This window comes from Eleutherodactylus coqui, chromosome 2, assembly GCF_035609145.1.
Source record: "Eleutherodactylus coqui strain aEleCoq1 chromosome 2, aEleCoq1.hap1, whole genome shotgun sequence".
Lineage (NCBI taxonomy): Eukaryota > Metazoa > Chordata > Amphibia > Anura > Eleutherodactylidae > Eleutherodactylus > Eleutherodactylus coqui.
In genome coordinates this window covers 169,915,795-170,059,973 of record NC_089838.1, presented here as the reverse complement: position 1 = coordinate 170,059,973, position 144,179 = coordinate 169,915,795, and the positions used below count along the sequence as shown (strand labels likewise).

The 144,179-nt window shown below is 43.9% G+C and overlaps 2 protein-coding genes across 3 annotated transcripts; one reads left to right on the top strand and one right to left on the bottom strand.

The window, feature by feature from the left end:
- Window positions 1-85,909: 85,909 nt before the first annotated feature.
- ALG10 (ALG10 alpha-1,2-glucosyltransferase) lies at window positions 85,910-110,777 on the bottom strand. Its single transcript, XM_066591902.1, has 4 exons — window positions 110,735-110,777; window positions 104,740-104,921; window positions 90,742-90,933; window positions 85,910-88,567 (listed from the first exon to the last, which is right to left on the bottom strand). Exons 2-4 carry the CDS (start codon window positions 104,902-104,904, stop codon window positions 87,521-87,523), a joined length of 1,404 nt encoding a protein of 467 aa, XP_066447999.1. The 5' UTR covers window positions 104,905-104,921; window positions 110,735-110,777; the 3' UTR covers window positions 85,910-87,520.
- TPRKB (TP53RK binding protein) lies at window positions 110,389-121,034 on the top strand. Of its 2 annotated transcripts, none has more exons than XM_066591904.1 (5): window positions 110,389-110,411; window positions 114,311-114,469; window positions 118,165-118,287; window positions 119,038-119,214; window positions 120,435-121,034. In XM_066591904.1, the coding sequence occupies exons 2-5, from the start codon at window positions 114,329-114,331 to the stop codon at window positions 120,519-120,521; spliced, it is 528 nt and encodes a 175-aa protein (XP_066448001.1). In that variant the 5' UTR covers window positions 110,389-110,411; window positions 114,311-114,328; the 3' UTR covers window positions 120,522-121,034. The 2 variants fall into 2 exon arrangements, with proteins under 2 accessions (XP_066448001.1, XP_066448000.1); XM_066591903.1 differs by lacking the exon at window positions 110,389-110,411 and adding an exon at window positions 110,763-110,871.
- The last annotated feature ends 23,145 nt before the right edge of the window (window positions 121,035-144,179 follow it).

Here is a 144,179-nt window from a genome sequence, read left to right as displayed (position 1 = left end):
GAGCGGTGACACAGTCTTGCTGGGGAGCCATAAAGCTGTCAAGGGCCTTAAAGAGTGTTGGCCTGCCTGTGCTGTACATCCTGCCTGATCTCCGCGCCTCCCCTGCTACCTGGCCCTCGGAACTGCGCCTTTGGCCACTACCGCTGTCGTATGGGAATTTTACCATCAGTTTGTCCGCCAGGGTCCTGTGGTATAGCAACACTCTCGAACCCCTTTCCTCTTCGGGTATGAGAGTGGAAAGGTTCTCCTTATACTGTGGGTCGAGCAGTGTGTACACCCAGTAATCCTTAGTGGCCAGAATGCGTGTAACGCGAGGGTCACGAGAAAGGCATCCTAACATGAAGTCAGCCATGTGTGCCAGGGTACCTGTACGCAACACATGGCTGTCCTCACTAGGAAGATCACTTTCAGGATCCTCCTCCTCCTCCTCCTCCTCAGGCCATACACGCTGAAAGGATGACAGGCCAGCAGCATGTCTACCCTAACCAGTGGGCCAAGCTGTGTCTTCCCCCTCCTCCTCATCTTCCTCCTCCTCCTTCTCCTCACCGCGCTGAGATATAGACAGGAGGGTGCTCTGACTATCCAGCGACATAGTGTCTTCCCCCGGCTCTGTTTCCGAGTGCAAAGCGTCTGCCTTTATGCTTTGCAGGGAACTTCTCAAGAGGCATAGCAGAGGAATGGTGACGCTAATGATTGCAGCATCGCCACTCACCACCTGGGTAGACTCCTCAAAGTTTCCAAGGACCTGGCAGATGTCTGCCAACCTGGCCCACTCTTCTGAAAATAATTGAGGAGGCTGACTCCCACTGCGCCGCCCATGTTGGAGTTGGTATTCCACTATAGCTCTACGCTGCTCATAGAGCCTGGCCAACATGTGGAGCGTAGAGTTCCACCGTGTGGGCACGTCGCACAGCAGTCGGTGCACTGGCAGATTAAACCGATGTTGCAGGGTGCGCAGGGTGGCAGCGTCCGTGTGGGACTTGCGGAAATGTGCGCAGAGCCGGCGCACCTTTCCGAGCAGTTCTGACAAGCGAGGGTAGCTTTTCAGAAAGCGCTGAACCACCAAATTAAAGATGTGGGCCAGGCATGGCACGTGCGTGAGGCTGCCGAGCTGCAGAGCCGCCACCAGGTTACGGCCGTTGTCACACACGACCATGCCCGGTTGGAGGCTCAGCGGCGCAAGCCAGCGGTCGGTCTGCTCTGTCAGACCCTGCAGCAGTTCGTGGGCTGTGTGCCTCTTATCTCCTAAGCTGAGGAGTTTCAGCACGGCCTGCTGACGCTTGCCCACCACTGTGCTGCCACGCCGCGCGACACCGACTGCTGGCGACGTGCTGCTGCTGACACATCTTGATTGCGAGACAGAGGTTGCGGAGGAGGAGGAGGGTGGTTTAGTGGAGGAAGCATACACCGCCGCAGATACCACCACCGAGCTGTGGCCCGCAATTCTGGGGGTGGGTAGGACGTGAGCGGTCCCAGGCTCTGACTCTGTCCCAGCTTCCACTAAATTCACCCAATGTGCCGTCAGGGAGATATAGTGGCCCTGCCCGCCTGTGCTTGTCCACGTGTCCGTTGTTAAGTGGACCTTGGCAGTAACCGCGTTGGTGAGGGCGCGTACAATGTTGCGGGAGACGTGGTCGTGCAGGGCTGGGACGGCACATCGGGAAAAGTAGTGGCGACTGGGAACTGAGTAGCGCGGGGCCGCCGCCACCATCATACTTTTGAAGGACTCCGTTTCCACAACCCTATACGGCAGCATCTCCAGGCTGATAAATTTTGCTATGTGCATGTTTAACGCTTGAGCGTGCGGGTGCGTGGCGGCGTACTTGCGCTTGCGTTCAAACACTTGCGCTAGCGACGGCTGGACGGTGCGCTGAGAGACATTGGTGGATGGGGCCGAGGACAGCGGAGGTGAGGGTGTGGGTGCAGGCCAGGAGACGGTAGTGCCTGTGTCCTTAGAGCGGGGTTGGATCTCAGTGGCAGGTTGGGGCACAGGGGGAGAGGCAGCGGTGCAAACCGGAGGCGGTGAACGGCCTTCGTCCCACCTTGTGGGGTGCTTGGCCATCATATGTCTGCGCATGCTGGTGGTGGTGAGGCTGCTGGTGGTGGCTCCCCGGCTGATCTTGGCGCGACAAAGGTTGCACACCACTGTTCGTCGGTCGTCAGGCGTCTCTGTGAAAAACTGCCACACCTTAGAGCACCTTGGCCTCTGCAGGGTGGCATGGCGCGAGGGGGCGCTTTGGGAAACAGTTGGTGGATTATTCGGTCTGGCCCTGCCTCTACCCCTGGCCACCGCACTGCCTCTTGCAACCTGCCCTGCTGCTGCCCTTGCCTCCCCCTCTGAAGACCTGTCCTCAGTAGCCGTAGCAAACCAGGTGGGGTCAGTCACCTCATCGTCCTGCTGCTCTTCCTCAGAATCCTCGGTGCGCTCCTCCCTCGGACTTAATGCCCTTACTACTACCTCACTGATAGACAACTGTGTCTCATCGTCATCGGCCTCCTCACCCACTGAAAGGTCTTGAGACAGTTGCCGGAAGTCCCCAGCCTCATCCCCCGGACCCCGGGAACTTTGCAATGGTTGGGCATCAGTCACAATAAACTCCTCTGGTGGGAGAGGAACCATTGCTGCCCAATCTGAGCAGGGGCCCGAGAACAGTTCCTGGGAGTCTGCCCGCTCCTCAGAATGTCTCATTTTCATGGAGTGAGGAGGCTGGGAGGAAGGAGGAGCAGCAGCCAGAGGATTCTGAGTTGCAGCAGTGGACGGCGCAGAACTCTGGGTGGACGATAGGTTGCTGGAAGCACTTTCTGCCATCCACGACAGGACCTGCTCACACTGCTCATTTTCTAATAAGGGTCTACCGCGTGGACCCATTAAATGTGCTATGAATGTGGGGACGCCAGAAACGTGCCTCTCTCCTAATCCCGCAGCAGTCGGCTGCGATACACCTGGATCAGGAGCTCGGCCTGTGCCCACACCCGGACTAGGGCCTCCGCGTCCTCGGCCGCGCCCACGTCCTCTAGGCCTACCCCTACCCCTCAGCATGCTGTATTACCAGGAATGCAGAAACACAACACTGTAATTTAATGTGCCGCTTATTGGCCTGTGGTTGTAGGCTAAGTTCGCTTACGGAACGCCAGGAAATAATTTTGCGCAAGCCTGCTGTAACACTTAGCTGGCTGCGTATTTATTTTGAGAACTACAACCCGCAGCAGACACAGACCCAGAACACTGAGTAGAGTGACAGGCAGGCCAAATAGTTTTTTTTCAAATATTTCTTTCAAAAGGACCACTGCATATATTCAATCTATATATGTCTTCTGGCCCTGCCTACACAATTCTGTCCCTGATGTGTGTGTCACGGAACTGCAGTGTTGCACTGTTATTAAGTGCAACACAGCGGTGATTTCAGAGCCAGGAAATAATTTTGCGCAAGCCTGCTGTAACACTTAGCTGGCTGCGTATTTATTTTGAGAACTACAACCCGCAGCAGACACAGACCCAGAACACTGAGCAGAGTGACAGGCAGGCCAAATAGTTTTTTTTCAAATATTTTCTTTCTAAAGGACCATTGCGTATATTCAATCGATAATATATGTCTTCTGGCCCTGCCTACACAATTCTGTCCCTGTAGTATTACTGCAGGGCGCAATGCTCTGCACGGCCGATATACCAAAAAAAAAAAAATGTGCAACACTGCTAAAAGCAGCCTCCACACTACTGCACACTGTTAGATGTGGCCCTAAGAAGGACCGTTGGGGTTCTTGAAGCCTACACTAACTCCTAACGCTCTCCCTACAGCAGCTCCAACACTATAGCACTGTCCCTCAGCTATCTCACAACGCATCTGAGGCGAGCCGCGGGAGGGGCCGATTTTTATACTCGGGTGACACCTGATCTCCCCAGTCACTCACAGCAGGGGGGTGGTATAGGGCTTGAACGACGCAGGGGGAAGTTGTAATGCCTTCCCTGTCTTTCAATTGGCCAGAAAAGCGCGCTAATGTCTCAGAGATGAAAGTGAAAGTAACTCGAACATCGCGTGGTACTCGTTACGAGTAACGAGCATCTCGAACACGCTAATACTCGAACGAGTAGTTCAACCTATTACCTCACAATGTTGATCCAGAGGAAGGCAAAAAAAACCCATGAGGTATATTCCATTCTGACTCCAATCTGGCAATCAGAATAATCCCTGGATCAACAACACTTCTGAACTAATCAGTGACTATAACATATAATATTGTTACACTCAAGACGCCCAGACTCTTTTGTACTCTTTTAGTGAATTCGTCATTCACATCCTCAGGTAGAGAGTTCCATAATTTCACTGCTCTAAGAGTAAAGAACCCCCTTCTATGCTGGTGTTGAAACCTTCTTTCCTCTAGATGTAGAGGATGACCCCTTATTAAAGTCACAGTCCTGGGTATAAACAGATCATGGGAGAGATCTCTGTACTGTCTCCTGATATATTTATACATAGTTATTAGGAAGCCCCCTCAGCAGTCTATTTTGTAAACTAAATAACCCCAATTTTGAATACCACTCTGGGTATTGAAGTCCACCCATTCCGTTTATAACTTTAGTTGCTCGCCTTTGTACCCGATCCAGCTCTGATGTATCCATCTTGAGCACCGATGCCCAAAAGTGTTCACAATATTCCATGTGTGGTCTGACTAGTGACTTATAATGTTTCATCATGTATCCTTACACCTTTTTTGATGAACCCCATGATCCTATTTGCTTTGGCAGCAACTGTCTGACACTAGTTGCTCCAATGAAGTTTACAGTTAATTAAAATCCCCAAGTCCTTCTCCATGTCAGTGTTCCCAGTGGTTTCCCATTTAGTGTGTAATGGTGACATGCATTTCCTCTGCCATGTGCATAACCTTATATTTATCAGTGTTAAACCGTATTTGCCACTTTTCTGCCCAAGCCCCAGTTTATCCAGATACATTTGCAGCTGTATACTGTCCTCTCTTGTGTTAATATAAAACGATGTTAAGTAATAATTTGCAAATATTGATATTTTACCATACAATCCCTCCACAACATTGTTAATATATTAAAATGAATAGGGCCCAATACAGACACTCGTGGTACCCCACTACTAAAGGTGATCCAATCAGAGCATGGACCATTAATAACCACCCTCTACTTTCTTTAAGTGAACCAGTTGTTTACACACTTACATTCTCATTTTATATACCAACCTTTTATGCAGCACAGTATCAAATGCTTGGAAAAGTCCAGATACACAAGATCCAGTGACCCTCCCCGGTCCAGTCTAGAACTTACCTCCTCATAGAAGCTGATCAGGTTGGTTTGATAACTGTGAACCCTTATAAACCCAGTGCTGAGATGGAGTTCTACTGCTATTTTCATTGAGGTACTCCAGGATAACATCTCTTAGTTACCCTTCAAACATTTTTACCCACAATACAAGTTAGACTTACTGGCTTATAGTTTCCAGGTTCACTTTTTGAATAATGACACCACATTTGCTATGTACAAATGCAGTGGAACAGACCCGTTCACTATAGAATTCTTAAATATAAGAAACAGTGTATCACTTAACTTAATTCCCTGAAATCCCAGGGGTGTATGCCATCGGGACCTGGCAATTTGTCTATTTTAATATTTTTGACCCCTTAGCGCTCCAAGGTGTGCATTTACTTCCTGGGTTTTCTGGGTTTGTGTGGAGGGGGATGAGGGGACGATCCAGCTACATACAAGGTGGGTGCTGTCTGTTTCTTATAGCCAACAACTGTCCACAACAGCTTTGATCAGCATTGCCGCTGATCACAGCTGTTAAGCCCTTATAGTAGTTCAGGGGTCCAGTAAACCCCTCTGCGATATGATCGCGGCATGCCATTTGGTTGCCATGTCAGCCAGGGGCGATCTTAAAGCTCCCAGGGGTGCCATTGCAGATTGCCTGTCAATCCATGTCAATGATATGGCTTGACAGATTACCTGTCAGATTGCAGTATAATGTAATACTATGGTATTACATCATACTGCATGAGCACTATAACTATTGAAAGTTTTTGCCGCATATGTGTACTAAAAAAAAGTAAAATCAGTTTAAAAGATAAAAAATTAAAATAAAAGGTAGTAAGTTTAACCCCACCTCTTTTGCAATATTTATAATAAAAAATCCAAATTAAAAAGCTCCAAAACAAAGTCTTATCTATCAAAGTAACGCATTTTGTATCCTGTATGGTGAACATCATCCGAAAAAAAACCCTACCAGAACTGAGGTTTTTTTTGTCACCCTGTCTCCAAGAAAGAAAAATGTAATAAAACAGCTATCAAAAAGTCATATGTGCTCCAAAATGATACTAATAGAAACTGCAGGATGTCCCACAATAAAATGAGGCCCCGCACAACTATGTAGACAAAAAATAATATTCTGGTTGTCAGAAGATGGCGGCATAAAATAATTTAATTTTTTTCCAATATATTTTATATTTTAAAAATACAGCAAAAAATTAAATACATAAATGAATTTTTGGTATCGTAGTAATTGAACTGACCTATAGAAAAAAGTTAGCATTTAATTCATGCTGCAGCATGTACACTGTAGAAACAAGACCCCCACCCCAACATGTACTCCAAAAAGAACTGGCTATATTCCCCTGCGTGAGGTCTTTGCGACAGAAAGGCACTAGAATGCAGTCCTAAGCATTCACTCATAACCTGCATGGTTCAGGGAGTCGGCTCAAGGTCAACTCAGCCTTCCATTCTTCCAAGGTTGGTAAAATGAGAACCCAGCTTGCTGGGGGGTAATAAACAAATTACTTGAAAGCGCTATGTAATAAGTTGGCGTTGTACAAATAACAAGTTCCCTTCATCGTATTTGTTATACCACCTGGAGAGTCCTATTTTTAAATTGGGTCCTGGTCTACACCCAGTTTACAAACAATAATCCACCAACACAACTAGTGCATGCAGTGGACTTTACACATATTCAATTTAATTGTTCTATTTTTATGAGCATTGAACCCAGAGGTATACATTATAATCATGTAATTTAGCATTCTTCAGCACAAAGAAACATAAAAAGATTAAATAAAGACATAAACTGAAAGCATTTACCGCTAAAATTGCCAGCAGATTTTTTTTCACCACTGGGAGCCAATTACTTGCTGAATGCTTCCAGACTGACTCTCTGTCAGGACATTAAATAGTTTCTCTCGATTGAATCTGCCATTCTGCCTTACAGATAGCAGACTCCAATATCTCCCTTGACTTCATTATCCAAAGTGGAATGAAAAGAACATTTTGTATTATTTATAACCAGTGAAGACCATATCTTCTATTATGCATTTCAAACCAAGTTGAGGTATATAAATGCATGTTTTGTGTCTACACCTGTAATATACTGGATGGACAGATAGACAGACAGATATGGATTTATTAATCTGTATGTGGAAATTGTTTTAAGAACATAGGAGGATGGTATTATTTGGGACCCTGCTGAAAGATAAATAGAAGGGGCTGCATTACAGGAGTCAGAATTGTTCAACACGTAAAGTATACTATTACTACTACATAAAAGCCTTAATAGAATCATTCATCTCAGCCTCAGTGCAGCTTCACATGAGCGTATTTATGTGCGCAATACGCAAGGAGTAGAACCCATTAAATTCAATGGGTTCATTCGCATAAGTATATTTTTGACGCATTTCGATTGCTCAGACAAAAAAAACGCAGCATGCTCCACTTCCCTGCACACCAGAGTTCCCATAGAAGTCAATGGAGATGCATAAATGCACGAACAATATGTAAGGACTTGTGTAATACACAGTGTAATTGTACCTGTTAGGACACTATAAAGTCTTCTACAAATTGGATAGCAGCCACAACAGACATTTTTGAGAGGCATTTGACCTGATTTTGCTTAAAACAATGCTCTGTGGTATAGAAATGGAAATGTTAATCTCCATGATGGAGCAGAGGCCATCTCTTTGGGATACTGCCTGTATGGAATACAAAGACCGCCAGCGCTAAGATATCTGCTGGCAGAACGTGGCCCGGGCCGTATTTGAAGACAAATTGGACATTGCAGCAGCGCAAACAATTTTGTGAATATTTTTTATTGATTTATTTTGCCTTGTTGTTTCTGAAACATCTTTAGCAAGTTATGACTCCTAAAGGGAATGTGCAATGCAAATGTAGTAGCCCGGCAGGTACTGCAGAACACTCATGGTACACTTGTCCTATATCACCTGTCTGAATGCCATCCCTGTGGGAGAGACCCTGTGTCTCCCCTTTTGCTCTAAGCATAGAGCTCAGTCAGCTGGCCTCTCATTGGCTGACAGTCAGGTTTAATCTTACTAGTGCAGAGCCCAAGGGCGGGAAGCAGATATACAAGTCCCTATGCAAGAGTGTGGGAGAGAGAGAGGCTATATAAGGAAGTGATGCAGAGCAGTTAGGCAGACTTAGCTGGGAGCAAGTGAGGAGAGGTTGCAGTTTCCGTAGTCAACGAGGAAGAGTATTCCAGCAGTTATTGTTTCCCAAGGTAGAGTGTGGTGATCAAACCCGCTTCCTTAGCAGAGAACACAGAAGATCCTTTCAGAGCTTCATCTAACTGTGAGTTATAGCTACCCGGTGAAGTTAAAGCCAGGATTAGCCTTACAGCCACTTGTCCCTCTGCTTCATCAAATCCTACAGTTTAATCCAACCGAATTGTTCATCTGAATTCAATAGTGGGGAAACTGTCTGTTATATCAAATCTTCAGCAATATAAAAGAGAGCGTTGAAGTTAGAGTATCATCAAATCAATATTACTGCATTCTTGAATAGCTGTTATAAATACGTTTTCTAAGGATTATAAAGTTAACCCATTGTTGCAAAGTTCCAAAGTTAGTAAATCTGCTCACTCTCAGATTGCTAAACTAAACTGGACTGGTCTCCGTTATTTCTGAGTCATCATCATCCCCAGTGTCCAACTGGAGAGTGGCGTCACCGTGACAAAGTTTAGGCCTCCGGCCATACCTACAGTACGTTACACAAACATTGTTTAATATACATAGTCAGGCACTTTTTGTGACACTTTAAATTTTCACTGTGCTTCAAGAAGTTGTGTGCATTTTAAAGTTAAACGAACACAGGTACAATGCACCTGAAAGGCATTTTTTTATAGCATTGCTTACAGTGTTCATATTGGTTGCACTCCTTTATTTTTTGGTGGTAAAGGATATTCCTCCTTTATTTTATTTTATATACAGAACAATGTAATTTTTTCATCCATATAGTAACTGATGTCAAGATGAGTTGGCATACAGCCTAGAACCAGTTCCGGCACGAATATGGTTCCCAACTCAGGAGTGGTGGTGGTGGATTAACAAAAAGGCCTTTTAAGTACAACAGACTTCTGCAGTTTCTCAGAAGGGTGATAGAAATTGTCCTGTAAGTGCTCTACATATTTCTATAAATTTTCTGGGTTTTTATTGTCATTTTGACACTTCTTCTCTCCATATCCCATCACTCCTGAGACCCAAGAAGCTGCAGCAAGGCTGCGAGGGCAGAATCCTGGATTGCAAATTGATCAAAATGTCCTGGCCTACTTGTAATCCAGGAGAAAGGAGGGCTGGGCCGACCTGTACTGCCGCAGTTTGGCCCATAACTTCTGAGAGTTGCCATCGCAGAAGGTTCACACCATGCAAGCCACAATTGCAACGCCCAACGAAAAAGATGATTTTTTTTTTTGGCCCTAGACCAATGGTCGATCAATCACAGAAGTAATTGCCATGGGTCTCAGCCTTCACTGGATCGAACCCATGGTCAGTTTCATAGGCATGACCACTATTATGCCCGACCTCAAAATCCTCCCTCCTTTCCTGAACTTTGCACAAAAATAGGATGTGCAGCAATTTTTCAAACTTGAGCCATCTGAGTGAAAATCACTGATGTGAATGTACTATTTCAAATGAATGGGTTCATTTTCCGGCCTTAGTCAGACGGGCGTTTTTTCGCGCGATTTGCGCATGCGGATGCGTCCGGCGATTTTTTTAAAACCATTGCTTTGCAATGGTATCGGACACATGAGCGCTTTTTATGCGCTCGTCCGATAAATTATAGAACAGAAATCGCAGATCGCACCTATCTGCGATCTGCGATTCCTGTTCTCTTCTCTATATGCGCTCAATGGGGCCGGCGGTAGCAGTGCCGACCCCATTGAGAACATATAGAAGACAAATCATTCTTCTCTGCCACAGCTGTTACAGCTGTTACAACGATGTTTGCCCATTGAATTCAATGGAGCTGGCAATACAGCCGGCTCCATTGAAAGCAATGGGCTGCCGGCGAGCGCAGGATGAATTGTCGGGAATTGACATGAATTCATGAATGGGTGTGAGTGAGACCTACCTCTGATTTGGCTCAGCGCTGAGCCAATCAGGGGCAAGTCTGACTCACACCCCCTTCACACCCACTGCAGGCCGGCCGCGCTGAACTCCATCTGCCGGGACAAGGTGAGTATATATAATTTTTTTATTTTTACACTTTTCTGGATGAATTGCAGGGAAGGGCTTATATATTTAAGCCCTTCCCGACAATTCATCCCGCGCTCGCCCGCAGCGCATTGCTTTCAATGGAGCTGGCTGTATTGCCGGCTCCTTTGAATTCAATGCGCTGGACAGCTCCGGCCCGTTTCTAATGAAATGCGGCTAGGAGCAGATTTTTCGGGCGATTTTTTTTTTTTTGGCCCCAGTCACGCGATTTGCGGATGCGCATCCGTCATGTGATCCGCAAATCGCGCGAAAAAACGCCCGTGTGACTAAGGCCTCCATGTGAGTTCTGTCTGTCACTGAACGGACTGAACTCGTGAGAGAATATCAGCCATATGAATACGGCCTAACACTAAGAGAGAATAATGCTTCGGAATACTATGTATTTCAAAGCCATAGGTGCGTTTGGAGGTGGGGAAAGACAAGTTCCTGGAAAACTCCTCTGAAGCTGTTGAGGAGAAACAGGTATCAAGTTAAAGGCTGTACAGTTTTCTGCCACTACTAGGGGAGCTCACTGCATATCAATTTATTATAGATCTCAATGTGAGCTGTAAAAATCCCTATGCAGTGTATACCTCTGTTAGCAGCTAGAGGAGCATAGAATGTTATCATGACACTGTAGATGTGTGAAGGTAGAAAGGGAATTTAGACCTCTTTATTAAAAACAGCCCCAAGTATTATAAGAATTCTAGACCTATTTATTAGCCACTGCAGTGAATGTTTTTCATTCCTTATATAACTAATATATACGTTGGTATATATAAATCAGCTAGTATTAACCTGTTTAGCTATTCCTTTGTATATAAAACTATCTAGAGTCCTTCTCCACAGATGGGTCATGTGATCTCATTCTGACCACCTGAGATTTACTTGGTTTTATGCACTCTCAAAAAGTCATTTTGTCAGTCAACATAATTCCTGTGATGGACTCTACCATAGAAGCTCTTTAGAGGTAGGACAGAAAATCTCCTATCAGAGTTACGGCTGATGATTAGAGGCTCCTGTTACACAGTTCTAATGAAGAAGTTGATAGGTCACCATCCTGACTGTATACTTATGGGCTGTAAATTATTCTGGGTGTATTTAAATGGGCAATGCATCTGAGATTCTTGTGCACAACTAGCATTGCACAATGTACAGGCACTCAATCCGTGTGCTGTCCAATGTGCTGAACACAGCACATTACATGTCCTATTTTCATGCAAGACTTCCACAAGGATAGGACATGCAGTGATTTTTCAAAGTCGGACCATCAGTACTAGTAAAGAATCATTCAAGTGCATGAACCTATTCAATTGAATGGATTCATTTCTTGTGCAAGTTGCACCCATATCACAATTGGACAGAACTCAAGCGGGAATTTCGCCTGTGTGAATAAGCCCTTAGGGGAATATATAGAGTAGTGATAATTACACTGTCCTCCCAGCAGACAGAGATGATACAAGGAATACAAAAGCACACAGGAGCTGGCCATATCATTAGGTCAAACATTAATGCCCCCCATAGTAACATAATGCAATATATGACTACTCCAACACTAAGAGTAAAGCATCATAAAACTACAACTACTTTATTGAAAATATAAATAAAACCCACATGAGGATATATTTCTGCTGCTGCTATATACATTGACAGCAGCAGAAATATACCCTCTCCCAATGTAAAGACCACATTTCGTATAGACATATATATGTGATGAGGCTTCTTTCTCTATTCCCTCCAATATAACCCCGATATGCAAGCTTTCAGACCATCAGCAATATATCCTCTGTAGAATATTTGTCCCTATTGACAAGAGACCATGTGGTACATAGGCATATAAAAGTAAGGCAGCTTCTATGTATTGTGCTTAACTGTAAATTTGCCGCTGGTTACACTGTGCCTCCGATGGAGGGGTCAAATCAAACTACTGCCCATATCCAAGATGTATGAGACATGTGGTGACATGAGCAAGGCACCCTGGCTGCTGATTGGTAGCACACCGACCTCTGCAGCAGGCATTATGGAAAATTTGATTTTCGGCAAACATTGGTTCAGACTAACCCAATCCGAGTTTGCAAAATTGGGGATGACTTTATCGCCCGGCCTTTCAAGATGAGCAACATTATATAAGACTAAGCAGCCCACAGAAAAGGGCGTATATGTGGGCAAATGTTAGGATGTTATCCCCAGACATATTTTGTGGCTAGAAAACGCATATTATTTCAAAAGAAGCTTTTCAGATAAAGTATCCAAGGTATTCTATTTTATTTCAATTGCACTGCTTTTCCTTGTCCTGAGGAGTTTTAATAGCAATAAAGAATTCTATAGCATTCCAGCCTATTCATAAGAAAATAGCTTTGCAGGGTGGATATATCATATTAGTCTAATCTATAAATAATCTTATCTATAGATTGGCCTCAATTTATGCTCCGAATAAGAAACAGATACGAGGTGTTCACAAGATTCTACCGTATGTATAATATCTGCACATTTTTAGCTGTACTGCAGGCCCATCAGCAACATCTGACAGTGCCCTAAAATTTCATATTGGGGTGCAGAACTGAATTTTTTTCCCCATAATGAAGAAAAGACTAGCTATGCCTCTTGGAGCAATAAGTGGGAGTCAACTGATTGGCCCTGATGAACCTGCTTTTTTCAGCTGGTTTTCCTGTGAAAAGATCCCTACATGGGCTCCTGCACACGGGCAGAAATTCCGCGGTGGGATTTCCGCTGGAATTTCCGCTTGTGTCTGCTTCCATAGGATTGCATTAGATAATGCAATCCTATGCACACAGCCGCGATTTGTCCGCGTGAAAACGCATGCGGAAGTCAAATCGCGGCATGTTCTATTTCTGTGCGGGTCTTGCAGAGGCCCGCACAGAAATGTCACTGGTGATGCGCCAGCTGGGAGGTAGCCGGCACATCATAGAGCAGAGGAGACGTCGGGAGCGGGTGAGCCACAGGGCTGTGCAGGGGCACAGGTCTGCATCCTGCTATGAGAATTCTCGTAGCGGGATCCAACCCGGCCATCTGCAGGCAGCCTAATGCTGTGAATTTCGGTTGACATTCGCTTATAATACAAGGGCAAAAATGTGACCCAGGCTTAAACCAGAATGAGGAATTTGTACAGAATGGAGAAATACTGAGCCAGGTTCACATATGGCATTTTTTTTAGAGGAATCCCCTGTGAAAATAAGTTTCCTAAGTGGATTCATAGCTTTCTAAATAATAACATAGCTTCTAAAATTTGAAGTCTGCTATTATCACTGAGAGATCCACCAGGCAGTTTCTGGTCCTTGGCAGATGATGTACTGCTATAACCATACAGTAATCTATTTCCCTCCCTACAGAGGAACTCTCCCCATTGACAGCTGCAGCCAACTAATGACATTGTACTTCTATTGCCTACCATGGGAAATTGGTGTGATATTTGCAAGAAACATGGCAGTCACAAACTAAATTAGGCTGGATTTACCAGCTTTAGATCAAAATTAAATCTTCAGGAGTACTAAAAATGTTGATCATAAAATCAGCAATGAACACTATGTACATGCAATAACTCAAAAGTCTTGTATTTAAAAAGGTGTAGCCACTGTCAGACTAGGGTGCCTAGTAAAATTAATTCTGGGGGCCCAATGTACAGCTTCATGGAGATATAACCATTTTCCAGTCACTGCATTCTCCATGCACTTCAATGGGGAGGTGGCTGGACTTGCATGCGTATCCACTGCAGTATACTAAGAATGTGTCAAACATGCATCCAAAATATGCATGAAGGCAATATCCTGTGAAGGCTGAAATTATACATAAGAGCAGTAGCCTGGCTTAGACTACGTTGGTTTGCTGTAGACTATGCTGGCTGAAGACTATAGTGGTATGCTGTTTTATTGCAGAATGGTAGTTTCCAAATTGATTTTTAATGGCTGGATAGTTTTGAAGGTGAACAGCAGTTTTAAACGTAAACTTAAATGTAAAAAAAAATTTAAAAGTCAGCACACCCAATCCTGCAGTTCATTACTGCCACCAGTTTCCAGTGCTGGCCATGATTAAGAGCAGTAAAGCTGGAAACACATGGGCACTGTTATGATCACACTACCTAGATCATTTGTATGATGCAATAAACAAAAGTACATTTTTAACAGAAGTGCTTGGATTTTTATAAAGAAAAGTTGAACAGCAGTTTTACCTGCAAAACCAAGTGGCCATTATGACCTCACTGTAAGCTAGAGGGAAACCTACAGCTTGATGTGAGTCCTTTAGGTCTGCAACTGTCAGGGAATGCTGGGATTTATTGCTCCCTATGAAGGGAATAGGGATGATAGGGATTTGAAAATGAATTTAATTACCTAGTAGGAGAGGGGATACACATATTTATTTCAGTAGTAGTCTGCTGCCTGGTCTTTGCTTTAGACTGTTTCTGTCATGAGGATTTTCTCAATAGCCTCTTGCTTGGCTGTTGCCTTGGATTAGTGGCTCATTCAGTCAGGGCCGGATTGAGACCGAAATTCATCCATGATATTTAAAAGCACACAGGCCCACTTGCTCCCTCATGTACCATAAATGTACAACAATTCATGTTAACATCTTCCTACATGTGCCATAAATTCTATTAATTAAATCATTAGCACTCAGCTTCCCTTTTGATCCCTGTTTGACTGAGACCTTTCCCACCAAATTTGTGTTTACTTCACCTCTTGGCCTGCAAGAGAAATTATAGATATTCGCTTGCCCATAGGATTAATACATTCATGCATCATATATTATTCTTTAAAATGATTTGCTGATAGAAATGCTATACATATTGTGAATCAGTAATAGGCCTCATGTGCAGAGAATCCCGCATGGAATCCAGCACTGCCCGCAGCCAGTGAGCTCTGCTTACCTGCATTTCCCCTGACAGCGGTGTCCACATGGTTCCCTTCACTTCCAGGTTGGCTGTACTGCACATGGTACTCACAGCTTGCCTTCGGACATGCGCATTACAGTTTTTGTTTTTTTTAATCTCCTGCTTTCCCGCGGATTTGCGACACGTCCACAGTGTCAGTTGCGGGTGTGCCGTGGATCAGACAGCTTCCATTGACTTCGATGGAAGCTGTCCGTGCGGGATCTGACACATAAATGGAGCATGCTGCGATTTGTTTTCCATACCAAAAGGTCCACAAATCAAATCTGCATGTTTTAATCCATTTGTAGATGCCCATGCATCTCTATGGGTGGCTTGATTTGCGGATCTCCCACACAGGTGCCCCGCAAATCAAATTTGCCCGTGGACATTGGGCCATAGTAATGAGGTGCTATCAAACGATGATTGGTTATTGTTATTTCTCTTTTGTGCATAAATAATAATAAGAAAGTTTTTTTTTAGAAGACATTTGAGCTTTGATTCAACACACTTCTGCATTGTGTCCAAGTTCTTCTGTAGTTCCCTGTACAGTTAATTATACATACCTGATTGCTAAGGCTACGATGCCCTGTGAGTATTATCCAAATTGAACCTAATACGCTAACACAACCTAAGGCAGATTTGTGACCCTGAATATTACAGGGAAAAGCATTTTCTATAAACCACTATTTACCCTGGAACCTCTGGAGATACATGTGCAGTGTCCTGGCTGTATGAAGTTTGTATTGCTATTATTTCATTACTAAGACTTAGTTATTGTTGCAACCTTTAGCTTGTAACAGCAGCATTATTTACTTAACGCTTTATTATGAGCTAATATGCCAAGAGCTGCTGGGACCCCGGAGAATTGTACAGCTGCTTACTGCAATATTTGTGCAACATTTCAGTTTTAGAAAGCAGCCCTGAATCCTTTTAGAGTACTTGGACAAAGTTACTTAAAAGTGGAATCTTCTGACAGTCTAAAAAAAGAGGTATTTATTTACAAAGAATGAGTATGTGTTATAATATAGAACAAAAAAACAAAAATGTGTACAATGCTAAAAGCATGCCAATTTAAAAATTTAAAGTCTACTTTTTGTACTGCATTATTTAGATGGGAAAAGTTGATTTGGCAGATATCCTTGGCTACAATGAGCACTATGTTGGCTTGGAGGTAATCACATGAGACGTATACACTGTACAACAGTATGGCGCTTCACCAGCTGTTCGTGTTAAAAATTCTGTAAACCAAAATGAAAGCCTCAGTTCTTATATAAACCCTCCACTGTTTGTGCTGAGAGCCACTGTATGAATTCAGATTGTTTACTGTTAAAGGCAGTCTGGATAAAAAAAATCATTGAAAACAAGGAGTTAAAAGTTAAAATACAATGCTAATAATTAATTGGGATTCCCGGCAATGCTTTTCAGAGTATCTGAATAGCTGTGTACCCATGCACAAAAGCTTTTGTGGCATCAGACCGACAAGACCATTGCGTAGTGGAAATTCTTTGAGGTAGATAAGACTGATTTCTTTTCCCTTCATGTTTCATGGCCAAAGCACCTTTGTTAATATTACAAACCGATGATTTGAAGCATTGAAGAATACTTAGAGCTCCTCAAGAAAGCAGAAAAATAGGACAGCTGCTGGACAGCACTCAGCTGCTTCTTTTCCCACAAGATTTAAGCTGTGGGCAACATAATCTTGGCTTGAAGGCCATTGAATTTCCCACTCATGGCTGCTGCATTGTCATATGACTGACCTAAATCCTTGTAGCATTTTCTCTGCGAAGTGACCTTGATTTGGCAGAAGTTGTACAAATCGTTCTACTGGCAACCCGTTCTCCATGTATCGGAATACCAATGATAGCTGGTAGATGTGCCCTTCATCAGATGATGAATCAAGCAATATGGAGTAATACTTTGAACGTTTGATGCGCAAAACTATTTCATGCAATACCCTATTTCCCATAATTTCGCTGAGTTTGCCACAGATAGTTGATGATAAAAAGTTGGTGTGTTTGGAACCTCTATTCGCATGCTTCTGTAAACGTAAAATTTCATCATATTCTACTAGAAGCTCTAACATTACAAAATAGTTTCCATTTGAAGGGGATGCGACTTTTTCATCTCTACCCTAGAATGTCAAACCACATTCACATAGAAATGTAATGACAGACACTGAGCGTTTTAGAATTTCTTTCCAATAGCTAGCCATTTATCTAACTTTCTTGGCATGTTCTACGTCAACACACCCTTTTTCCACTGATCTTCGTGCAAATGCCACAATAGATTCCATGTTTTCCTTTGACTGTTCATGTTCATGCAAACGGCTTGTCGCTTGCTTCCAATAACAGAATCCATCACCATTCAGCTGGGTTATATTTGGATTCATCAGTTTGCACACATAGCAGTACACACGACCAGTTGCCGGTGAAAAACATAACCATTCCCATCTGACAACTTCTCCATTTTGGTTTTCTTTGTTAATCATGTTCGTTGTGGGTAGGGGGTCTGTCGTCAGAGGCCGGGAGCCCAAAGCCAAGTATCTGAACCAGAGACAGGCTAGTTAGACCTAGTTAGAGCCACATTTTCAATTCTGTGGAGTTGCTAAATAGGATCCACGCCGTCCATGTGGTGAAATAATTTTGGGTGTTACCCTTATCCGTTGCACTAAGATCCTCCATTTGATTTATGTTGTTGAGGGCTTCCAGACACAGGATTCTCGTGAGGGGGGGGAGTGGATTTCCAGAGCCTAGGTATTGTCTGTCTCATGGTGATGAGCAAAAACTTCAAAATACTTTTTTTCGTTCTTGATAGGGGTCCTGGGATCATGGACAGTAGAGCTGCCTCCGGTGAGAAAAACACCTTGTCTTTGTGGACCACGTTATAGAGTTTAATAATATCTTATATTATTACTTTACAAAGTTTGGTCAGGTACGCTTTGGGGGGTCTTATCGGTAGAGTCTGGAAGAGATACAAGAACTTAGGCAAAGCGTCCATCTTTAATGCATTTATTCTTCCAAACCATGATAACGTGAGAGGTCTCCATTTCTTAAGATCTCTTCCAAAGCTATTGATCATCGGTTTAAAGTTTGCTTCGAATAGGGCTTTAGGGTCACTGGTGAGGTTAATGCCCAGGTATTTAATGTGGTCATTCCTCCACTTCATAGCAGAAAAATTGCTGACCGCCGAGACGACTTTCAATGGGATTGTTACATTAAGAATTTCCGATTTCCTTATGTTAACTTTAAAATTACTGACTTTACCGAATCTCTCAAATTCCTCTATGGCTACTGGAAGAGCGATCCGGGAGTTTGTGATATACATTAAGAGGTCGTCTGCAAAAAGGGAGAGCTTATGTACAGAAGTAGCTGACTGAATCCCACGTATGTCTGGGTTGTTCCTAAGGGCATTGGCCAGGGACTCCATTACCAGGACATAGAGAGAGGGGGAGAAAGGGCACCCCTGTCTTGTTCTGTTTTTTTATTTTAAGTGGGATGGAAAAGGCACCGTTCACTCTGACTCTAGCTGAGGGATCGCAGTAAAGGGCCATGACCCAACCAATGAATCTGGTCCCCAACCCGATCTTTCCTAGGGTCGCCTCTAGGAACCCACAATGCACCCTATCGAATGCCTTCTCTGCATCCACAGACAAGAAGCATAAGGGGGTCCCCGAGAGGCGAGCCCGTGAGACCAATGAGATTGTTCTATTAGTGTTGTCCCTGGGCCTCTGGATAAGTGACCCGAAGAAATCCTGGGCCCACTGTTCTAGCTGTGTATTGGTGATGTCTTCTGGAAGGCCCCTCACGCGGATGTGTCTTCCTCCTGTGTCTGTTCTCTAAATCATCGATATGTGAAAGGATATTAGAGTGGAATGGGTCATAATTAGAGATGAGCGGGCATACTCGCTAAGGGCAATTGCTCGATCGAGCATTGCCCTTAGCGAGTACCTGCCGGCTCGGGAGCAAAGATTCGGCTGCCGGCGGGGAGCGGCGGGGGAGAGTGGGGAGGAACGGAGGGGAGATCTCTCTCTCCCCCCCCCCCCCGAGCGGGGAGATACTCGCTAAGGACAATGCTCGATCGAGTAATTGTCCTTAGCGAGTATGTTCGCTCATCTCTAGTCATAATGACTTGTCTGTGAGATTCAAGTATTGAGCTAGTTTGTTCCTGAGCTTCTTCTACAGCTTGTACTCTATGCCCAATCTGTTGTATATCCTTTTGTATCTGCATCACTGCTTGTCTATGTGATTGCTCAAGATGGGAAAATGAGGAGTTGATTTCAGTTTTGGTAGGAACTGCTCTGATGTGAGCCTTCCAGTCCCAGTCACTGTCCTCCGTGTGCGTGCTTAGGGAGGGGAAGCAAGGAGCCCAGGTCGACTTGGAATTCTGGGGGGGGGGGGGGGGATGAATGCCACGAAGGTGAATTTGTGGTCCCGTCCTTATATGAAGGGCTCTAGCAAGAGGTGTGTAAAGGTGTTGGGTATGAACCCCTGGTACTTACACTGTCCTTGAGGCTAATGGCTGAGGTATGGTGCAGTGCAGACTTCCCTTTCTTGCTTGTACTGCTGGATCCACGTGTCAGGGATGACTGGGTCGCTGCCATTTTGTAGTCAGTAGCTCTATCTGGTGTGCAGGGAGCCGCTGTTGCCCACAGCTCATGGTCTGCTCCCCCTCTCCCAGCCCATGTTCCCCCCACCCCCCGCCTGCGGGGTGCTCTCTATGTGCCTCAGGGGACCGTCGGCTGAAATGCCTCAGACTGCTGTGATGGTAGAGTGTGCTTCTTGTCCCTGCATGGCTTCCTTTATCGGGGCTTCAGGGGCGGCTGATTTCTCCCCCGCCCCTCTCTCGCCTCTGTTGTCTGGGGCTGCGCCGGCTGCAGGGACACCGGTCTCTCCGTTGCGGTGTGAGCACTGGTCCTCTGCTGGTGTAGATGTGGGTGCTGTCTCAGGGAAGTGTTCCTCCATGTCTGCCGCCAGTCTGTCAGCAGGAGCCGTGGGGCTGAAGAAGCGGTTTATACCGCTCAGATCCCTCTCCAGTGACGCTGCAGTGCGGGGCTGGGTCTTCTTCTTGACCATCGTGAGGGATTTAGGTGCCTGCTTTCCCGCGAGTTGATGCCTGGCTTGAGATTGTGGTGGACGGAGTGGGAGCTAAGCTGAAGACCGACTTATCCTGCCATCGGTAAGATACGCCCCCCCCCCCCCTTAAGCCTAATCTATTTAAAACCGATTAAACAATAATAATATTCCAATTAATTAAGTTAATATTTACAGAATTAATAGACTTTTCTTTATCTTTTAAAATCAACCATTAAAGATCTTAGATTTTTAGACGTGTGCGCCACCACAGCTGCCGCCATATCTCTCTCTCCCCTCCCCCCGCTCCCTCCTGCTCACTCCCGCAAAACAGCGCTCACCCCCGCCGACACCCGAATCTTTGCGAGCAGGAAGGTACTCGGTAAGGATGATACTCGCTCGTGTATCTGTCCTTACCAAGTACGCTCGCTCATCTCTAGTCATCAGCAGTTTTTTACTAGAAAACTCCTTTAAACCATTAAAAGTCAAAGTAAACGTTGCTGCATCTGTGTATCTAGCCATTCTATTGTAGATTAAAAAATTAATATATTTAAAAATTGAGACTATGTATACAGGGATTTGAAAATCCATGAATTCATTATGGAGGTTTTTTTTAGCTGCCAACAATAATGGATGCCTTATACTTTTATCATTCCAACTAAAAGAGGAATTTTTTAAATATGTTCACATGCAAAAATATAATCAATCATTGATTAAATGTCATTTTGTGAATCTGCTTTTAACATTGTATTACCATTGCAATTTTAAACTTAAAGGGATTTTCCAAGTTAATTTTTTTCTTTAACCAGCTAACCATGCTAAATAATCATCCCGGGTCCCAACATTTCCAGCACTGTTCTTCCCATAAATGATCTGTCTACCAGCTGCAGTCAGCCTCTATAAAGTATGTCACTGACTGAGTGAGGTCAATCACAAGCCTCAGTGGAGCAACACCTTTAAAAAGTCCTTTAATGTCAAAGTCCTGTAATAAAAAGTATTTACCATAGCATCTCTTTTGATAATAATTCAGATTTACTGTATATACTCGAGTATAAGCCAAGTTTTTCAGCACAAAAAAATGTGCTGAAAATGCTCCCCCTCGGCTTATACTCGAGTGAGGTAAAAAAAAAAAACGCAATACTCACCTTTCAGCCGGCGTCTGTATCCCCGGCGCGATGCTCTACCCGGCGGTGTGGCAAGCTGCTTCAGACTTTTCCCCGCTGTCATCTCCCTGGCTCGGTTTTGAATTCCCCCGCCGTCAGGGCTGTGTAACTAAGCGCTGTGATTGGATCGAGTCTGACAAAGACAGCCACCATCCCGTGTATACCAACTGACCAGCCAAATAATAGTAGTAGAAATGTGGTAAGGCTAATCCCCCCAGCTCAACGGAAGACACAGAGTCTCTAATCTAATCCTGGGTGTGGTGCCCCTCCACAAAATATGTAACACAATCCCGCGGAGCATAGTAAAAAACTTTTTGGGAACTAACGCAGGGGAGTTATGCAATATGTACAAGAATTTTGGCAGCAGCTTAATTATTAGCAAATTTATTCTGCCCACCACAGTAAGTGGGAGAGAGGCCCAGCACACCGCTTTTTCCTCAGCTCAGCCCAGGAGGGGAACCAGCTTAGAGTTGTAAAAAGTAGAGACCCCGGCAGACACCTTTATACCCAAATACGTTTTCTGAATTGTCCAACTTAGCGGGGCGGGCAGCGAAAGCTCAGCGGCCACAGGATCCACTGCCAGCAGGTGGGTCTTGTTCCAATTAACCTTGATGCCAGAGTGTATGCCAAATGCATCGAATATAGCCAGCGCTCAGTCAAGAAAAGACTCTGGGTCCTGGAAAAAGAGGAGATTGTCGTTTGCATAAAGCGCAATACGCTCTTTATAATTGCTCCGTTTAAACCCCTTTACTGTCAGCTATGTTTGGACCTGGATCACGAGAGGCTCTATGGCAAGGGCAAACAAGGCGGGGGACAGAGGGCAGCCCTGTCTCATACCCCTACCCAGGGAAAACTGGGCAGAAACGTGAATATTAGTTTTGATATTGGCCACCGGGGAGTCATATAGGATCCTAACCCACTTAATAAAGGTTGGCCCGAAGCCAAACCACTGCACCACAGGTACTTCCACTCCACTGAGTTGAAGGCCTTTGCCTGGTCTATAAACACCAAGGTGCGCTTCCCACAGTTAGTGTGCTTATACGACAGATGGTTGAAAAGTCGCCTCAGGTTCATGTCTGTGCTTTTGCCAGGCATGAAGCCAGACTTGTCAGCGTGTATGATCTCCCCAAGAACCAAGTTTATATGTGTCGCCAATATTTTCACAATAATTTTAACATCGTTATTAAGATGCCAAATGGGGCGGTAAGAGCCACAGTCTGTAGGGTCCTTTCCAGTTTTAGGGATCATGACTATTAGGGCCTTACGCATGGTATCTGGCACTCGTGGGGACAGGAGTTCCACATTCTTTTTATACCATTCCCCAGGTAGCCCATCCATGCCTGGTGACTTCCTGTTGGGTAGCGACTTAATTGCTTCCGTTATTTCCTCTTTGCTCAGGGCTCCATCCAGATAGGCTGCACTATCCTGGCTCAACGAAGGGAAGGGAACATCGCCAAGATAAGCGAGTAGCTGCGCATCAGAGCAGCTTAGATTGGAGGTATATAGGTCTCTATAGAATTGGGCGAACATTTGGTTAACCAGTTTAGGGTCATTTATTAGGGCACCCGTGTTACCCCGCACTGCTGTAATTGGTGGTAGTGACTGATCCTCTCTGGCCAAATAGGCCAGTAAGTGGCTATTCTTGTCTCCCTGATCGAAAATCTGGTGATAGGCCATTAAGAGTTAAGGTAGTTTCCGGGGAAGAATCTGATATGAGTCTAGTCTATGCTGAGTCAAAGCAGCGCTCCAGGTCCAATCGACTGGCCCGCAGGGACCTTCTATGTTCAGCTATGGCGGAGATAATGGATCCCCGGGTAAAAGCCTTAAATGTGTCTCATACTACCAGCTCCGAGGTTGTCCCCTCATTGACCCCCAGTACATCCCGGTCTCCTGCTTTACATATTCATGTACTTCTCTCTGCTCCAGCCACAGCGGACTCAGTCTCCACATAGGGTGACAACAATCAACTCCAAGATCGAGGACCAATTGGAGCGGGGAATGATCTGATATGCCTCTGGGCAAGTAGAATATATCACGCACCATGGGGAGACAGTCCAGGGAGCCAAAACACAGGTCAATATGGCAGAAGGCATTATACGTCGGGGTGTGGCATGAGTAGGCGGAGTCATGTGGATGCCGCACATGCCATATTTCCTGTAATAGATAGGAATTGGCCCACCTAGGCAACCGAGTCGGTTTCTAGGCAGCCGGAGTGAGACGGTCCCACACTGAATCTAAGATCAGGTTAAAATCCCCCATAATTGCTATTGGGGCCGACTCGAGGGGAACCACCCATGCCATCACCTCGTGAAGAATCTCAATATTAGCAGGCGGTGGTAAATAAACAGTAACTATTGTGAGGAGGCGGCCATGGAAAGTGCCCTGGAGAATCAGGAAGCGCCCCCCAGGGTCCATATGTATTTGCCGGAAAGCAAACTGGGCCAACTTAGCCATTAAAATACTGACCCCTCGAGCATAGTTAGAATAAGTCGTGTGGTACGCAAAACCTATAGCCGCCCGTTTGAGCACCAATGTCCTCGAGCCCTGGAGGTTTGTCTCCTGGAGCAGTATTATATGAGGAGAGTGAGTTTTGAGAAAATTAAAAACCAACGCTCTTTTAAATTTAGAATTCAAGTCCCTGATATTCCAGGAGACCAGCTTGAGATACGTACTAGCCATTACTGTAGAGCTGTACATTATGCACACAGAATACCTGCACAACATCCAAAAAAGAATCGCGACAAGAACAAATAGTACAGCAAACAAAAATCAGCTCACGCTTACCAACCCCAACAAAAACTCTCCCATCCCCCTTACCCATCCCCCCCGAACTTAGGACAGGTTAAGATCCCATAACTCACAACTTTTTAAGGGGTGTAGGGCCTACCACAAAAGAGCCAACAAAAGAACTAAGACACAAAAAACAACAGTAGTCACAGACACAGAATCCCCCTGTGAGGGAACAAAGACAGAGTCATGTGACTGTGGGCTACTCCACCGTAGGTTATACATGCCCAGTGTGACCTGTGGACACTATGTAGGCAGGTTCCTGCAAGGGATCCCCTGGCCACAGACCTCAAGGGGGGGAGACCATCCAAGGAAGATTACCGCTTCCAATCCAACCAGACCCCCCACAAAATCAAGAGCAGCGATATTACCCGCAGCCCACATCACTTCACAACAGTATTATCATCAGTGGCCGGCCTAAAAACCTAATGAAGAGGGACAAGGGGGAAAGAAAAAGAAAGAAAAAGAAAGAAAAAAAAAGGGAGGGAGGGGGGATATGGGACAGATAGTAGAGAGAGAGAGGAAAGAAAAAAAAGAAAGAGAGAAAGAAAGAAAAAAGGAAGGGGGGGAGAACTGAAGAGTCACCCTCAGCAGTTACAGTGCAAAAACATTGGCCAGCCAGCCGCAGCAAAAACTTATTTTTGAAAGTCTCAAGACATAATTCAATTGTGTTCAAGCCAGTTTAGGATATCCCCTGGAGTCTCGAAGAAGTGGGAACTATTGTCCTTGATCACCTTCATCTTAGTAGGGTATAACATGGCATAAACAAGCTGCTTTGAACGCAGCATTTTCTTTGCTTCTGTAAATTTTTGTCGCCTCTGCTGCACCTCTAAGGAAAAATACGGAAAAATACAGACTGTTTGCCCTTCAACCTTCAGTGGATCTCTCTCACGATTAAGTGCCAGGATTTTGTCCCTGCCCCTGTAATTAAGCAGCTTAGCTATGAAGGTGCGTGGAGGGCCTCCAGGCGGTGGAGCTATTGATGGGATGCGGTGAGCTCTTTCAACGCAGAATAAAGGCGACAGAGAGTTAGGACCATACACCTGTTTGAGGAGCGATTCCAGGAAGTCACAGGGATTTCTGCCCTCGGCGCCCCCCGGCAGTCCTATAAATCTGAGGTTGCATCGGCGCAGGCGATTCTCCATATCATCTAGTTTCTTCTGCTGCGCTGTGAAGCTAGAGTTGAGGGTACGCACCTGGTCCGAAAGGGGTGTAATGGTGTCCTCTAAGTTAGAGACTTGCGTCTCGACCTCTGTCATGCGCTCCCTCAGTGTATGGAAATCTGCACGAAATAGATCAAAGTCAGACTGCAAAGCATCAATTTTCTCTGTGAGGGCAGAGCGGGATTCTGTGATTGCTTTCAGCATGTTGGAGATGGTCAGACCGGATGCAGAAGGCGAAACTGGCACGGTTCCCTCAGAGGATGCGCCTTGCGGGCTGCAGGGCACGTTAGATCGGGAGTCCGTCAAGGTGCTGGGTTGGGCATACTGCTGCAGCTTGCTGGTTATTTTAGTTTGTTTACTGGGCGCCATCACGCTACAAAGTAGCAGTAGGAGATATCCGCAGGCCTGAACTTATAGAATGTCACAGGGTGGATTCATATGCAGTGTAAGCTTTAATGCATAGCTGTGTAGCATAGTGTAGTAATGTCCGTGCACCACTGCCGCACCACCACCAGTGGCAGCCCAGGGGCCATTTTATAGGTGTATATGGAACAGTGATTTATGGGCCTGGAAAACCACTAGTTTAGATGGAGCCATGTGCCCATGTCCACCTCCACTCCACAGTCCCTGGATTAGCAGATAAGGGGTAAGATGCACAGGGGGGAACAAGCAGCTGCACATCTCTGTTCAGGAGTAGAGTGCTCTTCTTGGGGGACTTTATGTACAGTGTTCCTCACTGCTCCTCCACTGCCCCTCTTCTCCACAGTGTGCCTCCTTTTCTCCCCCTCTTCTCCCTCTGGGAATGCTGACCAGGAATTTATCACTCCCTGTCTCCACTCTCCAGCTGGCGTCTGGTGGGCTGTGGGGTGTCTCCTTAATATGCCTGCCGGCCTGGGATGGTGTCCGCTCGGCACCCCCATTAGAGTCCAGCAGTCATTCCCCCAGCGGGGCCCGGCAGCAGTGACTTGCAGGTTAATGTCGGGCTGGGGGTCCACTGGAACTGCCAGTGGCGGCAGCATCACTCACCCGGTCCGCAGAGGTGGAGGCAGGCAGGCCGGCTCTCTCCACCCCCACAGATGCCTCCGATGCAGTCTCTAATCCGATCTGCTGAGCAAGGGAGGTCACAGCCCGACACTTCCAGGCGGGCAGCTGGCACTTGAGTCCGGGGATCTTCAGGCCTTGGTGGCCCCACAGGATTAGTCCGCAGAGGAGACCTTAAAAGGTCTCTAGATGTTCCCGCAGAGCCAGGGAAGTCAGCGCCATCCACTAGGAAACTGTCCTAGGTCCCAACAGTGCAGGATGTCCCAGATTGCGGCGGCTGCAGAGCGGAGCCCCTCCAGACGCGGCTTCCCTCTTGGGCTGCTAGGCCACGCCCCCTATAGATTGTTATCTTTGAGTGCCTCGGACTCAAACATAACACAACTACCTCAGCAGGAAAATTAACATAGAAGCTCAAGTTGAAAGAATGGTCAATAGATTTTTTTGACCTAGTAGATATGTGAGCTCTAGTCGATTTTTTTTTTTTCTCCACAAACTGAGATTAGGCTTTTTTTTCTTTTCCTCCCCTACACATAGAGAGTGATAGACATGGATGGTGGCCATCCTACAATAATTAAATTACATTTGCTGGGACCTCAAATAAGCCAAAAAATGTCCCTCAGATGAAAGACAAGCAACCATTTAAAAGAACCCAAGGGATTATCTCAGACTGAGTGGAATACTAATATCTCACTACACTCAATATTAAAAAGGTTGTTAGCTTTCTAGCGAATATATGCTTTGATAGTTCATCGCTATATGGCAGCCCCAGAACGATGTCTAGATTAACCCACATTTGCTGCACTTCTAGCAGGAGAGGCTTTGAGGTGGCAACCTCAATATTTCTGGCAGGTAACCCAGATCAAAGAGATATTCCAACCGATTAAGTCTCTCTATGCTGATTTAAATTTTAACATTTGGACTTTTCAGCCCAAAGAAAAAAAAACTTGACACTTTTCTGCTGCCAAAGTTTCCTCAGAAACCGGTTGTTTTTTTGAGAAGATGATATGCTATGATGGAAATTCAAAATAAGCAAAGAAAAAGGGTTCATTTAAATGTACTATCAGCCCTGAAAGTGGGCTGGCTGCAGAGCTGAAGATGAGTGCAGGTAAGATGAAAACACCACTAGCCCTGATAGTGGACTTGTAGTAATCGAGGGAGCAGCTAACCTTTCTATGTCAGAGGCTCAGATTCCCACTTTTAGTGCCGCCCTCCCTGGGGGGCTCATCTCCTCCAGCTAATACCTAACTGCTCATCTGTCTTGTCACAACTCCTGCAATTTGTGGATTGCTAACACTCCACTGTGAGACACTCTGCCAAAAAGCCACGCCCACATATTTGGATCAATCATGTGACACTATGGGAGTTCCCCCTTAGCTTCACTGAATGTGCTGCCCATAGAGGCAGCAAGCCAGCTCTGCCCAGACATGTCTCCCCATCATGACCTCACTGAATAATCAAATGTGATTACTAATACTTCACTGTGAAGCCCACTGATGATAAGCTACGCCCATGTGTTTTGCTCTATCATGTGACACAATGGAAGTTTCCATTCCCATTGAATGTGCTGCCGTTAGAGACAGCAAGCCAGCAGGGAAAGAAGGAGGGTGGAGGGGAGAGGAATCCCACTTGCAAAGCAGAAAAAAATTCTGTACTTGTGTTTTGAGGTGGATAGAGCTGGACATCTAAATACAAATTCAACTCATTAGTTCTATACTTCACTCAGATGTCCAGAAAAAGGGCATTTCATTTCTGGACCTCATGATCAGTAAGGATAGGAAGGAGAAATTAATTACTACAGTATATTAGAATCTGATGGAAACTACCCAGTTTCCTCAAAAATAAGACTACCCTGAAAATAAGCCTTAGCCTAATTTTCAGGGAGGCTTAAAATATAAACCGTACCCTGAAAATAAGCCCTAGTTACACTACAAAAAAAAGAATACATTACCTAGGAGGCTTGGTCCAGGTCCCTCCTTCTGCTTTCTAGAGGTTTAGCATGGTTTCTGCAGTCCTCAGCCACTAGTACAACATCACTTCCTGGTTATGGGATTCATAAATCCCATCTCCAGGAAGCAATGGTTGTGATTGCTTCTTCGACTGCTGCTTAGCCAATCAATGCAGCGCTGGATGAACGAACGCATTGTAAAGTCAGGATTCCTGAATTGGCTGAGCAGCGGCAAATCATAGCCATCACATTCGTTCCTGGAGCCAGCTTTATAAATCCCATAGCCAGGAAGTGATGTTGTATGAGTGGCCAAGGACTATGGGAAGCGCCTCAGAGCTGTGAAGAGCAACGGGAGAGACCTAGACTGGCAATTTGTAAACAATATGTCACCAGGGAGATCTGGACTTGCAAGGAATGGGGAACGGTAAATATAAGCTCTTTGTTATGTTTTAGCCATGGGGAGCTTCTTTTCGATAAAACCTTTATTTCAGACTGCCCATTTAATGGCTACGATCAGCGTTATCTCTTTTTGTGGTTCTTGCAGCAGGGAGTCAGCTGGCAAAGATAGCCAACACCCTCTGTGTATGACTTGGGCTCCACTTCTCAGCCTGCTCCATACAAACCCACACACCTGCCGTTAGAGTTGCCGCCCGTCCGGTAATCCACCGGCCTGGCCGTTATTTTTCTGTCAGGCCGCTGCAGGTATTTTTTTTTTACCGGACCTATTACAGGCCGGTATTTTCAGAGCCTGCACTGCCCCCTTGCGCTGGTTAACCCTTCTCCGGCAGTCCTGAAATTAGGGGAAACACAGACCTGAGAGCAAGCAGCTTCCAGGACCTCTGATGATGTCATGTCATGTGATACCCAGTGTGGGAGGAGTCAGGGATCACATGACCACGGGGAGCTCAGTAAATGTAAGACTCTGCAGGTGTGTGTGTTGTGTCTCTGTTGTTCTTTCTTGGAGCTGTGGGGTCTGGATGGATGGATGGATGGAGTGAGTGAGTGAGTGAGTGAGTAAGTGGAGCTGTGTGTGATGTGTGTGGGGTCAGGATGATGTAGCAGAGCTGTGTGTGTGATGTCTGCGGGTCAGGATGGATGTAGTAGAGCTATGTGGGTGATGTCTGGGGGTCAAGTTGGATGTAGCTGAGCTGTGTGTGTGATGTGTGGGGGATCAGGATGGATATAGAGGTGTCATGTGTGTGATGTGTGGGGGATCAGGATGGATATAGAGGTGTCGTGTGTGTGATGTGTGGGGATCAGGATGGATGTAGTAGAGCTGTGTGTGTGATGTGTGGGAGTCAGGATGGATGTCCGGCCGGCCCTGCAGTGACAGTGTCGGGACCCGAGGAGGAGAGCGGAGGAGCAGTACATGTGGTACGAGGTATGTACCATGTAATCTTGTATGTTTAGGTGGTATACATTATACCAGCTGTACATATAATTACATACAGGACATATCTACCTTACATCAGCATCACTATATACAAGGGAGGTATATTTCCTGTATATAGTAATATAGACCATGCTGGGGTAACCTGGTATCTCATGTATATAATTATATATGGGTAGATTGTATGCGAGCGTCTGCAGCCTATTCTCGCGAATAGATGGCGTGTGAATCACACTAAAAGTCATCTACTTGCGAGAACACGCTGGCCTGGATCCCGTGCATGCGCACAGCCGCTGGACGGGATCCAGGAGATAAAGGAGAAAAAAAAATGCTGTGATAAGCCTCACTACAAGTCACGCCCTCTATTTTACCATGGCCGGTATTTTTTCATGACAAAGGTGGCAGCCCTACCTGCCGTACGTATATGGCAGATATTGCCAAGGTGTTATGTCTTTTTCTAATCAATAAGACTTAATTAACTACTGTTTTTAATGTATCTTAGAACAGAGGTTACATTTCAATCATGATGTCCCTTTAGTAATAATTGATTTTGTCACATTCCATTCCTAGATTTATTCTCAGTGATATATAATGTTTCTACCCAGTTACAAATGCCATTAGTGGTGTTATGGCTCCGTGCATGAGCCATATATTTAGTGACAATACCAGATCCCATCCTATGATGCCAGGAAAGCCTTCCCCGAAGCATGAGCCATTTAAAGCACAAAAGTGGTGTGTTTTTCACAGAGCTCCTCTCTTCAGGACAAGCACTGCTCTCAAGTACTTCCTATGTGACATGCTAATTATTAACTATTGTGCATTCATTTACCTTCATTAATAAAATCTACAGCAGTGGTACTAAACCTGTTGTACAAAGGATACAAAAAAATCCGTGTTAGCTCTTCAATTTAGTTAACAGTGTACTTCTTTTTAATGAATGTTAAAGTTAAGTGCTGCGTTTGATTTTTTTGTAATGAAGGAATTCTCCCAAGAGCTGGTTTTGCAAATATAGTTAATTAGATAACTGAACCTCCTCTCTGCTAGCTCGGAGATGCCCCATAACAACATGTTGGTAAGATATATTTAGACTCCATAAACTCTGTGCTTTTGAACCCAAATGCAAGACACCTATGCAAAATCTGGAAATGCATGAACTATGATATATATATCTACATATACATATAGATACATATATATATGATATGCCATGTATAATAGAGGTATTTATAACAGAGGATTGCAAATTAAATCATAAAGTACGTACAAGATGTTAACATTCCGAAGATATAACTTCCTCTGCTGTAAACAAGTAAAAGTTAGTAGCATTTGTCGCGGGTGTTGGTGCGATGTAGGTTCAGGATGGCACAGACGCTGATAGAGGCAAAGTCAGTGAGATTTTTTTTTTTAATAAAATGACTTTTACTGAACATTTACATAATAATGAGTTTTACACCCATAGGAGGGTTTTTGTACTTAAACATTAAAGAATAACTTGGCATCAAATCTATCTGTCTCTTTAAAGCAACAGTACTCATAACATCGTCTGTGTCAGAAAATGTACTTTCTCATTACACGGCAATTCTTGTCAATAGATATATCTTCTTTGTTTTGGCAACAGCAAGGCGCATGCTTCTTTGCAACTTCTCTTGTCTGAGGCATAACTGCTTCATACATCATCTTTTTAGCGATAGGCACAGACCTCAAATGCCCTACAGAAGCAGCGTCTTTACACGTCCTTGTAAATTAAAGCTGTGAGGAGACCCCTCTCCAGGCCCCTGTCTTAAAGATGTGGACACAATTGAATGCAGCAGTGGCTCTTCCGGTTCACTTCCTGCAGCTCGGTACCTTTCCAGTGAGGCTGGCAGTGCTCTTATAACAATGTCTGCAGCATTCCATAGGATGTAGGCCAGAAGAGGCCAACATTGCAGCTGGAAGACAGCGGGGACGCATGTGAACATACAAAGGCAAGTACATTTTTTTATTTTATTGTGGAGCTAATTTTTTTAATCCAGGGGCACAGTGACACATTTTACTTAGAGGACACATTAGCACTACTTTCACTAGGGGGCACAGTGGCATTTGTTTTTATAATGGGGCACAGTGGTATTTTCTTTATTGAGGGGGAATAGTATGACTAATTATATATTCAGGGCAGATAGCTAAATGTTTTTTGTGAGGACATTGCATCACTAATTATATATACAGGGGCACTGCGTGGCATTATTAAGAGTTTGTCTTAACCCCTTACCGCCACAGGACGTAAATATACGTCCTGGCATAGGGGTACTTAACGCAACCTATCCACTTATGTCCTGTGGATAGCGCGAGATCAGAAGAGATCTCGCGCTATCCGGCAGCGGGAGACGTCTGTCAATGATAGCCAGCCTCCCTCTGCAACAGCATGGGTGCATTGGAGCAGAGAATCCCCGCTGTTAACCCCTTCCCTGCTGCGATGAAATTAGGGGGGGGGGGCGATGGGTTGCCAGCAGGATGCTTGATACTGGTGTCTTGCCTATCATTGCCTATGATCACTAATACAAGCAATAAGGCATTGCAGGACAGAAGTCCTGCAATGCCTTATCATAGCGATCATGGGTTTGATTGTACAAGTCCCCTACAGGGACATAAAAAGTGTAAAAAAAAAATTATGTAAAAAAAGAAAAATGTAAAAAAAATGGAAAAGACCCCCTTTTGTTGTGCTTTTTCCCATATAAGCATAAAATTATTTTTAAAGATTAAAATCCCACATATTTGGTATCGCCGTATCCGTAACAATGCGTACATTAAATTGAACATGTTTTTTACTTGCACGGCAAAAAGCTGTAAAAAAAAAACCTAAGACTGAGGCAAAATGCTAATTTTTTTCATTTTGACTTCCAAAAAAATGCAATTAAAGTGATCAAAAAAGCTATATGTACCCCAGAATGGTACCAATAAACACTACAGCTTGTCTCGCAAAAAATAAGCCTTTACAGAGCTCCATCCATGGAACGATAAAAAAGTTATAGGACTTTGAATTCAGTGATTTAGAAAAAAAAATAATTTCCGTTTTTATCACGGAAAAGTGGAAAAAACCTAAAAAAAAAAATAGGAATTTGGTATTGCAATCATACCGACCCACAGAAGATGTGTTGTGTCATTGATGCTGCATGATTAGCGCTGTAAAAAAAACAAACCAAAAATGTGCTTTCTCTCCCTGCTATCATAAAAAAATTAATAAAGTTTTACAATATAGTCAATGTACGCAAAAATGGCACCAATAAAAACTACAGTTCGCCACACAAAAAACAAGCCTATATATGGTTGCATCGACAGAAAAATAAAAAAGTTATGGCTTTTGAAAAATGGAGATAAAAATCCGCCAAAAATCATTGCGTCCTTAAGCCCAAAATAGGCCATGTCCTTAAGGGGTTAATATAAGGGTCAAGGCTGTGAAAAATGAAGCACGGAAGACATCTGTGTGACAACGTCTGCAGTGATGAGCTGTCACCGGTAGAAGTCGGCTTGGAGGTCTTGGCCAGATGAAGAAGAAAAGGAAATTGGAGATAACATCCACTCTGAGTCACTAAACAACCTTGTTTGTTCTACTACTGACTGTGTTTGATCAGTCCTATAGTCAGTCTATGATCTGCAGAGTGATGCTGGGTTGAAGCATTCTTGTTTGTGAAAGAAAAACTCCCAGCATGTTTTTTTACCATTGTTTAGTTCATACTGGGAGCTTTTCTATAGCTGTCTATAGACCTCTATGAGTCCATCTTCAGCTGGCAAGCAACAAAGACAGAGTTCAGTGCTCAGGTGAGTGTTGCAGCCCCCTCATTCTAATGATCAGCCCCCACTGATCAAAGCATGTCTCTCTGAGATATCAAAAGTTTGAAAAAAGTGCAGTCACCCTTTAAGTCCACAATTGTAATGCCTCCTTATGGCCCCAATTATAAACAATGCCTCTTCATGCTTCAATCTGTTATATTGTAAAATAAAACACAATGGTATACTCCCTTTGTCATTAATCTGATGTAACCATGTGACCAGCTGCAATGAGGCAAGGAGAAGAGCTGAGCGGTGCAGAGCGGAGCATTTGATTAATGACAGAGGTGAGTATACCATTGTTTTTAATTGTATAATATTTCCCCAAATAGCTGTAGTAATCACAGTTTCAGGGGGACCCTGGCTGAGTCACAGGTTCCTGCCACTCCAATACTTACAACCCCTTGCAGTGAGGGGATTATGATTTGTATGCACTATTGTAAAATTATGTATTATTTGAAGTTTGGAGTCGTATCAGTTTTCTCACCAAGTACTGTATGATTCATGCTCTGGTCATTATCCAAATTATAAACCCAAGCAAACAATTTTGTGGAAATGAGGTTGGTGAACTAATGTCAGCTAAGCATCCATAGACATTAACAAGAACACATATTTATTTCCGATTTAGTAATATGGTGTGGCAGATAGATCTATGGGCTTTAAGATATTGACTACATCTTTATAATTAGTGAAGCCTTGAGCTTTCAACCATTTTGACCTTTTAGATCATCCTCCTGCAGACAGGTTCTCTCTCAAATTCAAGAGATAATGCTCAGAAGCTGCCTTTCTTGAGCATAACAAAATATTACAAGTTATAGCCACTAGATTACTAGAGACAGGTCATTGGACCAGGGATTTATTCTGATTGACAGATTTTAAAAGTCAGGAAAGAATTTTGTATTTAAAATGAGGAAAATTGGCTGGCGATGAGGGAATGTAGCCTTCCTCTGTATCAGCATTTCAGGATAATAGGCTGAACTGGATGGACATATAATGATGAGGAAAAATTAAGTACATCTTCTTTGAATTCTATGGTTTTACCTATGAGAACACAATAAAAACATGTGGTGCTTAGAAGGTCTTGAAATTAAGTAAATACAACCTCAGATGAACAGCAACACATGACAAATTACACTGTGCCAGTATTTTAAAAACTAGACCAAAATACAGAATAAGTATGTGAAAAATTAAGTGCACCCCAAATCAATAGACTTTCACTGGCCATTGCAATATCGTGATTCTTTTCTTTTTTTTAGCCATTCTGATGTAGAATAAGTAGAATACTTTGGTATATGGAGTTCATGGTTGGAGCCCTGGATGATTGGAAGCTGCCTTGGTGCTGTGGCTGCAATACACATTCAAATCACCCCCCTTCCACTACAGTGCTTGACAATTGGTATAAGATGTTTGTGCTGATAAGGTGTGTTTGGTTTTCGCTAAAGGTACTCCTGCATATAATGGCCAAACATCTCCGCTTTAGTCTCATGTGTCCAAAGGACTTTATTCTAGAAGTCCTGTGGTTTGTTTAGATGGAGTTTTGTAAACTTTAGCCATGCTGACATGTTTTTTAAAGTCTTTAAGGTCTGAGATGTAGTTCTTGGGTTTTTTGGAATTTCTCTAAGCATTGCATGATCTGATGTTGGGTGAACTTCGAGGGATATCCACTCCTGGGAAGACTGTCAATTGTCTTAAATGTTTTTCACTTGCAAATAATCTTTTTTACTGTAGAATGGTGGACAAATTGTATGGAAATGGCCTTGTAACCCTTCCCAGATTGATTGGGCAACAACAATTGCTTCTCTAAGATCATTACAGTTGTCTTTCCTGTTAACACACAAGTGCTGAGACCTCCAACAATTGAAAAAATGAAGGGACAGAAGCACTCAGTTGCCCCTTTGGCTGTAATCAGCTCTTTGGAATAGCTGAAGAAAGCCTCAAAGAATTCTATGAGGTGGTCTTAAACAGCTAAGGAGAGGAGATCACAGCAGCAAGGGCACAGTGCTTGGCTGAGGGCTTCTACCCATTTGTTTCATTGTTCAGTGTGCGCTCAACACCCGGAACTATGACATGTCAGACGTTTTGTAAAATTGACAGTAATTCTTTAACTTCTAAGTGCATGAGAGAATGTGACCAGGATTCATTAAGACTACTCTTTCATATGTCAGTCTTAATCAGAAGCTCCTTGGACTGATATATATGTATGCCCAGCTCTTAATAAATTTGGCACATCTTTTCTCTTTCTATATACCAGAAAAACAAACTTATGCCGACTATGGTCTGGCACAGATTTACATGATGCCACTTTCTGTTGTGGTGCATGCAATGTCATGCCCATCCTTGCTCCCTTTTTCAAAAGTGAAAGCATCATAAAATTTAAAGAGATTGTATATTTTTGCATGAAAAGGGCATGCACCAAAATGTGAGCTTTTTTTAACCAAAAACAAGTGTCATAATAAATTCCCCACATAGTGTACAAAAGTAATTTGTTACAAATAAGCATTTTACACCATGAAATAATTTCTTGATGTTTTTAATTACACTAATAAAGTTGGTGGCTTGAACAGATTGCACATAAGCTCATTTGAAGGGCCAGCATTGAAATGTTTATGACAAGTGTTTATATGAGTATACTGCGATGATAGATCTGGGTCACAATTTTGAAGATTTTCTTAGTTTTTTTTTCTCTAAAGAGACCAACAAAAGTCCACTTCTATCTTTTAAAGACAAAGAAACATATGGTTCAGTGTTTCAAATAGCATGAAATCATTACTTTACAGGAAGCATAAATTGATAGCATGCTGTGACATAAGGACTCAATTTCATGGTGATATATTCTGTTGTAATAAAGTGCTTTGACAAATAGATTTTACAGGGTATTTTTTGTTAATGAAGAGAGCAAGATCAAGCTGGCAGTAATTAATTAAACTTAATAAACAGATAGTTTTACATATTTCATACAACATAGCCTCAGGATTAATAGTTGCATTATATTAACAAAATATAATAAAACAAAATTAGTTAAACCACATGACATGACAAATTACATCTATAAGGTTAAGAGCACAGTTGCATTTCTTTTCATGTGTGCTGCGACAAATTTGTTACTTTCTTTCATGCGCCTTTACAATTCCGTGCAACCTTATTATCTGAAAAATTAGTAGTCATTAGAGATGAGCGAACGTACTCGTCCGAGCTTGATACTCGTTCGAGTATTAGCGTGTTCGAGATGCTCGTTACTCGTGACGAGTACCACGCGATGTTCGAGTTACTTTCACTTTCCTCTCTGAGACGTTAGTGCGCTTTTCTGGCCAATAGAAAGACAGGGAAGGCATTACAACTTCCCCCTGCGACGTTCAAGCCCATTACCACCCCCCTGCAGTGAGTGGCTGGCGAGATCAGGTGTCACCCGAGTATAAAAATCGGCCCCTCCCGCGGTTCGCCACAGATGCGTTCTGACATACTTTAGGGAAAGTGCTGTCTTGGTGGAGCTGCTATAGGGAGAGTGTTAGGAGTATTTTAGGCTTCAAGAACCCCAACGGTCCTTCTTAGGGCCACATCTAACCGTGTGCAGTAGTGTGGAGGCTGCTTTTTGCAGTGTTGCACTTTTTTTTTTTTTTGGTATATCTGCCGTGCAGAGCATTGCGCCCTGCAGTAATACTCCAGGGCCAGAAGTGGTGGTTAGGCAGGGACAGAAGACATATATTGTGAGGCAGGGACAGAAGACATATATTGTGAGACAGGGACAGAAGACATATTTATTGAATATAGGCAGTGGGCCTTTGCAAAAACATTTGAGGAAAAAAATCTATTTGGGCTGCCTGTGACTGTCCTCAGTGTTCTGGGTCTGTGCTGGGTGTAGTAGTCCTCCTAATTCATACGCAGCCAGCTAAGTGTTACAGCAGGTTTGCGCAAAATTATTTCCTGGCTCTGTGTTGGCTGTTAAATCACCGCTGTATTCCAGTCCACAGTGCAACACTCTGCAGTTATTTGACATACTCTAGGGCCAGTAGCGGTGACGCAGAGAGAGAAGAGATATATTTATTGAATATAGGCAGTGGGCCTTTGCAAAAACATTTGGGGAAAAAAATCTATTTGGGCTGCCTGTGACTGTCCTCAGTGTTCTGGGTCTGTGCTGGGTGTAGTAGTCCTCCTAATTCATACGCAGCCAGCTAAGTGTTACAGCAGGCTTGCGCAAAATTATTTCCTGGCGTTCCGTAAGCGAAGTCAGCCTCCAACCACAGGCCAATAAGCGGCACATTTAATTACAGCGTTCTGTTTCTGCATTACTGGTAATACAGCATGCTGAGGGGTAGGGTAGGCCTAGAGGACGTGGACGCGGGCGAGGACGCGGAGGCCCAAGTCAGGGTGTGGGCACAGGCCGAGCTCCTGATCCAGGTGTATCGCAGCAGACTGCTGCGGGATTAGGAGAGAGGCACGTTTCTGGCATCCCCACATTCATCTCACAATTAATGGGTCCACGCGGTAGACCTTTATTAGAAAATGAGCAGTGTGGGCAGGTCCTGTCGTGGATGGCAGAAAGTGCATCCAGCAATCTATCGTCCACCCAGAGTTCTGCGCTGTCCACTGCTGCAACTATGAATCCTCTGGCTGCTGCTCCTCCTTCCTCCCAGCCTCCTCACTCCATTACAATGACACATTCTGAGGAGCGGGCAGACTCCCAGGAACTGTTCTCGGGCCCCTGCTCAGATTGGGCAGCAATGGTTCCTCTCCCACCAGAGGAGTTTATCGTGACTGATGCCCAACCTTTGGAAAGTTCCCGGGGTCCGGGGGATGAGGCTGGGGACTTCCGGCAACTGTCTCAAGACCTTTCAGTGGGTGAGAAGGCAGATGACAATGAGACACAGTTGTCTATCAGTGAGGTAGTAGTAAGGGCAGTAAGTCCGAGGGAGGAGCGCACAGAGGATTCGGAGGAAGAGCAGCAGGACAATGAGGTGACTGACCCTACCTGGTTTGCTACGCCTACTGAGGACAGGTCTTCAGAGGGGGAGGCAAGGGCAGCAGCAGGGCAGGTTGCAAGAGGCAGTGCGGTGTCCAGGGGTAGGGGCAGGGCCAGACCGAAGAATCCACCAACTGTTTCCCAAAGCGCCCCCTCGCGCCATGCCACCCTGCAGAGGCCGAGGTGCTCAAAGGTCTGGCAGTTTTTCACTGAGAGTGCAGACGACCGACGAACAGTGGTGTGCAATGTTTGGTGCGGGAAGATCAGCCGGGGAGCCACCACCACCAGCCTCACCAGCATGCGCAGGCATATGATGGCCAAGCACCCCACAAGGTGGGACGAAGGCCGTTCACCGCCTCCGGTTTCACCGCTGCCTCTCCACCTGTGCCCCAACCTGCCACTGAGATCCAACCCCCCTCTGAGGACACAGGCACTACCGTCTCCTGGCCTGCACCCACACCCTCACCTCCGCTGTCCTCGGCCCCATCCACCAATGTCTGTCAGCGCACCGTCCAGCCGTCGCTAGCGCAAGTGTTTGAGCGCAAGCGCAAGTACGCCGCCACGCACCTGCACGCTCAAGCGTTAAACGTGCACATAGCCAAATTTATCAGCCTTGAGATGCTGCCATATAGGGTTGTGGAAACGGAGGCTTTCAAAAGTATGATGGCGGCGGCGGCCCCGCGCTACTCAGTTCCCAGTCGCCACTACTTTTCCCGATGTGCTGTCCCAGCCCTGCACGACCACGTCTCCTGCAACATTGTACGCGCCCTCACCAACGCGGTTACTGGCAAGGTCCACTTAACAACGGACACGTGGACAAGCACAGGCGGGCAGGGCCACTATATCTCCCTGACGGCACATTGGGTGAATTTAGTGGAGGCTGGGACAGAGTCAGAGCCTGGGACCGCTCACGTCCTACCCACCCCCAGAATTGCGGGCCCCAGCTCGTTGGTGGTATCTGCGGCGGTGTATGCTTCCTCCAGTAAACCACCCTCCTCCTCCTCCTCCTCCGCAACCTCTGTCTCGCAATCAAGATGTGTCAGCAGCAGCAAGTCGCCAGCAGTCGGTGTCGCGCGGCATGCCAGCAAAGCGGTGGGCAAGCGTCAGCAGGCCGTGCTGAAACTACTCAGCTTAGGAGATAAGAGGCACATGGCCCACGAACTGCTGCAGGGTCTGACAGAGCAGACCGACCGCTGGCTTGCGCCGCTGAGCCTCCAACCGGGCATGGTCGTGTGTGACAACGGCCATAACCTGGTGGCGGCTCTGCAGCTCGGCAGCCTCACGCATGTGCCATGCCTGGCCCACGTCTTTAATTTGGTGGTTCAGCGCTTTCTGAAAAGCTACCCACGCTTGTCAGACCTGCTCGGAAAGGTGCGCCGCCTCTGCGCACATTTCCGCAAGTCCCACACGGACGCTGCCACCCTGCAACATCGGTTTCATCTGCCAGTGCACCGACTGCTGTGCGACGTGCCCACACGGTGGAACTCTACGCTCCACATGTTGGCCAGGCTCTATGAGCAGTGCAGATGCTTTGCGCTCGAAAACAAAGCCGGGGGAAGACAGTATGTCGCTGGATAGTCAGAGCACCCTCCTGTCTATATCTCAGCGCGTTGAGGAGGAGGAGGAGGAGGAGCATGAGGAGGAGGGGGAAGAGACAGCTTGGCCCACTGCTGAGGGTACACATGCTGCTTGCCTGTCATCCTTTCAGCGTGTATGGCCTGAGGAGGAGGAGGAGGAGGAGGAGGATCCTGAAAGTGATCTTCCTAGTGAGGACAACCATGTGTTGCGTACAGGTACCCTGGCACACATGGCTGACTTCATGTTAGGATGCCTTTCTCGTGACCCTCGCGTTACACGCATTCTGGCCACTACGGATTACTGGGTGTACACACTGCTCGACCCACGGTATAAGGAGAACCTTTCCACTCTCATACCCGAAGAGGAAAGGGGTTCCAGAGTGATGCTATACCACAGGACCCTGGCGGACAAACTGATGGTAAAATTCCCATCCGACAGCACTAGTGGCCGAAGGCGCAGTTCCGAGAGCCAGGTAGCAGGGGAGGCGCAGAGATCAGGCAGCATGTACAGCACAGGCAGGGGAACGCTATCTAAGGCCTTTGACAGCTTTCTGGCTCCCCAGCAAGACTGTGTCACCGCTCCCCAGTCAAGGCTGAGTCGGCGGGAGCACTGTAAAAGGATGGTGAGGGAGTACGTAGCCGATCGCACGACCGTCCTCCATGATGCCTCTGCCCCCTACAACTACTGGGTGTCGAAGCTGGACACGTGGCCTGAACTCGCGCTCTATGCCCTGGAGGTGCTTGCTTGTCCTGCGGCTAGCGTCTTGTCAGAGAGGGTGTTTAGTGCGGCTGGGGGAATCATCACAGATAAGCGTACCCGCCTGTCAACCGACAGTGCCGACAGGCTTACACTCATCAAGATAAACAAAGCCTGGATTTCCCCAGACTTCTCTTCTCCACCAGCGGACAGCAGCGATACCTAAACAATACGTAGGCTGCACCCGCGGATGGAAGCATTGTTCTCTATCACCATCAAAAACGTGGACCTTTTAGCTTCATCAATCTGTGTATAATATTCATCCTCCTCCTCCTCCTCCTGCTCCTCCTCCTGAAACCTGACGTAATCACGCCGAACGGGCAATTTTTCTTAGGCCCACAAGGCTCAGTCATATAATTTTTGTAAACAATTTTTATACCTTTCAATGCTCATTAAAGCGTTGAAACTTTCACCTGAACCAATTTTTATTTTAACTGGGCTGCCTCCAGGCCTAGTTACCAATTAAGCCACATTAACCAAAGCGATTAATGGGTTTCACCTGCCCTCTTGGTTGGGCATGGGCAATTTTTCTGAGGTACATTAGTACTGTTGGTACACCAATTTTTGGGGGCCCTCGCCTACAGTGTAATCAAATTAATTTTTAGCCCACCTGCATTACAGCTGACGTTACATCAGCTGTGTTGGGCACTGCAATGGGATATATTTATGTACCGCCGGTGGCTTCCTGGCACCCACCCATGCTGTGGGTCCACACGGAGTTGTAACTGCATGTGTCCACTTCTAAAGAACCCCAGTCAGACTGGGGCATGCAGTGTGGGCCGAAGCCCACCTGTATTAAGCGCGACATTACCTCAGCTGTGATGGGCAATGCAATGGGATATATTAATGTACCGCCGGTGGGTTCCAGGGAGCCACCCATGCTGTGATTGCACACGGAATTCCCATTGCGGAGTTGTACCTGCCTGTGACTATTTATAAAAAACCGCGGTCTGACTGGGGCATGCAGGCACCTTGACAGAATGAATAGTGTGTGGCATATAGGTTCCCCATTGCTATGCCCACGTGTGCAGCTCCAGATGGAGGTGGCACAGGATTGGATTTCTCATTGCTTCTGTACAGCATTGTGGGCTATCGCCCCGCCCCTTTTAAAGAGGATCGCTGCCTAGCCGTGCCAACCCTAGCAGTGTGTGCCTGCGGTTCCTCCTCATGGCAGACGCACTTATAAATAGACATGAGTGTGGCGTGGCATGAGGGCAGCTGAATGCTGGGCAGGGACAGTTTGGTGTGCGCTGTGGACACTGGGTCGTGCGGGGGGGGGGGTGGTTGGTCAGCATGTAACCCAGGAGAAGTGGCAGCGGAGTGTCATGCAGGCAGTGATTGTGCTTTGTTGGAGGTAGTGTGGTGCTTAGCTAAGGTATGCATTGCTAATGAGGGCTTTTCAGAAGTAAAAATTGTTGGGAGGGGGGGGGCCCACTCTTACCGCTATTGTGGCTTAATAGTGGGACCTGGGAACTTGAGATGCAGCCCAACATGTAGCCCCTCGCCTGCCCTATCCGTTGCTGTGTCGTTCCCATCACTTTCTTGAATTGCCCAGATTTTCACAAATGAAAACCTTAGCGATCATCGGCGATATACAAAAATGCTCGGGTCGCCCATTGACTTCAATGGGGTTCGTTACTCGAAACGAATCCTCGAGCATCGCGAAAAGTTCGTCCCGAGTAACGAGCACCCGAGCATTTTGGTGCTCGCTCATCTCTAGTAGTCATACAATAGATCCAGTAAATGCCTGACAGACTCTATTTGCATATCATGGGGTTCACTGCGGATCAGTTAATGTTTCCATAACATTTATTACAAGATAGTACTGCATACGGCATATGTGAATATAGCCTAACATATACAGCTTACGATGCATTCCTCACTGAAAAATAGGGCATCAAAGAACATGCATAACCATTTTCAAGAAAAGAGAGGTACGCAGGGTCAACTAGTATAAAGTAATATCAAAAACAGATTTTATTACACATATATGCCAAACATCATGATCAAGACAGTCAGTAAACATTGTGCAAATGCAAGATGGATACCATCTCCACAATCACATGCAAACGCTGCCTCCTGCCACTCTCAATAATCCAGTACTAGATGGGTATAATGTCAAAGTATAAGCTTCTACACCATAAATAAATAAAAAGACATATATACAACCCCCAATTCCAAAAAAGTTGGGATGCTGTGTAAAATGTAAGTAAATGTAAAGAAAAAAGAATGCAATTAGGAAATCTCCTATAACCATATTTTATTCACAATAGAACACATATCAGAAGATGAAAGTGAGACATTTTTCCATTTTATTTAAAAAATTTACTCATTTAGAAATTGATGGCAGCAACACATCTCAAAAAAGTTGGGACAGGTAACAAAAGGCTGGAAAAGTAAGTGGTTCTAAAAAAAGAACAGCGGAGGGTTAATTTTTTTACTAAGTCACATGATTGTGCATTAAAGGAGCATTTATAGACACAGAGTCTCTCAGAAGCAAAGATGGTCAGACGTTCTCCAATCTGGGAAAAACTGTGTTTGAAAATTGTGGAACAATGTAAAATTGCAAAGATTTTGAATATCCCACAATCTACAGTACATAATAACATCAAAAGATTCAGAGAATCTGGGGAAATTCATGTGCACAAGAGACAAGGCCAACGATCAATATTCGACACTTGAGACTGCATGATTCTGTAATGCAGATCACTGCATGGACTCAGGAATACTTCCAGAAATCATTATCTATAAATACAGTTCATCATACAATCCACAAATGTAAGTTAAATTTGTATCATGCAAGGAAGAAGCCATATACCAGCACAATGCAGAAACACCAGCATCATCTCTGGGCCAAGCTATTTAAAATGAACTGAGATAAAATGGAAAACTGTTCTGTGGTCAAATTAATAAAAATGTGAAATTCTTTTTGAAAACCACAGATGCCATGTCATGCAGGCTCAAGAGGAGAGGGACCATCCAGTATATAGAGGTTTTACGAAAACATATGCTTCCATCCAGACCACGTTTCTTTCAGGGGAGGCCTTGCATATTTCAGCAAGACAAGGCTAGACCACATACTGCATCCATCAGAACAGCATGACTACACAGAAAAAAAGTCCAGAAGCAGAACTGGCTGCCTGCAGTCCAATTCTTTCACCAATAAAAAACATTTGGCGCATTATGAAATAGCAAAACTGGCACAGAAAACCCAGGACTGATGAACAACTAGAATCCTACATCAGACAAGAATAGGACAACATTCCGCTCCCAAAATGCCAGCAACTGGTCTCCTCACTTTCCAAACATGTACAGACTGTTGTAAAAAGAAGAGGGGGTGCTACATAATGGTAGACATGGCCCTGGCCTAATTTTGTGAGATGTGTTGCTGCCATCAATTTCTAAATGAGTTCATTTTTTTAATCAAATAGAAAAATGTCTCCCTTTCAACTTCTGACGTGTTCTTCGTACTATTGTGAATAAAATATGAGATTTCTAAATCATTGCATTCTTTTTTTATACGTTTACTTACATTTTACACAGCGTCCCAACTTTTTTGAAATTGGAGTTTTAAATACCTAATACGAGTGCACATTCCTGGGAGATGGAAGACTATAAAATGGAAGTGCCAAAAATTATAACCACAAACTTAAAAAATAATATCCAACATTTAAGTGCACAAATTCACTCCTAGAGCGATATGCAAAGCAACAATCTCTAAATTCCGAAAGTCTGAGGACAGGAGGGTCTGAATTTGGTGCAAGCAGCATGAATGGATGAACCCTTCTTCTCAGGTATCAACAGTTCAGGATAGTGGAAGTGGAGCAATGGTGTGAGGAATATTTTCTTGGAACATCCTGGATCCTCTGAAATCCATCGATGGGCACATGCTGCAAATTGCTGCAGTATTGAAGGCCAGAAGATATACTACTAAATTGGTGTTTCTAATAAGATATATACTAATTGTGTATATACTAATTGGTCATAACATTAAAATAAAAAAAAATAATGAAGTAGACTCAATAATATTGATGTTGAAGAAATCTAATTGTTTTTAACAAAGGCTGATGCCTTTAACCCTTTCCAATCCAATTTGTATCCTGGTTTTCCTAGGGGGCTTACTCTTTTTCTGCCGTCATACAGCAGCGCTATATGCTGGCTAAAGCCAGTACTGCATGAGGTGACACGTTGGATAGGCTCAGACAGCAGAGAGGCTGGCAATATACAGTAAAAGAACCCCGACGGACGCCTTCCAACATTGGAGCTTTACAGTCTTAAATCTTAATATCTTAAGACGTCAGACAGTGGATTGGAAAGGGTTAAAGACTTTAGCAGTGTCGTGCTGACCTTTAAAGAGCTATTATCTGATTATAACATTGTATAAGTTCTTGGAATAGTAAAGACATAGGCCTCATGTCCACTAGCTAAATGGAATTGCGGAATCCGCAGCGGATTTTGCCCATAGGGAATCATTGGCCATCCGCGGTCCATTAAATTGATTTTTGCACCCGCGGATGGCATTTTAAAAGAATTGCGTTTTTCACGCGTGGGAGAAAAAACGCAGCATGCTCCATTCTGCCGTGGATTCCGCGTGGATCGGCAACATTGCTATCACATTGATAGCAATGTGTGCGGATATCTGCATGCAAAAAAAAATACCATTTAAAGCAAATCCGCAGCGGAAATATGCAGCAGATTCTGCACTGATTGTATTTTTCTAGTGGACATGAGGCCATACTGTCTATCCCAAAATGGTTTGGCTTTCTTATATTATTTTCACAAGAATCTCCTGTCTTTAATTAATGGTGTGGACATGTATTGTCCAACTCTTTTGAAATTTAGAATCGTCACCACCAGATGTTAGCTTGTTTACACCAAAGTACTGTTCTAGTGTGAGAATATACTTTTGTAGCCAAGAATGTATATAACTATATACTGTACCTTGATTATGTACTTTGTTTAATCCCTCAGCTTCTCCTACCCCTTTCTGTATGTTTGTCACACCCACTTTTTATTATTATAAAGTATCAGGGTGCAGTTCCAGAAGCTGGGACTGCTGCTTTTCAATTTGAGTAGACTCAGCATGTGTTGTCTGATTTATTTAAAGGGTGTGGTCGCATGCGACTTTTGTTTTAACTCTGCCTGATCTAAAGAATTATAATTACGTTCACATTGATAATCTCATGATAATGGTACCTGTCAAGGGCTGGGATAGATTAGACAGCCAGTAAACAGTTCTTGAAGTTGATGTGTTGCAAAGAGGAAAAATCGACAAGCATATAGTTTACAACCAATGAACTGGCAACAGGGTAACAGGCTTCCAAGGTTCATTGATACTCACGAACAACAAAAGCTAGCTCATCTGGTCCAGTCTCAAAATAGGACTGCTGTAGCACAAACTGCTAGAAAAAATTAATACCACCTATGTTAGAAAGGTGTCAGAACACACAGTGCACCACAACTTGCTGTGTATAGGACTATATAGTGGCTGATACAGATAGTGATAGGCATCACAGAAACTCGGTGGAATGATACACCTGATTGGAATACAAGGAAGGATACAACTTATTTATAAGAAACAGACCTCAAAAAGGGAGGAGGTGTTGTGTTGTATGTTAGGAAAACATTCATCTCCAGAGAGATTCAAGCTTCAGAGCATGTTAGTTCTGTAGAAACTGTTTGGGTGAGAATACAAGGAGAGAAAAATAGATAGGACACCATTGTAGGCATTTACTATAGGCCGCCTGGACAAGTAGGAGATATTGATGAACTCTTTCTACATCAGATGGCTAAGCTCTTAAAAAAGCATGACGTAGTGATTATGGGAGATTTTAACTATCCAGACATTTGTTGGGAATCTCTATGAGGCAAAAGTAATGGATCCAACAAAATCTTAACCGCTCTTGCTGATAACTTTACCTCGAAAAGGTAGAAGAGAAAACAAGGGGATCTGCTATCTTGGACCTAATTCTTACCAACGGGGAGGGGATGGTTGAGGAAGTAAGAGTGGCTGGGACCTTAGGAGGCAGTGATCATGCTATCCTTGAATGTTGGATAAAAAGGGGAGGAAGACCTGAGAAAACTCGAGAAGACTCAGACCTCAAGGTTGGATTTCAGAAAGGCAGATTTTAATGAACTCAGAAAGAGGATAGGAAGAATCCAGTAGCTGGATGTTCTTAAGGACAGAAATGTCCAAGAAGGTGGGAAATATTGCGAAATGAGATTCTCAAAGCACAATCGTTAAGAATCCCTAAAAGACGGAAGAATGGGAAGCATTTAAAGAGACCAGAATAGATGAACACAGAACTTGCACACATGATAAAAAGGAAGAAAAATATTTTTATCAATTGGAAAGAGGGGTGGATATCTAAAGAAGAATATAATGCAGTCTGCAGAAACTGTAGGGCAAGAGTCAGAAAAACTAAAGCTAATGATGAATTGAGGCTTGCAGCAGATTTGGGGAGTATGTCAAAAGCAAAAGATGCTATTGGATGCTTACAAGATGAAAATGGTGAATTGGTTAAGAATGATGTTGAGAAGGCTGAACTTTAAAATTCCTATTTTGTATCTATTTTCTCTCAGAAAGTAGATGTAACATCAACTAATCTTCCCTGTGCTATTGGGGGAATAAAATAAATGCATGCTATCTATAAGCTGAGAGATGTGATGGAACACATAGTTAACGCAAATGAATTCAAGTCTCAAGGTACAGATGAATTACATCCTAGGATACTAAAGCAAGCAGCAGAGGTAATTGCTGAACCACTCACCATAATCTTTGAAAATTCCTGGAGAACAGGAGAAGTCCCAGAAGATTGGAAATGGCAAATGTTGACCCTATTTTCAAAAAAAGGTAGAAAGTGGATCCAGGAAACTATAGGCCTGTGAGCCTGACGTCTATACCAGGAAAGATCTTTGAACAAATTAGTAAACAGCATGTATGCAAGTACTTGGATGAAAATGGAGTAATTAACCAGAGCTAGCATGGGTTTGTAACAAACAAGTCATGCCAGACGAATCTAATTTCCTTCTATTACAGAATCACCAACTGGGTTGATCATATAAATGCGGTGGATATACTATATCTTGACTTTAGTAAAGCATTTGACAAAGTATCTCATACTATACTTATTGAAAAAATGACCAAATATGGGATTGACAAGGCAAATGTTAGGTGGATTCACAACTGGCTGAGTAATCGTACTCAAAGAGTGTTCATAATGGCTGCACATCCAAGTGGAATAAGGTATCAAGTGGGGTACCACAAGGCTCTGTCCTAGGCCCAGTGTTCAACATTTTTATAAATGATCTGGAGGAGGGAATTGATGAGAAAACTGATCAAATTTGCCAATGACACAAAGCTAGGAGGGATAGTTAACACTAGGGAAGAGAGGAAGTGTATTCAAAAAGATCTAGAAAAGCTTGAACCGTGGGCGGTGACTAACAGTATGGTATTTAACAAGAAGAAATGCAAAGTCCTACATCTGGGCAAGAAAAATGAAAAAAGCACATATAGAATGGGAGGCATAAAGAGAAGCATAAAGTCCTGATCACGTGAGGTAATTATCCCCCTCTACTCCACATCTGACCTCATCTGGAATACTGTGTCCAGTTCTGGTTACCCCACTTTAAAAAAGATATAGACAAACTGGAGCAAGTTCAGAAAAGAGTTACCAAGATGGTGAGCAGTCTGCAAATCATGTCCTATGAGGAACGGTTAAAGGATCTGGGAATGTTTAGCTTGCAAAAAAGAAAGCTCAGAGGAGACTTAATAGCTGTCTACATATATCTGAAGGGCTGTCACAGTGCAGAGGAATCAGCCCTATTCTCATTTGCACAAGGAAGGACTAGAAGCAATGGGATGAAACTGAAAGGGATGAAACTAGAGATGAGCGAGCACCAAAATGCTCGGGTGCTCATTACTCGGGACGAAATTATCGCAATGCTCGAGGGTTCGTTTCGAGTAACGAACCCCATTGAAGTCAATGGGCGACCCGAGCATTTTTGCATATCGCCGATGCTCGCTAAGGTTTTCATTTGTGAAAATCTGGGCAATTCAAGAAAGTGATGGGAACGACACAGCAACAGATAGGGCAGGCGAGGGGCTACATGTTGGGCTGCATCTCAAGTTCCCAGGTCCCACTATTAAGCCACAATAGTGGCAAGAGTGCCCCCCCTCCCAACAACTTTTACTTCTGAAAAGCCCTCATTAGCAATGCATACCTTAGCTAAGCACCACACTACCTCCAACAAAGCACAATCACTGCCTGCATGACACTCCGCTGCCACTTCTCCTGGGTTACATGCTGCCCAACCCCCCCCCCCCCCCCGCACGACCCAGTGTCCACAGCGCACACCAAAGTGTCCCTGCGCAGCCTTCAGCTGCACTCATGCAACACGCTGGCCTCATGGCCACACCACCCTCATGTCTATTTATAAGTGCGTCTGCCATGAGGAGGAACTGCAGGCACACACTGCAGAGGGTTGGCACGGCTAGGCAGCGACCCTCTTTAAAAGGGGCGGGGCGATAGCCCACAATGCTGTACAGACGCAATGAGAAATTTAATCCTGTGCCACCGCCATCAGGAGCTGCACACGTGGGCATAGCAATGGGGAACCTATGTGCCACACACTATTCATTCTGTCAAGGTGTCTGCATGCCCCAGTCAGACCGCAGTTTTTTATAAATAGTCACAGGCAGGTACAACTCCGCAATGGGAATTCCGTGTGCACCCACAGCATGGGTGGCTCCCTGGAACCCACCGGCTGTACATATATGTATCCCATTGCAGTGCCCATCACAGCTGAGGTAATGTCCGATTAAATGCAGGTGGGCTTCGGCCCACACTGCATGCCCCAGTCACACTGGGGTTCTTTAGAAGTGGACACATGCAGTTACAACTCCCTGTGGACCCACAGCATGGGTGGGTGCCATGAAGCCACCGGCGGTACATAAATATATCCCATTGCATTGCCCATCACAGCTGAGGTAATGTCATGTTTAATGCAGGTGGGCTTCGGCCCACACTGCATGCCCCAGTCAGACTGGGGTTCTTTAGAAGTGGACACATGCAGTTATAACTCCCTGTGGACCCACAGCATTGGTGGGTGCCAGGAAGCCACCGGCAGTACATAAATATATCCCATTGCATTGCCCATCACAGCTGATGTAACGTCAGCTTTAATGCAGGTGGGCAAAAAATTAATTGGATTACACTGTAGGCGAGGGCCCCAAAAAATTGGTGTACCAACAGTACTAATGTACCTCAGAAAAATTGCCCATGCCCAACCAAGAGGGCAGGTGAAACCCATTAAACGCTTTGGTTAATGTGGCTTAATTGGTAACTAGGCCTGGAGGTAGCCCAGTTAAAATAAAAATTGAATGAATAGAATACACAGATTGATGAAGCAAAAAGGTCCCCGTTTTTGATGGTGATGGAGAACGATGCTTCCATCCGCGGGTGCAGCCTACGTATTGCTTAGGTATCGCTGCTGTCCGCTGGTGGAGAAGAGAAGTCTGGGGAAATCCAGGCTTTGTTCATCTTGATGAGTGTAAGCTTGTCGGCAATGTCGGTTGACAGGCGGGTACGCTTATCCGTGATGATTCTCCCAGCCGCACTAAACACCCTCTCTGACAAGACGCTAGCCGCAGGACAAGCAAGCACCTCCAGGGCATACAGCGCGAGTTCAGGCCACGTGTCCAGCTTCGACACCCAGTAGTTGTAGGGGGCAGAGGCGTCACCGAGGACGGTCGTGCGATCGGCTACGTACTCCCTCACCATCCTTTTACAGTGCTCCCGCCAACTCAGCCTTGACTGGGGAGCGGTGACACAGTCTTGCTGGGGAGCCAGAAAGCTGGCAAAGGCCTTGGAGAATGTTCCCCTGCCTGCGCTGTACATGCTGCCTGATCTCTGCGCCTCCCCTGCTACCTGGCCCTCGGAACTGCACCTTCTGCCACTAGCGCTGTCGGATGGGAATGTTACCATCAGTTTGTCCGCCAGGGTCCTGTGGTATAGCATCACTCTCGAACCCCTTTCCTCTTCGGGTATGAGAGTGGAAAGGTTCTCCTTATACCGTGGGTCGAGCAGTGTGTACACCCAGTAATCCGTAGTGGCCAGAATGCGTGTAACGCGAGGGTCTCGAGAAAGGCATCCTAACATGAAGTCAGCCATGTGTGCCAGGGTACCTGTACGCAACACATGGCTGTCCTCACTAGGAAGATCACTTTCAGGATCCTCCTCCTCCTCCTCAGGCCATACACGCTGAAAGGATGACAGGCAAGCAGCATGGGTACCCTCAGCAGTGGGCCAAGCTGTCTCTTCCCCCTCCTCCTCATGCTCCTCCCCCTCCTCCTCAACGCGCTGAGATATAGACATGAGGGTGCTCTGACTATCCAGCGACATACTGTCTTCCCCCGCCTCCGTTTTCAAGCGCAAAGCGTCTGCCTTTATGCTTTGCAGGGAACTTCTCAAGAGGCATAGCAGAGGAATGGTGACGCTAATGATTGCAGCATCCCCGCTCACCATCTGGGTAGACTCCTCAAAGTTTCCAAGGACCTGGCAGATGGCTGCCAACCAGGCCCACTCTTCTGTAAAGAATTGAGGAGGCTGACTCCCACTGCGCCGCCCATGTTGGAGTTGGTATTCCACTATAGCTCTACGCTGCTCATAGAGTCTGGCCAACATGTGGCGCGTAGAGTTCCACCGTGTAGGCATGTCGCACAGCAGTCGGTGCACTGGCAGATTAAACCGATGTTGCAGGGTCCGCAGGGTGGCAGCGTCCGTCTTGGACTTGCGGAAATGTGTGCAGAGCCGGCGCACCTTTCCGAGCAGGTATGACAAGTGTGGGTAGCTTTTCAGAAAGCGCTGAACCACCAAATTAAAGACATGGGCCAGGCATGTCACGTGCGTGAGGCTGCCGAGCTGCAGAGCCGCCACCAGGTTACAGCCGTTGTCACACACGACCATGCCCGGTTGGAGGCTCAGCGGCGAAAGCCAGCAGTCGGTCTGCTCTGTCAGACCCTGCAGCAGTTCGTGGGCCGTGTGCCTCTTCTCTCCTAAGCTGAGTAGTTTCAGCACAGCCTGCTGACGCTTGCCCACCGCTGTGCTGCCACGCCGCGCGACACCGACTGCTGGCGACGTGCTGCTGCTGACACATCTTGATTGTGAGACAGAGGTTGTGTTGGAGGAGGAGGAGGAGGAGGAGGACAGTGGTTTAGTGGAGGAAGCATACACCGCCGCAGATACCAGCACCGAGCTGGGGCCCGCAATTCTGGGGGTGGGTAGGACATGAGTGGTCCCAGGCTCTGACTCTGTCCCAGCCTCCACTAAATTCACCCAATGTGCCGTCAGGGAGATATAGTGGCCCTGCCCGCCTGTGCTTGTCCACGTGTCCGTTGTTAAGTGGACCTTGGCAGTAACCGCGTTGGTGAGGGCGCGTACAATGTTGCGGGAGACATGGTCGTGCAGGGCTGGTACGGCACATCGGGAAAAGTAGTGGCAACTGGGAACCGAGTAGCGCGGGGCCGCCGCCGCCATCATATTTTGAAAGCCTCCATTTCCACAAGCCTATACGGCAGCATCTCCAGGCTGATCAATTTGGCTATGTGCACGTTTAACGCTTGAGCATGCGGGTGCGTGGCGGCGTACTTGCGCTTGCGCTCAAACAGTTGCGCTAGCGACGTCTGGACGCTGCGCTGAGAGACATTGGTGGATGGGGCCGAGGACAGCGGAGGTGAGGGTGTGGGTGCAGGCCGGTAGGCACTCGTGCCTGTGTCCTGAGAGGGGGGTTGGATCTCAGTGGCAGGTTGGGGCACAGGGGGAGAGGCAGTGGTGCAAACCGGAGGCGGTGAACGGCCTTCGTCCCACCTTGTGGGGTGCTTGGCCATCATATGCCTGCGCATGCTGGTGGTGGTGGCTCCCCAGCTGATCTTGGCGCGACAAAGGTTGCACACCACTGTTCGTCGGTCGTCAGGCGTCTCTGTGAAAAACTGCCACACCTTAGAGCACCTTGGCCTCTGCAGGGTGGCATGGCGCGAGGGGGCGCTTTGGGAAACAGTTGGTGGATTATTCGGTCTGGCCCTGCCTCTACCCCTGGCCACCGCACTGGCTCAGCCTGTGCCCACACACTGACTTGAGCCTCCGCGTCCTCGCCCGTGTCCACGTCCTCTAGGCCTACCCCTACCCCTCAGCATGCTGTATTACCAGTAGTGCAGAAACAGAACGCTGTAATTAAATGTGCCGCTTATTGGCCTGTGGTTGGAGGCTGACTTCGCTTACGGAACGCACAGCAGAGGCAGCAAAGAATTTTGTGCAAGCCTGCTGTAACACTTAGCTGGCTGCGTATGAATTAGGACAACTACCCCCATCAGAGACCCAGTACACTTGTGGACAGGAATACAGCGGTGATGTAAGAGGCAACACAGAGGCAGGAAAGAATTTTGCGCAAGCCTGCTGTAACACTTAGCTGTCTGCATATGAATTAGGACAACTACCCCCAGCAGAGACCCAGTACACTTGTGGACAGGAATACAGCGGTGATGTAAGAGGCAACACAGAGGCAGGAAAGAATTTTGCGCAAGCCTGCTTTAACACTTAGCTGGCTGCGTATGAATTAGGACAACTACCCCCAGCAGAGACCCAGTACACTTGTGGACAGGAATACAGCAGTGATGTAAGAGGCAACACAGAGGCAGGAAAGAATTTTGCGCAAGCCTGCTGTAACACTTAGCTGGCTGCGTATGAATTAGGACAACTACCCCCAGCAGAGACCCAGTACACTGAGGACGGTCACAGGCAGCCCAAATAGATTTTTTTTCCCAAATGTTTTTGGAAAGGCCCACTGCCTATATACACTAAATATGTCTTCTGTCCCTGCCTCACCACTACTGGCCCTGGACAATGTAAAATTACTGCAGGACGCAATGCTCTGCACGGCCGATATACAAAAAAAAATAAAAATGTGCAACACTGCAAAAAGCAGCCTCCACACTACTGCACATGGTTAGATGTGGCCCTAAGAAGGACCGTTGGGGTTCTTGAAGCCTAAAATAACTCCTAACACTCTCCCTATAGCAGCTCCGGCACCAGCAGCACTGTCCCTGAACTATGTCAGAATGCATCTGTGGCGAGCCGCGGGAGGGGCCGATTTATATACTCGGGTGACACCTGATCTCGCCAGCCACTCACTGCAGGGGGGTGGTATAGGGCTGGAACGTCGCAGGGGGAAGTTGTAATGCCTTCCCTGTCTTTCTATTGGCCAGAAAAGCGCGCTAACGTCTCAGAGATGAAAGTGAAAGTAACTCGAACATCGCGTGGTGCTCGCCTCTAGTAACGAGCATCTCGAACACGCTAATACTCGAATGAGTATCAAGCTCGGATGAGTACGTTCGCTCATCTCTAGATGAAACACAAATTAGATATTAGAAAAAACCTTCTGCCAGTGAGGGTGATCAATAAATGGAACAGGTTACCACGGGAGGTGGTGAGTTCTCCTTCAATGGAAGTGTTCAAACAAAGGTTGGACAAATATCTGTCTGGGATGATTTAGTGAATCCTGCACTGAGCAGGAGGTTGGCCCTGATGACCCTGGAGGTCCCTTCCAATTCTACCGTTCTATGATACGGTAACCAAGATGGGGTGATGCAAGTAACATGGAATGTTGAAGAAAGTTGTTGGAAAAAAGAGCTGGTCTCTGGGCCCTGGTATGCTGATATGGTGTAGTGCAAGGCACCCCATGAAAAGAAGAGTCCAGACAGTCAGGATAAGGATAACAGTGCAACCCATTTTTACTTTATGCAGAAAAACAACAGTTCAATATCCAATTGATGAAAGCACAAAACTTTGTAATTCAATTTCAGAATCCAGTCCAGAGGATTGTGGCTTAAGCAAATGCTACTCATTCTGCTCCATACTGCTAATCGGGGTTTCCCATCACAGCTCTGGAGTGTGTAGCCAGGCTAGAACTCCGTACTGCTTGTGTGGATTTTTCATCATAACCCTGGAGTCTGCAGTTTACCTAAATACACCACTTCTCCTGCTGTGACTAGATCCAAGAATGGTTGTGAGCTACTGTTCCTTAAACCAGCTTTTTAGTTTACACTACACTTTATTTTCTTTTTCTGAATTTTCTAGATTGTTACAAGAACTTTTATAACTTCTGTTCTGCCCGCTGCTTACTGCTGATTGACTGCTCTCAAAAGAGCTAAGTCACTGAGCTGTTATATCCCTCAATATACTGTCTTTCCCTCAAGCCATTATCTTCAAGGCAAGACATCAATACCAATATAAACACAATTAAAGGTACATATACACACAGTTCCAGAAATGTAAATATTATTATGTAGTGACAGTTCTGGGTCACTACACAGGCGTGTTCCCCATGGAAAATGTCCACAACTGGCATCAGAACTGGAACATGGAACAATGGAAGAAGATGACCAGGTCCAATTAAATTAATTTTCATTTACATTTTTGGATGGCTGAGTGCATGTCCGTGACCTACTGTATAGATAGTTATAAATCATAAAGTGATTTCTTATATCCTTAATTTCATCAGGATAAAACTTGTATGAATTACAATTGATCTGAGCCTGTAAAATTCCTTTAGGCATGCAGATATGTGTAGATTGTTACCCTATAAACAAAAGGAACATTGTAATTATCTGACAATGATCCATTAATTACTGAAGGCCCTTGTGATCTTTGACTCTTAGATGCCTGAGGGATTTGCCACCTTTGGTGTGTGAGAATCAAAGTTTGCAACACCTGTGTAAACACATCATTTTGTGTATATAAGCTGGGGTAGAACCAAGATGGTCAGAGCAAACTGGACCTACACTAGGGACGCCTATATGCAGTGTGGTATTTCCACAGGAGAAACTCTGATCCATTTCATTTGTGCTCTCCTCGCTGATGGTAAATTGGACAGATGATGAAAAAGACTCCTAGGTGATGGACTCTGTCCAGTGGTGGGTATTCATCCAGCTGAACAGATGTAGTTTATGTGGTTTATGTGGTTTAGTTTATTCATGTGTGATATTAATGTGTGTTCATGTATATCCCTTGGTGATATCAGTATTTAACCTCTGCCTAAGAAATAGTGTAAACGTATGCAATATCACCTATTTTATGTAAATTAGTTTAACTATCAACCATTTTATATAATTTTGTTCATTTATTATCTTATTAAATAAATTGTGTTGTATCAACCCACTTGTCCTTTAAAGCCATTTCTGTATTTGTTGCCTTTCAAGTTGGCAATACACCTACATGGGGAAGAGATTGTACACAATATGCTCATATACACACATGATAACTGTAACCAATCACTGGCCTCAGCAGTGAATGGCACAAGACATGTAATAACATACTAATGCAGAAAAAAAACAGCTCTCCAGCTTTCAAAAAGAAGTATGTTTTTTTTCTATTCACACCAACATCCATAGTTTCAAGAATTTGAGAAAAACCTTTTAGAGGTTGAACTGCTGCATTTGGTGTGAATTAAAAGAAGAGTGTTGAAAAACAATTGGAGTGGTGCCTTTTTCTATATCTTTATCAATGGCATTGGCAGTGATCAGAGGCGTAACTTGAAGCTCCTGGGCCCCAATGCAAAACCTGCAGCAGGGCCCCCCCAACTATAATGCTTTATTCATAGTACTGGTCTCCCTATATAGAGAAGAGATGCCTTATGGGCCCACTAAAGCTCCTGGGCCCGGGAGCAACCGCACCCCCTGCATCCTTGATAGTTACGCCAGTGGCAGTGATATTATTTCCCAAGGGCATACTGGTTTGACTGCTTTTCTGCAGTCTAAAGTACTGGTTGCATTCCTACGTTTATTATATGTATACAGATGATGATAATGATGACTTGCTGTGTAAAGTGCTAATGCTGTAGTGTTCACTTTTGATATCAGAGATCACTGTTGTCTAAGTTACCGAAGGATTGGCAGCAAAAAAACATTTGAAGATTGTGGCTGAGGCCACATGGAGTGGTTAAGGAGCCTATTGTCGCTGGTCAGATATGGGTTTTTGGTGCCATGAGTATTTGGCAGATTTTACATACAGTACAATGAGAAGCTGCAGGACCTATTGAGATATACTGGTTCCCCTTTCTTGTCTTTCCAGCTTGCCCTTTCACTTTATTGGTGCTTCTTGATGATCAACAGTGATTAAAAGGAAGCTGTTTCTCTAAGGCTGGATTCAAATGTTGCAGACACAGTGCTGAATGAGACAAAAACTGCATCAATATGTGGTTTTTCCACAAATTGCCACAATGTTCAAATTGATTTTTAAACATCATGTCCATTTGAAAACCTTACCTTAACCTTTAACCTTTGTGGTAAAATCAAATGTCATTCAGGTTTTAGTGGCTCATTGGGCTCAACATGGGCACCCAGCTTAATGATAACAAATCTGCAGCACCTAGAATATGTTATTGTAACTTTTGCAGAAACTATTTCAGTTAAAGGGGTTGTCCCGCGGCAGCAAGTGGGTCTATACACTTCTGTATGGCCATATTAATGTACTTTGTAATGTACATTGTGCATTAATTATGAGCCATACAGAAGTTATAAAAAGTTTTATACTTACCTGCTCCGTTGCTGGCGTCCTCGTTCCCATGGAGCCGACTAATTTTCGCCCTCCGATGGCCAAATTAGCCGCGCTTGCGCAGTCCGGGTCTTCTGCAGTCTTCTATGGGGCCGCTCATGTAGAATGCCGGCTCCGTGTAGCTCCGCCCCGTCACGTGCCGATTCCAGCCAATCAGGAGGCTGGAATCGGCAATGGACCGCACAGAAGCCCTGCGGTCCACGGAGACAGAGGATCCCAGCGGCCATCTTCAGCAGGTAAGTATGAAGACGCCGGACCACCGGGATTCAGGTAAGCGCTGTGCGGGTTGTTTTTTTAACCCCTGCATCGGGGTTGTCTCGCGCCGAACGGGGGGGGGGTTAAAAAAAAAAAAAAAAACGTTTCGGCGCGGGACAACCCCTTTAAGAGTTTTGTACGTAACACCTTACAATAGAACACAAGGAAAGTGCAAACACTTATGGTCAAAATGCAAAATAGATAAAAAGCACATACAGAAGGCCAGAAATAAAAAATACAGGAGACTAGGGGCTGGAATAATTTATGGATTTCAATAGTCCACAAAGCTAAATGTGAGAATTGTTGCTATCATCATTTCTCACAGGAACCATTTTGGGTTCTTGTGAGAAAAAGTGCAAATGCACCATAATCGTACTAAAAGTGCATTACCTATGTGTGCCGTAAGCCAAATCCAATCCATGAATTTAGCCTGTACTTGTGAAGTTATTGTTTAGTGTTCCTCTCTCAGCTATTTACTCCTCTGCTATTGAACATTGCAGAATGTACTTGAATTGGATCTTTAAAAAAGGATTCATTGATGTTTGCAAAGGATGTTTACACAGTCACCTAGAGCAACCAAATACAAAAGTAATACATAATAAAGGTACACAATGAGGCCATGTCCATGCTAAGACGTGTTTTGAAAACAAACTGCTTTCTTGATCTCAGCATGGGCATGGCCTCTACAGTACCTTTTATTATGTGATGTTTATATTTTTTTTAGATAAATAAGATTTATTTCATGGAGCTGGCATCGGTACTGGTGTCATATGTTGGCATCGGAAGCTAGGGGGTGACCGTGCAGAGCTGGAGGTAACGCCACTAGCTGCCAATTGGCTCCTGGTATCTGCTGTGTCTTGTCCACACTGTCAGGGCTCCTGCACACCTGCGTTTTTCTTGTGCGTTTTTTTTTCACACAATATTGCTGCGTTTTTTTAACGCAATTGTCAATGGGACTTTCTAATGTTAAAAACGCATCACAATATGGTACTTTGCAATTTTTGTGCGATGCGTTTTTAACATTAGAAAGTCCCATTGACAATCGCGTTAAAAAAACGCAGTGGTATCTCAGCATTAAAAAGACGCGCAAGAAAGACGCAAGTGTACAGGAGCCCTTACTGCACCAGGTGACAGGCTCCTGCTTTGTGTGGCTGTGACGTCTGCAGCCCTGGACCCTTAGCTCCTGCACGCAGCACCTTCCATCCGGAACATGTAATTAAAGGCACAGCTCTCATTGAAATCAATGGGAGTTGCACCTGCAATTACAAGCGCAACTCCCATTGATTTCACGGACGCTACACAGGGGTCAGAGCAGCAGCTTTCGCTCCAACCCTGATGTATCTTGGTGGGCATTGCCTATACTAACCCCGCTTGCAGCTCTGGTCCCACAGCTCTCATTGAAATTAATGGGAGTTGCACCTGCAATTACAAGCGCAACTCCCATTGACTTCACGGACACTACACAGGGGTCAGAGAAGCAGCTTCCACTCCAAACCTGATGTATCCTGGTGGGCGCTGCCGGTAGTCACCCTGCTTGCAGCTCCGGTCCCACAGCGCAGTGCAGAATCTGTGACTGCTGATGTCTGCACTGATGTGAGAGGTGAACGATTACAGACTCAGCAGCGGCTGCCACCACCGGGCCGGAACTGCAGGCCAGGTGAGTGTGAAGCTTGTAAGGATGCTGTCAAGCCAGAGGTCAATAGGCAGGTTGCTATTGGCCCCTGGCTGGGCAGCATCCCTGGGACTACTATGGTGGGTCAACGTTAACTACTGGAGCCAATATAGGGGATACTGTTACTACTGGGGCAACTATGTGTATAACTGTTACTACTGGGGCCACAATATAGGGGACACTGCTACTACTGGGGCCACAATGTGGGTCACAGTTACTACATTATGGGGGTCACTAATTATGGGGGTACTGAGGCCATTGAAATTGTGCAGAAATAAGCAGGTTTCCTGCATATTCACTGTACATTTGCACCCACCCATTCAATTCAATGGCCTATTGCAATGTGTAATATATGCACCAAAAAGGTTATCCCATGTATTTTTTTAATGCATTTGCACAACACTTGAAAACATTCGCTCACGTGAACCCATTAAAATCAATGGGCTCTATTCACTGTATATTATATGCGTAAAAATTGTGCACGTTAATACCCTGTTAAAATACGTCCATGTGAATGAGCCCTTACAATACAATTATAATTGGCCCTTTGAAGGTGACCAGAAGGCTGATATGGCCTGGGGTGAAAATGAGTTTGATACCCCTGGCTTAAAGCAACACTGGAAGAGCACCCAGCAAGTTTGCAGTATTTTTTCACTCATCATAGTCATCAACAATCCCTTTTTAAAGAGACATTTGAACTGCATTATGCTGAGTACAATCTCCAGAGTCACAGAACAATATAATATGTATGATAATATGGATGCACCTTCTTATTTTGCCATACACAAGAATTTTGGCATACGTATAATGTGTTGTATAACTTTTAATTTTTTGTGAGAGAATGCAAAAAAAACCTGATATTATACCATTGTGTTTTGGGTTTTGCTTTATTTGCTGTAAAAACATGGCAATGTTATTCTATGCATCAGCATGGTTATGGGGATAGCAAATTTATATATTGTTTATGTGTTACTACTTCTGTACACTAGAAACACTTAAAAAGATTAAATTATTTCAAATTATTTCTAAGACTGAGAGGACAACATGTTGTTTTTATTGGTACCCTTTTGGGCTACTGATTTACTTTTTTTTTATAACTCTCTATTCCACTTTTTAGGGACTAAAAGCAGCAAAGAACAGCAATTCTAGAATTGTTTTTTCGTATATATTTTTTTGGGGGGCAGCATAAATAACTTTTTACCTTCATGATACAGGTCAATACGATTAAAGTAATACCAAATTTATATAGTTTTTACATATATTTTTTTAAACTAAACTTTATTTAACTTTCTTTCACACGTGGATTTAAAGAGGTTGTTTGGTTACCTGACAACATTCCCATATTGGAACTGCTCTGCTAAAATAACAAAAGGAGCAGTACTTACCTGTCATCTGATTCAATGCTGCAGCCCCACCGTGGTGCCGGTGTTTGTTGTGGAAGGTGATGTCACTGGAACTCACTAGACTGCTGTAGCCAATCAGAGGAAGCAGCATCACCACCCATTTTTCTGACATCAGTGCTCACACCCTGGGTGTCATAATGTCAGGAATCCAAAATGGTGACCCTACCACAACAAACACTGGGACCATAGCAGGGCTACAGCATGGATTAAATACAATAGATGGCTTTTATATCCCTGCAATCTTATTGCAAGGTGCAAACAGAATGACTGACTGTTTTTCTCCATTCCTCCCCCCTAATAATAAAGCCTAATCAATAAATGATCTATACTCTCAAAGGGTGCCATTAACTAAGCAAACCTTCATACTGCTACATCAATGGGAAAATGGGTAAATAATTTATAATTCTTGGAATGCTGTACGAAACAATTCTAAAAATCACTATATCTTGAAGGCCCAAACTGAACAGGCATTATTGGTTTGTAACTGTAGGGTAGGCCCCCAGAGTCACTTCTACTGGTGGGGGGCCTAGGCACCTCAGTCCAACACGCTTCATATATCATTAGAAAAATGCAAGAAATTATTAAAAATGTAAGTGATGGTACTCTTTTCTAATCTCTCGAACAACTGATTACCACTACAGCCTATTATAGAGCTGAAACATACGGTATTTTGGATTATCAGACACCATTCCCAATTTAAGAGTTAATGAAGGATCCAAAGCTTGTGAATAGCCAAAGGAGCAGGGTTCTACCAAATTTACTTGGAATTGATAGCAAGTTCATGAAGCATGACAAAGACCTTTATAAGGTTGAAACGTTGTTTTATGCTGGATAATTAAAGTGTTGAGATAAAGATCCGTGGATGCTGCTTCTCTTCTATCATATTGATTTCTGCTCCTTCCGGTTCAAGTGGATCCAGGACTGGCAAAGAAGCGCGCATTTTGTTTGCCCGGTTATTTCCTCCCTCTCTATATTGAGGTTTGGCGTGTGCTGTCGTCTCCCGTTCTCTGGTGGCGTGATAGCAAGTTCATGAATTCTGTTTATTTCGAAGCAATTTTATTCCTCAAGATATTTACTGCATATTGTGCTAATAGGCAAACGGTTGTTCCTGCTGTTATCAGCGAGAACCTGCAGGCTGATCAAACATTTCCTATTAGCTCTCAATATGCTCTAATGGTTCATTGCTCAAGAACAGACTCTAGTAGTTCTACACCTATTATATTCAAGCCATTTAATATTAGTGATTTTAAAAGAAATAACATTTTAAACATCCCCAAAATGTTTATGCTTTGTATAAAAACATGAATGATTGGAGAAATGTCTCACCAAAATATATCATCTGCTTTCACTAGAGGGTGTTACCTCGTTTCACATCCTTCAAAAAAACGTTGCTCTCCCTCCTTCTGAAATATTCCGATATATATATTGTGAGACAGTGACTGACAAAGTGCTGGAGGGTGGATACGTGCCACCGAGCGGCCTGGGCTCGGTGGAGGAAGCCAGCATTTCTGTGTCAGTAACGCTATGTTACTGACACGTTGTAGTATGTAAGTGGCTCCAAGCCACATAATCCGGGCCGGCTTTTCCTGGAGTGACCAAAGTGAAGGGTGGGATGGTCACTCCCACGTACCAGGTGGGGCTGGTACCAGGCCATATAAAGCCTGGGCCTACAGGGCCTAGAGGAGAGCTGAGACCTTTGCAGGTCTGAGAGTCCTGGCTGGCTGTGTGCAGGAGCCATTTGTGTTACCAGGGTGTAGATAGGGACGCTACATGTTTAGTAAGTGCTCGGACGAGCAGGATTTACTTTATGTTTGCCTGATGTTAAGGCCTGTATTTTTGCTTTGTTTGCTTGGAAATAAACCCAGGCAAAGCCTGGACTAAAGACTTTATCCTATGTGTCACTGTCTCTGACTGCTTATGCCCAGGTTGCTACCGATCCTAAACGCTAATCCCTCACAATATATATATATATATATATATATATATATATATATATATATGACTAAAACATTCTATATCTTGTTTTACTTAAAAACACAAACTCTCTACTACTTCTAACTCCTTTTCAAACTTTTTGCCTAAAATACCCACATGCTAAAAACCTGAACTCACAAATATATTCAAGACTAGTTCATTCTTACTGCACACAACTAACATATGTCTCACGCTGGGAGGAAGATATAGGTAATACCCTTTCTGAAGAAGATTGGAACTCTACCAACAATAACGCCAGTAACATCTTAATGTTGGAACCCTTATACAAAATATTGCTCTGCTGGTATCTAGTTTCCACCAGAATTGCTCATGCAGTACCAGGTTACTCCCCAAGTTGTTTCCGTGGCTGCTAATCCTTAGGCAATATGCTCCACATTTAGTGGTCTTGCCCTCAAATTAAAAGACTTTGGATCAGAGTATATTGTCTAATTTACTCAGTGATAAATTCTAATATACTTAAAAATTCATGGGAAGCATTAAATAAACGAATCTCAAATATTTCTCCATGTTCACGGAGATTAAATTCTTTTTTTTCTTACCTATGAAATAAACTATCGCTCATTCATGGTAAAAAGCATCCCTAGACTTCTCTGGGGTTGAATGTCGAATGAACTGGTATTTAATCAATGAAAAATTAACATCTATAACTATAGATAGGCAAGAAAGAGTTTTAAAAATCTGGTTATTTACTGTAAGAGCAGTTAGACTGTGGAACTCTCTGCCTGAGGAGGTGGTGATGGCAAAATCCATAGAGGAGTTTAAAAGGGGACTTGATGTCTTTCTGGAGGGGAATGATATTACAGGATATAAATCTTAGGTTAATTGTTAATCCGAGTATACAGCACGTGGGAACTATTAGGGGTTGATCCAGGGAACAGTCTGATTGCTATTATGGAGTCGAGAAGGAATTTTTCCCCCAAAAGGGCTGATTGGCTCCTGCCTCTTGGGGTTTTTTGCCTTCCTCTGGATTAACAACATAGGAGGATAAACAGGCTGGACTAGATGGACATTGTCTTTATTCGGCCTTACATACTATGTTACTATGGTCCTGATGGATAGGCTATGTCCTCCCTTCTCAAAATGTTAGCCTCTAAACCTCAGTATAATATGCCTCTAAAATATTAATTGAGTGCCTTGTACTTTCCTAATTCACCAACTCCCCGGGAGAAGACTCTCCCTTTCTTTCCCCCTTCTCCTCCCTTTTTACCCCTCATCATTTTATTGTAGTTTGGCCTTGGCCAGGCCGCTATCCTACAATTAAGAAGCTCGTACCAAACCTAAAAGAATATTGTCATTTGGAAAATCAGCTGTTATATGTTAGGGTTATTATTCTATATTGCATTTTATGGTACAACTAATTCACAAAATGCTATATCTTCCGTTTATTAAATTTTATTGTAAATTTAAAAACATTAATAAAAACTAATCTTACCCACTAATGTCTATATGTTTATTGTATGTCACTCTGATCATGCTGAGACTCTGATTTCTTATCATCCAGAGTGATCTGCTCTTTCTAAAATGAATTCTGAAAACCTATGAGTCACAGCAGATTGTTAGTGGCGAGTCCCTACAAGACGCATAGCACATACCAGTGACTGGCTTTCCAGGACCGGCATTGATTTTCTCTAAGGCTCATTGATCTGAAGTTAACCTTTAGGATTTCATCATGAATATCACATAACGGCAGTAAAGTGTCACTGAGTAAACATTGCCTATCCCTTTATCTTAACATTTTAACGTTCTCTTTTTACCAAGGCATCAGTATAATACCAGTGAGAATATTTTCTAAAAGACATTTAATGGCTCCATTTACAGAGCCTATAAAACATATACCCTAATTGTCTGCATTGTGTAGAAAGGTGTTTTAAGTATACAGTTTGAGAAGAAAGATCAGTCAAGATTTGCCTGAACAATTTTCTGAGATATAGCTCTCAAATGCTATTCCAAATTCTAAAATGATTTTGCAACTTGAAGGCAGAGCTTCATCATACACAATTCTTCCTTGCCCTATCAATGCTTTCCATTTTACAGGCACTTTCTACTGACAATGAGCTATTAGCTCTGCTGTACCTCTTTGTAAGCATATCCGTTAAGTAAGATGAAATCATTTCTAGGCAGAATCGCTAGGAAAATGAGATGGTAGACAGCACTCTTGAAGGCACGATTTTTTAACATCTTCAGTAGCAATATAGACTGATGGTAACCACGACAATAAGAATGAAAACAAGTGAAGGCTGGTAGTTAACGAGACCTTTTGCCACGACATGCTGCCACCATCATGACTCGTCTGGCTGGTCAGTCGCCATTCACATTCTTGCAGTGGATGCTGTATCCCTCTAGTGCACAATCCCTTGCTTCTGCCCATCAGGGCACACACATGCCCGCTCCATACTTAAAGGGCTCTGTTAAATTTTGCCAAACCTATCCCCTGTTGTCAGCCCTGGCTATATGAGCCAATCCTTTCCCCTAAGGTTCCACCTGTTGTTAAAGCCTGATCAGCTGTTAGTGTGGTCTCCTGGTTTTCTCACTCCAGCTTGTTCCTGACTATTCTGATTTGTCCATCCCTGACCTTGGCTATGTTTATTGGACTACTCTCTCTGCCAGCTGCTTGCCTTGACTTGGACTGTTCATCATATTGCACCTGTTCTGCCGGCCATGACCTCTTGCCTGACTCATGTACTGAAGTTTATGCTGCTTGCCCTGACCTTGGCTAAGTCTCCTGGTTATGTCTCTGTTCACACCCTCAGCTTCTGTCGGTAATTCAAAAGAACACAGATGTCAGCAGCATGACCAAAGATTTCCACACAGGTGGGGGAGCTATACTGTTATAGCGCACGCTTGGTCCAGAATCCGAACTTCAGCTGATAGACCAATATAAACCATAGAAATTCCAGGAAGCAGCACAGCGGGAAAGCATCAGACAGGCTTCTCAAAGCTTTAAAAGCATGTTCTTTATTAAAGTTTCCACAGGTTAAAAGCAAGCGACGTTTCGACTGGCGCAGTAGTCTTTGTTAAACTACGGTATTAGACACTAAGACAATGACCCACATATATAACAAAGTACAGACCAATCACAAAACAGCAAACTGACACACCTCCACCTTATCATCCTGTGGTTGGTCCGTTGTGAGAGGCACCAGGTGCGAGGCCGTCAAGCGTCCAGGATCCATCCTCCTGCTGGATGTCATCAATGGGATTCCGGCACCTGTATGAAACTACGCTATCTAGGGCCAGTGGAAGAGCCTGACCTAGATAACACAGCGCCCTCTCTAAGAAACCTGAATCCAGTCTTCGTGTCCTGAGGTGACACTCAATTCTCTATTGAGGTCTATCTTCCTTCTATGACAAGATCTCCATTCATGAGGCTCTGTTGATGTAACACAGGCTATCAAAACCACTCCTAAGAAGCTACTATCTGTCACTTCTGTGGATAGGGGTGCCTGCCGGACGTCATCTCGTTCAGTACTGTATCCTTGGTCAGGCAGATCAGAGTTTTGCACAAAGATAAGATTTCCTTGTACATCCTACCCAGGCCACTAAATTCTGTATTACTAAGGCTTCCCTGGCTTCGATATATTGATTTCTAGTGAAACCTGAGGGAAAGGAGTTAGTTACTTCCTCCCTCTCTGATACCGATATAATTTGTCCCTATTGCATAGTTCCTTTTAAAATAATTGTATAACCAGAAAGCATTAACATTACACTGTAATGGATATAATTTCTCTGATTAAAGAGTTTGATTTGTATTCTGCATAGATTTCTTCTTTTTTCTGGCATGGTATTTTATGAATTGAGTATCAAAGTGCAATGAATGACTGAAATATGAACTCCAACAAAATGTGCTTAAATTTAGAAAAGTAGACCCAACAGGAAGTTATTTTTGTTATCATAAACTGCAGTAATAAAGTCATTTGGACTTAAGCAGACAACTTTTATAGTATCATAGTATGTAAGGCTGAAAAGACACATGTCCATCCAGTTCAGCCTATTAAGCCCCAATGTTGATCCAGATGAAGGCAAAAACATCCTAATGAGGTAGAAGCCTATTTTCCCCATTTAAGGGGAAAAAAATCCTTCTTGACTCCAATCTGGCAATCGGAATAATCCCTGCAACCTCCCCATTTAAATGCAGCCCATCCCTAAGGTAGAACCTGTAGCCAACAGCAAAGTCAGCCCAGTTTTCAAGAACCCAAACCCCTCCTTCCTACACCAACTCTCGAACCATTTGTTTACCTCCCTAATCTCCCGTTGCCTTTATGGCGTGGCACGTGGTACAAGTAGTATTTTAGAATATACCCCCACTAACAGAACCTGTCTAACCTGCCCTATGCTGCTATTCCCCTACGTATTGGAGCAGACAATCCCCTGGAGGTCAGAGGCCATATCATGCTGCAGCAGTGCTAATCCTGTAATGGCATTCCCCTCGTCTGCCAGCTTTGCAGACTTGTTGGGGTGTGCTAGTTTAGGACTAGCGTACTTGGATCTCTTCCCTCTACCCCTCCTTCTAACTGTCACCCAACTAGCAGTCTGATCATCCTGCTCTCCCAAATTTCCATACATCCCCATATCTACCTCAGCGAGTGCCTTTCTATATTGCCAATGGATCTCAGTGTTGCAAGCTGCTCATTTAGATCCAGGATCCGGGCTTCCAAACGTGCAGCACACTCACATTTTGTACAGCAGTACGCACCCTCAAATGGCTGTTCAAGGACTGCATAAATGGCAAAAGGTGTACACCGGATGGCACTGTCAATCATGGAGCACTTTCTAAACAGGGATTGAACAGATAGATTAGATAAAAAAATACAAATTTATATGCAAATATTTCAAATAAGCATTAACAAATAAGATACTCTTCCAAAATCCCTGACTCCAAAGTCACTGATCCAAAGTCACACACCTATGACACAGTACACGTAGAACACAGTACAGTTATAAGACAGCCACGCACGGTCACTTAAGACTTGAGTTATATAGCTCTTATTTGTAGTGCTTCTGTTCCTCCTGTTTGGAATGCACACAGAAAGTTCTACAGATGCAATTTATTAGACCGTGATTGAGTAACCCCACCCCTAATTAAAGTCCATTTACACACAAAGATGATCACTAAAAGGATGGCTTTTGAGCGATCATTTTGCATAAACTACTAATTGGTACTAATACTAATTGCTAGCTTATTAATGCCTGTGAGCCACTGGGAGCTATATTCAGAATATATGGTCTGTTCTCTGAATACATTCCCTTTGTTCTGCCACTGGGCTGACTGCTGAGACAATGTTATTAGCGCTCACCACAGAGAGCACAGCATGAAGTCCCCGCTATGAGCTCTTCTGCTGAACAATGGATTTTATGCTGAACATAAAATTATCATTCGGTAGAAAAGTGAAAGATGGGCACATTTACACACAACGATTATCGCTCAAAAGATGGCTTTTGAGCGAATTTTGAGCGATAATTGTTGTGTGTAAAAGGCCCTTACTCACCTGTGCAAAACAATGGAGACTGCAACCCACAAGCAGACTCTGTGTGTTTTTTAAATGTAACAATGCTTATCAATATAACCCACCAATATACCCCCCTAGCACAATGTAGTTAACCTCTAGGAAGAAAAGACAATGTAGCACAATATATTGGCTAAACAATTATTGTGCTAGAAAACACAAATAAAAAAATGCAAATAGAATAGAGAAAGATGCACTGAACAATTACACCGATCCCAAGTCCCATACTTATGACACAGTACAGTTAGAAGACAGCCATGCACTCAGCTTGCACGCTTACTTAGGTTTTGATTGATATAGCACAAAGCTGTTTCACTTCTGTTTCTCCTCTGTTTCCTGAATTTATCCACCTCCCCCAATTAACAGTATATTTTGCATAGTTCCCATGTATACTTGCTAATAGGCCCTCTAACCTGCAAGTGTAGCTAATATAGGCGGTAAGCTCAGCTAGCACAGGAACACTAGAGATTTTCAAGAATTTCACAATCAAAGCCTTTCGGGCTACTAGGACATGGAAGACTTCAATCTTATCTTTAGGCGCTAAATGTGCAATGCCTACGTACAGCAGTGCCAAGGAGAAGCTCCGTATTATTGCAATACTTATGTATTTGCAAGGAGGAATTTAGCTTGTTTTCATATATTTGAGATTTAAATTATCCCTGCAGTGATCCAGTTACTAATTGAGATATCTGGAATAACAAAGGGTATCACCTGTAAAGGTAATTCGGGCAGTCTGAAAGGGATAAAAGATTTGGAAATTATGTGTTTTCATACTGTGATCCCAGCTTCAATAGTAAACTAAGGAGATTTAGGTACAGAAACTCCCAGAGTTATTAGCCATAAACATAGGCAGGTCTAGTGTTTGTAAATTATTTTTTCCACCCAATGCTTTGTGACGGTATTGGCTTTACAATATCTGGTTTGATTGATTATGGTCAAACAGTAGTACCAAAAAAAACTTGTGGTAAACCTAATCTGCCTTTATGGATGGGCAGATATAAAGTGTGGGCTGCCACACGGGAGCGTTGCCCTTTCAAAACATGTTTATTAAGAATATTTTTGTAGTTTATGGAGGTAAGACACTGGAACAGGGATGGGGAGATTCCTAAACATATATAGGATTTTTGGAATTATCAGCATTTTGATGGTTGCCGAATGCCGATCCACAATGCTCCATATTTAAGAAAATTGGTTAACTCCTGCTCAATATCTTGGAGTAATGGAATATACTGAGTCAGAAAAAGTGTTTGAGATCGGAAGGGTAGTTCAAACCTTTAATAGGTAAGTGAGTCTAATACCCAGGGAAATGAGAAATTGATTTTTAACCCCTTAAGGACATAACCCTTTTTTTTCCATTTTCGTTTTTTCCTCCCCCCTTTTAAAAAATCATAACTCTTTTATTTATCCATCACTGTCACTTTCAGAGGGCTTGTTATTTGCGGGACAAGTTGTAATTTTTTATTTCAACATATTTTTATTGATTTTATGTTGCATATATAACGTTACTTTAACATATTATAAGAGTGGCGTGGTATTCGCGTCACAGACTTGTTGTTGCAACTAATAAAAATTACAAAGAACATTATGAAAAACAGTGTTATTGTGTGTGAATTATCTTCTGTTAATTGACAGACAAGGGGAAGTGGGGAAAGTATGATATAAGGGGAGAGTGGGGTAGGGGGGATGTCGGGGGGAAGATCCAGATTAGTACCCTTTGGTTATCTTTACTACTTGAGGTGTGAGTTAGCTACTCACAGTTGCCGACCTGTAGCCACCTGGTGATTAAAGGGGAGTTACGTGCATCTATCCAGACTGCCCAGGTGCGGTAGAAATTCTCGAGTCCGGTTGTGTCTTCCTGTAATCTCAATCTCTCTAATCTTTCAATTTCGTCTAGAGCCCCTACCCATGCACATCTTGGGATTTCTGTGTCCTGCTTCCAGAATCTGGGTATTACTTGCCTCGTGGCCATAATAAAAAATTTCAACAGACCTTTTTTGAGTGAATGGGCACCCATTGAAGGGATGGATAGAAGTGCCACCTTGGGTGTCAGGGCCAGTGGTTCCCTGCACACCTTCTCGTATAGTTTTCCCATGTCTCGCCAGATGGGTCTGATCATGGGGCACTCCCACCATATATGTAGCATCGAGCCCACTTCCTCAAGGCATCGCCAGCACATATTTGAAGCCGATGGGAATAGGGCGTGGAGCCTCTCCGGTGTCATGTACCATCTTGACAGAATTTTAAAGTTCAGCTCCTGCAGCCTACTGGCCACTGACATCTTATGAGTGTGTTGGAATGCTTTGCTCCAGAGCTCCCTGGGGAAGGATCTACCCAGGACCTCCTCCCATGCAGCAATCCACCTGGGGGTGTGACCATCAAGTTTCTCCTCCAGTAGCTGACTATATAATATTGACACGGTATGCTTAGGCGCCTCCCCTCTGCTGCATAATTTCTCGAACGGGGTAAGGTTTAGGCTCCACCCCTGTTCTGGCCTCACCTTTCCTAGATAGCTACGAACCTGCAGGTATTGCATCCATGAGCCCAGGGGAGTTCTCCCTGTCCCCTGTATGTTCGCCAAGTCTCGCATGCCCTGGGTGTCCACCACCTCCCCTATTTTAGCTTCCGTACCGGTGGGTAGGAATCCCAAGCTGCGGATGCCCATTGTTGCTGGAATTTGTGGGTTTCGGGTTAAAGGGGTGAGGGGACCTGGGACCGTTGTCTGGCAGCCCCCCTTCCACGCCCCCAGTAGGGTGGTCATCAGACCTGATGCCTCTGTTTTCTCCCAGTTGACCCCTTTCGGGATCCAGAATGCTCCTTTTGGTGAGAAGGTATTATTCTCGTTTTCGATTTGTACCCATAATTTATCTGATTCGTGGTGATGTAGGTCTAGTATTAAGGTTCCGATCGTGGCTTTATGGTATAGATGTAGGTCGGGTAGGCCCTCCCCTCCCTTAGTTTTTGGTTTGGATAGACTTTTATAGCTGAGTCTTTTAGAACCTCCCTTCCATATGAACCGGAGTATCAAACTTCTTAGTCTGTTGAAAAAGATTCTCGGGGGGTTACATGGTGCTGACTGGAAGATGTACAATATCCTAGGGAGGCTATCCATCTTAACCACACTCATTCTACCAAACCATGACAGTGAGCCTCTTGCCCAGCCCTCCATGTCCTTTTTCAGGGTCAGTAGCAGCGGTTTGTAGTTCAACTCAAACAGCTGGGTTGGGTCGGCTGGGATATGAATTCCCAGATATCCCAGAGTCGTTTCCCCATTGGAATGGGAAAGCTGTGGTCATATTGTTGGCCTCCTGTTGTGGGATGGTAATATTTAGGACTACCGACTTCTGAGCGTTTACTTTATAGTTGCTGAACTTGCCAAACGTAGCGAACTCCTGCATGATATTGGGGAAGCTTACGTGTGGTTCAGTGACATACAACAGGAGGTCGTCTGCGTAGAGTGATAGTTTGCGCTCCTCCCTACCAGTCTGTACTCCGTGTATTGAGGGGTTGTTCCTAATTGCATTGGCTAGTGCTTCCATGACTAGGATGTATAATGTAGGGGACAGGGGACACCGCTGTCGTGTGCCATTCCTGACCTCGAATGGGGTTGACAACTTACCATTGACCCTGACCTGTGCCGAGGGGCGATAATAGAAGGCCATTATCCGGGCTAAAGCTCTCGGGTCGAGTCCTATCCTACGGAGGGTCGCTTCTAGGAATTTCCAACTGATTCTGTCGAACGCTTTTTCGGCGTCGACAGAGAGCAGGCATAAGGATTTTCTTTTCTTTCTTGCCCAGTCGATCAGGGCCAGGGTCTTTATGGAGTTATCTCTCACTTCTCTCCCTAAACCGAAGCCCACCTGGTCTCCATGGATAATTCGGGGAATTGCGGGATTTAGCCTATTTGCTATCATTTTTGAAAAGATTTTTAAGTCACAGTTGATGAGAGAAATTGGTCGATAACTGCCACACGACAGGGGGTCCTTCCCGGGCTTGGGTATCAGGACTATGTGTGCCTGTAGGGCTTGGGGCGGGAAGGGACAGCTCCCCGAGACCTTGTTGAGGGCTTTAAGTAACATGTCTGAGATCAGGTCTCCGCAAGTCTTATAGAATCTCGGGGAATACCCGTCTGGGCCTGGGCTTTTCCCTGATTTAATTTCTGAAAGTACCTGTCTGAGTTCCTCTGGCTCGAAGTCTTTTTCCATGCCTTCGGATTCCTCTTGTGAGAGGGGCCCCGGGGCATGAGAGTCCAGGTACTCTGACAACGCTCGTGTATGTTGGCTCTCTGTTCCCACCCCCGTCTCACTTATGTTGTATAATTTAGAGTAAAATGGTCTGAATTCTCCCAATATTTCTTGTGGAGCATGGACCCTCCCCCCTCTCGCTGAGTTAATGGGGTGGGCCGTTCTTGGGTGTAATGCTCTGGCAAGCCAGCTACCGCTCTTGTCAGCATATTCGTAATAACCGGCTTTCAATTTGTCTCTATTGCTTAGGGCTCTTTTATCTAGTATGTCTAGGATTTTATGCCGAAGTTCCGATATCTCTGTTTGAAGGATGGCGGACGAAGCTGCTTTATTGGAGCTTTCCTTTATGTTAAGTTCCTTTATTAATTGGGTGAGGCGTGCAGTGTGGTCTCTTTTGATCCTTGCGCTATGTGAGATAAAGACGCCTCTCAACACGCATTTTAGGGTTTCCCATTTTATTGGGGGGCTAGTGGGGTCTGATTCATGATCCTTTTTAAGATTTTCTTTGGTCTTTCTGACATCCTGTGCGCATGCTGTGTCTTTAAGTAGGCTGTCGTTAAGCCGCCAAGTGCGGGTCCCTCCCCCAGTGTCCCCCGAGCCCAAGGATGCAAATACCGGGGAGTGATCCGACCAGAGGAATATGTCTAAGGAGCACTTGGGGGCCCCGTCGAGCACACCGTGTGATATGAATATGTAGTCGATCCTACTGTATGAATTATGTGCCATGGAGTGAAAACTGTAGTCACGCTTACCCGGGTGAAGAATGCGCCATAGGTCGATCAGATCCATACTCACAAGTATCCTCTGCACCTTGCGAATAGCTGCTTTGGTTAATGTTGAGCGTCCCGTGGAGGAGTCTAGTCGGGGTTCCATACACATGTTGAAATCACTGCCTAGCATGATCGGTGTTCCTTCTGCGAATTCTGCAAGTCCCCGGAGAGCTCTGGAAGCGAACCCCACCTGTCCCTGATTAGGAAAGTACAAATTGGCAATTGTGAAAATTTTGTTAGCCATGAGTATTTTTAGGAATATGTACCGCCCTTCTTCGTCCGACTTTTGAGCCAGCACCTTTGGGGCTATTGATTTATGAAAGGCTATAGAGGCCCAACAGGTTTTGTTCTCAGGGTGAGTAGAGTGGAACCATTTGGGATAGTATTTGTTCCTGCTGCAATCCCGCCTACCGATACGTGGTAAATGTGTCTCTTGGAGCATCGCTATCATCACCCCTTTCCTGTGGAGCCTGTATAGTACTTGGTTACATTTGTTGGGACAGTTAAGGCCCTTTACGTTAAAGGAGCATATCGTCAGGTTGGCCATTGGGACATGTTGGGGATATCCCTAGCGTGTGGTGGGCGTCTTGGTACCTTATCGTTCCTGAGGGTATAACCTGGAGCTGGGGAGGGTATGGGGGACATATGAGGGTAGAGAGGGGAGGGGAGGGAGGGGGAAACATAAATCCACATGTGAACAATGATAAGTAAACAACAGCAAATTTTGTGTTCAATCGTGGGAAACATTCTAACATTTATAGACGACTAACGTCTATGCAGCAGTGTGATGCTGCGGTCCCTAGTGGGGGTGGCTGGGTAAGTCGAGACCGAGAGCCACGCCTCCCCACTCCACGTCTATCATGAAGTATTGTGGTGGGCATCCAGACCCGTTTGAGATTGGGCTGAGAGGGGCAGACGAATGTAACAAGCTAGAGAGGGTGAATAAGTACATGTATGAGTATTAGTATAGATGAAAGGAGGAGTTTCTTATGTTGGAGGGGGACAGATAGGGTCCTCCGATTGTGAAGTTTAGAAGGCCTACTGTTAGGTAAGAGTAGGAAATGATAGAAAGATGCAGAGTACAGGAGGATGGCCTAGATGCCCGGGGTCCTGGGATGAGCCTCCCAGGAGACACAAGTTGTAATTTTTAATGTTACTACTTAATGTGCCATATAATGTACTGAAGAACTTTAAAAAAATTCTAAGTGGAGTAAAATGGAAAAAAACGAAATTCCTCCATCTATGAGTGCATCTTGTTTCTACGGCGTACACACTGCAACAAAAAAGACATGATAACTTTATTCTATGGGTCAGTACGATTATTATAATACCAAGCTTATATTGTCTTTACTTAAGTTTATATAAGTAGCTATACTACTTATATTTTTTTTTCAATGAAGTTTAGTTTTTTAAAATTATTTTCTGCCGAAATCTTCTGATCGCAATAGCTTTTAACATTTTCCATCGACATAGTTGTGTGAGGCCTGCCTCATTTTGTGCAGGACGTCCTGTTGTTTCTGTTGGTACCATTATTTAATACATACGACTTTATGATCGCTTTTTATTACATTTTTTTCTTGGAGATGGGGTGACCAAAAACGCACGATTCTGGCGTTTTTTTTCTGATGACGTTCACTATGCAGCATAAATAATGCATTAGTTTGATAGATCAGACTTTTACGGATGCAGCGATACCAAATATGTATTTTTGTTTTATTATTTAGATTACTTTATTATAAATATGGCAGAATGGTTTTTTTCGTTCAAATAGTTTTTATTTGAATAGATTACACAAAGTACAGATAATAATAGGGTGAGCATCTGCAAGTTGAGCATACAAACCATGATAACAGTATACTGTCCGCGCATTACAGATAAACCTCTCCCAATCCCTATATATCTAAAACAAATTCCATCCATTTTTTAAAATGAAATATAACCGAACTAACCAATGAAAACAAGAATAAGAAAAAAAAGAAAAAATTTATAAAGAAACATAAAATCCAAACCCAAAAGAGGTGAGGAAAGAAGAGAAGGAAAAAAAAGGGGGGGGGGGAATCATGACTTTGAAGCCTGGGGAGGGAGGGATAGAGAAAGGGAGGAGGGTTTGGGGAGGGTCTAAGATGAATCTCTATAACACAATTGTGAAATTGTTCGCCAGTGCTCTCTATTTTCACAAAATACTGGCCTGGTGAAATATAAACCGAGTAATGAGAGAGGGGGTCGCAATCCTCGACCAACCTCATACAAAGAGCATCAAGCACCCCGAGTAATAAAGGAGAAGAGGGAGGGCAAGGAGTCTAGGTCTTACTTGGCCCTGAGGATACCCATTCCCCAGCACTAGCAGTTGTCCTAAAGTCAAGCGAAGGCTGCCAAGCTGCATAAAAGCCTTTCATGGCCATTTCCTCATCTGCCCTCATCTCCTCATACCAGGCTAAAGTGTTGACAGCCTCCATCCAATGGACCCTGGAGGGATGCAAGCTGGAACGCCAGAACCTCGGGATTACCTATCAAACCGGCTGGATAAAGAAACGCAACAGGCCTTTCTTTATGCTTGCAACGGATGCCGGGAACATGGACAGCACCGCCATCTCGAATGTGAGGACCACAAATAGGTCACATATAACATTGTATAGCCCCACTATGTCTGCCCACAGTGCAGCCATGGGGGGGCACTCCCACCAGATATGGAGCATACTTCCCCTGCTACTGGGACAGCGCCAACATGCTGGGGAGGACTGAGGAAACATCTTGTGTATCCGCTCCGGGGTCCTGTACCAATGTGCTAAGATCTTGAAATTGAGTTCCTGTAACCTGGAGTTCCCTGTCCCCTTGTGTGTTAGGGTAAAGGCCTTTTGCCAGGTCAGCAAAGGGAAATGTCTTCCCACTTCTTCTTTCCACATCTGCACATAGCCCGGGGGACCGTCCCCCACCTCCCGATCCAGCAGCATCTTGTAAAGGAGTGAAATTAAGTGCCTGGGAGATTCCGAGGACATGCAGATAACCTCAAAAGGAGTAAGGATTTTAGTCAGACTGGACCCCAGTGTCAGGGAATCCACCGAGCCCCTCAATTGTAAATAAGTCATCCACGCTCCAGGTGGGTTACGGGATTCTACGAAGAATTCTGCTAATGATTTCAACCCTGATTGACCCACCACGTCTTTCAGGCGCGGAAAGGGGATCATGGAGGCAAGCAGCAAGGTCCCATTCTGCGCAAAGGCTTTGAATTGGGGATTAGCCAGCAGTGGCGTGAGAGGACCTGGGACCGACACGAGTGAGCTCTTTACAGCGAAGCCCGCCCAGGCATCTACCAATTGGGTAAGTAGGGGAGATTAACCAGGGAAGTCCCTAAGCAGACCCCCTGGAATCCAGAACACCCCCTGTGTAAGCCTGGGTTCTAAGTCGTATTCGATTTTGACCCATAACTTAGAATCCCAGTGTTTGAGACGGTTTAACACACAATTTGCTATATTGGATTTAATGAAAATGGTTTGAAATTAATGGCAAACGCTCGTGATGGATCCACCGGGAGTTGGACTCCTAGATATTTAATGGAAGTGTCTTGCCACTTGAAAGGGAACTGTCCCTGTAAAAGTTGCTCCTCAGACTTTGGGAGGGTAACGTTCAGGATCTCAAGTTTTTTGCATGTTAATCTTAAAGTTGCCGACTTTGCTAAATCTATCAAATTTCTGCATCAGGACCGGGATCCCCACCCTCGGACATGACAGGTAGATGAGGTCATCTGCAAATAGTGATAATAGTGACAAAAAACTACATAAAGATGATTTAACAAAATCAAAACAATTTTAAAAAAAGTTTTTTTTGCAGATCTGTGTAATTTATTATCCGTGTGACCTACCTGCATGCCTCGGATGGAGTCGTTCTTTCTGATTGCATTGGCCAAGGTTTCCATTGTTAAGATATATAATAAGGGTGACAATGGGCACCCCTGTCTTGTTCCGTTTTGAATGGTAAACGTATCCGACGGGGATTCATTGACCCTGACTCGAGCTGAAGGGTTTGTAAAAAAAGGCCATTATCCATTTCCTCATTCGGGTCCCCAACCCCGCCCTCTGCAGAACAAACTCCAAAAACCTCCATCTTACTCTGTCAAAGGTTTTCTCGGCATCAACCGCCATGAGACAAAGCGGGGACCCCTCACCCCTGGCCTTCGACACCAATTACATAGATTTGATCACGTTGTCCTTGCCCTCTCTTCCCGGGACAATCCCCACCTGATCTCTATGTATCACTCTCGGTATAAACGGTTGAAGTCTATTCGCTAATAGTTTGGCAAATAGCTTTATATCTAAATTTATAAGTGAAATGGGTCGATAAGTCCCACACACCATAGCGTCTTTCCCTGGCTTGGGTAATACTACCAAATGGGCCTGAAGGGCCTCGGACGGGAATGCGCATGCTCTGTCTATCGCATTGAAGGCCCTAAGAATTAATGGGGATAACTCATCTTTAAAGAGGGTGTAGAATTTTGAAGTGTACCCATCTGGGCCCGGGCTCTTCCCCACCTTAGGTTCCTTAACTATTGCTGTTATTTCGGAAAGTGTGAAGTCCCCCTCCAGATCCAGCGACTCCTCCAATTCTATGGAATCAGGAGCACAACTGTCGGGGTAGGCCTCGATCCTGTAATTCTCTGACCCATTCCCCTCAAGGGATTCTGTTTGATATTATATAAGTCCCTATAATAGATATGAAATACCTCAAGAATATCCGAGTTCGCGTGTGCTACTCCCCCTTTTTGGGTCTGAATCTTGGGGATATGGGTCAGAGGAGCCCCGGGATGTAAGGTCCTAGCCAACTACCTCCCACATTTGTCCCCGTATTTAAAAACACTTCTGCGCATTCTACCTCTCTAACCCATTGACTTCTGATCTAGTATTGATAGAATTTGATGTCGTATTGTGGATCAGAATATTTTTTTTAACTTTTATTACTTTTTCTTTTTTTTAATAGTTAGTAAAACTTTTTTAAACTTATTTTTACTTTTTATTTTAGTCACCAGAGGGGACAAGAACATGCAATGCTTTGATTGCATGTTCTTGTCCCCTGCACGGTATAATGTAATGCCACAGCATTACAATATACCGTGGTCTGACAGACATTCTATCTGAAATAACAGCCCTGGGACCTTTCAGAATTTAGGTATACACATATCTAAGATTGAGATTTGGTTACATTTAGCTTGTAATAAGAGATGCTGCTAAATTTATTTAGTATTTCTAACACTGCAGGTAATGAAGGTTCTAGGTTGACAAGGGCTATAACTACATTGTCTGCAAACAAACTGATTGTGTTATTTTCCCCTATAGTAATTCCAGATACATCCCTTGTGTTCCTTACTAGAGATGAGTGAGCGTACTCAGAAAAGCACTACTCGCTCGAGTAATTTGCTTTATCCGAGTATCGCTGTGCTCGGGTCTGAAGATTCGGGTGCCGCTGCGGCTGACAGGTGAGTCGCAGCGGGGAGCAGGGGAGAGTGGGTGGGAGAGAGGGAGAGAAAGATCTTACCTCCGTTCCTCCCCGCTCTCCCCTGCAGCTCCCCGCTCCGTGCCGGCACCCGAATCTTCAGACCCGAGCACAGCGATACTCGGATAAAGCAAATTACTCGAGCGAGTAGTGCTTTTCCGAGTACGCTCGCTCATCTCTACTCCTTACCCATCCAGCTAAGGGCTTCAAGAGCACAGTAAATATTAAAGGTGATAATGGACATCCTTGCTGAGTGCTGCTGGAGATATGAAATGTTTAGAGGTGTATTCTGAAGTTAGTACAGGAGCAGATGGGAGGGAGTATAGTGCCATACCAGAGTCATATGCTACTTCAGATATCCCAAATTTGAGCAGAATTTCACTTAGGTATGCCCAATGGACTCGGCCAAAGGCCTTCTCGGCATCAAGGGAAAGAAGCAGAGAAGGCATCAAAGTTTTTTCGATAAAGATAATTATGTATACAAATCTACAGGTAATATAAACTGAGTACCTACCCTTAACATATCCTACCAGATCTTGAAAAAGTGGGTAAAATATCCGCCAACCTAGTGGCTAAAATCTTTGAATATATTTTTAAGTCCATGTTAAGTAATGATTGTACAATGGAAGGTCTGTCTGGAATTTTCCCTGGTTTAGGGAGAGTAATAATAGTGGCATGTAACATCTCTTTGGGGATTCTACACATTGTTTGCATATTGTTAAAAAGAGAAAGAATGTGAAGGGATAAGGCAGGCTAAGAAACTTTATAATAATTGTTTGTTAAATCATCAGGGCCATGTATTTTATGTGGTTTTAGTGACTCTATAGAACTATTGATTTTTGCTAGAGATACAGGGGCAGATAAGATTTCTAACTGCTGCGCTGAAACATTAGGAATTTCAAAAGTTACATATCTCTGCAGTAGGGGGTTGGGGAGATTATAAAGTGAAGCATAATAATGAGCTACAGTATTCGCTATAGTTTGACAGTTGAATCTTTCCTCATTTTTTGCGTTAAAAATCTCTAGATTTGAGATACGATGCGAATATGCATTAGCTTTATCATTTTGATAACAATACCCAGCTTTAATATTCTGCGGTGCTTGTTCATAGTTATATAAATCTAGTTGGTGTAACTGATCTTGGAGGTTATGTATCATGTCTGATTTAGCTGGCACTACAGTGATGACTCGTTATATCGCGGTTCAATGATTGTGGCTTCAGCGCATCGCGGATTTTAGATAGACCATATATAATTCTGTTTTCGTAGAGTTTTTCGAATTATCATGGAATTTTGCGGTACATACAGGATATACAGTACACCACTAGCGCTTGCCAACGCGAGATTGTGCACGGCACATTATTGGCAGATGGAATGTGTTCCGTATCGGGCGCTGATTGGCTCACTAATCATAGTATCAATCTGTTCACTTTTGCGATTGTTTGGCAGTTCACCCAGCACATTGATTTGTGTAAATACAACGCCGCTACTTTGTTGTTTTTTACGTATCGCGAGGGTCTCTGGAACGTAACCCTGCGATAGACGAGGGATCACTGTATTTTGCTTTGTTTGATTGACTCAAGTGAATATTATTAATTAAGAGATGAAATGTTTTATCTGCAGTTGTTAGCTTATAAAGTGTCCCCTACTATAAGCTTTGTGAGCACACCATATTGTGGATGGCTGTATTTCTGGCGTGCAGTTCTGAAAATAATCAAGACGTATTGAGGACATTTTAGTCTAGTATTTAGAGGTATGTAAAAAGTAATTCTTCCGTTTCCAAGGAATTGTAAGAGGGTTATTATACGTTTCAGAAGTAATTAGAGAGATTGGACCAAGTAATTATACCAATTTTAGAAGTTACTACACGTTGAAACATCAGATTATAAGTGAAGAACATGTCTATGCGAGTGTAGGTCTTCTGCGTGTGTGAAAAATGTGTAATCTTTTTCAGTGGCTAACAAAATACATGCTGTTATAGCGAGCTTCCAAACCTCTCAGGGTTCTTCCTGAGGCATAATGAAATAGATCAGAAGAGGCATGCATATATATACACACATACTTATGACAAGGCACCGACATGGATGTAATTAATTTGCACTTTAAAAAATACCAGAACAGGATGAGTAGGGAAATAAATACTTAAATAGTTCACTGGTAAAGATGTGAAGGTTTTATTATCCCAGAATTAGTGTTAGGGGGTTACCAGGTCAGCAGTGTTATCTGTGCTATAGATTTCTCATACTTCCGAATCATGCATGAATTTAGCCCTATGTTGAAAGTGTCAAAAGTTGTTATAAATTTGTGACTTGAAATTGCTTTTTAATATGGTGCCTTTCATGTGTTCTATGTTGTATCCGTGACTAGAAAAGTGCTTGGCGAAAGGTAATTCTGTCTTCCTTTCTTTAATTGTGTGGTAATAAGACCTCATCCTCACTTTCAGTTTTTGTCCTGTTTCTCTTTGCTGGTGCAATGCATTCATTTCAGCGGCTAGTTTAGGACTTGTCCTATTTTTTGGCTGTGATTAGCCAATGGGAACCGCTGGCAGGCAGAGGGGGAGGGAGTTTAGCACACTAGCACTGCTAATCTCCTGCCCCCTCCCTTTGCCGGCAAGGGGCGGAGAGAGGAAGGGAGTTTAGCAGAGCAAATGTCTAGAAGGTTTGGGTAATTTTGCACTATGAGCTCTATGCTTGACAAAGACCTAGTAACAACAGTGGTCGAAACGTTGCAGCCATGCTTTGGATGGAGGAATAAAGTAATTTTATTATATTTGCATCGTGGTGCTGCTGTGGATCTTTTCTTCATATGTATATCTTATGAAACTGAGGTCTGGGTTCCTTTTACCATTGGCACTGCACTATCGAATCCTGCCCTATTTGGGAATAAGTGAGTGCTGCTTGTACAAACCTTTTCTATGATATGAGCTCTAGCAAAAGTGCAGGATGGTGAGAGGTTGAATTACCAGTTTCCTTGAGAAGGATCGGGTGATGAAGCAGGTGAGGACACTTGTGAAGCTGCTGCACTACTGCCCTCTGATTCAGTGTTCATGCTTCCAACTCCATTTTGTGACCTTGTTGAAGGAAAGAACTATGACTCTTGCAGAGTTCAGTTTGCTTTTTGCTTTCCCCATGATGCGGGAGCACTAAATGAGATATGAGATCTGGTTCACAAGGGACCCACAAAAAATGCTACAGAAAGCCAATTTCAGCCCAGGGAAATGAAGCTAGTGAACGTGCAGCTTACTCCATGTACTGCAGGTCAAGCCCCCAGTACATCTTACTATTTTAATACAGCAGACTGAACATCTTTTTCAAAACACATGTTCCTGGATAACCCCTCTAACCTCTTAGTGACCAGCCATACAGTGCTGCATGTCGGCTTATTTTTGGCAGGGCGACTTGCAGTTTTCATGGGTACAATTTTGAAGTATATACAACCTTTTGAATACTGTTTATTCCTGTTGTGTGGAAGCTGAAAATAAAACTTATTTTGATAGGTTCTCTTTTTTTAACAGAATTAACCATACTGGATAAATCATGTAATATGTTATACTATGAGTTGTTATGGATGTGATGATGCCAATTAGATGTGGTTTTTTTGTTTTTTCAATATTTAAATCAATGTGCGAGGAGGAAAAAGTTTGAAAATTCTTCTTCTGTAAAAAGTTTTGATGCCACTATCATTGCTGCAGGGTGAAGCAGGATAGATGACCAAGTGCTCATTTTTTCACTTTTTCTGGAAAAAGGACGCCCATATGTGAGAAATATGTTGTCTGATAATGGGGGTTGATAATATAAAGGAAAGTCCATGTTACCCATTACCTGGGACAGACAGGAAAATCACAGATGCTGCTTTCAACACCGCCCCATCCTCCCATTCTGCTCTGCAAACAGACATGACTCAGATTTTCCAAGTGTTATGTACATGTGTGTGCGCGCGCGCGCTGTCATTTTAACCCCTTAGTGACCAAGCTTTGTTTTTTCGTTTTTTCCTCCCCCCTTTTAAAAAATTGTAACTTTATTTTTCCATTGACGTCGCTGTATGAGGGCTTGTTTTTTGTGGGACAAGTTGTATTTTTCAAATGGTACTATTTAATGTACCATATAATGTACTGAAAAACTTTTAAAAAAATTTAAGTGGAGAGAAATGGGAAAAAAAAAAAAAATTCGCCATCTTTCGTTGCCTCGTGTCTACGGTGCACAAGCTGCAACACAAATATCATGAAAACTTTATTCTATGAGTCTGTACGATTACTACGATACCAAACTTATATCTTTTTTTTGCTGTAGTACTTGTATTTTCTTCAAAGTTACCTAATTTTTTTAAATTATTTTCTGCCGTCATCTTCTGCATGCAATAGCTTTTTTATTTTTCCGTTCACATAGTTATGCAAGGGCTCATTTTTTGCGGGACGTCCTGTAGTCGAACACATTACTTTTTTATTGCTTTTTATTGCATTTTTTCTTGGAGACAGGGTGACCAAAAAAAAAAAAAAAAGCGCATTCCTGACGTTATTTCCTTTTTCTGACGGAGTTTATTGTGCGGGGTAAATAATGCACTACTGTGATAGTGACATTTAAAGAGTTAACAGCTCTGATGAGCCGCACGGCTGATCGTAGCTGTTGTCGCCATTTGTCGGCTGTAAGAAAAAGCCAGCGCTCATGTAGTATGAAAAGAGATCACCGCTCAATCTCTCTTCATACATAGCCCGCCGATACAGGCCATCAAAAGCCGTATCAGCGATTAAGGGGTTAAAAGTAGGAATCCATGCTTTAAAATGATACCAAAAGCATGTTTGTAGCACTGATAAAACTGGAGCTACAGCAGTTTCAATTGGAACAAGCTCAAGTTGTCCAAAGCTGTAATATAATTTTCCTGAAGAATCAGGAAACTAATTTTCACCAAGGGCCACATCAGCCTTGTGGTTGCCTTCAAAGGGCCAATTGTAAATGTAAAACTGTATAGTAAGGGCTGTTTCACACAAGAGTACGTACGCAGAGTAACACGCAGTGAATAGAACTTTATTACAATGGATTTGTTCACATGAGCTTGTTTTCACACAATCCATTATCACGTGAAAAATATGCGGCATGACCTATATCAGTGCATATTACGCACCGCAATAGGCTATTGAAGTGAGGAGGGGTACCAGACTGCACTGCCTCCACCAGACATGCAGGTTGGGTAAGTAGAATAGTGCACAGTCTTCGGCCACATAAAAGGTAGAGACAAGCTGAATTCGGGTCTTGGGTTTGACATGTGTACTGCACCTGGGGCACATGTCCCACCTGCCCCCTCCCAAACTATGCACCTGCATAAGCATGCATATTATTTAGAATTCATCAGTGTCTATTTTGTATATCCAAGGCAACAAAAATTGTTTTCCAATAAAGGCTTATTTACATTTAGATTTTTATTCAATCTAGGGGTTCCATTATACTTTGTATCTTACAACCTCAAAACAGCACCCCAGGATGGAACCACTGACCACCATTGATTAGATCGGCTGAGATAGAGACTAATGGGTCTCCATTTTGGGAGCTTTTCATTCATTTTCAGCATTTTGAGCCAGAAATAATAACAGTCTATATTATCCTTTCTACCTTAAAATAATGAAAAAGAACAGAATGTTGCGGAAACCTAGACTTACTGATCTCTGTTTCAGCAGGTTTAAACAATGGTGGTCAATGGTTCAATCCAGGGATGCTGTTTTCAGGGATTTAGACACAAAGCCCAAAGGAACCTGTAGACGGAATGAAAAAAGAAAAAAAAAGCTTTGAAAAGGCTCAAACATGTTTGAAAACTTTTCTTGGCCTTTTGCAATAGTTCTCCACATTGCTGTTCATGCCTACTTTCCTTTTCACAGCTGACATCCCAGAGAGTGTACTTTACAATATGACAGACTGGATTCAAACTCAATTATTCCAAAAAGCAGATATCATAGACCCCATAATTTCAGGTCATATACTCTCTCAACTGACAGCCCCTTCAATTCTGGTATAACTGAATTCAGTAACTGTGTCAAAGGATTTAATTTAGACTTGGCCACCTCTCTGCTCACCTCAGCCATTACCTCCTCTTTATTCTTCTTTTACTGTATATTGATCTGACCTTATTTTAGCTTGTTAGTACACGCTTGACTATACATCTAAAGCCTACTGTTTTCTACAGGTCTGTTGCACTTCATGGTGATTTGATTTGAAGAATGTACAAGGAATGCTGCTGACACCTCTTATTATGACTTCATTCTCCGTCTAGTTTTTGACTTACTTACTTTGAATCTTTTTCTTTAATAAAGCTGCACAAAAACCACTGCCAATAACGGTTATTGCTACATGTGGGATGGGGGGAGCGATAAGTGATAGGACAAGGGATATGAGAATTTATATTCTAATGCATAGAGCAAACAAAATTTGAATGCAGTCATGTGGGGTTGATTGGCAGGACTATACACAGAAGCTGCTCGCTCCCTAAATAAAGAGAAGTGTTAAGTGACACAACATATCTGACATTTCTCCCAGGACACTTGTCAGCTCATCTCCCAATTCTAGACAACATTTCACTCACCCCAGACTGCTTTACATCTCAGTGCCCTTTAGAATAAGCGACTTCAATCTCTCAGTTTGACGAGTGCTTGCTCCAAACACAGCATCAAGGATGTCAGTGAAGGTTGTGCTCAACCATATTCAGACTATTACAGATGTAATTACCGCCTTTCTGCATCCAAGCTGTCTGATTTCTGTCACCAGGATGGCAACCTGACATCTATGACTCCTTTGCCTATGTGTTTTGCAAAATTAAACATTTCCATCAAATGCTATTTAGACATTATTGCAGATCTGAAAGAGGCAAACAAGCAGAAAAAAAGTGCACGGGGCTTGAATGCCATCCTCTCAATGCAGATAACACAACTGTTTACAGGAAAATAAAAGCAAACTTACATGCAAAGAAGGGAAGATTTAAAGGAATATTTCCAGTTGTAAACATTTTATTGATAGAAAAATATATATTTACATATCAACCGTTCACAAAGACAAGAAAAATACATTGCATTTCTTTACAACAGACGTTGAGGAATGTTTACAGCCTAATAAAACTGAAGCCTATATATCTATATGGAAAGCCTGCCACCTAGTGTTTCACCTAAAAATAACATGAGGAAAAAAATATATAACAGTCAAAGAGGGTCCTAATTTTTGTAAAATCTCTTCTATGTCTGGGCAAACACGTTTCCAGAATTCTAAATCATGGACAACTAAAGGACTTTACTGATCTACCTAGTAAATTATTAGCGGCAATTAGATGAGCTGTGAACCTCATCTTCATGGGGACTGAGAAGAATAGGAAAGGTAGAACAGATCATGGAAGCACACATTTAGGATTCCTTGTTCCAGTTCTATAATTACTGTCAAAATAATCAGCTTATTTCAAAGCAGCCTGCATTCAAATAGTAAGATGATATGTATATTAGAGAATACTTGGATGAAGTGCAAAGGGAACCTCACAATGTAAGGCTGCAAATACTGTAATCATTAGACATGAGATCAGCTCCCCTAAGTGATCACTAGAATGAAGTAGCCTGTAACAATATCAGTGAAAATAATGAAGCTGCAGCTATCGTCTGCTTTCTTCTAGCGACCAGCAGCAGTCCGGGATCCCGTACCAACACAGATAAGAAATTGATCCTTTGCTTTCATTTTTGCTGCAGAATAGCGAAATCCCAAATGATAAGAAAATTAATTACTATTATTAAAAGAACCTGTCACTTCTCCTGACATGCCTGTTTCAGTAAATCCTTGGATTCTCTATGAAATAACAGTGTTAGTGCAGCTTTTCTTGGATCTCTGCACTATCAATATACTTGTATAGCTCTTGAATATTTAAGAATAAATTGACAACTGAGTATTACCCTTCCTTTTGTTGAAATAGCTGTGTCCCTACACAGTCCTCAATGATTGGACAGCGTCAGTGTGTATGGACCAATTGGTAACACCCAATTGTCAGATTAGTCATAATTTTCCAGGAGGCATAACAAAGGAACAGGACAACACAGAGTTCTAAGGAAATATAATCCAATATTGTTCTTTCATGGGGAACACAAACATTTACTAAACCAGTATGTCAGGAGAGCTGGCAGATCCTCTAGAACTTTCTGGAAAATCCATGCTAATGATTTTAGTTTTTACTTTTGAACATTCTAAGGACGGCTTCACGCTCAAGCTTTTGTGGTAGTTTTCATGCAATTTTTTGAGCCAAACCCGGAAGGGGCTTCAAAAGATGTTGGAAATATAAATATAAAGACTTTTACTGGTTCCACTGCTGCTTATGGCTTAAAAAAACTGCATCAAAAACCCTGTGCCAAACCACCCTAAGGATACTTCCACATAGCGTATTTTCACCCAGCGTCAGTTCCATCTTTTATGCTGAGAACAGCATAGAGACGGAAACCTGGACGGAACCATAACCCTTAATGTGTGACATGGAGACCTCTTTGGTCTCTATAGCTGGATAGAGAACTGCCAAGGACAACACTTTTCTATCCAGCTAATTGTCCATCAGCCTTCTCACCACATAAACCTTTGAGTTTCTTCGCTATCTGGCCAGCGAAAGGTTTTAATCAAAAACAAGTAAAACGTTAATACGTTAACAGTGACATATAGTGCCAGCTCTAGTAGAAGTTTACTTGTTGATGGAATTGATGTATTTAGTTTGAAGATGAGATACGGCAGAATAAAGTATCGGAATTCCATTAATTTCTGAGGAACTGTGGCGAATACTATGCAAACAAAGAACATCAGGAGCCACAATATAGACTTGGTCTTCAGAGCATCCACAAAACTCCAAGCTGCGAAGAGATATGCAGGAACAAGGGCATATTTTACCAACTCGTGTCTCTGGAAGATTTTTTTCCAGACATAAAAAGGGAAGTGGCGGTTATCAGCAAGCAGATACTGGTGAACATACGTGAATTTCCAGATAAAGAACAGAGATATGCAAGCTAAGCTGCCATACAGGAGTGGACGTCTCCATACTGATCGAATGAAGTCTGTCATCTTCTGCATTGAGGTGAAAAGAGGAAATGAAAAAACCAGAGTGAAAGCAAAGAAGTAAAATAACTGGGGAAAATGGAGACAAGCTTCATGATTGCTTCTGTCTCCTACTACAATGCCACCATTAACGATCATAAACCCAAGAAAACACAACACCAAGAGGATATATGGCCATGTTAATAGGGCTAATGTCAGTATGTTCAGAGGGCTCAGCAAATAGCGGCTGAGAAATTTTAAAGCGTCTACAGTCTCCAAAGACCTTTTCTTAGAGGAAGGCTTCTCGTCATTCTTTTTTAACTGTGTCCTCCATACTTCCATTACTTTTTCAGCAATAAGGTTTCCAGCACAGAAAACGATCCATATAATGTTTGTTTGACGAAAGCACAAAGCACAAAACCCAAGAAGAGCTGCACTTTTGTGATTTCCATACAAGCACATTAAATAAGTAAAAAGGACAAAAAATGTTGAACCAGGGTCTGTGTAATACAGGAATGTAAAGAAATAAAGAGTGGGGAACAGATATAACGTAAAAGTGCACAAGATTCTTCTCAAAGCTGACACCTATGGAAGAAAAAAACAGGCATTAGCATTGCGAGCTCACAAACTACTCTATGATATGTTTGCTTACACTCAGGTACATCAAGGAATATTTCTTTCTATTCATTAGCCTGTCCAGGGGTGTTTAGATCCATAGTAAGGAAAAAGCAAATGATACATTCATATGGAAGAGGAAAATACACAGTTGTGTTGAACACTGATGATGTCACAAATGAAGTTTTATAAACCTCCTGTAGCGTTCTTTTCTCAAATCTTGCCCCTTACTCCTTAGGACGCTGGTCAACGGTAAAAAGTGCCAGAGGGCTAATGTATTAGTTTAATTTTTAAGTAGTGCGGTATTTCTGCTAATATGACCATTAATTATTAGATACTGTGAACAGCAGTTACAGGTCCAAGTAATACTAACTGCAGCTTTGATAATAGTTGCTTGATACTATAACTTACTTGACAACATAAGTGCACTGAAAAATATATTTTTAGCACTCTGTTGTGCAAACTCAATATTCAGAAGTGGGCAGTAAACTTGGGTTTTTAATTTGCTCATGGTCACTCAGGTAATATAAATAGTAATCATATCTGTTTTTATATAGCACCAACATATCTTGCAGCACTTTGGAAATCAGGGGTGTTATATACAAAATGAGTCCTAACATACAGTATTAAACTGATGCAAATCTTGAATAATAGGGGTGAGGGCCTTGCTCACAAGAGCTTACAGGCTATAAGTAAGTACACACAGAGTACTATATATACATACATAAAGCTGTATATCGGTACAAGAAGACTATACCTCACATATGTGTGTATATACGGAGGCCTGGATCAAACTGCACCAACCTTATCGCATACGTAAGTCAGGCGCTTCGGAGGAGTCTAGACTTGGGTTTCAGCTCTCTAGGATGTTTTATTCTCGACATTCGCAAAAAATTGGATGCAAAAACTTCAAAATCAACGTCAGATTTCTGCGCTTAACAACCCAGCCATTTTTCTCTATTTTCAATGAACAGACTGCACCTATTCTGAATTTGAGCATTGTCATAAATTAAAACCCTTTAAACTGGTCATGCCTCCGAAAAGGAACCCTGATTTTTTGTAAATATGCTAAACGGTATATCCTAGAGAGCTAAAACCTGGTCTAAAACTTTACAAAGTCTAAATTGCTAAATTGTTTAATAATTTTGTTTTCTGTGTAATTAAATAAGTAATCTCTTACAATAAAAAATTGTTGCATTTTGTAGTAAAAGGTTTACTTAATTGGATATGTTGGCTCCATATCAGTAACAAAGTTTTTACCCACATACAGAAACAACAAACAGTTACATAAAATAAACCCATGCAAAGCGGGAGGGGGGCATTCTGCTAGTATCTAATAAAGGTTAGGTTTTATATGTAGCTTGTAGGATTTGGTTGCAAACTAGCAATTTGTAAATAGTTTAAGATTATTCACCTTGCAGGTAACAGGGGTCATTTATTCTCTTTCTGAGAAATGTGTCACTGCCATTAACTTTTACACTGGATAAAAGTAGGCACTTTTTCTCTACTAGGGTACTTGCGCACATGTATATAATGAGAGAACGAGTTCTCTTATTATGAGCGCATGTCTATGTACTCCGCAAGATGCATGCAGCCATGGATTTGCAAGTGCACAGTGCATGAATGCCGAAGAATGGGGCTGGGTTCCAACGGGGAGGAATTACCGTGGAATTTCCATGCGGACTTTCTGCATGGAAATCCCGGGATTAAGCAGCAAAGCGGACGAGATTTGCAAAAATTCCATCCACACACTGCGGAAAAGCTGCGCTGAAACTGACAAGGGATAGGAAGACACATCTGTATCTCATATGTTGTTCCACTTCCATCAGGGAACTCTCTCTTAGCTACTAAGCAACACCATGGCTTTGTGCCATGGTGCCTATTTTAATATTAATAAAAGCTACTAATACCTGCTGTCATTGGGGGGGTGTCTTGAGGATCTCTGAAAGGTGACCTCAGCATTAAAGACATCTCCGGACATCCATAAAGACTTGAAATACTAAAAGCTCCTATCTGGTTGCTAGGAGTCACAACATTGAAATACAGTAGCCAGCAGAGTAGTTTGCATATTCATGTATGCCATGAAGCCAGGCTTAAGAAAATTAAATTAACATTTCAGCAATGAGAGCGCAGCTCTTAGATACCTTTGTATGGATCCTGCAAAGTATTAAATAGAACATATAAAGGTTGCCAAGACTGAATAGGAGGTTAATAAATCTCAGCATTCCAGACGAGCAAACAACATTCTCACTCCATCCAAAGAGCCAGGCAGCAGGCTTCACAATGCCGACAGATGTCAGATACAGGCCAGGAAGAGTCGTGATCATCGGATCCCACTGGGAGCAAGAAAAATTGAAAACAACATTAGGAAACAAAATGTGCTTTTCCTTGGAAACAGAAAAAGAATAAAAATCTCTAAAGGGCTATGTCACACAGATTCATCCACCTGTTAATTAGCGGGCCAGAGACCTTGGCGGTACATCTGAGGATTTAAATTGTGAATCTCACTGTCACATTGTCCCTACTATATTGCTGTGGAAGAAAGAAAAATTATTATACAATTAAATTAATCTAGCATGTGATGAACGTTCTAAGGGCATTGGAGAACCCCCTGAAAACTTGGTTGGCAGTTCAGGACAACGGCAGGTAAACTCCGGGTAAGCAGAAGGTCATGTGCAGGGTTTTGGTGGAAGCCTCAGCATGGTGAAGCCTTCCAAGAGGCCAGAACTGAAGATTTACAGTGTCAGAACCTTATGAAGACAAAGTACAGTAGCAGTCAAAAGTTTAGACACACCCTTTCATTCCATGTTTTTTTTTTTACATTGTACAATAGATTCATATTGAAGACATGAAAATTATGAACAAACATATAATTAACTAGTAAACAAAAATGTGTTAAATTAGAATATGTTTTATATTTTACATTCTTCAATAGTAGCCCCCCACCCCCATTTGCTTTAATGACTCATTTGAACGCACTTGGCAGTCTCTCAATCAGCTTCATGATGGAGTCACTTGAGATGGTTTTCAATAAACAGGTATGCCTTGTTAAGAGTTGATTTGTGGAATTTCTTGCCTTCTTAATGAATATGGGACCATTAGTTATGTTGTGCAGAGGTAGGGTTAGTACACAGTTCCATACTGTGATTATCCCTATGCAGCTACAGGGTTATTACAAATGATCTTCCCGATTTCAAACACTCATAACTCACATTGAATGACACTCATAAAAAAAAATTGATATAAATGGGGACAGAGACTTAAAACGTTTTATTGCGCAACATCAAAAATGTTTTCAACATTAGAGGTCTTTAATGTGCGCCCCCTTTGTCACTCGACACATTAAGCCTGCCATACACGTAGAGTATCACGATTGACTGATGCAATGGCTTATGTGCACTCACAGATCATACATGATGGGTGGTAAGGATGGCATGTAGACTCTATATTTTACACTCCTCCAGAGGAAAAAAAACAAACCACAAGGCGTAAGTACCGGGGAATGTGGAGACCAAGGTAGAAGTTCATCATCATCATCATGACTTGCACCACCAATCCACCTGTTCGGTAGTCTGGGATTTCCTGTTCTAGCTGTGGCTGAAGTTATATCTGTAGTATGTTCAGGTATGAAATCTCTGTGATTGTTTCCTCATAGAAAAAGTAGGGGCCGTATACTTTCCTACAGGTTATATTATAAAACGCATTGACCCTGGGGGAGTCGCACATATGCTTCACATAGACGGGTGGGTTATCCCTCCCCCAGATTCTGACATTATGTTTGTTACCTGTGTCCAAAAGGTGGAACGCGGCTTTATCACTAAAGATTCCATGAAATGATGTACTTCGATTAGAGTTTGCATACTCTTGCCAGAAGAAGGTCGCCTCGCTTTGTCATCCGGTTTCAGGGCTGGTAACAATTGCAATCGGTAGGGATAACACAGAATCTTTCACACAGTCTGCTGCAGGATGTCTAATTATCTGCTTTCTCCGATGATGGATTTGTGAAGACTCTGTGTGCAACTTGCCTGGACACACTCCACTGATTCTACACTTACTGGTGAACAGCCGGATGATTTTCGCTTCAAGATACTCCAATTTTAGGGGAAAAAGGTTGCATCACTTATGAACTGTGCGCCCGCTGGGTGGATCTTCACCAAACCTTGTTCAAAAATGATGTTGCACACTAATAACAGACTAGTAATCGGAAAATCAAGGACACAAAATGATCTTCTGTTTTCGTTGACAGCAATTTTGTCTTAGATCACCCTAGCAACAGCTACGGCAAAATAAAACATGTTGGGCCTCATTTAGCAAAGCTGTCTAACAATACGATGGTTCTTGTTGCCCATAGCAACCAATCACAGTACAGCTGTCATTTAACCTCAGCAGCTTGAGAAATAGAAGCTGGGCTTTGATTGGCTGCTATAGGCAACAAAAACAGTCTTACTATTAAGACAGTTTTGCTTATTGAAAATTTTTTGAGTTTCTATTTCTGATGATTTCAAATTTATGTATTGGGGTGTCATTAAACGTGAGTTATGAGTCTTTCAAATCAGGAAGATTATTTGTAATAATGTGTTGTAATTCAAATTATGGCAAGAACCACTCAAGTAAGTAAAGAGAAATGACAGTCCATCATTAGTTTAAGACATGAAGGTCAGTCAATCTGGAAAATTTAAAGTACTTTGAGGGTATCCTCAAGTGGAGTCATAAAAACCATTAAACTCAATGATGAAACTGGCTCTCATGAGGACCGCCCCATGGAAAGGAAAGCCAAGAGTTACATCTGCTGCAGAGAGTAGGTTTGTAAGAGTTTCGAGCACCTTAGATTAGAGCCCACATAAATGCTTCATAGAGATCAAATACCGGACATGTCTCAACATCAACTGTTCAGAGAAGACTGCAAGATTCAGGTTCTTACGGTCAAATTCCTGCAAAGAAGCCACTACTGAGGAACAACAATAAGAAAAGAATCTCCTAAGCCAAGAAACACAGAGAATGGACATTAGATTAATGGATGCCTGTACCTTGGACCGATGAGATTTTTGGTTCCAACCTCCATGTGTTTGCAAGACATAAAAAAGTGAGAAGATGGTTTCTACATGTGTGGTTCCCACTATGAAGCATGGAGGGAGAAGGTGTGATGTTGTTTTACTGGTGACAGTGTTGGTGATTTAGTCAAAAATCATGCCACATTTAAAGGGAACCTGTCATCATAAACTATGGGGCTCAAAGGTGAGTGAACAGGGAGTCTGGGGAGCTATGTTTCAAACTCACCAGATGCCCCATACCTGTGCTGTGTCCCCGCTCAAAGGTCATGACAGGTTCCCTTTTCATTGCTCTCAGAAGCATTCTGCAGTGACATGCCATCCCATTAGGTTGCACTTAGAGGGGCCATCATTTATTTTTAAACAGGATAATTACCCCCAAAACACCTCCTGACTATGTTAGGGCTAAGTGATCAAGAAGGAGAATGATGGAGTGCTGTGTCAGATGACATGGCCTCCGCATAACCTAAACCAAATTGAAATGGATAAAAACAATGGAATGAAAAGGTGTGTCCAAACTTTTGAGTGGTGCTGTACATATAATAAAAATATCTTCAACTGGCATCAATTGGACCTGATTGGGTACAAAATTAATGGATATCCCATGTTACTATGTACTCACAGAAAAGTATAGAAAACTCACTTTTACGGAAAGATAATATTCTGAAGAAAAACCAAAACAAATTGATAACGGATAATCTGTTGTAAAACTGGTTTTTATAGAAGATTCTCAAGAAATTTCCAGTAGAAGAGCTCCAACTAACAAATAAAATTCAAGTAGGTCTAGATTTCCCATAATCTGGCACTTTGGCTGTCCCAGGTATTCTGATTGGCTAACTTTGTATAGATAATTGCAAACATAATTGAAACGGATGCTTCAGGTATAAAAGGACAAATACAACAAAGCAAACTTTTGTTACCAACAGTTCTAATGGCATTTAAAGTGCTTTTGTGTCTCACTGCATTCATCTCAAAGAGTGAGATAGTAAAAGCTTTAAAACAAAATGATACATACCCGCTGAGAGATCTAAAAAATGTGTCTACACAAACCTGGCACTACCAATGTTTAGGCAGAAAAAACCCTCTTTCATGCCTCTATATTCATAAATATTCATTTCATAAGGGAAAGCTTTACAGAAATCCACAATCAAAAATTGTCCACATTAATATGTCTGAAACGATTAAATCACAGTCACGCACTTACCAGCCAGCAACTATGTAGGCGCTGGGTGCTGCAGGCCGGAGAATTAGTCCAAGTATATGTTTTTTGTCATAACAGTGTATTACATCCTCATTCTACTGTCTATGCCCTCAGTAGACTCGTCATTGAAGCATTATCTCTCATGTCACAATGGCTCACGTCATATCAAATGACAGCTATTTACTATTTATAAATATTTAATGAGCTGCACATGAAACTGCTTTGTCCTTATAATGTAGCTCCAGGCAACGATTATTAATTGATAAAAGAACTCCTAGTACATGAATGGAATATACTTGCTGTCTTAAGGTTCTCAAGCAATCGGCCATATTAGTCGTAATGACGGGCGCATGGATGTCCATAAGGCCTTTACTGTAGTTCTGTACACATTTGCTTTCATATCAGAATATATATATAAAGTTTGCTGTATGTACGAAGGTATGTTACTGTAGAAGCAATATCACCACACATACAGCACGTGACAGAACAAACAATATTGGTGCAGCCCCTCATTAGGGTTCTGTAAGGCTGGGTTCCCACGAGACAGAAATCCTGCAAAAATCTCGCGACTTGGCCACACCGAAAGCCGTGAAATTGCTGCAGCTTCAAAACCCGCTGCATTTTGCCGTGGGTTGTGGAGTGGTTCGGCTGCCGGCATTCCGTTACGGAAAAAAAAAAAAAAAAAAGAATTGACATGCTGCAGCTGTCAATTCCGTGCTGTAACGCCGGTTCTGCCCGGCTTGGCTGCAACGGATTGTCCGCCCCCTGTAGACGAGATTACATGGCTGGCTAATCCCAGGATTAGTAGTTGCGGACAGATTTGCCGCACAGAAATTCCGCGGCAAATCCGTTCCGTGTGAACCCAGCCTAAAGACTGCGCACGCAGCTCTGCAATCTCTGTGAACTTTTTCTAATGTTACCCGTAGGGAACTAGTCCTAGATAGAGTTGAGCGAACATACTCTGCCGAGCTTGATGCTCGTTCGAGTATTAGCGATACTCGAACGAGCATCAAGCAGTGTTCGACCCCACCCCAATGGGGTTCATTACTCGAGTAGAACTCTCGAATTTTACGAGAAGCTCGACTCGAATAACGCGGACCCGGGCATTTGGGTGCTCGCTCATCTCTAGTTCTAGACCAAGCGCGACATCAACTGTGAAGCACCAGAAGTCCCTTTTTCAGATGTATGTATTTCTACATAGCCATTGGTTGAATCTGCAAGACCTTCTGAGGCAGTCTCACTGCTGAGAACCCCAACAATCGCTTTGTTTGCAACCTGGGAAGCCTGCTGTTCAAAGTGAGAATTCATTTGCAGTGAAGAACATTATAAGCAAACAGAAAGCAAGTTTGTGTTGTGATCCAAAGTGAGTTTTGTTGTAAGTGTAAAAAGAAAGCGTTCGGTACCGTGTTAGCCAGTAGAATAAACGGTTAGTGCTCTCAGTAAGAGAAACTACTGTATTTTTTGCTCGTTAATAATCACCTATGTTTTAGAGGCAGAAAATAGGGAAAAAATATTTTGAACTCACCCAGGGACGATGCAGGGGATAGTGCTGGGCAAGGGAGCAGGAACAGAGGTCTGAAGCACCGGGGCTCCGTGACAGGGACACTTGTGCACAGGCTGATTGGTGGAGGCGGGGGAGCAGCAGCAGTTCCCGCCGGCGGTCACCACCAATCAGTGGTACGTAAGGGGCGGCAATGCAGAGGTGAAAGAACTATGAAATGATGGCGAGTTTGTTTGCGCGACTACAACTTAGTTGCGATGGCAACCTTGAATTTCGGTACTTTCGCCCTATATGACTTTTTGCCCCACTTTGGGGGAAATAAAAGTGCGTCTTCTAGAGCGAAAAATACGGTAAATTATCTCTTAGATATGATACCTTAAGAACACACGAAGTACAGTTACATCAAATTCACTGCGTTTGAGGTTTGTATAAGGCCTCGTTCCCACAAGCGTGGGTTTAGCGCATTTTAGGTGCGTGAAAAGATCGCATCTATTACAAACAATGGTTTCCTATAGACGCGTTCACATGAAGAAATTTTAGATGCGCTAAATACTTGCACCAATCAAAGATAGGACATTCAACTGCAATGCTCGCATCTAAGGTCCATGGTGCGAGAAAAGAAAGAACCCTGACCTATTTTTGCAGCATGCTTTCCATAGACTCCTGTAGAAGCTGGATAACACGCACCTCCGATCCTGTGAAGGGGCAACTTCACTGCTAATTAAAATGGCTGGAAATCACCCGTTCAAGCGATCTTTAGTGCAGTACAGCCACAATCTTTTCACACGCCTATACTGCACTCAGCACTCGTCTGAACGAGGCCTAAAGGGGGATTGGGAGCCTTCTCACAGCCAACACCTGCAAGCAACAGCCATGATCAGCCTTAAAGGGGTTGTCTCGCGGCAAACATCAACATTTTACATTACCCCATTCCCCCTGTCACCCCTCTGGCATAAAATAGTATTTTAAAGCGGTTTTTAAACCGCTTGCTACTCACCGATGTGATGAAAGATGAACTTATAAAATTCTTCTCCCAAGATGGCCGCCGGTCCTTTCCCAGGGATGCACTGCGGTTTTCTCCCATGGTGCACTGCGGGTCTTCTCCCAAGGTGCACCATGGGCTCTGTGCCTTCCATTGCCGATTCCAGCCTCCTAATTGGCTGGAATCAGGACACGTGACGGGGCAGAGCCACGCGATGACGCGTAGAAGGGGGTGGAGCCAGAACGCCGCTCGTGCCCGGACCGTCCAGAAGGGAGAAGACCCTTCTGCGCAAGCGCGTCTAAAAAAGCAAGAAGACCCCGAATTTAGACGGAGCCATGAGACGGGGACGCCAGCAACGGAGCAGGTAAGTGAATAACTTCTGTATGGCTCATATTTAATGCACGATGTATATTACAAAGTGCATTAATATGGCCATACAGAAGTGTATAACCCCACTTGCTTTCGTGAGACAACCCCTTTAATTTACCTGATCATACCGCACTTCCATGCTACTATCCACTCTCACAACTGCCCCGCGTTTCCACTTGTTTCTATGTCAAGAAGTGACATCACTTCTTGATGCGGAAACACGTCGGGATTCCACACATGTATTCTGTTAATTAATAGTGCTAAATCTGAGCGCAGATCTGTGGCAAAAACAGTGGCAGGTAGAAAGACGCAGATTTTGTCGCAGTTTTTAGAGATGGAATTCAGCCATGTGAACATACCCCAATAATGTGAGGATGTAACAACAGATCACCCTCTATTAAATGGATGTTCCCAAGATTACATTAGTGGCTCAATGTGTTCCATATATAAAATCATTTATTTTTGCAAATTCATCCATTTTTTAAAAATGCGACAGTTCTGACTTCTCAATCTCCTGAACATCCCATTCTCCCTCTCTGTTTATCTTTGGTTGCCCCCTGGATGCGTTCACCAGTAGTTATTCACTGTGAGCGACTATGATCAGTTCATCCTGCCTTCACTTCTATGTAATGGGTCTATCCCTGACTTTAAAACACATGTTGAGCATGTACAGAGCAGACACTGCGGGGGAAATGTATTAAATACGCTCCCCGATTGCTGGAAGGGGTGATCGTTCTGCCATGGTTTTTTTTCCTTTTTTTTTTTTACAGCGTTAATCATGCAGCATAAATGACATGATACATTTTTTATGCTGGTCGGTACGATTACGGCGATACAAAAAATTTTTTTAAGTTTTTCACTTTTCCACAATAAAGCCCTTTTTTTGAATTTTTTTTTTGTTCTCTTCATCGCTTGTATTTTGCATGATGAGCTGTAGTTTTTATTGGTACGATTTTGCCGCTATTTCTTAGGGGATTTTTTTAAAGTTTTTTCTCGTGCAGGATAAATAGTATATTCATTTTATTGTATGGATCATTATAGATACGACGATGCCAATTATGTGGGATTTTTAAATTGTTTTTATACAAATAGAGGAAAGATCGCAAAGAAAGGGGTGTTTTATAGAGATGAGCGAACGTACTCTTCCGAGCTTGATACTCGTTTGAGTATTAGCGTGTATTAGCGTGTTCGAGATGCTCGTTACTAGAGGCGAGCACCACGCGATGTTCGAGTTACTTTCACTTTCATCTCTGAGACGTTAGCGCGCTTTTCTGGCCAATAAAAAGACAGGGAAGGCATTACAACTTCCCCCTGCGACGTTCAAGCCCTATACCACCCCCCTGCAGTGAGTGGCTGGCGAGATCAGGTGTCACCCGAGTATATAAATCGGCCCCTCCCGCGGCTCGCCACAGATGCATTCTGACATGCTTGCGTCCTCAGTCTGCAGTAATTTTACATAGTATAGGGCCAGTAGTGCTAAGGCGGGGACAGTGAAAAAGGTGAAAGACATATACTGTCTATATAGGCAGTGGGCTTTTCCAAAAAAATTTGGGAAAAAACATTCTATTTGGGCTGCCTGTGACCGTCCTGAGTGTACTGCCTCTCTGCTGGGGGTAGTAGTCCTAACTAATACGCAGCCAGCTAAGTGTTACAGCAGGCTTGCGCAAAATTCTTTCCTGGCTCTGCGTTGCCCGTTACATCACCGCTGTCATCCTGTCCAGAGGGAAACAGTCTGCAGTAATTTTACATAGTCCAGGGCCAGTAGTGGTGAGGCAGGGGCAGTGAAAGAGATATACTGTCTATATAGGCAGTGGGCTTTTCCAAAAAAATTTGGGAAAAAACTTTCTATTTGGGCTGCCTGTGACCGTCGTCAGTGTACTGCGTCTGTGCTGGGGGTAGTAGTCCTAATTAATACGCAGCCAGCTAAGTGTTACAGCAGGCTTGCGCAAAATACTTTCCTGGCTCTGCTGCGCGTTCCGTAAGGAAAATCAGCCTCCAACCACAGGCCAATAAGCGGCACATTTAATTACAGCGTTCTGTTTCTGCACTACTGGTCATACACCATGCTGAAGGGTAGGGGTAGGCCTAGAGGACGTGGGCGCAGGCGAGGACGCGGAGGCCCAAGTCAGGGTGTGGGCACAGCCCGAGCTCCTGATCCAGGTGTATCGCAGCCGACTGCTGCGGGATTAGGAGAGAGGCACGTTTCTGGCGTCCCCACATTCATCTCACAATTAATGGGTCCACGCGGTAGACCTTTATTAGAAAATGAGCAGCGTGAGCAGGTCCTGTCGTGGATGGCAGAAAGTGCATCCAGCAATCTATCGACCACCCAGAGTTCTGTGCCGTCGACTGCTGCAACTCTGAATCCTCTGGCTGCTGCTCCTCCTTCCTCCCAGCCTCCTCACTCCATTACAATGACACATTCTGAGGAGCAGGCAGACTCCCAGGAACTGTTCTCGGGCCCCTGCCCAGAATGGGCAGCAATGGTTCCGAATCCTCTCCCACTGGAGGAGTTTGTCGTGACCGATGCCCAACCTTTGGAAAGTTCCCGGGGTCCGGGGGATGAGGCTGGGGACTTCCGGCAACTGTCTCAAGAGCTTTCAGTGGGTGAGGAGGACGATGACGATGAGACACAGTGTCTATCACTCAGGTAGTAGTAATTGGAGTAAGTCCGAGGGAGGAGCGCACAGAGGATTCGGAGGAAGAGCAGCAGGACGATGAGGTGACTGACCCCACCTGGTTTGCTACACCTACTGAGGACAGGTCTTCAGAGGGGGAGGCAAGTGCAGCAGCAGGGCAGGTTGGAAGAGGCAGTGCGGTGGCTAGGGGTAGAGGCAGGGCCAGACCGAATAATCCACCAACTGTTTCCCAAAGCGCCCCCTCGCGCCATGCCACCCTGCAGAGGCCGAGGTGCTCAAAGGTCTGGCAGTTTTTTCACTGAGAGTGCAGACGACCGACGAACAGTGGAGTGCAACCTTTGTTGTGCCAAGATCAGCCGGGGAGCCACCACCACCAGCCTCACCACCACCAGCATGCGCAGACATATGATGGCCAAGCACCCCACAAGGTGGGACGAAGGCCGTTCACCACCTCCGGTTTGCACCGCTGCCTCTCCCCCTGTGCCCCAACCTGCCACTGAGATCCAACCCCCCTCTCAGGACACAGGCACTACCGTCTCCTGGCCTGCACCCACACCCTCACCTCCGCTGTCCTCGGCCCCATTCACCAATGTCTCTCAGCGCACCATCCAGCCGTCGCTAGCGCAAGTGTTGGAGCGCAAGCGCAAGTACGCCGCCACGCACCCGCACGCTCAAGCGTTAAACGTGCACGTAGCCAAATTTATCAGCCTGGAGATGCTGCCGTATAGGGTTGTGGAAACGGAGGCTTTCAAAGGTATGATGGCGGCGGCGGCCCCGCGCTACTCTGTTCCCAGTCGCCACTACTTTTCCCGATGTGCCGTCCCAGCCCTGCACGACCACGTCTCCCGCAACATTGTACGCGCCCTCACCAACGCGGTTACTGCCAAGGTCCACTTAACAACGGACACGTGGACAAGCACAGGCGGGCAGGGCCACTATATCTCCCTGACGGCACATTGGGTGAATTTAGTGGAGGCTGGGACAGAGTCAGAGCCTGGGACCGCTCACGTCCTACCCACCCCCAGAATTGCGAGCCACAGCTCGGTGGTGGTATCTGCGGCAGTGTATGCTTCCTGCACTAAACCACCCTCCTCCTCCTCCTCCTCCTCCTCCTACGCAACCTCTGTCTCGCAATCAAGATGTGTCAGCAGCAGCACGTCGCCAGCAGTTGGCGTCGCGCGGCACGGCAGCACAGCGGTGGGCAAGCGTCAGCAGGCCGTGCTGAAACTACTCAGCTTAGGAGAGAAGAGGCACACGGCCCACGAACTGCTGCAGGGTCTGACAGAGCAGACTGACCGCTGGCTTGCGCCGCTGAGCCTCCAACCGGGCATGGTCGTGTGTGACAGCGGCCGTAACCTGGTGGCGGCTCTGCAGCTCGGCAGCCTCACGCACATGCCATGCCTGGCCCACGTCTTTAATTTGGTGGTTCAGCGCTTTCTGAAAAGCTACCCACGCTTGTCAGACCTGCTCGGAAAGGTGCGCCGGCTCTGCGCACATTTCCGCAAGTCCCAGGCACCCTGCAACATCGGTTTAATCTGCCAGTGCACCGACTGCTGTGCGACGTGCCCACACGGTGGAACTTTACGCTCCACATGTTGGCCAGGCTCTATGAGCAGCGTAGAGCTATAGTGGAATACCAACTCCAACATGGGCGGCGCAGTGGGAGTCAGCCTCCTCAATTCTTTACAGAAGAGTGGGCCTGGTTGGCAGACATCTGCCAGGTCCTTGGAAACTTTGAGGAGTCTACCCAGATGGTGAGCGGCGATGCTGCAATCATTAGCGTCACCATTCCTCTGCTATGCCTCTTGAGAAGTTCCCTGCAAAGCATAAAGGCAGACGCTTTGCGCTCGGAAACGGAGGCGGGGGAAGACAGTATGTCGCTGGATAGTCAGAGCACCCTCCTGTCTATATCTCAGCGCGTTGAGGAGGAGGAGGAGGAGCATGAGGAGGAGGGGGAAGAGACAGCTTGGCCCACTGCTGAGGGTACCCATGCTGCTTGCCTGTCATCCTTTCAGCGTGTATGGCCTGAGGAGGAGGAGGATCCTGAAAGTGATCTTCCTAGTGAGGACAGCCATATGTTGCGTACAGGTACTACTGGGTGTCGAAGCTGGACACGTGGCCTGAACTCGCGCTGTATGCCCTGGAGGTGCTTGCTTGTCCTGCGGCTAGCGTCTTGTCAGAGAGGGTGTTTAGTGCGGCTGGGGGAATCATCACGGATAAGCGTACCCGCCTGTCAACCGACATTGCCGACAGGCTTACACTCATCAAGATGAACAAAGCCTGGATTTCCCCAGACTTCTCTTCTCCACCAGCGGACAGCAGCGATACCTAAACAATACGTAGGCTGCACCCGCGGATGGAAGCATCGTTCTCTATCACCATCAAAAACGGGGACCTTTTAGCTTCATCAATCTGTGTATTCTATTCATCCTCCTACTCCTGCTCCTCCTCCTGAAACCTCACGTAATCACGCCGAATGGGCAATTTTTCTTAGGCCCACAAGGCTCAGTCATATAATTTTTGTAAACAATTTTTATACGTTTCAATTCTCATTAAAGCGTTGAAACTTGCACCTAAACCAATTTTTATTTTAACTGGGCTGCCCCCAGGCCTAGTTACAAATTAAGCCACATTAATTAAAGCGATTAATGGGTTTCACCTGCCCTCTTGGTTGGGCATGGGCAATTTTTCTGAGGTACATTAGTACTGTTGGTACACCAATTTTTTTGGGCCCTCGCCTACAGTGTAATCCAATTAATTTTTTGCCCACCTGCATTAAAGCTGACGTTACATCAGCTGTGCTGGGCACTGCAATGGGATATATTTATGTACCGCCGGTGGCTTCCTGGGACCCACCCATGCTGTCGGTCCACATGGACTTCCCATTAGGGAGGTGTACGTGCCTGTGTATACTTATAAAAAACTCGAGCCTGACTGGGGCATGCAGTTTGGGCCGAAGCCCACCTGTATTTAATCAGACGTTAGCTCTGCTGTCCAGGGCACTGCAATGGGATATATTTTTGTACCGCCAGTGGGTTCCAGGGAGCCACCCATGCTGTCGGTCCACACGGACCTCATATTAGGGAGTTGTACCTGCCTGTGTCTATGTATTAAAAACCCCGGTCTGACTGGGGCATGCAGTGTGGGCCGAAGCCCACCTGTATTTTATCTGACGTTACCTCAGCTGTGCAGGGCAATGCAATGGGATATATTTATGTACTGCCAGTGGCTTCCTGGCACCCACCCATGCTGTCGGTCCACACAGAGTTGTAACTGCATGTGTCCACTTCTAAAGAACCCCAGTCTGACTGGGGCATGCAGTGTGGGCCGAAGCCCACCTGTATTTTATCTGACGTTACCTCAGCTGTGCAGGACAATGCAATGGGATATATTTATGTACCGCCGGTGGCTTCCTGGCAACCACCCATGCTGTCGGTCCACACGGAGTTGTAACTGCATGTGTCCACTTCTAAAGAATAGTGGGACCTGGGAACTTGAGATGCAGCCCAACATGTAGCCCCTCGCCTGCCCTATCCGTTGCTGTGTCGTTCCCATCACTTTCTTGAATTTCCCAGATTTTCACAAATGGAAACCTTAGCGAGCATCGCCGATATACAAAAATGCTCGGGTCGCCCATTGACTTCAATGGGGTTCGTTATTCGAAACGAACCCTCGAGCATCGCGAAATTTTCATCCCGAGTAACAAGCACCCGAGCATTTTGGTGCTCGCTCATCTCTAGTGTTTTACAAATTTTTTTCACGTTTTTTTTTTCTTACACTTTTTATACCCCTGTAGGGGACTCAAACCATAGCAGCTATGATAAGGCATTGCAGGATTTCTGAACTGCAATGCTTTATCGCTTGTAATAGCAATTATAGGCAAGATATTTGGCCAAAAGCAATCTAATGTCTACGGAGACATGGAATTATACAAAGCCAGAACAATTATAAAGCTCTTCTAATAGAAAAAAAAGCCTCGCAAGAGAGCCCTATATTTCTATATATCTTCAAAAATTCTGAATTCTGGATACTTACCAGGCCATTTAATGTTAGTAATAGGACCCGATGGCTGATACTAGCATGGATATCATACAACTGAAAGAAGCAGCATGGAGGTGCTCACCTTTAGGGTCACCGAGGGTCGTAAATGATTAAATGGCCAACAACAACATTAAAACAAATTCTCCAGAAATCTCGATGTTGCAAAAATGACAGTGGGCATGTAAACACTGGTGGCGTTCAATGTCTCCAAGCGCACTTCATAATTATAGTTTAGATAAACCCTAAATTCTATGGAAAAAGGAAAACTATTATGTTGCAATACAAGCGAGATGTCTTGTACATCACAGACTAAAGTAGCTACAGGAAAGAGAAATGGCATATAGTCACTTGTTACGGTTACCTGATTAAAGTGTCCTTGACAATACTGCTGAGCTTGGGGGATGTGGAAGACTTCATCCATATAGGGATCCCGCTGCTCTCTGGTTACTTTGGAAAACAGTAAACTAGACAGCAAAAAGCATCCGCTAAACAGAGCAGAAAAATAGTAACCTTCCAACTTGTCCATGTTTCCCTCAAAAAACCCTGCAAAAAAGAAAAAACATGAGGAATAACACAATTTCTGGCCATTATACGACTGATATCCAGCCTTATTACACACTTTCCCCCTCTCATCAGGCTGAATATCTAGTATTTAGTTGTCTCTGAACTGGTAAATGGAGACTAGCTGTTATAATGTCTTCCATACACTGCACATGGAGAACACAGCAGATACTGCTCTCTAGCTTTCTGTAGTGTGCACACACATAACTACATCAATGAGGTCAAGTGGTGAAGTACTGAGCAGTGTAGATGTGATTCCAGTAGCTTTAAAGGGGTTTTCCAGCAAAATACTATTGATGGCCTATCATCAGGATAGGTCATCAACAGTTGATCGGCTGGGGTCTGTCACTCGGGACCCCAACAGATTAGCTGAACAGGCGCATGCTGTCAGCGCCGCATTAACACAGATGTTGGAGCAGTGGTCATTAGCTTCTGCTAGTGGCCAGCACTTTAAAGGTCTTGCTTTTTTAGCGCAAAAACATAATTTTAGGTAAAGTAATTTGGACTTTTCGTAGTTATTAAATTAGCAAACAGATGTAATAAAGTTTAACTTGGCTAGGATACCTTGCTGCGACAAGTGCCATTGAAAGGTTACTGTTGTCTTGACACAAGAAAAGCGGTTGAAAAAGCAAATAAACTATGATACAGATAACTATCTTAATGCGTTAGGGGTCAAGTTGTACTTTGCTACATCTGTAAGCACAAATTGTCTGAAGAATTAGTGGCCCTTTAAGAGACAAGCAGTAAACCATTATATAATTATAGTCTAGCTACATTACCATTGTGAAAACCTGCAGAAGAGCAGCTGTAGTCAAACCCATTGGAAAAACAAATATGTTGCAGGTATCAGAAAGAGAGATGGAGGCTTGATAACTATGGCGTTCAGCATGGACTCCATTCGTATCAATGGAATTACAGCATCAAAATAGTAGAACTGCAGCTGTACTTGTAAACCATTGTACGAGCTAAACTTCTACCTGACAGCAGTTAACAAAAGGCGAGGAACAGGGAAGAGGCGGAGAGGAAGCCCATGTCCATCCCTGTGGCTTTCAGGATGGAACTCACACCTCTCAACTAACTTTAGATAGTCTGTCACTTAACCTCTTAGTGATGGTCCCATTGCCTTTTACGTCCTAGCGTTGTGGGCTTTAAACCTCAGGGACGCATTAAAGAAAATAAAAAGGGAAAGAAAGTTAGAGTTTCAGCTCCCCTCACGGATCGCATCCATAAGGGGCGCTGAAACTAACCCTCATCCTCCGCAATGCCTCGCGACGATGTGCTCCGAAAAGGACCTTCGGCCATCTTCTACGCATGCGAGCTAAAGGTAGCCGAGAGCCTGGAGCAGTAACCGAGTGCCCTGGTGAGCGGTCCCTGGTCACGTGATCGCCGTTATCCAATGGATAATGGCGATTACGTAAAAGTTAAAAACAGTTGAACTTTAATGCTCCTTTCGGTTTGGGCCCTGTTGTGCAGCCAGACATAAGGTTAGGGCCACAATGGGTATATTTCTGAACAAGGGAGAAACAGGAGTATCCATTTTGGGGTGAAAGTTTTCATTCATATTTACGCTGTACAAAAAAAAGGTTTTTAAAATGACATCATTGCCAAAAAATGAAAATCGTTATTTTTTCCTTCTGCTTTGCTTAGATTCATTCAAAAACTGTTGGGTCAAAATACGCAGTACACCCCTAGAGGAATTCATTAATGGGTCTAGTTTTCAAAACGGAGTCATTGTGGTGGTTTTGGCCACTCAAGGGCTCTACAGGTGTGCTATGGGACCTAAAACACCTTCAATGGCTATGATTGGTTCATTGAGCACTGGCTCTGATTGGTTCTTGAGCATTGCAGCTCAGCCAATCATAGGCAGCGCTTCCTGCAGGCGGGGGATTTCAGAGCCCTGAAATTGGCTTTACTTGCACTCACTTCATGTGCTGAATGCGCATGCGCTTTCTCGGCCATCACTCGCAGGGTCACCTGACATCAACACTGTCTGTCCGCTGAGCTGAATCCAACAAATGTAGACGGAGTTCTTGGATTATTGTGTATGTCTTTTTAGCCTTTATTTCTTTTGGCGACTGTGTGATATGAACCGACTTTGTGGACACTGTCAAATAAGATTGGGAACAAGCTGCCAGACAGATAGCTACGGTGCTGAGTGCATCACTTAGCATTCCTGGATCCATACTGTGAACTCTTATTTCGGAGCCCTTTATATTTATGGGTGTGTCTACTTCTACAGTATTCTAGATTCCACTTTATTGTTATTGATTCTAAATATTTCTGTAGGCTGCTGGACATCTTTAGTGAAGTACAATGCTTTGCACCTTGTACTTTATATCCCTAAGGGCTCCTTCACAGTGGCGATCGCTATGTCGCCACAAGAAAATTGCAGCAAAATCGTGATATTTTTTTCCAGTGATTTTTGAGCGTCAATGTTGCTTTTTTTTGCAAAATCATCACTGCCATATGCAATTTACTTGCATGAACTTTTAGCGCGAAAGTCAATAGGACTTTCTAATGTTAAAAACGCATCGCACAAAAATTGCACGTTTGTGCGCTGCGATAAAAAGGAGGCTCCATAGGGAAACATGAGAGATTACAAAACACAAAATGCATAATTCTGTGTTTTCACTCTGTCACATCGTGCGATTTTATGGCCATTGTGAAGGCGCCCGAAGGCCACTCTCACACCGGCACTGAGCCTTCATTCATTTAAATGGGGCTTCTCAGACAAGCATGTTAGCGAAGCGCTACTAACGTGCTAAAATGACTGCTGTATGTTCTATTTTCATGCATTCAGCGTGTTTTCGATGCAATACATCACCCATTGTAATGATGGGGTGCGTTAAAAACGCTGTTCTAAAAAGCTGTAAAATGCTGAGTTTTCCCAAACGCCCGTGTGAGAGGGGCCTAAGGGGATTTACTCTTACCGCACTTTATTATTACAATAATTGATACTTTGATTAATGTAGTTTTTTAAAAGATATTGTCCTAGTAACTAACATGGCCTAATAATAGGTATTAGTATTGTCACGTTTTTGAAATGCTGGTCACATTCTGCTGTTCTAGTGATAGGTGGGACCTCAGCAATCGGACACCTATCACCTACCCTGTGGTGGTACGAGGCGACTCTGGGATGGCGTTACACGTGACCATACATGTCACTTAGGGCCCTTTACACTGATACATTCCGATTCTCGTTGGATCGCAACAATCTAAACGATAATGGTTCAGAGTAAATGGCGGCAGTGACTGAATGACTAACAATAATTCGCTCATCGTTCAGTTTCTACAGCTATAACAATCAAACGACAATCAGACTGTGTCAACAGGCAGTTGTTCGTAATGAATGAAGACGAGCAGGCGAAGCGGTTTCTGGCCCATTCCGCCTCCATTCACTGAACAATCATTGTTCCTGTATGAGATCCCAGCAGAGGGACGACCGCTGGATGCAGACTTTGGTGTATGTTCACACAGTACACAATTCTGTGACAAACATAGTAGCATTTCGCATAAGAAACCGCCTCAAAATCCATCCTATTCATGCAGATGTTGACCAGCAGTCTGCTGTATATCTGCAGCTCAGCGCTCCCGCTCACCTTGAACGCGCTCCGTCACAGGGCAGCCTCGAGTGAGCGCCGAGCGCTGGTCAGATGGTGCCACTTCCAAATCACCTGACTAGCGGGGTCCAAATGTACTGCAAGAGTTGGGCTGCTAAAAACAGCTGCAGATTTGTGCTTTGTTATTGGTAAATTCATAGCATTTCCTCTGTGTGAGCGTACCCGTTGCCTCCGCCACAGCGGCTTTTACCTGTGCGCAGGATATTAGTCTAGAGGAAGCCGAGTGACGTGCATGGTCACGTGCTTCATTCCTAAAGCTCAAGCTCTTAGACCTCCCTCACACAGGGCGTTTTTGTACAGCGTTTAGCGCTGCGTTTTCGGCGCTGTGCTAAACGCTGTACAAGGCTCCCATTCATTTCAATGGGACTGCTCACACAGGGCTGAAAACGCTGTGTTGAAAAACGCTGCGTTTTGAAAGCGCTGCATGTTCTATTCTTGGGCGTTTTCAGCTGAGTCTCCCATTGAAATGAATGGGCAGCCTCTTCAGCTGGGCTGAATACGGAGCTGAAAACGCTGTACACGCAGCATTGAAAAACGCAGCGTTTTTGCAAACGCCCTGTGTGAGGGAGGCCTTAGTGAAATCAATAGTAGTCGTCACTGTAGTTACAAGCGCCGTCCGCTCCATCCCCAGTGTACTTGCAGTGATGTCAGTCAATGACTGGCTGAGCGCTGCTTCTGACTGGTCACAGTGCTCAGCCAATCAGAGGCAGTGCTTCCAGGAGGTGGGGATTATTAAATTCCCAGCCAGAAGAAAATGCTGAACAACACTGCCAAGGAGCCAGAGAGAAGCAGTGCTGGAGCCCCGACAGCGCTGCTAGGTGATGTATTAATATTTTTCTTTTTTCATTCAGCTAGGGTTTATTTTCAGGGAAGGGCTTATATTTCAAGCAATTCCCCAAAAATCATTGCGGGGTTTGCCTGCATCCCATTGCTTTCAATAGGGGGGCAACAGCGCCAGCCCCATTGAAAGCAATGGGAGGACATCGTGATCCTCTTGCACAGCTGTGACAGGGGATTCCTTCATCCCCGCTGCAGTCCCCTGATCACTGAACACTGTGGAAGTGCTGTCACAGCGTTCAGTGATGAGGGAACTCTCTGTAACATGACACGATGTTACACGCAGCACAGACCTTACCGGAGCACGCATGCCATATCTTTTGCAGGTGCCAGCATTTTGCACCTGTAAAAAACGGACATGTGAACACTTCATAGGGAATCAATGGTTCTAGTAAATACCATTTTTTTTTTTTTGTGCAAAAACGAAAATGGAAAAAAAAAGGCTGCATCCTTAAGGGGTTAAAGACAATGTGGGTGTCATCAATAAAAGTTCAAACTTTTTCAGGAATGTGAGGTAAAGGCCGCCCGGATGAGGTGTGGCCCCGTCTCACACACCAGTTTGCCCGACAGCTTTTCAAAGTCCGAAATCCATTTTAACCAAAAGCTTATGAAATAATGGAAACAAGAAGTGAAGTGTGAACGCCGGCCTACGCCTCGTTCTCACTAGACTACCAGCGGGGCGGGTGCTATGCTACCAGAAGACCGGACATCACGACTCCTGCGCCCCTCCTGGACGCATATTAGCCTCTTACTCCTCACTTCTACACGAGGCAACCTAAACAACCAATCACCAGGAATCAGCCAACCCAAACAACCAATCACAGGGAATGAGCAAATCCAAACAACCAGTCAGGTTGCGAATGGTGTGCATTTGGGGAGTAATCTAGATATATGCCTCCTGGACTAGATGCCATTTATATATGGAGCACATAGCCAGAATATCCACCAGCAGGGCTCCTTAGCACAACTGCATGCGCAAAAATGCTCGCCGCAGCGTATTCGCACTATGAACGAGGTACATTTGTGCACATATTGCTGTACTTTTGCGCATGCAGGGCCAGTTCACACGTGTGACACACCCTTTCCGTGGATTAAAAGGCACGTCTGTACGTATTATTGCAGCCCGACAGGTATGTGTGGCAGTGGCCTGCGGACTACCAGCCCCGTACAGGAGAACGTCTGGCAGTGCTCAGCGGACTACCAGCCCCGTGCAGGGGGCACGTCTGTACGTGTGACTGCCGCACACACCATGCACACTGCTGAGCCCACAATCACGTGACTGCGGTAAGTGCTGCAGGTGCCGCTCCTCAGCGTGTGATACTCCGCGCTCACACTCACCCACAGCAGTCGTCAGCTGACACGGCCGGAAGTGTGCACTCGCCGCCCGACTCCGGGCGGAAACAGGAAGGTGCGATATACTGGCCGCAGAGAAAAGCATATGGCCGCCGCACCAGCCGGAGCGCCGCGGATGACAGGTGAGGATGCTACTGACTATCGGCGCTGTACGGCTGACTGCGCGCAGGTGCTTCCGGCATTATCCACAACCGCCGGAGAGCCAGCATGGTACAAACGGCATGAAGCGCCAGCTGCTCTTAACAAGACCTCCAAAAGTGTGTGCAGAAGGACGGCATCCTGCGGTTTGTAGACCCCGGCGCGGTAGTTTGGGGTCACCAATGACTTTCGTATATGTGCAGAATCATCAGGTCCTTTTGCAGACCTCCTTGTACTGCAGGATACCGCAGAGAGAAGTGCAACCTGTACAAGCTCCTCCAGCTTAAAGGGCCAGCCTGCCCCCCTCACTGGAGGTGCCTTCTGTGCATCCCTGCAGTGCAGCCTCCTGTCTGATGCTGACCAGGCACCATCTTGAGGTTTTTTACTTTCAGTTTCACATCCATCCCATGATGCATCAGCACAGCATTAGCTTAAAGGGGTTTTGTCATTAGAAAAAAAAAATCAATACTTGCCTATTTACTCCCCTGTCAGTCTTCTTACCAGATCTTCTCCAGTCTCCCAGGGCACGTCACCGCAAGCCAGCCGGATCCTCTTATTCCGGTGACACAGCGTACATTGCTGGCATTCTGCTTCCTGCAGGGCAGTGTACCCGGTCACAAGTGATGTAGCTTTCACTGCCTAGCAGGGAATGCTGAACTTTCGGCAGCCTGCTTTAAAGGGGTTGTCCCGCGGCAGCAAGTGGGTCTATACACTTCTGTATGGCCATATTAATGCACTTTGTAATGTACATTGTGCATTAATTATGAGCCATACAGAAGTTATCAAAAGTTTTTCACTTATCTGCTCCGTTGCTGGCGTCCTCGTCTCCATGGTTGCCGTCTAATTTTCGGCCTCTAATGGCCAAATTAGCCGCGCTTGCGCAGTCCGGGTCTTCTGCTGTCTTCAATGGGGCTGCTCGTGCAGAATGCCGGCTCCGTGTAGCTCCGCCCCGTCACGTGCCGATTCCAGCCAATCAGGAGGCTGGAATTGGCAATGGACCTCACAGAAGCCCTGCGGTCCACAGAGAGACAGGATCCCGGCGGCCATCTTCAGCAGGTGAGTATGAAGACGCCGGACCGCCGGGATTCGGGTAAGTACTACCCGGTGTGTTTTTTTTAATCCCTGCATCGGGGTTGTCTCGCGCCGAACGGGGGGGGGGGTTAAAAAAAACAAAAAAAAAAAAACCCGTTTCGGCGCGGGACAACCCCTTTAACACACATGCCTGATATATCTCGCTCCTAGTGTTGCATATGTTATATATGAAACACTAGCAGCAAGATATCATGCATGCACAGTCACACTAAAGCAGGCTGCCAAGGATACGGCATTTCCTGCTAGGCAGTGAAAGCTACATCACTTGTGACCGGGTACACTGCCCTGCAGGAAGCAGAATGCCAGCAATGTACACTTCGTCACTGGAAGAAGAGGATCCGGCCGGCTGGAGATGACGTGTCCCGGGGACTGGAGGAGCCAGGAGATCGGTGAGGTGATCTGGTAAGAAGACTGACGGGAGAAGAATAGGTAAGTATAGACTTTTTTTTTGACAGAACCCCTTTAAGGCTATATCATTTTTGCCTGCTCGGGGGCAGTTTACATTTTACCTTCTAGAGTCACCTAAATAAGCCACAAACAATAAGTATAGAGTCAGGATGATGAGCTGTGATCTCCTCTATTACAACGGTGTGGTCATTATCAGTAACTGTTACAGGAGTGCCTGTGTCTCACTCTAGGCAGTTTCTGTAGTAGATGCATGTAACACACAATTCCAAGTAGATCTGATCTGGTCAGAACTGAGATCACATGACCATCTAAGGAGAAAGAGGCCCGGAGTTACCGATGGAAAGGAATAACTAACCAAGGTAACACTAGCTGACTTATATATACTGGGGGGATAGCTGCATAATGAATGAATTTAAAAAATCACCGGAGTGACCCTTTAAAGAACAAGTACACCGTTCTGAGTGTGAGCCAACCTGATGTAAGCATTGAAGAGGCTGCAGCGCTGACGGGAACCCTGTGGCCCATTGAAACAGCTGATTTGGCGAGGAGGCTCAGATTGGACCTCAGTTGATCAAATATTAATTGCTTGTCCGAAGGCTAGACCATCAATCTTTAGAACCTGGATAACCCCTTTAAAAAGGACCTTTCATGGAATAAAATCATGGTTACACTTCTCTGCAGCCCTGCTGACTCTACCCCTGTTCTCCTCCCCCCCCCCCCCCCCCCATACTCTCTTTCCCCCCATACAAGATGTGATACAGGCAGGCATGGAGGCTCTAGTACCCTGTTTTATCCCCTCTAGTTTGCATGCAAAAGGTGATATGGGTGGGCATGGAGGCTCTAGTACCCTGTTGGGTTGCCTCTAGCTTGGATACGAGATGTGATACAGGCAGGCATGGAGGCTCTAGTACCCTGTACCCTCTAGCTTGGATATGAGATGTGATACAGGCAGGCATGGAGGCTCTAGTACCCTGTACTCTCTAGCAATTTGTCAAAACAACCATCCAGCTTCCCACATTTCAATAATGCCCCCTCTCAGACTCTGTTAACTGGGCAAAATCTCTTCAATTGCATCGTAGAGGGGTCTAGTGGTCAACAAGCTCCACACAAGAGGATCAAGAGGTCACTTCACACAAGGAGCCTCTTTATAGGCCAAGGATGGAACCACTTATGGCCTCAGGTGGCAAGAACACTCATGTAATACCACACATATAATCATTTCCATATCTGCCTGAGATGTAACCGCATGACGAGTTTTGCAGCAAAATGACAACTAATTCTAGGTGCTTTATTGATTTTGTTAAAAAAAAAAAGTGTATATTCAACTACATTACAGTTTCCAGATCCAACATAACTTGAAACCAGGTTCAACGTACAGACATTGGTTGGATATTTCAGCAATCAGTGTGGTCATTTCATTGGTAAAACCCTGTATTACTGAGGTACATGCATGGGTTGACAGTCTAGTAGCGCCTCTCTACAGTACAGAGTGGTAGTACATGTTCTGTACCGCCCTTTACCCTTACTATGATGAGTTGCTCCTTTGGACACCAGGTGAGGATGACTCTATTATTTTTCTAGTTCTGTGTGTTCTGTGCAGGACCCTACAGAGGCTCCTGTCCTCCGCATACAGAGTGACTTACCGCTACCAGCTGCTCTTCCTGGCTTTGACATGTAAAGACTTCCTTTATCCATATTAGTTACCTGCTTTATTGTATTCAATACTAATATTTTTAAACTTTGAGGTGATTGGGGGCTTCTGAATCAATTTTTTAATTTTCCATCGTGCTATGGGCTCACGTTACAGTGCTTCCAGCTCACAAGGGTCACACCAGAGATAATTAATATGGTAACCTGTGGGACCGCTGTATATGCCTTTCATTAAACATACTTTAAAGTTTGTGATATGCCCTTTCTCTACAGGGTGACTCGTGAGACATAATGGACGTGACCTATCAACTTGATCTGTTTCCTCAGCATGGAGTGACCATGCTTTTGTTTAACAATGTGAAGAATGCGGCTCAGCTAAGAAAAAAGGCCATGGATGGATCAGTGGACGGGACCTTACTCAGCCCTGCAATGGTAGGCATCTCCTTAGATTTTTGGTTTATTCTTATTCACTTCCTTATTTGAAGGGGATGGATAGAAATTCATGTATAAAAAGTGTGGACTGCTTTCTGTACACCAGTATTAACCCCTTAAAGGGGTTGTCCCGCAAAAGCAAGTGAAATTAAACACTTCTGTATGGCCATATAAATGCACTTTGTAATATACATCGTGCATTAAATATTGGCCATACAGAAGTTATATACTTACACCCCCCCCCCCCCCCCCCCTGGTGTTGGCGTCCCCGTCTCCATGGCGCCGACCGAAGCCTTCTTCTGCCTCGATTAGACGCGCTTGCGCAGTCTGCCTCTTCTGTCCCGTTGAAGGGGCCGCTCCGGCGTGCTCACGCCGCACAGGTCTTCTGAAACTTTTTTTTACAGAACAATTCTTTGTTGGCCACAGCAACCAGTCGCAGCACAGCTGTAAAGTGCTCTTACAGAATTAAAGATGTGCTGTGATTAGTTGCTGTAGGCAATAAAGACCGCTTCTTTGTTAGACCGTTTCATAAATCTGGCCAATTATCTCTCTTCCACAGACTGATATCTCATTACCAAAATCTAATGTGTGAGACATTCCCTTAACCCCTTGAGTGGCACGCCCGGACATTTTCTGGGATGAGCTCCACTGCCCATAGGGATATAGCCTGGAAGATTTCCGGGCTATGTATCATTATGGGAGCTGCAGAGCACACTGCCATAAACTGTGGCATTGTGCTCTGCCTGCATAGACCCACACAGAGCAGTGCAGGACTTTGAAAAACAGAAGCAGGAAGATATTGCCGAACTGCCGGCAATTTTCCGCTTCTATTTTCAAAGTCCACTGCTTTCTCTACAGGTTGCCATAGAGACCATCAGCTTGCCAATGGTCTCTGTGGCAGGGAGAGCTGGTGCTTGGCTGTCAGAGGATAGCCAGGCACCAGCTCTACACAGCAGAGAATGGAGAAAACCTCTGATCTCTGCTGTGTTAACCCTTTACATGCCTCGGTCTATGCCACTGCAGCATGTAAAGGGCTGACAGAGGGAGGGAGTTCCCTGTCAGAAGATAGCCAGGCACCAGCTCTTACACAGCAAAGAATGGAGAAAACCTCCGATCTCTGCTGTTAACCCTTTACATGCTGCGGTCTATGCCACTGCTATTGGAATGTGATCAGGGGGTCCTTATGGGTTTCTGTGGAAGTCCCCTAAAGGGACAAAAATTAAAAAATTATTTAAAAAAAAAATAAACACTTGTCTCCCTTTTACTTTGTAAAAAATTAAAAACAAATTCACACATGTGGTATCCCTGCATCATAATGACCCAGAGGAGGAAGTTAGAACATTATTTAACTCCTTAATGACACGGACCCTTTTTTTCTTTTTTCCCCTTTTCTTTTTTTCCTCCCCCCGTTTAAAAAAATCACAACTCCTTTATTTATCAATCAACGTTGCTGTATGAGGGCTTGTTTTTTGCAGGACGAGTTGTATTTTTTAATGGTGCTATTTAAAGTACCATATAATGTCCTGGAAAACTTTTACAAAATTCTAAGTGGTGTAAAATGAAAAAAATGATATTCCGCCATCTTTCTGAGCGTTTTGTTTCTACGGCGCACAAACTGCAACATAAGCGACATGATACCTTTATTCTATGGGTCAGTACGATTGCTACGATAACACACGTGTATTGTTTTTTGGGTTTTTTTTGCTGTAGTACTTGTATTTTTTTCAAAGACATTTAATTTTTAAAAATTATTTTCTGCTGCATCTTCTGCCCACAATAACTTTTTTATTTTTTCGTTGACGTACTTGAGCAAGGGTTCATTTTTTGCGGGATGTCCTGTAGTTTACGTTAGTGCTAATTCGGAATACATACAACTTCTTGGGGAAATAAGTGAGAGGAGAGCGCCAAGAACAAAAATTAGCAGCAATCAATTATGGTGAAATTAAAGAAAAACACTCACCGGGTGCTCAGGTGAGACTAGACTAGTGCCCAAGTCTCACCGGCACCATGATCCTGAATAGCGTGCAGAAATATAAAGCTGAGTTCCTTATCCGTGGAGAACCGCACAGCAAATATACGAGTATCCACCCAAAAATTATGGCGGCTCGTCATACAATCATTGAAGAAATCAAAAGAAAAAACAATGCTTGCGCTCACGGGAACACAGGAACGATGACTGAATTGATTTAAATTACAATCAATTTATTTTAATACACAATATACTGAGCTACGCGTTTCTGCGACCATTCTGTCGCCTTTTTCAAGCTCAAGTAACACAGGTTAATACAAACTATTTATACATAATTTTAAAAAGAATGGCTTACCAATGTGCACACCGTTCTCTGAATGAATTGGGCGGAGATTCTGCTACCTGGGAGGGTCAGGTTAACGTGAATACCTCACTCTTTGACTCGCATCATGCGTGTCTATTTTATTTTTTTTTCAATAAAACTTTATCTTTACTTGTCAACACTGTCGAAACTGTTGACAAGTAAAAATTCAGTCATCGTTCCTGTGTTCCCGTGAGCGCAAGCATTGTTTTTTCTTTTGATTTCTTCAATGACATACAACTTCTTGATCGCTTTTTATTGCATTTTTTTCTGGGAGACAGGGTGACTGAAAAAGTGCATTTGTGGCGTTCTTTTTATTTTTTTTTTCGGACTACGTTCTCCGTGTGGGATAAACAATGCACTACTTTGATAGATCGGACTTTTACAGACGCGGCGATACCAAATATATATTTTTCTTTTAGGATTTAGATTTTTTTTATTATAGATCTGGCAAAAGGAGGGTGATTTAAACTTTTATTACTTAAAAAAAAAAACTGTGAAAAAGTTGCGAAGAAGAAAAAACTATTTCAGTTTGGTATTGGCATAATCATACTGGCCTGTAGAATTACTTTAATATATTATTTATACCGCAGAGGTAATGCATTGAAAAATAAAAAACATGCCAGAATTACAGAATTTGTAAATCTTGCCATTAGAAAAAATGGAATAAAAAGCGATCAAAATTGTACAAGTCCCAAAAAATTAGATAAATGAAGACTAGAGTTCCTCCCACAAAAAACAAGGCCTTCTAGAGCTCTGGCAATGAAAAAATAAAATGAACACGGCTCTTGGAATGTGGCGACACAAAAGCAAACCTTTAAGAAAAAAAAATTTTTAAATGTACGAAAATAGCAAAACATAAAAACTGTATAAACTTGGTATCGCTGAAATCGTGTGACTCAGAGAATGTTATCACATTATTTATTCTGCACGCTGAACGCCGTAAAAAGGAAATCCAAAAAACAAATGGTAGAATTTCTTTTTTTTCCCCCCCAATCTCCCTACAAAGTTTTTTACAAAAGTTATGCAATACATTATATATACCCAAAAATGATGCCACCAAAAAGTACAACTTGTCCCGGAAAAAAAAAAAAAAAAAAAAAGCCCTCATATGGCCGTGTCCATGGAAAAAGTTTTGCCCCTGAAACACAACTGGAAAATTAGTTGAAATTAAATGATTGGCCCATTTAAAAAAACCTGCCCTGGTGGGTACGACAGGGTGGTAAGAAACCCGCCACTCAAGGGGTTAAGGTGCGTGTGAGAAGAGCCAGACATGTTCCGCTTTTTTCCAGAAAAGTTTTAGGATTGCTTCATCGTGTTATAATTAGTATGATATATGTATTTGTCTTTTGTTTCCCACTCTAGATTATAGATCCTCTTCAGGTTCTTGTAGCAGTAAATAAAGCGATCCATTTACACTTAGTTGGAAAAATGAAAACTAGAACTTTGAACTCGGAGATTATATTCAATTTGTCCCCAACTAACAATGTAAGTATATATTTAACCAAAGGAAACAAATTCCTAAACTGCCATCCCCCATTGTCAAATAAAATAGATTTTATAGAAAATGTATCCATTTACAAGAACAATATAAAGATTTACTATTATGCACAGTATTTATAATAAATACCTGAGCTATGATTAAAAAGGTACTGTATCCCCCTCATTTATCATATGTCAAAAGCTCTGGAGTATTCTAATATACCTTGTTTCAAAATCTCTGCTAGCTGTCTGTATAAAAAGAAATAATCTTGTTACTTGTGTAGCGCCAACTTATTCCGCAGCGCTTTCAAGTAAATTATGTATTTATCTATTTATGATCTAGGCGATGTTTTATGCACACAGTCGTGTAACAGTTGTCTCTAGCTCAGACATATATCAGTTGTGTTCAGCCAGTTGTTTTAAGAGAAAAGTATGCAAATTAGCTCTCCTCCATGAAGAACTCTACCTCTCTAGTGCCACCTGCAGGTAGCTACCCTGTAAGTCAATGTGCGACCTATTAAATTGTCTGGAAACATGGCTAGGGTTGTTTCTAGTTTGGCTAATATCCCTAACCTGTTTCAAGTTTTTTTTTCAATCGGTTGGACATTGACTTACAGGTTAGCTACCTATAGGTGGCACTAGAGAGTTTTGCACTTGTGGAGGAGCGCTAATTTGTCGACTGGAGGAAATGAATCTGTATAAACAAGAGATGTCTAAAAAAAGAAGTGTAACTAAATGAATGTCTTTTCCGTTTAGATTTCGGAAGCTTTTAAAAAGTTTGGCCTGTCAGACAGCGATTCTGGAGTTCTTGTTGTTTTGACTGACGATGGAACTAGACCTTTGGATTCTCAAAAAATAATCTCTGCTGTTGAAGGCCAGCAAGTTCCTCTAGCAAATCTGTCACAGCTGACAGACTTCACAAAAGTGAAAAAGGTACCTTCAGCCTTTAGGGCAATACATACAGGTTTTGTTAATGCACTGCTTGCTTCTTGCTGGAGTCCTGGAACTGTGATATATCCTAATCTGTTCTTTCATATAATTGCTTCACTTCATCAGGTCCCTTATGGATTAACGTAAGCTCCCCAGTCAGCAAACTCCAATGTAGTTCAAGAAATCAAACATAACTGTATTTAAAGGGAATGTGTCATCACAAATTACCTATTGATTCTATCAGGTTTTATGTAAAAAAATAGTATGTCTAAAATGCCATAGATTGTTGAGTTTTTGGCCACGCTGCCTGTGGATTGATGGTTAAACATTGGACAGGGTGTTCTCTGCATTTATATAAATCAAGTTAGGGATGGTCACATGATTTACCTACTTGACTGCTTCCCCGGCTACATTCCCTTCTGCTATGTGTGAATCATGTGACCGCTGTTATTTTAATTTCTTTGGACATGCCGCTTCCAATGTTTACATATCATATCTTAAGGTGCATTTAGACTGAAGGATGATCACTCAAATGACAGTTTGAGTGACAGTTTTGAGCTATCATCTTTGTATAACTCTTAAGTAGCTGATTAGCTACTTAAAGAGTTATGCAGGCAGAGTGGGACACCACTGTTAACTCGGAGAACAAAGCAGCTGTTTTGTATATGCAAACAGCTGCTTTGTTCTTGCGGTGTCTCGCTGAGCTGCTAGCTCTGAGAAACAGCAAGAGCGCTGACAGCTCCTTTTGTTCTCCGAGCTTTCAGCTGGTATCCCGCTTGAAAGTCACAGCTTCTGTACTTTTACTCAGGAGCGATCATTGCTTAGTGAATGGAGATGGTGCGGCATGGGGATCGTGCCCAAACGCCTGCCTCCATACACCATAAACGGGCAGTCATTCATAAATGTACGATTGCCTCTTTGCACAGGCTGATCGTCATTTGATTTATTTTTTTTTGTAATTTTTTTTAATACCTGCACGATTGAAATGACGAACGAATTATCGTCTGTCGTCCAGATCCTGCAGACATCTACACTGAGCAATTATGAATCATATTATCGATCTGATTCTCGCTGGATCACAAAAATCGTTCACTGTAAAAGGGTCTTAAGGGATCTGAACTACCTTCAACAAACCACTCCATGTCCATTCTGTCACCTGGTATGAGGTACTGATTAATTTAATATTTTGCTGATTTTTCATTATGTCTTTGTTTAATTTCTAGGTGTATAAAATTACAACAGAAGAGGAGAAAATTGGTTCTGTATTGGATGCCGTAATCTGCAGAATGTCTGTGAAAGATGTCTTATGAAGAGCATTTTTTTCAGTATTAATAGCGGACTGTATTTCCATATGTGAGCATAAAGGCAAATAAATGATGTAGGGCACAAAGTAACAAACCAAGGCATAACTATCAGTCCTATGTCCCCTGGGTCCACTGCAGCTGATGCGGTCACATGCCGTATATTATACATGTGGCCGAGCGCTCACGTGCACATTGTACAACACATGACCACTGCACCAACTTCCTGGTTAATGCAAGCAGAGTTGCTTCATACATTATATCGTACTCTAGGCACAGCCACGACTCTGTTCATACTGTTCACATTGGATTTTTATTGCTCCTGACTGGCAGTATTGTACAATCTACCGCATTCTTCTACCTTGTAAAAACCTGAGAAACCCATCCTAAGTCAGCGCTGCACGATCCATAAGAGTCCATCATACTTGTCCTGGATTTTGTAAACATAGAACTCCTGACTGTGAGCGGCGCTCTCCTGTACTGACATTTTGTATGATTTTTAAATAAAACAATTGAAATAGACATTGTGATCACCTTGGCTGCTGTTAGACAAGTGCTTGTCCTGAAGTGTTTACAAACACAAGCCTGTACAGGCGCTCGTTAAAGATACAAGCGGCTCCTGAACTTTTAGGCTATGGCCACATAGGGTGGAAACTTTGTAGGAAACAAATCCACAAGTGTTGGAAGTGGATTTGTTTTGTACTTGACTGCAGAATTCGCCTTACGCATTGAAGCAGGGGAATTCTATAGTGAAAATAGACCTTTTTGGATTTAAACTGTAAACCACATGTCAATTCCACTGCAGATTCTGCATGGCTTTTTTTTTTTTTCCTCCATTTACATGAGATTTGTTGAAATCTCATCTACATGGCATGTATCACAAATTCTGGTAATTTTTCGTGGACTATTCCACTGCAGCAAAACCAAAGCCGCAGAATTTGCGCTATATGTTGACATATCTAAAACCCCTTAATGACACGGCCCCTTTTTCTTTTTCCATTTTCGTTTTTTCCTCCCCCCCCCCCCTTCAAAAAAATCGTAACTCCTTTATTTATCCATCGACGTCGCTGTATGAGGGCTTGTTTTTTGCGGGACGAGTTGTATCTTTCAATGGTGCTATTTAAAGTACCATATAATGTACTGAAAAACTTTTAAAAAATTCCAAGTGGAGTAAAAGGAAAAAAAAAAACGACATTTCGCCATCTTTTAGTGCGTCTTGTTTCTACGGCGCACAAACGGCAACAAAAGCAACATGATAACTTTATTCTATGGGTCGGTACGATTACTACGATACCAAACTTGTATAGGTTTTTTCTTACTATCCCACTTTTTTTTTTTTTACCCCAAAGATATTTAATTTTTTTTTCAATTATTTTCTGCGGTCATTTTGTGCGCGCAATAACTTTTTTTATTTTTCCTTCGACGTAGTTGAGCAAGGGCTCATTTTTTGCGGGATGTCCTATAGTTACCGATAGTATCAATTTGGAATACATACGGCTTTTTGATCGCTTTTTATTGCGTTTTTTTTCTGGGAGACAGGGTAACTTTCATTAGGCCCCCGGCTGCCATCACACCTGCACGGCTCCCCAATCTCACAGAATTGACAGCAGCATTTAAATGGTTAATAGCCGGTACGTCATGGAGCGGGAAGGGGTTAAGGTAGGGTCCCACACAGCGGCAGCACCAGAATCCTGCCACGCACTTCGGGCCGGTTAGGCAAATAATTAAAAGGGGCTTTCCCAGAATCACTAGTTATCATCTATCCACTGGATAGGGAATCACTTGCTGATTGATGGCGTCCAACCATTACGATCCCCACCAATCTCGAGGTCTAGGTTATGAAGCGTTCAGTAACGAAGGCAGCAGTAGAACAGCACTGCTCCATTTATTTCACTGGGGTCGCTGAAAATAACCAAGCACACATGCATCTCTGTCACTCCAATTGAAATAAATTTTTGGGGAGCAGTGGGAGCTATCTCTTTTCTTGTGGACAGGGCATAACTGGCAAATCTGGAAACATTTTAATCACTGCTCTTTCTGAGCTTAGGAGCACCCATTGGATTTCTATCAGTGACTGGCAACATTCATTGTATGACTGCATAGAGAAATATCTGCCAATCACTGATATGGCCGCCCACTGGATCACTAAGAGCAGAAAGAGCAGCAAATAAAATGAGTAAATTACAAGGTATACAGAATCTTTTGACACAAACTTCCTATATCAATCTCCTTGGCTCCCCTTGCTCTATAACCTGCTGCCTGTAGAATGCACTGCACCTTCAAGCTGACAGGTTCTCTGTGTAATGTCTGTGTGGCTTTAGACTAGAGATGAGCGAGCGTACTCGGCCACGCCCCTTTTTCGCCCGAGTACCGCGATTTTTAAGTACTTCCGTACTCGGGCGAAAAGATTCGGGGGGCGCCGTGGGTGAGTGGGGGGTTGGAGTGGGGGGGGGGGGGGAGAGGGCTCCCCGCTGCTACCCCCCCGTGCCGCCACGCCTCTCCGCCCCCCGAGTACTGAAGTACTCGAAAATAGCGGTACTCGATCGAGTAATTACTCGAAACGAGTACGTTCGCACATCTCTATTTTAGACACAACACATAGAAATTAACACCTAATTTGCTCAACATGCCAACTTGCATGATGGCAGGGCTCTTGACGACTTCTTGGCCATTACATGGGACCCTACCCTTGGTGTTCTGCATATATTGCTGAAACCATGTTTCTTCCATCAATCGTAACAGATTTATAGCTGCAAGAAAAAAGGAAACCCTTTTGCCTTACGTGGATTTCTGTACTGTGAATGGTTCACTCAGTGTTCTCAGTAATGTTATGGGACACAGTAGTGTATTTTATGTGCTGTCCGTGTAATTTTGTGAACAGCATTCGGCCCTGTTATAGCCCATAAGGCTATAAACGGATGCTTTTTTCACACAAACCAATGGTCTGCGCGAAAAAGCTTATGGTATGACCTATTCCTGTTCCTGTCATGGAGTAGAAATAGGACACTTCAATGCATATAAATGTGTTGTGTCCTTGTATATCGGAGGGGGGGGTCAGAAACGCTATCTTTTCTCCTTAGGGAGAGCACCTAAGCAAAACCAGACTCCTGCTGCACACTGATGAAGGGCAAATACCCTGAAACCGCTGTCTGTAAATGGAGTCTGGCTTTGCTTTTAATTCTCATTGATACAAGGCTTGTATAAAGAGTCTAACTTTGGCTTGAAGGAATGCTGCCTTCCAATAGGTGGCACTGTGAAGATATAATTCCATCTTCCTTATTTTGTATATCGGACAGCACACAGACGGCTGTTCAATTCAAGTTGTGCCCGAGCCTTGAAGACATGAGCGAAACAATTGTTTGCGTGTTACATTGTCTATAATTGTGACTCAGAGAACACTCAATACTGAAATCCAGCTAATTTCAAAGTCCATTTACTTTTTCTTGCAACTGTAGGACTTGCTGATTAAATGCTGAAGCAAAGCACATAATATATACAACAGTGAGAATAACTGTCATTTTTTTCTATCCTTGCAGTATGTGCTTCCTGCACAACTAGCGCCTCTAGTGAAATGTATCAAAATGCAAATTGCCAGGTTTATAATATCGTAAGGCTCTGTTCACATCATGTTTTATGGCATATGTTTCACATAACAGGAAAATCTACTATATACCATGCAATATATTTTAGCTTATTTAATTTCACTGCAATACTGTTGCATGGAATGGTCTATTCTATATTATTCTGGGGTGTTTTTTGTTTTTATTGTTGCAGTATGCTTACATATACTGGCCTCTTTTGGTCTCAGAAGATAATCCTATGGATGTGTTTAGTGTACATACTATGTGATGTGAACACACAACCTCCAGCATCTTTGAGTGGTGAGAATCCTAGCCAGATAACACGAATATGAGTCAGGGGAAGAAGTGGTGAAGTTCTGGGCTGTAGAACGTCTGGATTTACTGTGACTAACATGTTGATAGTACTGGTCTATTCCCATATGCCCTTTCAGCAAACAAAATGTACCATCTTTGTAAACAGTAATCTTTCCTGTGTCAGACGGAGATAGCTTTGTTTATGCATTCATAATTAATGTGTTGCTGAAGTTAAACAGGTGTCACAGTGATTCACATCTGGGCACTCACAAGACAGCCAGCCCGAGGATTCTACTTCTGTCTTGGAATACATGCAGTATTTCCCATTTAGTGGATACATGACCTTCTCGCTCATATTTCTGTGTGGAGATCTGTATTGACGCTTGTAGAAGGACAATGGTACTGCGTAATATTCTAAACCTAGCCCAAGAACTAGTTTCCCAAATTCTTCCTACTTCAGGGAAACTTCTGCTCATAATGTGCGCATAGTTACTTCTAATGCCGATATTCCAATAGGTTATCGTCCTCTTCATTTCAGTGGAAACTTTACCTTTAATACCAAACCTGGCAAACTGCTGATAGGCAGGGGTCTTGACTAGCTGATCCCTGCTGATTTAGGGTTGCTTCCCATATTTTTTTTTTTAAACACACTTACAGAATTTGATGCACTTTTTTTGAGCCAAAGCCAGAAGTGGGTTAAAAGAGAATGATCTATAAAGGAAGTTTTTCTATTTCTCCTTCCTGCAGGCTCCACTTCTGGCTTTGGCTCAAACTTTATAAAAAATGGCAAGCGTGTTTTTAAAAAAAATGCCGTGTGTGAAGCCAACCTAACAATTAATGGCCTTTCCTGAGGATAGACCAACGATGGTTTAAAACTTGGCAACCCCTTCAAAACATGTAGCTGAAGTGACCCCGCGACAACACTTAGTTAATAATGCTGTTGTTCGGCCTTGTAGATAGATGATTGTATAGAAGTAATTCTATAGCTTGTGTGTAATATTGCGGCTCAGCTCCATTCATATGGGTGGTGGTGTTGCTGTAGAAAGGCAGATGTGGTTTTTAAATCCTGAACAGACTCTTCCACATAAAGCTAGCGGGCAGAAGTCATAGATTACCAACACCTACTTTTCTGTGGCAAAATTCCATGTTCTGGAGTGGTTAATTCTAAGATGTACTTATTTTTCAAATGCAGAGAAAGTTTATATTACAACTATAAACCGTTCTTAAGCACACAGTATGAACAATGTTTTACTTTGTGTTAGGCTCGTGAATTTATTCTCCTCAACAATCTTTAAACATAACTCAGAAACCCCATGGACAAAGCTTGAGCTACTGTGAAAGACAAAAATTGGAAATCTTTCTACATCTTAGTGTGGCAGATGAGCATTGACCAAGGAAATTTGTTATTATTATAATTTATGCTTTACTATTATTTTTCCCTTTTTTTTCCCCCCCAGATGGACAAAATGAAAAATTCCAACCTGACTGTTTTATAGAATCTAAATACTTGTGTTAAAATTGCAGATAAAAAATTTAATGAGCGCTACAGAGCAGATGGTTCTCCTCGTGAGTAATGAGGGTAAAAACATACGATGCAGGCAAACCACATCCACCCACTGCATCCAATGTCTGCACAATGTTTCTGGTAATTTGTGCCACCATTGCCTGCCAAGGATGGGCTTGGATTGACACTTTTGGCCAGCTGTACTCTGTGTTTTACACTAAATCTAGAGGTTTATATTTTGAAATTCTGCCCTGATGCTATTCACAGCCTATGCAGCTTCCTCATTTTAGGGTAGGTTCACACAACATGGATTTGCTGCTGAAGAGAGGTGGCGACCTGCTAGTGGTTTGGCTGTCTGCACTTTGATATCAGAAAACTTTTGTTCGCAATACAAATTTAGAGTTGCAAGGGAAACTCTACACTTTGCCTCCACCTAGTGGACAGCTATTGTACAGCTGCGGTCTTTGATGTCCTACCTCCAACTACACACAGTATTTCTTAGGAGTCTGGCTCCAATGTTTGTAAGGATCCTTAGTGCTGAGGGTCTGCGCTGGTAATTCTCTTGAACTGGGCGCACATACGTAGGTTCTCACAGCGATCATGTATAGCTTCTCACCACCCCACAAAGCTATCTTCAGCGCCATCAGCTATATTCCTACTTCCACTAGCAGTTTAACATAGTTGAAAAGCCTACCACGGGTGGATGGCCCAGGGAAGCCACGTAAGATCGAAGGTTTCTCTGAATGGGAGTGAATGCTCCATTAAGGAACTCTTTGAAACGGCACCAACTCATTCTCAGGCACATGAAAAACAATGATGTACGGTCCTATCCACCACTCCCCTGAGCCATCTCAGCCTCCTGTCAGCCCTGGAGTGGATTCTTTTTGTCAGAATTCTATATTCCCTGAAGGATCTAATGCCCCTTTGAGGCCCAATTTAGTCAGAACACACTCTCTTCAACTCGTGGGCCACATATACGAGGCCAGGCCAATTACTCACCAGATGCATTACTTCTCTCCAGATTTAGAGATCTTATCACTAGCAAACTTTCGAAAACCATAGCTACTATAACAGATACCCTTTAACACAACCTTTCATATATTGTAAAACGTTTGGACTCTCTGGATTCAAAAGTATAGAATGCCTGGTTTGCTCCCACCTTATAAGCTATCAGAACACACTCTTCTTCACCCCCCTACAGTCCGGCTTCCGCCCGCTGCGCGTGAAAGAAACTGCCCTTACAAAAGTGTTAAATGACCTCCTGACAGCCAAATCAAGGGGTGACTACTCCCTACTGATCCTCCTCGGTCTCTCTGCAGCATTTGACACTGTTGACCACAACCTCCTCCTTGCTATGCTTCGCTCCTTCGGCCTAAAGGACACTGCTCTTTCCTGGTTCTCCTACCTATCTGACCACTCGTTCAGCGTCTCCTTTGCTGGCTCTACCTCCCCTTCTCTTCCCCTTGCTGGTGGAGTCGCCAGGGCTCGGTTCTCAGACCCCTCCTCTACTCCATCTACACAGCCCCTATAGGACAAACCATCAGGAGTTTTGGCTTTTAGTACCATCTCTATGCTGATGACACCCAGTTATACACCTCCTTCTGTGACATCACAGCAACATTCCTCTAGAATGCCACTGACTGTCTGTCCTCTGTCTCTAACACTATCTTCTCTCTTCCTAAAACTGAATCTCTTAAAAACTGACCTACTCCTGTTTCCGCCCTCTACTAACCAACCTCATCCTGACATCTCCATCTCAGTGTGTGGCACACCATAACTCCCAGATAGCTCGCCCGCTGCCTTGAGGTCATATTCGACTCCGATCTCTCCTTTACTCCCTATATCCAACCTCTCACACGAACATCTCAGCTGCACCTCAAAAACATTGCAAGAATCCACCCCTTTCCCACAGTGGACACGCTAAAAACGCTCACAGTTGCCCTCATCCACTCTCAGCTCGATTACTGCAACTCGCTACGGATCAGCCAGACTCTCCCCTCTCCAATCCATCCTGAATGCGGCAGCTAGGCTCATCTTCCTGTCCAACTGCTACTCGGATGCCTCTGCTCTGTCCCAGTCACTGCACTGGCTGCCCGTCAAATACAGAATCCAATTCTAACTCACTACCTTCATCCATAAAGCTCTCCACAGCACCGCGCCGCCCTACATTGCCTCCCTCATCTCAATACACCACCCAGTCCGCGCCCTCGGCTCCACTAATGAAATCAGATTAAGTGCCCCTTTAATTCGAACCTCTCATTCCCGCCTCCACTACTTCTCCAGAGCAGCACCAGTCCTCTGGAACGTGCTACCCAAAACTATCCTGGCAATCCCTGACACACGCCTTCAGGTGTGCTCTAAAAATGCACCTCTTCAGAGAGGCATACCATATCTCCTAAACCAAACCCCTCTTTATTCTGCCTGATGACCTGCTCCCTGCCCTCTCTGACTGCAATTCCTGCTAGCTGTAATCAACAGCCCCCTGCAATCATACCGATTCAGCCACCACATGGCTTAAGTCTGGCCATTGTCTATGTATACAGCATCCCTCACTCTCCACCTCGCTGTACCTTGCACATCTCCAGCCCCTTTACCTTCTGTATCACCCCATTACCTGTAGTATGTAAGCTCGTTGGAGCAGGACCCTCACCCTTACTGTTTCCATCAATCGATTACTACCTGTAACAGTGGTTTTTGTATCTTTGTTTTTTGTATCTGTTCTCCCCTATCTTGTAAGCGCTGCAGAATATGTTGGTGCTATATAAGTAAAGATTATTATTAAAAGTAGATAACACAATCAAAAAGAAATCCGAACGCTCAGATGGTGGCTAACTTACAGGAACGACTTGAAGCTGCTAACACGAAAATAGAGGACCTTGAAAACAGATCTAGGAGGGAGAATTCTAGGATCAAGGGGTTGCCTGAAAGTATAACAGAGATTCTTGTGGTATTGTCAGACCTTTTCAGGCTGTTGATCCCCCGAAATCGACCCCATCCATTTGGAAATGGATAGAGCGCACTAGGCCTTAGTGGCCCCCAGTAGAGATGACCCTCCATGATAAAGTGGTGAAACCCCATTTTTACACTGTAAAAGAAAACGTTATGCAAGCCACTAGAGCTCTCCAAACCATTTCTGTTGCAAGTCATGACATCCAAATAGTCTCTTACCACCAGGCTTAATACTTTTATAAGCCAATATGTTCATCCTGACTAAATTAGATTTATTCCAGGCCGCCAAGCCACTGATCAGACCATACAGGTAATAGACATCATCTTTGCAGAGCGTTCAGATTGTCACGGATAGGCAAGGTCTTCTTTATAGCTTAGGCTTAAGCTAAGCTTTTGATTCGGTTTCTTGGCATTACTTATTTTTTGTTCTTGAGCGGATGGGCTTTGGGGACACTTTTTGATCTATGATACAGTCTTTATACTCTTTTCTGTCAGCTTCTGTTAGGAGCCGTGGCTTTGAATCCAATAGCATAGCAATTGAAAGGGGAACAAGGCAAGGCTACTCCTCTCTTCCCTGGTATTCACATTGGCAATCGAACCCTGGCATCCCTACATAGCGTCGATAAGAATGTTAAGGGCTTCTGCATTGGAGGGCAAGAACATAAATATGCTTTATTTGCTGATGATATCCTGCTACTCATTTCTTCCCCCTTCATCTCCCTCCCCAATATTTATCCTATTTTTGATAAATTTGGCTTGGTCTCGGGTCTTAGAGTTAATAATTTTTTCGGCCCCAATACTCAAACTTTTAAAGCTTAATTTAGATTTTTCATTGGGTTACAAAGAACTTGCTGTATTTGGGAATAAATCTTACTAGTTCCTTTGGGACTCTATACCAAGCTAACTATTCCTCATTCATTAAGTGTCTGAAGCAGAATCTTACGACTTGAATCCCCTAGAAATTATCTTGGCTGGGCAGGGTTGGTTAAAATGACATGGCTTCCCCCAAATTTTATACTTTTTTTTGCACCCTACTTATTTCTGTCCCTGCAGGCACAATTATTATATTCTCCCATTACTATAGGCCTACCTGGGTAAATATTGAATTTCTCATGGTTCTCCCCTCGCCCCTTGAACAAACTTTTTGGTGTGAGTCCAGGAACAGACCTGCAATTATGTGCCTGGCCCTGTCCTCTTCTTTAATGTTGTGGAACAGATTGCCTAGGAGGCACGACTTACAATTTATGTAAACTGACTGCCTATTTACACGGGCCACTTGTTGCTTGTTTTGTTCATCAATGTAGCTGTATGAGACCTTGTATTTTGCAGGATGAGTTCTAGTTCTTATAGGAAACAATTTCAGGTACATATAATATATTCAGTAACTTTCATAATATTTTTTGCTGGTAGGCAATGGGAAAACAAATGTGTCACCATTGTATTTTGAAATTTATTCTTTGGTGTTCCAAGTGTGACATAAATATTATATTAGCTTTATTCTACGAATCAGAGAACTTATGGCAACACCAAATTTATAGAGGTATTAAGTTTTACTATTGCACAATATAAACACTTTTTTTTGCAAAAATACTTTTTGTGTGGTGCCACATTCCATGAACAGAGCATTTTTATTTTTCTGTCAACAAAGCTGTATCAGGTCTGTTTTTTTGTGGGACAACATGGAGTTTTTATTGCTACCATTTTGAGATATACAACTTTTCAATTATTTTTTATTCCTGTTTTAGGGAAGAGAGATTAGCAGAAAACAGCCATTTTGACTTTTTGTGTTTTTTTTTTCAATATTTGAAGCTTTGTATGAAGGGAAAATAATTTTAAGGTTATTTTCTGTAAAATCGTTTAGATTCCATGGTCAGCATTGACTGCAGCATCTGTGAGGTAAAACAGTGTAGAGAAGTAAAGGATTGAATAAGCAAATTCTCATCATTTCACTGCTTTTCTGGAAAGAAAAAAAATGTGACAATCAGAGAGCAAATATACTCTCTGATTGATAGGGGTGTGGGATAATATGAACAAAAATGTATGTCCTTGCTCCACTGAGACAGGGAGATTTATACAGATCTTCTCTGCTAATGGTCTCCCCTCCCTCTCTGCTCTGCACAATGACTGCATTAACAGCTGTAAATTCAGTATTCCCAACCCCACTTCAAACAGCTGTAGCTGTTTCTGTAAGGGCTACCAAAATGCTTTTGGTGGCATTTTAAAGCCAAGAATCTTAGCTGATATACCCAGAGTCATTTAAAGTACAAAACTGTATTATTACTTTCCTGCAGAACAAACGGAGCTCACCTTAACCTGCTAGGGGATTAATTCACCATAGAATGCTAGTGTGATCCAAGTCCTGTTCAGTAGAATTATGAGAGTCTCTAAGTATTGCCACCATAATATGAAGGCTAAAATGCAGTCTCATTACATGTATCTGAAACATTAGGATCATTTAGAAAATGGATCAGTTGTGTCAGATCAAAGCTGCACAAAAAAAATCCTTGTTCTGTACAGCAAACTTTGATCAGTCTGCAATCTCTTCAGGGAATGTTTTAAAACTGACTGCAAAAACATGTTGACCTGAACAGTGGATTTCTAGAGCGTGATTTTGTGTGCATGAGACTAACCATTCATTGTTGTAGTGTTGGCCCGTCATCACGGAAAATAAAAGGTATGTTTAGGTTTGCTGACAACGCTAAAGAGCATGGAATATTTCATCAAATATATTGGCAAGATGCTTGACACTATTTTGGTAGCTGCACTAACGCGCTTCAGCAGGTATGATTCTTACACATCCTTTTTTGAACATGCTCACAAATTTTCTTTCTTTCGTGTAAACAAGAAGTATTACTGAGGATAATCTAATGCGTAAAGAGTGACACACAAATGATGTAGATGTGATACCATTAGCTCACTGGTCTGAGCTTTAGTACAGTGTGATATTTTGTTGCATAGGAGTACCAGTTCTATCTTAGAAGAAAAGTGATGGGATGCTAAGTGATCTCTTTCTACATAGGTCATTACTATAGCTGAGTATAATCCAATTATTAGCTTTCAGAATAATTCATATAAAACAAACAGAATATTAAATAAATTAGTACTAAACCCCCTCCTAGTCCAGCCCCCCATATGTCCTGCACGCCATCAAAATGAGACCAGCAAATTAAAGATTTCATATGCATAAACTTTATCACCTAGCTTATATTATTCATACAACCTATGGTCTACGCCCTGCTAAAGAGAAACACAGCTGATTTCTTGTCTAGGCGATCAGCTATGTTTCTGAAGATGGCTGGTGCTGGCTGTGCCAAAGCTACAATGAGTGCTGTCCGCAGTGAAGGAAATCGTGCACTCTTTTAATATGGGCTGCAGTCACAGCTTATAGGCTACATCTGTGTGAAAAGAGCCTGTATTAATAAATGACAGTTTTCCTTCACTTATTTACTAAGTGGAGTTTGTCAATCAGCTATGGTGGAGGAGGGGTCTGTAGGGGAAAAGAGGAGGGGTCTGTAGGGGAAAAGTACTACATGGGAAAGAAGAGAGGAAAGGTGCATTATAGATAGGGTTACCACTAGAGATGAGCGAGTATACTTGCTAAGGCACTACTCACTTAGCCGAGTATCTCCCCGTTCATTCCTAAAGATTCGGGGGCCGGCAGGGGGCAGGGAGCGGCGAGGAAAAGGGGGAGAACGGAGGGGAGATCTCTCTCTCCCTCTCTTCCCCCCGCTCTCCCCTGCTCCCCGCCGCAACTCACCTGTCAGCCGCGGCGGCCCCCGAATCTTTAGGGACGAGCAGGGAGATACTTGGCTAAGGCACATTACTCGAGCGAGTAGTGCCTTAGTGAGTATACGCGCTCATCTCTAGTTACCACCTTTGACACAAAAAATACTGACCAAGCTAAAAGGGGTTGTGGCTTATCACATAATATATTTTTCCCTTTGTTATTCTAGTGGCCAAAACTAGTGATTGCCCCCTCTTCAGTGGCCTCAATAGTAATAGTACCCCCCAGTAGTAATAGTGGTACCAGAAGTGGCCACAATAGAAGTAGTGTTGCCAGTAGTAATAGTGCCCTTGTAATGATCCCAGAAGTATTAGTGACCCCCTTAGTGGCCCCAGTAATAATAGTGACTCCCCCTTAGTGGCTCTAGTAGTAATAGTACCCCCTCCATGTACCCTCCCTACCGTTAAAGTCTTGCTGGGGAGTAACACCACGTGATCAACTATTTCAGTCACTCCATAGCTCTGGTTTGACCGCCACCACTATAGTCCCAGCTGTGACCCCTGAATCTCATCCTGGCATCTGCGCTGCATACAGGACATACAGGAATGCAGATGCCGGAAGGTAAGGGGTCAGAGTCTCTGATTACTTCAGCACAGGCTTGAATCGAGCTACAGAGTGAGTAAAATACTTGATGGCATGTGGTTGCTGCCTGGCCGGAGGTGCTCACTACTGACAATTATTTTTTTACCAGTCATTAATATGGACAGTAGAAAATAAATACCAGCACTGGTCTTTTGACTTAATTACCTTGCAACCCTAATTATGGATGGGGGACATGGCTATGTGGGCGGGAGGTGCATAGATAGTGCTGTCAAAGATGCACTGTCAACTTAGACAGCACTATATAAGCAGTTAACGGAAGCGATCTGAGCTAGCTATAGTGTCAGCTGTCATAAATAGCCAGCATCTCGGCCCACTCCATTCACCACCTGCAACTGCTTGTGGTCGTTAAGGGGTTAAAATATAAACAGTTTTAACATGCAATCTATCAGCCATGGTAGCCCTGGTGGCCTTTAGGAGGCCTTCAGAAGGCCCCAGGCTGCAATAGCAACTGATCGTCAACCTTGCAAAATCATCACAGGAGGCTGTTCGAGACCACTGAATACTGATTGGGGCATTTAAATGCTGCTGTCAGAATTGAAAGGTCAACAGCTGTGATCGGCATACACGCTAATCGCAGCTGTTGTGGGTGGCTCCCAATCCCGCTCTTCACTTAAACCCTGGCTTAAGGGGTTAAAAACAAAATCTACCATGTGGGATACTGTTTTTTGGAGATGTTCATACACTGTAAAATAGTAACATCTGCCTTTGCAGTGGAGATGAGGCAACAAAATATTGCAGCGGAATCAGACCTGGCGCCCCCCAGAGAGCCTATACTCACCTCTCCGGATCCTCTGCTCGTGTCTCGCCCGGCGGCACTCATGCGCAGTGCAGCGCATAACGCGCGGCGCTGGGCTGTGACTGCGCAGAATATCGTAGGACGGACGGCTTCCACTGACTGCAAAGGAAGCTGTTCGTGCAATTTTCCACACAGAATAGAACATGCTGCGATTCTCCCCCAGAAGCTGAAAATTGCAGTTGAACTTCGCTTGTCGGCAGGCGAGAATTGTTTACCACAGCATATCTATGGACGGACATCGCTGCAGAATACGTGGCGGGTGTCTGACCAAGAATTCCGCAGCGATAATCCGTCCGTGGGCGTTCAGCCTTAGCTAAGCAAATGTATCAACATGTTAGACATCTACAATGAACATACATCACAAATGTGATGTGAACTGAAGAGCTGTATCCTTTTCATTCCGGGTATGCAAAGACCAATATAACCACCAGTAACCATAAGGCAATAGATACCATTGCTAGACCCCTGCACTGCAAACTGTATAACTGATTAATTACAATACACTTTAATTCAATATCTCACCTCACAGGTACAGTCATCTTAGAATGGAGTCATTCTCTTTTCCTCACTTTTCCATCCAGAACAGATCCCCAGGATGACTTCTTCCAGAAACTAGTGTTCGCAAAGTTTGCAGCACAGACATTTTTGGCTCCCTTTTTTTAACACCTTTTCTACTTTTTACAACCTTTAACAAACTTGTTATACTGCTGCTATCTCAAATTCTGTGCCTTTTGTTAACCCAATTACTGTATCTGCAATGCTGCACGGTACTCCCAATTACTGTGGTTCAGAATAAATGGGGTCATTGACACAAATCTCTCTTTTTCCTTGAAGACCAATCTGTCTCTCCGATCTTTTAGCAAGAGGTTCCATCACATCAATCCTGGAGAATTTTCATCTTAGAGCGTTGAATTTTCTCCCATCTTCATGCTTCCTACGCAGTCGTCACACCCATGTTGCCTGTTACAGGGGTGAACATTACATCCACTAACGTAGTACATAACTTGTAATGTCTACATTTACTGTCATAATCCTTTTTCTCTTACATTTTCTGTTCAACACAGAAATTGAAGACACAGGCCTGTGATGGAAATTGTATTTCTCCTATAGTTGGTTTTTGTGTTTCAGTCTTTGAATCTGCTTGTGTCACTAACCACCCCCCCCCCCCCTATACACAGAGGGTGTTAATTCCATTTTATCTCGTATCTAGAAACCTTTGAAAGTAAATGAGACAAACAGCAAAACCATCTCTTCATCTCTGTACAGGAAACCAGCAGAGAGAGAAGATTCATCAGTGTTTGTCTAACTTTGCCATGTGGCAAAGACTCTACTGAGCATGTCTGTTAATTCCCCTCCCTTTCTTGATTACCTCATGAATACTTCCCATAAAAATGACCCAGTATGTTGTACTGTATCTGAATGTCACACCTTCTTTTGTTTGAGTTAAAATATAAACTTTCCCACCAAAATTAAACCAGATATCCTGTGGTTCACACACTATAATGCGTGTCTTTCATTGGCCTCACTGAGCTTGTATTAAACATGTCTAATATGGCACCCACAGTATATCTAAGTGCATATTTGCGCTAACAGAAATTGGCGCCCGAACAGGGACTCAGTTGCCATTTTCACCTTTTCCGGACCTTGATGGGACTTCTATTCAAAGATGGATAGATTAAAAGGATCTCTATAAAGGTAAGAAGCTTTATTCTTACACCTATGTCATCCGTCCTTCTCTAGAATGATCAGCTCTATGTCCGGGTGAGCGGCAATATTATAAGTCTGTGTCAAAAGAACTCTGAAGTAGATGTACTTTGTGGGGTTTTTTTATGTTGTCTGTGAAGCAATGACCTGTTTGTGTAAAGGATGATGTGTGGTTTTATATGCTGTCTCTGAAGTAGAGAATGTAGGCTCTGACTGTGTAAGTGATGACTTAGGGTGCGTTCACACGAACGTATATCGGCTCGGTTTTCACGCCGAGCCGATATACGTTGTCCTCATGTGCAGGGGGGGGGGGAGGCTGGAAGAGCCCAGGAGCAGGAACTGAGCTCCCGCCCCCACTCTGCCTCCTCTCCACCCCTCTGCACTATTTGCAATGGGGAGAGGCGGGACGAAGGCGGGGCTAATTCACGGCACTTGACCCCGCCCCCGTCTTGCCTCCTCTCATTGCAAATAGTGCAGAGGGGCGGAGAGGGGGTGGGGAGGAGGCAGGGAGGGGGCGGGAGCTCAGTTCCTGCTCCTGGGCTCTTCCAGCCTCCCCCCCCTGAAATCTAGGGTTAAAAGGCTTTTCTGAGAGTTGAGAATGACATGTAAACTTAAATGTGAAATTACACTTTTACTGTTTAGAAAGACAAAAAGTCTGTTCTTTGAATACGATTGTCCACAATTTGTAAAGAGTTTTGTTTTAAAAAGTTATGTTTTAATTCGGGACATTATTTACAGTTTATTGTGGCTATAGGCAGTTTAATTTAATTAAGCATTGTAATTATGACAGCATTGTGATTGTGGCATCATCATGATCATTGTGTCCCTGCTAAAACATAACTTTTATCAATTTTATTAAATTGATAAACTACAGGACATCTAACTAAAACCTACAAAGCTTGAGCTGGTGGAGAAAAAGGGGAATATCAATGTCAGAAATGACTATCTGGTCTACCTATTAAACACTTATATATCTCAGACCCTATCCAGCGCCTAGAGTATAACCTCCTTACTAATGCAATATAAAGATATTACTAGGGAATATTTTAGCTGAAGTCTAAGTTACCCTGAAATCATACAACTACCAAAACTAAAGCTCTGTACATAAAGATTAAAGACACAGCCTCCCCCCCCCACACACACACACACACACACACACACACGCATGTTTTGCCAAAGATCTGACTTCCTCAAGGGAAAATGGGGCTATTTGGCAAGCATCCCGCACTTGACAGAAATTAAATAGGCTCAAGGATGGAGCTAACCGTGACTTGGCCAATCAGATAATCCATCAGCCGTGTTATTATGAGTGACAGGCAATCCTGCAATTGTGCCATTCCTCATTATGACCTACCACCAATCGTCAGCATCCTTCTTGCCTGTGCGGACCTCCAATCGGTGTCGAACTCTGGCACAGCAAGCAATCCTGATGGTATCATGCATCATGCCACATAAAGGTCCTGACCCATGGAAAGCAGCATGTGTACTGTAGTCTCAATACCGCACTTCAATTCACCTGGTCAGTAGATCTTCTGACAGCCAGTGCATGTGTGGTGTAACAAAGAAGTACTTAAACTCACAGTGGTGAAAATATATGTATGCATATACTGAGCTATAATGTATGTATATACATATGTCTAAAAGTCAGGAACAGATGATCCCTACTTCACAGCCATGCATTCTTACAACTCATCAGCCTTAAGACACAGTTCTGATGTACTTCAATTTCTATTTCAAAAGTTTTATTGATTTTCAAAACAGAAATTACAAATACAACATGTAGTCACGGCATCAAGGTCATATTAAATGAGCATGAATACAGAGACTACATGAACAAACAATCAAAACAAAACAGATAGTCCATGAATATATAAATCACTTGGAGATTGTATCTTAGTGAAATTTAGAGCACATCCCTTATAAAAAAAAAAGATAATAGAGCCTCATGAATGGTCCCACACTACTCGCTTCTGCTCTCTCAATTTCTCAATGAGTGCAGGCTTTGTGACATTTGGAAGGATTTGCATTGTAACAATAAATACTATACATTTTACTCTATCTTTATACTTTCCAACCCCTGGCCCAACCATAAAGCAGTTTTTGCCTCTTTGTTACGCTCCTTGTCAGCATCCCCAAATTGGCATCTTAACGTTTCCATGCTATCAACCTCTACCATGTCCCATGCGATTAGGGACCTCATTGTTCAGTTATTTAATCTCAATGCTAGTTCTGTGATCTCTCCCATTACTTTATGGGAAGCTGCAAAATTTACTTTATGGGGGCAACTAATTAGTTTAACCTCCAGGAATAAGAAACACGAAAATAACAATATCAGCTCATTACAATCCCAGTTGGAGGCAGCAGAGAGAGATGTGGAAATTACATCCCACACTGGCCCTTACATCCAAGATTGATGCATTAAAAGTGGAGCTCAACCTTTTGCTTAATGCAGATACTGAAAAATGCCTCAGTTGAACCAAAGAGCAGTTTCACTCCCACAGGAGCAAATCAGGCCCTTTCTAGCCAAACAACTAAAAGCCCCACATCACTTACTTCTCCTATTAAGCTTAGGAGATCAAACGACACTCTCATAGTCAATCCCTCTAACATTGTCCATACATTTAGTAAGTACTTATTCTCACTATACTCAAAACCCTCAAGCCTAGAATGCTTCTGCTTCAATTCCCTCTTCCCCAATCTTGCACTACCTTCATTGTCTCCTGAGCAGAAAGAGTGGATGAATGCCATAATTACTCTTGATGACGTTTTGAAGGCCATTGAGTCTTTGAAATCTGCTAAAGCACCAGCGCCTGCTGGTTTATCTCTTTTTTTCTACAAAAAATTTGCTGATGTCCTGGGCCTACACCTGGTGGCCTTGTTCAATGCTACGCTTGACTCATCTTCTCTTTCAGCTAATATCACAATGATTCCCAAACCAGATAAAGACCCATTAAATCACCTCAATTACCTCCCTATTTCCTTACTTAATATTGACATTAAGCTCCTGTCAAATTTCTGCGTCTCACTTAAACATATTTTTACCTTGCCTTATACATAGAGATCAAGCAGGCTTTGTACCGGTTTGTCAGGCTGCAGACAGCGAGGAATTAGTTTAATGCCAAGATAGACTATAGATGAACATTCCCAATGAATGGTATAGTTGGATTTCAAAAGATTGAGTTCCTGCTGGGAAGGGGATATGTTAAGGGCAATATGTTTGTCTGAATTGTTAAGCCAGAAATAGAGGCAAAGTTAGTAAGGAGTAGTTGAATATTGGGAAGGGAGGTGTGGGGCTGAGAGAGGAAGAGGAATATGTCGCCAACAAATTAGCTTATTTTATGGTGGACTCCAGCCACCTTCTATGTATATTTGGATCTTCCCTTATGAGTGTAGCCAAAGGCTCAATAGCAAGCACAAAGAGTATAGAGAACAATGGACATCCATGCCTTGTTCCTCTCTCTATTGGAAAAGGTGGGAAAGAGAAGCCAGCATAGCATTCACATATAGTGAGGCAAATCAATAGGGAAAGCGCAGGCCAAATCCTAATTTTTTGGAGAATTTAGTGCATAAAATCCAAGGGTGGGGAATCAAAGACTTTGTTAATTTTCAATGACAGAAAAAGACCATGAAGGCCTCATTCAGACATTAGTTGGGCTAGAGTTAGCAGACATTTAAATTCATGTTTCATTTGCAGGAGAATAAACCACAATATGGCACATTTTCCTCTATGGTACAAAATCAAAAAAGTGTGAAAATCGCTGACAATATTGGTTGGATAAAATGCACATAAATGCTCCATTTTAACTGAAGGATTTTTGAAGTAAGCATGAAGAAAGATTGTAACCAATCCTGCCCACCAAACAGTGTTGTTTTTCGCAATCTATAGTTCCTCATTAGAGGATGAGTCATCTCTTCTTCACACTTTGTGCTTGCATGGAAGTTGGATCTGGGATCTTTTTCATCCACACACTGGGACAGGGTAGTCTTTTTTTTTTTGCTCAGAAAATTTCCATCTCCTGCAGAATACAGGAAAATTCCTATAAGATTCTTTCTGCATGGTATAAGGCCCCAGTCTGGATCCACTTTGTGTTCCCATCCAGTCCGATAGGTGTTGGAGATGCAATGGGGAAAGAGGTACAATGGAACATATTTGGTGGGGCTGCTCGAAGATGCATCCTCTGTGACTGGATGTTCAGAAACTATTTATTCCACATAAACATTCAGTTCAAGTCAGATCTGACACATCCATTTTTCCGACTTTAGTTAAAGGGGTGGTCTCGCGAAATCAAGTGGGGTTATACACTTCTGTATGGCCATATTAATGCACTTTGTAATATACATGGTGCATTAAATATGAGCCATACAGAAGTTATTCACTTACCTGCTCCGTTGCTAGCGTCCCCGTCGCCATGGTTCCGTCTAATTTCGGTGTCTTCTTGCCTTTTTAGACGCGCTTGCGCAGATCCTTCTTCTCCCTTCGGCTCCGCTCGGCAGCATCGGCATTTTGGCTCCGCCCCCTTGTACGCATCATCGCGTAGCTCCGCCCCATGATGTGTGCCGGTTCCAGCCTCCTGATTGGCTGAAATCGGCACGTGACGGGGGCGGAGCTACGCGATGATGCGTACAAGGGGGCGGAGCCAAAATGCCGATGCTGCCGAGCGGAGCCGAAGGGAGAAGAAGGATCTGCGCAAGCGCGTCTAAAAAGGCAAGAAGACACCGAAATTAGACGGCACCATGGCGACGGGGACGCTAGCAACGGAGCAGGTAAGTGAATAACTTCTGTATGGCTCATATTTAATGCACGATGTATATTACAAAGTGCATTAATATGGCCATACAGAAGTGTATAACCCCACTTGCTGCCGCGAGACAACCCCTTTAAGTAAGTTAAATGTGGTTTATTATGCCATTTCCTCACAGCATCACAATTATTCATCTCCAGGGCTTGGAGATCAGATATTCCTCAGTCTCGGTCCCAGTTGGTCTCTGAGCTTAACCAGGTTACATGAATGGAGGATATGATCTGCGCAAAGCTAAGCTTCTATCCTACCTTTATAGCCATCTGGCTACCGTGATCCACCTTCTGGGACTCTCCTCCTTTCCAGATGTGGTTGACATCTATGTGTTTCTGAGTGCCTTCTGTAATCCTGCCTTTATGGCATCCTTTCATGATTAAATGGCTAATCATTGCTTATATTTGTCTCACAAAGAGAATGCTACTGATGGCCGTGACCCTGAGTGGCACTAAGTGTATCACTCCTCTCTATGTGGTTAGGGGATTGGCCACCTGTGATAAACTGGTGCCGATTAGAGATGAGCGAACGTACTCGTAATGAGTACTTACGCACCCGAGTACCGCCATTTTCGAGTACTTCAGTACTCGCGCGTAAAGATTCGGGGGGCGCTGGGGGGCGGGGAGAGGCGCGGCGGTGCGGGGGGTAGCAGCGGGGAACAGGGGGGAGCCCTCTCTCTCTCCCTCTCCCCCCCACTCCCCGCTGCAACCCCCCGCGCCGCCACGGCACCCCCCGAATTTTTTCGCCCGAGTACGGAAGTACTCGAAAATCGCGGTATTCGGGCGAAAAAGGGGCAGGGCCGAGCACGTTCGCTCATCTCTAGTGCCGATCATGTGACGGGATTGACACCAATGACGTTCGTTACAAGTGGCCACTCCCCTCAATAAACACAGCAGAGTGATAGCCTTAGTGCCACCGCTATCAGCGGCACTCTCTTCATGAGACAGACTGTAGTAGGATAGGCCTATATAATTGTTCTGTGGGTATTTCCACCTAATGTTACCTCCTTTCCCCTTTTTTGTTGTCCTTGGACTTTTGTTGTTCTCATTGTTATTTTTTGGTTAATAATTTAAAACTGGCTCTTCCGTGAATGTTATGTATCACAGACAAGATACAGGCTGCTAACTATATCTTGTCTTAATTGTTGACTAGCTTGTAATGGTTCTCTGTATACCGTTGTTTCAGAGTTGCAATAAAATCTAGTTTGAATGAAAGACGTTCTTAAGGTTTTTGAAAGCTTTTTTGTGTTTTTTTTATACACACAAATTTTTTTCAGGCCACATTATCAGGCTAAAACAGTACTGCGGGCCACAGTAAAGCTAAAGGGGTATTTGTATTCATGACATTTATAGCATATTGACATAGTATCCCATAAATGTCAGTTTGGTGGGTGTTATGGAAGTGGAACCAGCACTTATCATGATAATGGCGCTCCCCTTCTCCACACACAGAGAGGAGGAAACCATGTAAAGTTGTGGCCAAATGTTTTGAGACTGACACAAATTTTGATTTTCACAAAGTTAAAAAAAAGCAAATAACTTTACCCCAGTCCTCTGCAGTTCAATTCATGTACAGGATTTTCTTTTTGGACTATTTCTTACATCTAGAAAAATGATTGTCCGGAGAAGAAGAGGTGAGCTCTACCATGAGTCCTGTAAAACTCCCCAGATCTTAATTTCAATCAAAACCTGCTGTCAATCCTCAAAACACAGATGGACAAACAGAAACACAGAAAATGTGATAGATTAGGCAAGAATGAGTTGCCATCAGTCAGCATTTAAAAAAGTCTTTTAAAAAAACGCAACACTGTAAATAAACCATGTGTTTGGCAATAAAAAAAACTTATGAAATGCTTATTCCTGTGTTTCAGGTTACCATAGAGGCATCTGACTGAAGGCTTATTTACACAAGTTCGTATCGGCCAGCGTTTTCACGGATGGCGGATACACGCTTCCATCTGAGTAGTCCCCCCTTTTCTTCCCCCTGACCAGATCTCTGCCTCTCTCCGACGTTTGCAATAGGAGGGGGCAGGGCGGGGGCAGAGCTAAGCTCCGCTCTGTCCCGCCCACTCCCATTGCAGGTTATGGACAAGGGGCAGGGAGGGGTTGGAGCTTAGCTCCGCCCACTCCCATTGCAAACCTCTTGGAAGGGAAAAGAGAGCCGGTAAGGGGGAGGAAAGGGGGGGGGGGACTCAGATGGAAGCGTATATCGGACAGCCGGGAAAACGCCGGCCGATATACACTTGTGTAAATAAGCCCTGAGGCCGCTTTCACATAGCCGAAAAAAATTGCATGAGATTTGTGCATTGTGAGATGCACAAATACGAACCCCTTTCTTTTGACTGGAGTGATATGTACAAGTGTTGCAAGGAAAATAAATAAATTAAAAAAGAAAAAAAAAATCGCTGCATGTCCTATTTTCCAAAGTTCCTTTAAACGCATCGCCCATTGTAGTCATTGAAACTGTAAAACACAAAGCACAACATGCGATGCAAGGTTTTCCTATGGAAAACAATGCAAAACACTTGCTGATCCTCCAATGTGGCTGAAAGCCAACCCGGAGGATCTCTACATCCCAGAAGTGATGGAAAGTGTTTTTGACAAAAATCACATGTTGGCGAGAGCGATATTGGTCCGCATTTAACGGCCTGATATTACGCTCACCTATGTGTAGGTAGGTTAAAAGATCAAAAACCCTGAAGCAGCAAACTTTGTGCAAACCATAATTTGTGTCATTCTCAAAAGCTATGCGCCACGACTGTATGCATGTACCTCCTTTGCACTGTATTTTATAGCATGTGAGTGGCTGAAATTTTTGAATTACTCCCATAAACAAGGAAGATGTAGTCATCTGCTCCTTTCTGGAGTGCTGCAGAGGAGTTAAAAGACCCTCATTCTGCCATTACATGGGGGTCTTAGAGATAGTCAAACTGTGCAGCATTAGTACTTACCCGTCCTTGCTCGCATATTACTTGCCATTCCTCCTCTCTCTGGCTTACAAAATAAATGTAAGTAGCCACCACACACAGAAAACATGTGGGGCTACACAGAATGGCATTGTGGGCCTCACGTGTGCTTCCCAGACCTTGAGCATGCTGCTTTTTGAAAAAACTGCCCTGGAACCAAAAAAACATACCAAAAGTGAGGTAAAAAAAAGCACAAAAACTGCACTGCTTGTATTGTGTTTCATAACACCCTATTGGCCTGCAGCTAATATGGCCATAACAGTTTTTGCCAACAAAAGCACCACTGCACTTTCTTATTGCAGTTTTTTTTTAACCTGAAGCCAAAAGGAGATACAATAGGAAGGAAAAGACCTTCTTTTACATTCCTCATTCTTATTGAATCCACTTTTGGCTTTGGCTCAAAAAACTGCATGAAAAACTGCCACAGTTTTTTTCTAAAGATGACGTGTGCAAAACCATCCTTAGGCCTTAGTCACACGGGCGTAAATACGCGCGTAAAAAAAACGCGTGACCATGTCCATTGCCACCAATATGTTTTTTCTTTTGTAGGTGCGTTTTTACGCGCGTATATACGCGTGTATTTACGCCCGTGGGTTTTTATGCGCGTATTTACGCCCGTGTGACTAAGGCCTTAGGCTGACATCACACACAGTCTTATATACCACCATGGGGACACCTTTCATCTCATTCAATA

Coding starts and splice junctions, on each gene's coding strand:
- ALG10 (XM_066591902.1), bottom strand. CDS start 104,904: ATGGACAAGTTGGAAGGTTACTATTTTTCTGCTCTGTTTAGCGGATGC. Junction 90,934..104,739: donor GTCAAGGACACTTTAATCAG/GTAACCGTAACA, acceptor TCTTGCTCCCAG/TGGGATCCGATGATCACGAC. Junction 88,568..90,741: donor TTTGCAGGATCCATACAAAG/GTATCTAAGAGC, acceptor TTTCTTCCATAG/GTGTCAGCTTTGAGAAGAAT.
- TPRKB (XM_066591904.1), top strand. CDS start 114,329: ATGGACGTGACCTATCAACTTGATCTGTTTCCTCAGCATGGAGTGACC. Junction 114,470..118,164: donor CCTTACTCAGCCCTGCAATG/GTAGGCATCTCC, acceptor TTCCCACTCTAG/ATTATAGATCCTCTTCAGGT. Junction 119,215..120,434: donor ACTTCACAAAAGTGAAAAAG/GTACCTTCAGCC, acceptor TTTAATTTCTAG/GTGTATAAAATTACAACAGA.